This window comes from Pteropus medius, unplaced genomic scaffold (genome assembly GCF_902729225.1).
Source record: "Pteropus medius unplaced genomic scaffold, Ma_sr-lr_union100, whole genome shotgun sequence".
NCBI classification, from domain to species: domain Eukaryota; kingdom Metazoa; phylum Chordata; class Mammalia; order Chiroptera; family Pteropodidae; genus Pteropus; species Pteropus medius.
The window spans coordinates 5,831,601-5,970,658 of NW_024340698.1; the positions used below are offsets into that span (position 1 = coordinate 5,831,601).

The window sequence follows — 139,058 nt, forward strand, 5'->3', positions numbered from 1 at the left end:
GATGGGATTCCCCTCCTCTTTCCTGTTGGCTTAACCATGGTGACATACTCTGCCTTCTCATAGATGATGAATGGCAGTTGGGCTTGCCAGGATGTATCTTTCTTTTCTTTCTTTTCTTTCTTTCTTTCTTTCGACAAACCGAACCGACAGGCAAACCGACAAACCGACAACTGACCGACATATTAAACAAACAATAACCGAACCAGAACCGACAAACAAACAAACAAACCAGTTAAATTCGTTCGTTCTACGTTGTTCATTCAGTTCATTTCATTTGTTCATTCGTTCGTTCTGTTCAATTTCATCCACACCACATTCATTTCCATTCGTTACCCTCCCACGTTCGCATTCCATTCCGTTTCATTCATTCCATTCCATTCCATTCCATTCGTTCGTTCACGTTCACATTCCATTCCATTCATTCCCATTCATTCATTCATTCATTCATTCCATTTAAATTCCGTTCATTCCATTCGATACATTCCATTCACATTCCATTCCACGTTCCATTCATTCCATTCCATCATTCATTCCATTCGTTTCAATTCATTCGATTACATTACCATTCATTCCATTCGATTCATTCGATACCATTCCATTCATTCCATTCATTCCATTCCGTTACATTCATTTCCATTCCATTCATTCGTTCATTCCGATTTTCGATTTGTTCATTCATTCATTCGTTTCCATTTTCCATTTTCATCATTCCGTTGCAATTTTCCATTCGTTTTCATTCGTTCATTCCATTCCATTCCATTCAAATTTCGATCCTTCCTTCCTTCCTTCCTTCCTTCCCTTCCTTCCCTTCCTTCCTTCCCTTCCTTCCTTCCTTCCCTTCCTTCCCCTTCCTTTTCTTTTCCTTTTTCTTGTCTTTTCTTTTTCTTTCTTTTCTTTCTTGATGCCCTGCTGCAAATTGATCTGCTGCATCATTCCTTGTTTTCTGAAAAACATCAGTGAAGACATCCACTAAAGACAAAATCTAATCATTGGAAAATTGCAGTCTTCATGTATATACACAGCCACACATTTATATCAACAATAGATTTAATCAAGAGCCAAAGATTTATCATCACCCAACATATACTCTGTTCTCGGGAAATGCAAACCAATTTTAGTCTAAGTAAAATAAGGAGAAGGTAAAATATGAGGTATTGTCCAAAGCCAAACATGGTCCACCATGATTAATTAGAATGTTTGGGGAATGGGCTGCTCTTGTCAACCTAAAAGGGACAAACACATGGTTACCCATTGAAGAAGTACAACCCATTCTTTATCAACCCTTTTTAGAGGTTTTTGCTATTTATAACAACATGGATTGATCTAGAGGTTTTTGCTATTTGTAACAGCATGGGTTGATCTAGAGGATATTACACTAAGTGAAATGTTAGAGAAAGACAAATACAGTATGATTTCACTTGTGGAACCTAAAAAAAAAGAATACACAAAACATAACAGAAATTGACCCATAGATACAAAGGACAAACTGACAGCTGCCAGAGAGGAGAGGGTGGAAAAAAATTAAGATTCTTGGTAATGTTCTCTATCAGCCCCTTGTTTCCATCATAACACAACTTGCAGACAATTGGTCTGTTTCTTTGTTCATTGTCCTACGTGGGCAAGTACTGCTACCTGTCTACCCAATATTAATTCCCCTCTCTTCTTCATTATTGGAACCTTGAGTTTGTCTTGGGTGGCTATGTTTCCATCAAAAAATATTCCCCATGTCTGACTCCTTTGCAGTGAGAGATGGTCCTTTGATACTATATATCAAAGTAAGTGTATTTGATACTTAATACACTTCTATTTTTGAAAAGCATCATGATGAATTTCATCATTCCAAATTGTTTTCATTCTTTCAATCGTTGAAAACTTTTTTTGGAGTTTCAACTATCTGATTCTATCATATTACTACTAAAAAGTATGCCTGGAAAGTTAAAGGCAAGCTTTTTTGGAATAAATGATCCAGACAAAATGAATCAACTCACCATTAGAATATTTTCTAATACGTCAGTGTTTTTAAAATCTTCAGTCATCATGTGAAATAGATTTTCTAAAAGCTGCATATTGTTCTTGGTCCACTTCACATTCTAGTAAAATCATTTTTATTTTATTGGAAATCGGAAGCTATGATGGAATGTTTTTTCAATTTATTTTATTTTTAATTTAATTTAATTTTTTGTAATTACATTTTAGACATTTATTTTTAAAATATGTATAATTTATACTGCCAATGACAAGGATGGTCGTTCTGTTCTCTGACTTTTAATTTGTTGTTTGTTGAAGTTTTATACTATGAAATACATTGAGCCTGGCATAGACATTGTGCATCAGAAGTTATAACATTAAAAACAATTTGAATTTTCAAGCCAGCATTAGCCATTTAAAATTTTATTTATTTATTTTTGAATAAAGTTTTTTTATTTTTCAATTACAATTGATATTCAATATTATATTAGTTTCAGGTGTACAGTATCGTGGTTAAACATTTATATAACTTACAAAGTGAAACCATCAGTAAGTCTAGCACCTACCTGGTACCATACGTAGTTATTACAATATTATTGACTATATTCCCTATGCTGTACTTTACATCCCTATAACGGATTTATAACTGCCAATTTGTACTTAATCCCTTCACCTTTTTTACCCAGCCTCCCAACCCCCCTCCCATCTGGCAACCATCAGTTTGTTCTCTGTCTCAGTGAGTTTGTTTCTGTTTTGTTTGTGTGTTTACTTTGTTTTTTAGATTCTACATATAAGTGAAATCATGTGGCATTTGTCTTTCTCTGTCTGACTTACGTCACTTAGCATAATACCCTATAGGTCCATTAACCTTATAAATGGTAGGATTTAATTCAGTTTATGGCCGAGTGATATTCTACTGTATATATGTACTACTTCTTTATCCAATTATCTATTGATGGACCCTTAGGTTGATTCCATATCTTGTCTATTGCAAATAATGCTGCAATGAACACAGGGATGCATATATTTTTCAAATTAGTGTTTTGGATTTCTTCAGATAAATATCCAATAGTGGAATCACTGAGTGACATGGTAGTTCTATCTTTAGTTTTTTGAGGAACCTGCAGGCTGGGTTGGGAGCAGGGCTCAACAAAAAACAATGGTGCCTGTCAGCACTTCTGTCCCAAAGAGAGTAGCCCCTCCAGCTCTCTCTCTCAAGCCAGACAATGCAGACTTCTGTTCAGCTAGTCTTCAGGTATTTCTGAAGAATGGTTATTCTATAATTTAGTTTTAATTTTGATGTGGTTACGGGAGGAGGCGAGCATAACATTTACCTACCCTGCCATCTTGACCTGACGTCTCTACAATTTATTTTAAGTGGCACCTTCTTATTCTCTTGCACTCATATTCAGTAGTTTCTGAAATATCTAATACTTAATTTTGTTTTTTTACAATTCAAAGAAGATTATTTAGTTTGCCTTGGATCTGATTGTAACTGTGTTCTAATAATGTTAGTGATAGGAACTCATCCATTTTCAGTAGCTGGAATGTTTTTTTCTATTAAAACCCATAGCTGATTGACTACTGTAATCTTGACAGGTTTCCACATTCATTTTATTTCTTTTCCTGAAAATTGTACCACTTTCCTTTTTGATGCCTTATTTTTATAAAATAATTGTAGTATAAATTGCAAATATATATTTAAAATCAATATAATCCATTTAATATATAATGCATACTTCAGTATATAATACATATTTAAGTATTTATATTAACCATAATCATCTAAATTAAAATATTAAATAATCACTTAGGTACATTTAGAATTTATATAAAATATAAAAATCCATAATTACAAACAGAAAGTTACACACCAACTTTCTAGACAATTATGATGAAGAGACTAGTGAAAAATAAATTTCTAAAAATGAACACCAGTGGGATTTTTTCATCACTGTATCTTTCTTAAATTTATTTATTTATAACACCAGTAGTTTTAAGTGACTAAAGTATAAAGGTTTCTTGTGAATTTTTATTTTCATGATAAAGAATATTTTTCAGAAGTTTTTTTGATATTTAATCAAATTCCATTTTTTAAAAAATCAAATTTATTAATTAATAAAATTAGTATGACTGTCCCGAGTGCTCTTAATAATATATCCAAAAATTGTACAAACAGGTATCTGTAATGAAGTCAAACTATTCTTTTTACCCTGTAGTACTGTGGATTGCAGGAATATATAAAGGAAACAACTTGCCAACTTCTTTCATTAGGAAGCGATGGCCTTCAGAAGAAATTAAAAGTGAGACTTTCTTTTCAGTGTTGGCCCGTGGCACCCTCTGCTCTTTCCATGTGCATGACTGTCAGGTTTATGCAAGTGCAAGGTTGAATCCTGTCTTAAAATTTTTATATTATGTTCATCATGAATATTTTGCATTAATTTTTATTTTTACAAAAATGACAATAAACTTATTTATTTTGATTACCAAGTGCTCTGGCAGCCCCTAAAATTTTGCACCTGAGGTAACTGCCTCACTTGTTTCAACCTAGTCCTGTTCTGCTCTGCTTGCCCCTTTGAACTTCCAATTGTGTGAGACCCTGGGCCATCCCTGTGCTCAGGCAGATTTTCTGCCAATGCAGCCAGATGCACCCTAAATCATTCACCTCCTGAAGCGTAGGATGTCTGAAGTACCAAACCATCTGATCTTCTTCATCACTGTCTCTCCCAAAGTCTACCAGAGTACCCAGCACAAGAAATTCCTCAACAAACATTTGTTTAATGAAGGAAACATTATAAAGAGTGTCTGAAAATTACCTTAAATTTCTTGTGGGAAATGATTTGTTTTCCAACTAAGTTATTTTTAGATTTTAGAATAAAAATATTATGGAGACATGCCACTCTTGTGGCCAGGGAAAGCCATCTCCCTAGACAAGAATGTCCAGATCACGAGGACCTTATGACATCATCTATCCAAGGACTGCCATTTTAAAGAGACATAAATGAGGCCCCCAAGAAGGGAAGAACCCATCCAAAGTCATAGGCAGCTAGTGCTAGAGCAGACCCTTGGAAGCCAAGTCTCCAGACTGCCTACCTCACAGCGCTGCTTCTTGCCCAGCTCCAGGAGTACCACTCATTTGAAACAAGTGACCCTTTGCTCACTGGGGACTGTATTTCTGTAAGTGCGCTCTAATTTGGTGCCTCCACTCTATTCCTCTAGTACAAAATATGGTTCTGTGAGCCCAGAAAGTTTTCACCAACTGCTCTAATAAAGGTTGCTACAGAAACAATATAAACGATGTGTTTGTTTATGAACCTCACAACCCATTTTTCTATCTTAAAAACACCTATGAAACCACTATATAAAAATCTTCTTGCAATCAACAGTTCTGTCTGAGGTTAGAACCTATTTTTTTAACTCTATAGTATAGGATACTAACCTACCATGCTTGACAGCTCATGCAACAATTCAGATAATCTTGTCAGTTTATGTTAAGAAATGTAAAATATATTCTGCTACAAGGCCTTGCCTGGTACTAGTGGAGAAACAATAGAAAGATTAAACAAAACTGTATCCAGATTAGCAGCTCACCTTCCTCAAATCCCCACTGTGGCCAATTCCACCCAGTCATAGGATGGGTATGTTCCCAACATGATTAGCAAATATACTCCCCCTTACATGTTTAACTGCCTGCTCTAGAGTTTCTTCTCTACTGCAGGAATTCTACTTGTCTGCTTTCATATAATGGCCATTTAATGCCTTTGTCATGTGACAAGGTGGCTAGCTAGGTTGAACTATGATTTTCACAGTCCTTATTTTTGTATGTTTCTGGATAGAGGCCACAAAGGAGATTCTAGGATGTGTCCAGGGGAGAAGAAAAGCAGTGACCATTATGTGGCTCATACATGTAGCTAATCTGCTGACTCACCTGACTGGTGTGAAGCAGCACTTTGGCCTGCAATTCTACCTTCCTTGGATCTACCTTCAGCTACTCTGACTCTGGGGCTGGGAATATGTGTTTAATTTTGTTCTGAAGGGCCTCTGCTTCTGCAAGATACCCTTTGTCTCCAGGGTCAGAGACAAGAACAGCTATGTAGCCATGGGTTTCAGTCAGTCCTCATGGAGCTCCTGCTGGTGCTTATAGATGCCAGCCTACTCATGATCCTCTTGAATGTTTGCCCTGCTTCAGCATTCCACAAGAGACAACAGCCTTACAGAGACAGACAGCGACAACATAACTACCTCCAAATAATTATAAGGCCGATTCCATGTAACAACTCCTTTTATTATATATATTTTATATATTTTTATTTTATATAATTTTTAAAATTATATATGTTACTTATAAATGTATACGTGTATATGTACACACAGATGTATATGTATATGTATGTATATGTATACATGTGCATGTATGTATGTAAATCCCTGACTGGTTCTGCTTTCTCTGATTGAAGTGTGGCTGATACTGATTTTAGTTCTGAGAGTGGTTCTAGAGGAATCTAAATTTAAGTATAATTCTCTGGATTGGTTCTAGATGTTCTGGAATATCCTTTTCTAATCCCATTTGATTTAAAGGCATTAGTGCCCTAGTTTCCAATGTTAAAGATACTACTTGTAGTGTGTGGCAGAAAGTGGTAAATAGAGTTATTTAATTCATAAGTTTTATCTCTCTGTCATCATGTACCTATAAAAAACAGTCTCTGGGTCACCAAGTATTTGCCAGCTTAGAACGTTTTAGTCACAATAACAAGTATAAAGAAGTTGTTAGTTCAATGTTTCTTAAATGTATTTGAGACCAGGGAAAGAAAATGATGAGTTTAAGTTCTCACATTCTCAGCTCAAAGACCAAAAAAGGATCTGAAGTATTCCTTACTTGTCTTCAAATAAATCATAATCTCCTTCAGTACTGAGATTTGAGAAAACCAAATCCAAAGTATAATCCTGTGAGTGGCTAGATGTGTAAGTTTGGCTGCTATAACAGAATACCAAAGACAGGGTGGCTTGAACAACAGACATTTATTTCTCACAGTTCTCGAGGCTGGAACTCCAGATCTTGGACTCAAGATCGGGATGTCAGCAACGTTGGTTTCTGATGAGGGTCCTCTTTCTGATTTCCTCACCTGGCGACGCATTCATGAGGGCTCTACTCTTATGGCTTAATCACCTCCCAAAGGCCCCATCTTCTAATATCATCACGCTAGGGGTTAGGATTTCAACATACGAATTTTGAGGGGATGCAAACATTCAGTCCATGACACTAAAATTACAACACATCGAATCCCAAATTCACAGGGTATCTTCTGTTAATTTTAGGGCACTGATTAAAAAGGAACAGAATCTTGAAATTTATATTGGTCTATTCCGATGAAGCTGTTTACCTTGACACCCTAAGTTCTGTGTTTTCTCTATCCATAAACATCCTCCCACTCTCTTAATTTCCTCTTTTTTTTCTGAAGAACCAGAACTGGTTTGTCTGAGCTATTTGCTTTTCAGGGCACTGTAGATTTTCCCCAGGACCTGCACCTTCCACCTTTCTTTGCTTCTAGAGCTATAACTAGACTTAAGTCCCCAAAGGCCCAAAGAGCCCATTGGGAGCTGTGATATAACATAACTGCATGCTTTTTCCTAATATATATAGCCAGAAACCCAGGTTATTTGTTTGATAATGGCCCTTAGGGATGGAGTATAAAGATAAAAGAAGCATAAAGTTCGATCAAGCCAAATTTCTTAATTTTGGCCTATTAAGATCAAGCTTTTTGCTTTTGGGGCTGGCTCTAGTAGTTTGCTTAGTTGGTTGACTGAAATAAACACCAATGGTGGCCTACTCTAAAATAAGAAGAAATGCAGAAACTTCCTTGGTGTACTGTAGTGGGAGATAGTCAAAGGCTTTGGGAGATTGTGTTAAAGTGTATTTTTCATGTAAGACCTGCTCACTTACCTCTGGAGGGTCCAGAAGACACACCTTTCGCCAAGACAGTGAAAAATTAATTTATAATGGGAGCCTCAACATCTTTGAATAGCTCCGTGGTAGCTCATGTCTCTTGGACAGAAATTACTACAGAAATGTCCAACATCCATAAACATAATAATTGAGATTGGAAATCTGAGGAATCAGAACCAAGTGGCAGCAGTTTTCAGCCAAAGACAAAGCAGGCACGGTTCTCATAATGAAAGCAGAGCCAGGATGATAATCAGAGTAGTTTGACTCCCAGGGACCGTTGGCATTGATAGTTGATAATGGAGTTCCTAGAAATGAAATAGTTGTGCAGTATACTAAATCCTTATTTTATCTGTTTAAGTGGAAATATTCTACACTTAGGAACAGAGATGTGAGTTTAATCCCTGAAACAGAGAGGCATAGCCTCTCAATCAAAGGTAAATTTTCAAGATAAATTTTTACATGAATAGTTGATATTTTCTTGAGATTGTCTGATACATTTATGTCTTTCATATTACTTTAGCTTATAATAGTAAGCATTCTATTTAGAATTTAGTAATATTAATCAGTTTAAGAATTGTACCAGATGGACCCTCCTGCCAGCAGATATCAGTATGGAATGAAATGTACAAATATGTTTAGGGGGTAATGTCTGTGAAAGATAAAGGGTTGAGGGAACAGAAGTGAGCAGAGAGAGCCTTCAGGCCACAATGCTGATCTAGCACCTGTGAGGGGAAAGGAGGAAGGAGGAATGGCTATGAGGAACCTCAGACATCGGCGTAGCTGGAAGAAAGTTTTGGCCAGCCCAGCGGGGACCTCTGGCACCAAGATTCCCCATAGAGGAGGTCTATGTTGGGCAGAACTGGCCAGGTTCTAACACCCCCATCATTCTCAGTCACTGGCTGGGGGCGGCCTGGGAAGAGCATGGCCTCAGCTCAAATGCTACAGCAGGTCCCTAAGGCACCACAGCTGGAGGCACTCAGCTAGCTGCACTCCTCCCAGGAGCAGGCTTTCCTTCTGTGGGGAGATCCCAGCAGCTCACCTCCATGGCTGCCAGAGGAATACATCTGATTACAAGAAGTGGGCCTGCAAGGCTGCCACAGGCATAAACTTCAGGATTTGACGTTTTAAATGACATACTTGAAAAAGGCTATTCCTAGTGGCGTATTTAATGCTTTGGGGGTGTATTAGAATTCAGAATGAGGCCAGCAAGTGAGAATTTTCCACTGAAAAAAATCTGCCATTGTCAATTGTAAGATTTTAAGAGGGTTACTACTTAAGTATGTAAATTAAAAACCTCAGGAGTAACTGAAATTATTGGCTGTATTTAAAGCAGTATTTGAAACCTCAGACATATTAAAACGTTTTTGATATTCCATACAGTAGTCTTTTACATCAGTTAAGTAGAAAGAGATCCAGTCTGCTAAGAACAGAAAAGTTTTTGTGAAGGACTTTTGTTGATTATTAAAATCTCAAGGCTGACTTGCACAAAGATGTTTATTGCATACAATGAGTAGATTATTTGGTAGTACTTTAATATACAGAATGCCAATTTTTACTGAATCATTATGTCTATTCAGGCACGAGTTTATATCTATTAGAGAAGGGAGGGTTAATCATCACATATAGTCCACTTCCCATGCTATGTCTTTTTATCCTCAAAACAGCCACAGGAAGTAGATGCTATTTATATGTACATTTCATGGACATGAAAACCAAGAATGGGAATTTAGATAGTTTGCCCAGCTTAGTCAGAAGTAAAAAAGCTGAAGCTAGGTCTGTAAGATTCTGGAGACCACACACCCAAACACCATTCTATAGTACCTTTTGTGAGTCCACTAGAGAATTTTTCAAATTTACAGGAAAATAATGAACCTGATAGTACTCAGGATAATTTGTGTCTGCTCTAATTTGTGTCTCCACTTACTCTATTCTGTTGTTGATTTTAAGTGGCCTTACCTTTCCACTAAAATGAGCAAATCAAAGCCAGGGCACTCCCCTGAAATTGTATACTAAGTGTTGTGTGTAAGAGTATTTTTCTATGAGAAGAGTAAGTAGATGAATTCTCAAAGAGGATAAGGTCCTCTGGATGATAAGAGACGACCATAGAACCTAGGTTCTTCCAAATCCAGAATAAATATTTTTTTAATTAATTTTTTTATGGTGACATTAGTTAACAAATCCAATAAGTTTCAGCTGTACACTTTAACAGTAAGGTGTGTGTGTGTGTGTGTGTGTGTGTGTGTGTGTGTGTGTGTGTGTATACATACATATAGTATATATATATATATATATATATATATATATATATATATATATATATTTACACTATGTATTCATCTCCCATAGTTAGATTTCTTTCTGTCACCACATATTTGACCCACTTTACCCTGTCTACCTCCCCTCTCCATCCTCCCCCTCTATCCTCTGGTAACCACTAGTTTATTGTGCATAACCGTGAATTTCTGTTCGGTTGTCCTGTTCATTTGTTGCTTTTAGGTTTACATCCCGCATTTAAGTGATATCATGTAATTTTCAACTTTTTCTATCTGGCTTATTTCGCTTAGCATGATTATCTCGAGGTCCATCCAGGTTGTTGCAAATGGCAGTATTTCATCTCTTCTTATGGCTGAGTAATATTCCATTGTATATATGTACCACAGCTTCTTTAGCCAATCATCTATTGTAGGACACTTTGGTTGCTTCCATGTCCTGGACACTACGAATAATGCTGCTATGAACATCAGTGTGCAAATATGTTTTTGGATATGGGTTTTCAAGTCTTTGGGGTAAATACCCAGTAGAGGGATTGCTAAATCATATGGTAGATCAATTCTTAGTTTTTTGAGGAAACTCCATATAGTTTTCCATAGTGACTGTACCAATTTGCAGTCCCACCAGCAATGTATGAGGGTTCTTTTTTCTATGTATCCTCTCCAACATTTGTTATTACTTGAAGGATTTTTTTCTTTTTGAGTTGGTATTTTTGTATAAGGAAGATCAGCTCATTCTCAATCCTGGTTTAAAGGGCATAGGAGTTGTTTTAGGCTGAGTGATCCAAGCCCGTAGTAATAACTGAGATAAAGGGAGATTATTCTAGATCCTAGAACCTAGTGATGTAAGATTTTAAACTGTATTTGGTGTGGAGAAACACATTGCTATAATCATTCTCTCAAAAGGACCATGCACTTCAGCTGGAATTGGTTCAATGTACTTGCCCTGCCACCTGTAGCTTGCTGTTCACTCTGGAGACTGGTGTTATACTGGGGGCTCAGTGTTTGTCTGTGCTGCTGCAAGATTGTATAGTCAGCAATGGCTATAGTGAGATTGGTCTTGGTGAGTGGAAGCCTATGTCCCAGAGTGAGACTGTAGTGCTATAGTTGTTCATTTTTGGCCTGTGTTGTATGTAGGATCCTAAATATGCCCCCTTTAGTATACAAAAAGATGATGACATTGACTGTATACATTTTTTTATTATCACAAGTTCCTTAATGCTGGAGAACTCTCTAGTTATGCCTTTCTTGTGCTTTTTTATTCCTTACAGAAAAAAAAGTTGTACGATTTATTTTTTATTTTTAATTTTTCTTAGTTAAATTTATTGGGGATGACATTGGTTAATAAAATTATATAAGTTTCAAGTGTACGGTTCAATAATACATCATAGGTATATTGCATTGTGTGTTCACCACCCAAAGTCAAATCTCCTTCCATCACCATATATTTGACCTCCATTACCCTTATGTACCTCCCCTGACCCTACTTCCCTCTGGTAACCACTAAACTGTTTTTCATGTCCATGAGTCTCTGTTTATCTTGTTTGTTGCTTTCAGTTTTATTTTTTATTTTTATATTTTTATTTTTTCAATTATAGTTGACATACAATGTTGTATTAATTTCAGGTATACAACACAGTGATTAGACATTTATATAACTTATAAAGTGATCACCCAGAGAAATCCAGTACGCATCTGACACCATACATAATTACTACAATACTACTGATTATATTTCTCATGCTATACTCTACTACTCTACATCTCCATGACTATTTTGTACTTACAATTTGTACCTCTTAATCCCTTTCCCTTTCGCCCATTCCCCAACCCTCTAATCTGACAACCATCAAAATGCTCTCTGTATCTATGAGCTTTTTTCTGTTGTTTGTTTATCCTGTTCTCTAGATTCCACATATGACATTTGTCTTTCTCTGTCTGACTTACTCCAATCAGCACAATACCCTCTAGGTCCACCCATGCTGCAGATGGCAAGATTTCATTCTTTTTTTGTGACTGAATAATATTCCTTTATGTATATATACCACCTCTTCTTTATCCATTCATCCATTGATGGACACCCAGGATGCCTCCATATCTTGGCTACAGTAAATAATGCTACAATGAACATATGGATTCTAATATCCCTTCAAAGTAGTGTTCTGGGTTTCTTCACATAAATATCTAGAGATGGGATAACTGGGTCTTTCTTTGTCTTTTGTTATAGACTTTGTTTTAAAGTCTATTTTGTCTGGTAGCAGTATTGTTACGCCAGCTTTTTTTCCTTGTTTGTTTCAATTTCATGAAATATCTTTTCCATCCCTTTACTTTTATTCTGTATGTGTCTTTCAATCTGATATGAGTCTCTTGTAGGCAACATATGTAAGGGTCTTGTTTTCTTATCCATTCAGCCACTCTATCTTTTGACTGGAGCATTTAATCCATTTACATTAAAAGTAATCGTTGCTAGATATGTAGTTATTGCCATTTTATTATTCATTTTTTTAAATCTTTTTTTTTTCCTTTTCACTTCTTTTTCTTAAAAAGTCCCTTTGACATTTCCTGTCATACTGGCTTGGTGATGATGAACTCTTTTAGCTTTTTTGTTTGTTTGTTTGTCTGGAAAGCTCTTTATCTGTCCTTCATTTCTATAATAGCTTTGCTGAGTAGAGTGATATTGGTTGTAGGTTCTTGCTTTTCATCATTTTGAATATTTTCTGCCAATCCCTTCTGGCCTGCAAAGTTTCTGTTGAAAAATCAGCTGACAGTCTTATGGGAGCTCCCTTAGAGGTAACTTATTGCTTTTCTATTGCTGCTTTTAAGATTTTCTCTTTGTCTTTAACTTTTGGCATTTTAATTAGGATGTGTCTTGGTGTGGGCCTCTTTGCATTCATCTTGTTTGGGACTCTCTGTGCTTCCTGAGCTTGTATGTCTATTTCCTTCACCAGGTTAGGAAAGTTTTCAGTCATTATTTCTTCAAAGAAGTTTTCTATTCCTTGCTCTCTCTTTTCTCCTTCTGCTACCCTTATGATGTGAATGTTGGTATGCTTCATGTTGTCCCAGAGGCCCCTTAAACTCTTCATTTTTTCTTCTTATTGCTGTTCTGATTGGGTGTTTTCTGCAACCTTCTCTTCTAAATTGCTAATTCAATCCTCTGCTTCACCTAATCTACTGTTAATTCCTCCTAAGGTGTTCTTTATTTCAACTATTGTATTCTTCATTTCTGACTGGTTCTTTTATGTTTTCTATCTCTTTATTAATGTTCTCATTGAGTTCATGTACTCTTCCCCTATAAACAGTATTTTGAACTCAGCATCTGGTAGATTGCTCATCTCCATTTTGTTATTTTTCTTGAGCTTTGTCCTGTTCTTTCATGTGGGACATTTTTCTTTGTCTTCCCATGTTGGCTGCCTACTGATGTTTGTTACTATGTATTAGGTAGGGCTGCTATGTCTCCTGGTCTTAATAGAGTGGCCTTATGTAGATGTTCTGTGGATCCCAGTGGCACAGCCTTCCCTGGTCACCTTAGCTGGGTGCTCCAGGTATGTTCCCTCTATGGGTTGTGTATGCCCTTCTGAGCCTTGGTTGCTGTTTGCTCATCGATGGGAGGCATTGACTCTTGGGCTGATTGGTTGTGATGACTGGCCATCATCAGGGGAGGAGCTGTTGTGCAGCAGCTGATCCTACAAAGCAAGATTCACTTTAGCAGGGTTCTGGGGCCTTCCCTGCCTGCCCTTTGCATGTGTCATCCTCAGATGTGACTCCAGGTGGTGCTCCAACTCAGACTGAAACCGGCCACCAAGCATGCAGGCCAGGGCTTCCTGGGAGGGGCTCTGACACAGGCCAAGTTCAGCTACAGCCTGTACCCTACCCAGGGCCACCTGGCATGAGCTAATAAGCAGTCCGCAGATGGCCACCACCCACACTGAGCTTTAAGAGGCCAAGTGCAAAAGCGAGGCCAAGCCACAAACAGAGGCTGGCTGCCACTAGTGCCAGGCTTGAGGTTGCTCAACAAGAAGTACGGGGTATGCTGAGGCCAGGTGCTGCTGCTTTAGATTTTGTGAACCTTCGAGAGATTTTAGAAAGTCCACAGTATGAGCCAAGACAGGCTGAATGGAATAAAACACTGGAAGAAGCTTGGGTGGGCCTGCAGGTTGAGAGGGGTGGGGTCTCAGGGAATCACCAGGGCAACCATTTTTAACTACGTTGATGGACACTCAGATATGGACACTCAGATATGGTGCCCGCCTGGGTTCAGAAGCCAGGGGAGGGAGGGCTCAACAAAGGAACAATGCCCTCTGCCAGCACCCCTCTCTGGGAGAAAGCCACCCCTCCAACTTTCGCCCCCAAACCAGACAAATTAGCTCCTCCCTGCATGTTTTGGGTGCCTCCCAAACAGCCACTCCAGAGCTGGAGCTCAGAGTGAGTGAGTCCGTCAGCTAGCAAGTTCACCTGTGGGCACCTAAAGAGGAAAGTTCACAACTCCTTCAGCTCTCCATTCCACCTAGCCACAATTTCTGCTGGCTTTCACAGCCGGAAACTATAAGGTCCTCCCCCTCCACCCCCCCGCCCCACACTAGAACCCTGGGCTGGGGACCCTGGCGCAGAGCCAGGGCACCTCGCTGCTCTATGGGTACATCCACAGCTGAGACACCTCTCCTGACTCCCAACCTCTACACGTGGTTGTGGGACCAGCCTGCCTAGCACCTTCGCCCTTCCCACCAGTCTCGAGGTAACCTCCTCTATGTGACCCCAGCTGCAGGACCCTCTGCTCAGCCAGACCTCAGGTGACCCCAATGATGGTCACCCTGCAGTTCAGCTGCAACCTTAATGCAGCTGTGAGAGGAGGCAAGCACAGTGCCCACCCACTCTGCCAGCTTGACCAGAAGCCTGTTGCTTTCCAAAAGTTGTACTGTTAAAAAGAAATAACTTAAGATGAGAATGTAAGGATTTAAATCTGAAACATCACTCAGTATCAACAATGATATTTGTTCATGTTTGGTTCAAAAATATAGAACTTAATGGCAAGGAAGTTTTGCATATGGAGTTCAAAAGAAGCTATTAGGACAGAGGAAAGCAACACAACTCTATTAGCATGTGGTCTAACAAGCCTTAATAAAAGTAGAAAGTAGATAAATTTGTTCAAAGAAATTGGCCAAACACAATTGTGGAAGGTGGTTAAGCAGTCTCTATAAGGCCGTTATCACCTCAACAGAGAATGAGGAGGTAACAAACAGGTTGGATACCATAAACATGGTCTAGAACCCTATAAGGATAGATTGAGGTATTCGTTTGTTCTTGCTGCCTCTGACCTGGGTGATGAGGATATCCTGCAGAAGCCAGAGAGAGCACTTTACATGAAGCTAAACAGAAACACCTGGCCCAGAAGATAAAGGTGAACCAGGTGATCAACAATAATGCTTGGGAGCTACAGAATAGCTGCTGCTTCCCTTCAACCACCATCCTCAATCTTCAAGGAATCTCCCTGTGGCACATTCTAACGAGATATATACCACAAAGGGAATTGTGGGTAATGTAATTCACCTAGCCTGGATGACACATTACAAAGGATACCTCTTGTCAATTTACTACATGCATATCTCTTTAAAAAATACTTAGTCTCGATCTTTGGAAACATGGCGGAGTGAGAGACGTCCCCAGGTCTATCCCCTTGAAACAACAATAAGCTGAGCATCTAAAACTCAACAAAAACTCACCCAAACTGCACACCAGCACATCTCAGCGTGGGATCTGCACATAAGACTACCACAGGTCAGAACCCCGGGTGTTGGGTGGGGGACTGGGAGAAATAAAAAAGCTGCCTCCCGTAGCCAGAACTCCCTGAAGGAAGAGGGGGAGGGGAGAAGGTGTGGCGAGTTTCCTGAACAGCCCTGCCTGGGAGAGCTGTGAGCTCCCCGCAGCCAGCGGCAGTGCCCAGTGATCAGGGCAGAAGGCAGAGAAATGGGAACGGCAGAAAAGCGAGAAGGGCAGAAAAGGAGGAACAGCAGAGAAACAACAGTTGATTTTTACCGACCACGGTTGCAGAACCAAGGCTGAGCCACAACCCCAACCCCCAACTCCAGAGGGCCCCTCCCACCACACCCTTTGAGACCAAACACCGTGGAGCCACAGGGAATTTGAGCTAACACTACCAAAACTGTTGCTACCACTGACAGGGACGGAAACTTAGGGTAGTGAGCATGATTAAATATCTATCAGAAAATAAAAAAGGCATTTTTAAAGCTTTATATAAATCAGGGATTCAAGAGGCTTAGACGCCACCTACTGGGAACCAAAAGAAAAGCACCTTATTTGCAGCAGGCTAAAGAGAGATCTTTATATAGTAAATCGTTCTGGAAAAAAAGTCAGAATACATTTACATTAATGTCCAGGCATAGAAATAGTCCATTAAACACCATGAAAAACCAAAGTAACAAGGCATCTCAGAAAGAAAGAGAAAATCTCCAGAAAATAAGCTTACAGACATAGAAATATGCGACTTAAATACAGAGAATTCAAGATAATACTTCTGAAAAAACTCAGTTCTGAAATGAGTCACATCAACAATTTCGAGAATTGAAAAAACAACCAGATGAGCAGAGCAAGGAGATTAAAATCCTCAAAAAGAGCAGATCTTCTGGAGATTAAAAAAAACACACTGCAGGAGTCGAAAAATGAAATAGCAAGCTTGGGAAATAGAGTCTACCAAATGGAGGAAAGGACCAGCGATATTGAAGATAGAAATAGAAATAAATCAGAAGGAATAAGAGAAAAAACAGAGGAATGAAAAATAATGAAAGAGAAATTCAAGAACTAGCTGATAACATCAGGAGAGGAAACAAAAATAATGGGCATTATCAAAGGCGAGGAAAAGGAGCAGGAACTAGAAAGCATTTTCAGACAAATAGTTGACAAGAATTTTCCAAACCAAAGCAATGAGCTGGAGCATGGAATTCAAGAAGTCAACAGAAGACCCAATTATCTCAACCCAAAAAGGTCTTCACCAAGACACACTGTATTAAAATTATCAAAAATCAACGACAAAGACAGAATTCTCAGGGGCAGCCAGGGAGAAGAAAACAGTAACTCATAAAGGTAAACCCATTAGATTATCCTTGGACTTCTCAGTGCAAACCTTTCAAGCCAGAAAGGAATGGAATCAAATATTTAAACTATTAAGTGAAAGGGACTACCAGCCTAGAATAATGTATCCAGCTAAGCTCTCCTTTAGATATGAAGGAGAAATTAAGACTTTTCCAGACATACAAAAATTGAGGGAACTCTCCACTATGAGGCCTGCACTACAGGAAATACTGAAAGGGGTCAGTTCACCTAAAACACAATGACATAAAAAAAAAATCATAATTAGGAGTAAAGTGACTATCAGGCAAATGGGAGCGGAGGAGTGCAACCCTTACTAAGAACAGGGCATTATAAGCTTAAACAATAAGAAGAGAATTGCTATAGCAAGATAGTAATGAACGTTCAGCATACATACGGACAACTTGAGATAACAATGACTGAAAAGTGGGTGGGTGGGGCGTTTAAAGATCCAAATTCGCAAAGGGGAATGGAGATGAGGCACGCAGAGAAGAAAATGGACAACTGTATATATATATATATATATATGTATATATATATATATGTACATATATATACATATATATATATATATATATGTACATATATGTATAATATATATATGTATATATATATATATAACATATATATATGTATATATATGTACATATATATATATATAACTGTCCTTTACATATTCATAATGGTAACCACACAGCAAAGATTCAGAACTGAAGTATATAACATAAAACAAGAAGAACCAGAGGCAAAACCCACAAAAGCCAACCAAAATAAAGAAAACAGAAACACAAAGACAAGGAAGCAATGGAAATAACAACCTACCAGAAAGCAAAAGATTAAATGGCTATAACAAGATCTCATACTTCAATAATCACCCTAAATGTAAATGTATTGAACTCACCAATGAAAAGGCACGGAGTTGCAGAATGGATAACAAAACAAAACCCAACCATATGCTGCCTCCAGGACACACGTCTCAGCTCCAAAGACAAATATAGACTCAAAGTGAAAGGGCGGAAAACGATACTTCAAGCAAATAGCACTCAGAGAACAGCTGGAGTAGCGGTACTAATATCAGATCAAATAGACTTCAAAATAAAAAAGGAAAAGAAAGATACTGAGGGATACTTTATAATGATAAAGGGAATCATGCACTAAGAAGATGTAACACTTATTAATATCTATGCTCCAATCAGGGAGTCCTGAAATATGTAAAGCAATTACTAACAGAACTAAAGAGAGAAACAGACCAAAATACTATCGCAGTTGGGGACTGAAATACCACGCTGTCGGATATAAACAGATCATCCAAACAGAAAATCAATAAGGAAATAACATCCTTAAATAACACATTAGACCAACTGGACATCATTGACATTTACAGAGCCTTCCATCCAAAGCAGCTGCTTATACATTCTTCTCTAGTGCACATGGAACATTCTCAAGAATTGACCACATACTGGGACACAGAGATAGACTCAACAAATATAAGAGGGTTGAAATCATACCAACCATATTCTCTGATCATAATGCTTTGAAACTAGAGGTCAACTGCAAAAAGAAATCAGGAAGAACCACAAATACATGGAGATTAAACAACGTGCTACTGAAGAATAACTGGGTCAGGGAAGAAATAAAAAGAGAGATCAAGAGATACATAGAAATAAATGATAATGACAGTGCAACATATCAAAACTCTTGGAACATGGCAAAAGTGGTCATAAGAGGAAAGTTTATATCATTGCAGACCTATCTCCAAAAACAAAAATGAGCCCAAATAAACAACCAAACGCTTCATCTTAAAAAACCAGAAAAGGAAGAACAAATGAAGCCTAAAGTCAGCAGAAGAGAAGAAATAATCAAAATTAGAGCAGCAATAAATGTAATTGAAAACAAACAAACACACAAAAAATAGAAAATATAAATGCAACAAAGAGCTGGTTCTTTGAGGAGGTTAATAAAATTGACAAACCCCTGGCTAGACTCACTAAAGAAAAAAGACAAAGGACACAAATGAAGAAAATTGTGGATGAAAAAGGGGGAAATTACGAGTGATATCGCAGAAATACAAAGGACCATACAAGAATACTATGAAAAAGTACGTAACACCAAATTTAATAACCTAGAAGAAGTGGACCAGTACTTAGAAAAATACAACCTTCCTAGACTGAATCAAGAAGAACTGGAAAATCTAAATAGACCAATCAGCAGTATGGAAATTGAAACAATCATCCAAAACCTACCAAAAAGTAAAAGTCCAGGACCAGATGGCTTCACCAGTGAATTCTACTGAACATCCAAAGAAGATTTAATACCTATCCTCCTCAAACTCTTCCAAAAAGTCGAACAGGAGGCAATACTCCCCAACTCATTTTATGAGGCCAATATTACTCTGATACCAAAACCTGGTAAAGAAAGCACACACAAAAAGAAAACTACAGACCAATCTCTCTCATGAACACACACGCAAAAATCCTAAATAAGATACTAGTGAACCGAATACAGCAACATATTAAAAAGATTACACACCACCATCGAGTGGGCTTCAACCCAGGGGCACAAGGATGGTTCGACATAAGCAAATTGATTAATGGGATACACCACATAAACAAATTAAAAAATAAGAATCATGTGGTCATATCAATAGATGCAGAAAAAGCCTTCAACAAGATACAGCATCCATTTATGATCAAAACACTTCACAAAATCGGTATAGAAGGAAAGCACCTTAACGTAATAAAGGCCATACGTGACAAGCCCTCAGCCAACATTATACTTAATGGTGAAAAACTAAAAACCCTCCCTCTAAGATCAGGAATAAGGCAAGGCTGTCCACTATCGCCACTGGTATTCAATATAACATCGGAGGTCCTAGCGAGTGCAATCAGGCAAGAGAAAGATATAAAAGGCATCCAAATAGGAAAAGAAGTCAAACTGTCACTATTTGCGGATGACATGATTCTCTATATAGAAAACCCTAAAGACTCCACAAGAACACTACTAGAAACAATAAGCAAATACAGTAAAGTTTCTGGATACAAAATCAACGTTCAAAAATCCATAGCATTCCTATATTCTAATAATGAAGTGTCAGAAAAAGAAGTAGAGAAAGAATTCATTTTGCAATTGTAACAAAAAGAACAAAATACCTAGGAATAAATCTAATGAAACATATGAAGGACCTATATAATGAAAACTACAAGACCCCATTAAAAGAAATCGAAGAAGGTACAAAGAAATGGAAAGATATTCCGTGTTCTTGGATTGGAAGAATCAACATAGTTAAAACGACCATATTACCTAAAGCGTTATACAGATTTAATGCAATCCCCATCGATATCTCATCGGCATTTTTTTAAAAAAAATGGAACAAAAAAACATCAGATTTGTATGGAAGACCCCGAATTGCCAAAGCTGTTCTGAGAAAGAACGAGGCTGGACGCGTCACTCTGCCTGACTTCAAATTATACTACAAAACGACAGTAATAAAAACAGCATGGTATTGGCAGCAAAACAGACACACAGACCAGTGGAGCAGAATCAAGAGTCCAGAAGTAAACCTATATTTATATGGGCAAATAATTTTTGACAAAAAGCCAAAAACATACAGTGGAGAAAGGAAAGCCTCTTCAATAAATGGTGCTGGGAAAACTGGAAAGCCACCTACTAAAGAGTGAAACTAGACTGTTGTCTGTCTCCACACACCAAAACGAACTCAAAATGGATTAAGAACCTGAATATAAGACCTGAGACAATAAAAAGCATAGAAGAAAACATAGGAATTAAACTCAAGGACCTTGGACTTAAAGAGGATTTTAGGAATTTGACCTCAAAGGCAAGGGAAGTAAAAGCTAAAATAAATGAATGAGACTATGTCGAACTAAAAAGCTTCTGCTCAGCAAAAGAAGTCGTCAACAAGGTAAAGAGAGAACCATCCGAATGGGAAAATATATTTGCAAGCAACACCTCCGATAAGGGTCTACTATCCAAAATATAAAAAAACTCATACGACTCAATAACAACAAAAACCGAAATGATCCAATCAAAAAATGGGCAGGGGACCTGAACAGACACTTCTCCCTAGAAGACACACACATGGCCAACAAATATTTGAAAAGATGCTCAACATCGCTAGCTATTAGGGAAATGCAAATCAAAACCACAATGAGATACCGTCTCACACCTGTTAGAATGGCTATAATCAACAGGACAAGTAATAACAAATGTTGGAGAGGATGTGGAGGAAAAGGAACCCTCATACACTGCCGGTGGGACTGCAAATTGGTACAGCCACTATGGGAAACAGTATGGATGTTCCTCAAAAAACTAAGAATTGATCTACCATATGATCCAGCAATCCCTCTACTGAGTATTTACCTCAAAGACTTGAAAACCCATATCCGAAATGATATTTGTACACTGATGTTTATAGCAGCATTATTTACAGTGGCCAGGACATGGAAGCAACCAAAGTGTCCTACGATAGATGATTGGATAAAGAAGCTGTGGTACATATATACAGTGGAATATTACTCAGCCATAAGAAGAGATGAAAAACTGCCATTTGCGACAACATGGATAGACCTCAAGATAATCATGCTAAGAGAAATAAGGCAGACTGAAAAAGTTGAAAACCACATGATATCACTTATATGTAGGATATAAACCTAAAAGCAAAAAATGAACAGGACAAACAAACAGAGACTCGTGGACATAGACTAGTGGTTACCAGAGGGTGGGGGCGAGGGTGGATTTGATTGAGTCAATTTGACTCAATTCGACTCAATCAAATTTCAGATGAGGTAAAGGGGTCAAATATAGGGGGATATGGGTAGAGTGAAGTGGGTAAAGGAGATGAAATATATGGTAGCTGAAAGAAACTGGACTTTGGGTGGTAAACACACAATAGAATATACAGATGTCAAATTATAATGTACATCTGAAAATTATATAGTTGTATTAACCAATGTTACCCCAATAAACTTAATAAAAATTAAAAAAATACTTAGTCTCTAAGTAGAGAATATAACAGTCGTACTTCTGTCTAACATGATACAAGTTTCCCTGCTTACAACTGATTAATGTAACTTTTCCAAAAGAAGCTATAAAGTCCTTAAGTCTTATTTATTTGGCTGCACTCTGATTCACTTCCTGTTAATACCCTGTATCTTAAGTATGGAGAGATAAAGTTAACTTTAATTAACATATATTAGTTACCAGGTAAGTGTATGAGAGATGGTAAAATCAAAGATATTTGGTCAACGTGTATGTAAACATATTCACATCAAAATAAGAAGGTAATACTCATAATTATTACAGTCCTTATTTCTGCAAATGGTCATGTGGTCATTTCTTCCATTACTCATTTCATATTCATTTTGTCCTCAGCAATCATCTTCCCTGGAGATGATAATTTTCCTGATGGGGTGACCCAAAGTTTCATTCCTGTTGTTCACTACCTTTAGCAGTCCTGAATGAATTAAGTTTTTGCAGTTTCCATTGACTTTAATCACTGGACGTAGGAATATTAAGAGGTGCTTATACAATCTACTGCACTCCAAACATATTCCTCCTTACTCCCATTATGATTGAGGGGTTTTGACTCAATCAAATCCCAGGCTTGACCAAGTTTACAGACCCAAAACCTCATGAATGAAGGAGAAGCCTCTTGAGGAAAAAATGTGGCAGAGCAAAAATTTATACTGCCTATTTTTCTCCTAGCCATACCCAAGGGGATTTGCACCCATTTTTTAGAATGCTGGTGCATTGCGGAAAGAGAAATAAATGATTAGTTTCCCAATAATCACTGGACCCAAGCTTTCCACAGGCACTAATGTCCTAGAGAAGCAAATGCCATTCTGGTCCTTTGAAGAAACATTCGACTTGCTGTTGGGCCTTAGTAGACACTGAGTGCTTGACCATGGGACACCAAGTTCCCTTGCCACCCGAACTTCCCAGTATGACTAGGGAATTGTCTGATCTACCAAGTATGCATAGAAGCACCTCATTATCAGATAGAATGTATGTACGAGATTGGACCAAAGAAGGTGCTGAAACCAAAAGTAAGTTCTGCAAAGATGTGGCCAAAATGTCCATGGATTCTACTTTTGCTACATAACCTTCTTCATCTATCCTTGGCCGTATTTTAAGATGGTGGTCCTCCTATGATCTTCTTCATCACTTGATTATATTACATAACACAACAAAAATGATTTTACAGATGTAATTACGGCTACTAATCAGTTGACTCTAATACAGTGGGATTATTTGGGTGGGCTTAACCTACTTTCATAAGCCCTTCAAAAGCAGAGCATCTCTCTAGTTGGTAACACAAGAGGACAAGGGAATGTGAAACATAAGAACTGATGTGCTGTTGCTAGCCTGAAGATGAAAAGGGCTATAATAAAAGGACCTAATAGCAGCCTCTATGAGTTGACAGTGACCTCCATCCAACAGCCAACAAAAAATCAAGGACTTTAGTCCCACATGGCAAGGAACTGAATTCTGCCAACATTTTGAATGAATTTTAAAGCAAATTCCACCCAAGATCTTCCAGGTAAGAATGTAGCTTGACCAAAACCTTGATTTCAGCCTTTTAAGACTTGAAGCAGGAAACTCAGTCAAGCATGTCCAGAGCTGCAAAATTGTGAGACAATAAATAACATAGATGTGGTGTTTTAAGCCATTAAGTTTGAGTTAATTTATATGCAACAATAAAAACTAATATACTCTCTGATTCTACAACCATATCTTATGCTGAGTTCACTATAACCAGTTGACTGAAGAACCAAGTTCTGGTCATAGATGGTTGTGTACAATATATAGGCACCGCATATTAGTTTTTTTTTTCCAGAAGAAAAAGAGACTGTAAATAATACAAGAACACTGACAAATGTCAAAATAAACATTTTCAGAACTCTGGAATTAACCAAAGTGTTGCAAAAAATCTGAACAGTGTTTATTCAGAAAAATGGCTAAGCCACAATAATAACAGGAAGCTTTGTGGTGTTTTAAATTGCTCTCTTCTCACCCTTCTCTCTTCTGCTCCATGGTAGCCTTGAAAATCAAGACTCACAACTATGGGTGCTCTGAAAAGCAGCAACCTATCAGCCACTGAAGCGGGTGAATGAAATAAGTTTGGAGCTTTCCCAAAAGCTGCATGCTGAGAAAATTGTTACTATTTAACATGCCTGGCAACTCCCTGAAAAGCACCATTCTCAGGGCTTGTCCATAATTCAACAGTCCCAGAGCCTGCTCTGTGTGAACAGCCTATTTACTATCTTAAGGTGCAAGGCAGGAATTCCTGCAGTGCAGTGCTAAACAAAAGTGATGAAAGTGAGAATCTTACATTGTTTTGATTTTTTGAGGAATGGTTTCAATTTTTCACTACTAGGAATAATGTGTGTCTTGCAGATTTTCGGTAAGAAATGCTTTTAATTCCTAACAAATGTTTTTAATTTTTCATCATGAACATTTGTTGCATTTTATCACACGACTTTTCTGTATTAATTATTATGATCATATAATCTTCCTCCTTTCCTGTAAACATAGTGTGCCAAATTTGATTTATACCCTCTCAGCTCTAAAATCTCTCTTCTAGCCTTTCTGTGAAAATGGTTATGGTTCCTTTATTTTTTAATTGTGGAAGTTGACATAAAAGATAGCCTGCAGAGGGCGCCAGAGACATTAGGAAAGTTCGCTTCCTGGTTCTGGTTTGCTGCCGTCTGCAGTACCAGGCTCTGCGGCTCTCATGGCTTCTCCAGGATCCGGCTGGTGCAGGTCAGTATGGTCAGTAGCACACCATGGCCATCGGCTTCTCTGGAACCCCTCTTAGGCAATGATACATCAGATTGCTTCTGAAGAGACACTTCCTTATGCGTATGATTCACAGACGCCCTAGGGGGAGTACTTCCAGCAACTCCAAAAGGGTACATAACTAGAGAGGAACCTGTGAAACATCACGACTTTACTGCCGTTTTCTGAGTTGCTTCCAGGCTCTTCCAACAAGTTTAGGATTTTAATACTTGAAGTGTGGATTTTTTGCCCTGGGTGCTATATTTCTGTCCCAGAGGATGTTTCTCCCTTGTGTGTTCTCAGTCTGAGGTATGGTTCTATTTCTGGATGATCTACCTTAGCTCTGTGGAAACACTTCATATGGTACTCTATCTCAGCCATGTTGGGGAGAGGGATGTCCTTGTTGCTCTATTTTAGTTCTGTGAGGAATTTGTCTCCCACGCTGGTGAGGGGAGTCTTCTTGTCTCAGCATCAGCGATGAGAGTGTTTCTTGGCTCCCTATCCATGCCCTGTGAAGGGAACTTTTCTTTGGGTGTTCTATTTCTGCCTTGAGGTTGTCGCTCTTCCCTGGGTTTATTACCTCAGCCCTTTGGTTTCTCCTCCTTGAAGGCTCCGTCTCTGCCTGTGAGAGACTCTCCTTGATGCGTAGCTTAGCACTAGGGGACACTTTTCCCTGGGCACTCTGTCTCAGCTATGATGGGGGTAGGTTTTCCTTGTGTTCTGCTTATCCCTAGTAGGGACTTTTAGTGGGTGAGCTATCCCAGTCCTGAGGAGACTTATCGTTTGGTGTTCTGTCACAGTCCTGTGGGGGTGCTGCTCTTCCTTGGATTCTCTAAGACTAAGGTAGAACTTTACCTTGGGTTCTTTCTCAGCCCTGAGAGTTTGGACTCTTTTTCAGTGTTTCCTCTGAGATCTGGGGTGGCTGAGGCTCTTTCTTGGAAGGTCAATCTCTGCACAGGATGAGGATTCTGTCTTGGAGGCTCTTTCACAGCCCTAGTGAGGATGTTTCTTTGGGCACTTGATTTCACTTATGTAAGGGTGGCTACTCTTCCTTGGGTCCTCTATCTCTACTATGGCTGGGAACTCTTCTTTGGGGCTCTGTCTCTGCCTTAGGGGGTGGATTCTCCCCAGATGCTCCGTCTCAGCCCTAGAGTGGAGTATTTTCCTTGATTTCTATGTCTCAGCCTTGAGGGAGTTCTTCCTAACCTTTCAACTATGGCCTTGGGCATTTATCTGGGAATCTGAGTCCAGAAATGTATGAGAGTTCTAGTTGTACCACATATCCACGAACACTTGCTATGTAGTCAGTCTGTAATTTCAGCCACTCTGGTAAGTGTGCAGTCATCTCTTATATGTCTAAACTTGCATTTTCTGCTGATTAATGCAGTTGATTTACCATTCACATATCTTTTATGAAATGATTTTTCAGATCTTTTACTCATATTTTATTGATATATTTTATTTTAAAAATTGTTTTGTGGTTTTACACATATTCTGGATTCTATTCATTTTGATGCTTATATCTAAATATATAATTTTGAGTATCTTCTATAGATCTGTTTTGCTTAATGCAGTAGTGTTTTTTGATGAATGAAAAAACTTAATTTAATTAAGTCTAAATTTACTCTTTATGGTTAGTGCTTTTTCTCTTTTAAGAATCTTCGCCTACCCTAAAGCCATGAAGATAATATCTTAAGTTTTCTTCTAGATCTCCTATTTATCTCAAATAAATTTTTTATAGAATGGGTTGAGGTAAGAGTTAAGGTTTATTCTCCCCTACCCCCTAGTTATCCAGTTGACTAATTAAAAGGACTATCATTTCCACAATGATTTGTAGGCCCTGTTGGCATAAATCTAGCAATTGTACATTTCCAGATTGGTTTCTAGGCTTTCTGTTCTCTTCTATTTGTGTATTTGTCTACCTTTGCTCCAATACCACATATTTTTCACAGTAAATCTCATATTTGATTGTGTGTGTCAACCAACATTTTTTTTCCCCCCTTAGAATTTGTCTTGGCTATTCTAAGCCTTTTGATATCCAAATACTTTTTTATTATCAGCTTGAAATTTTACCCAGAATTAAAATGGTGGAATTTAAATATGATTGCTATAATCATTCTGAGGAGAAATGACAGTAATGACTTAATAACAAGATTTCCAATCTATGCAAAAAGTATTTCTCTCCAGTTACTGAGGCTTTTAATTTCTCTCAGTGCTGGTTTATAGTTTTACATGTAGTGCTCTAGCACATCTTTCATTAGATTTATTCCTCAGTATTCCATATTTTTGATACGATTTTCAATTTCATTGAAAATATCTTTTTTCTAATTATTTTTGTTATTATAAAGAAATGCAATTGATTTATTTTATTATTGCCCCCATACCAAGTAACTTTGCTACATTCATTTATTAATCATTTTATATCCTTTTGTATATTCTATGTACAGAAAAATGTCATCTATGAATAATGACAATTTTACTTTTTCCTTTTCAAACTTTATACCTATTTTATTTTCCTGATAGAACCTCTATACCTCCATACATTGTTGATACATAGTGGCCATCCTTGTCTTGTTTACAAACATGGGGAGAAAATGTTTGATATTATCATTATTAATTATGATGTTTGCTATAGGAATTTTTTGGGTAGACACTCTCTATTAGGTTACGAAAACTGTCTTCTATACTAAGTGGCTGATAACTTTTAATCATGAGTAGATGTTGAACTTAGACCCATCTGTAAAAATTATTATAAATTTTTTCTTGTTTTTTTCAAATGTGGTTAACATCGACTGATTTTTGCATTTAAACAAATCTCGCCTTCTTGAAGTATACTATCTCTGTTCAGGATTTTTGTGTTTATTTTCAGGAGAAAGATCTTGGCTTATAGTTTTCCTATCTTCTCTTACATATATTTCATATATATATATAAAATATAATAAAATATAATAAAAAATATATATGTATATAATAAAATATATTATATACATATATATTTTATTATATATATAATAAAATATATATGTATGTAATATATTATATATATTTATATATATATTTATATATATATTTATAAATCCATTATATATATATTTATAAATTTATAAATTTATAAATATATATATAAATATATATAATATATTACATACATATATATTTTATTATATATATAATAAAATATATATTTATAAATATATATATTTATATATATTTAAATATATATTTATAAATATATATATAAATATATATAATATATTACATACATATATATAAAATATATATTTATATATATATATAAAATATATATAATATACATTACATACATATATATATATTATATGTATGTAATATATATTATATATGTATATTAATCTATCTCTGTTCAGGATTTTTGTGGTTATTTTCAGGCGAGAGATCTTGGCTTATAGTTTTCCTATCTTCTCTTCTTGTTAGATGTTGGTTTAGATTATATCAGATTTATATTGGCCTTACAAAATGAATTGGGAACTAATCCTCTGTTTTCTATTTTCAAAAAGAGTTTGCGTTATTTCTCCTTAAATGTTTGGTGGATCCACCAGGGAAGCCTTCTGGATAGGATGGTTACTAATTTTTTGTTAATTGTTTTACCAGATACAGAAATACACAAATTTTCTGTTTCTTCTGTGATAAATTTTGGTAAGCTTTATTTTTCTATAAGCGTGTCTATTTCATTTCAATTTTCTTATCTAAGATAAAGTCTTTCATAATAGTCCCTCCATTTTTTTAAACCTCTTTTGGATCTGTGGTTATGCCTCCTTTTTATTCTTGATGGTTTTGTGTGTGTGTGTGTGGGGGGGTAAATTTTATCTTGAGCAATCGCACCTGAGGTTTGTCTGTGTTGTTTTTAGTGTTTTCATATGACCTACTTCTGCTTTTGTTGACCATCTGTATTGTCGTCTTCTTTTTCCATTATTAGTTTTACTTTAAAATAAAGCTCCTTCTTTCTACTTTCTTTGTATTTGTTGTACTCTTCTTCTTAAGCTGACACAGATCATTAATTTTCAGACTTTTTTCTTGCCTAATATAAGCATGCAAAGCTATACCTCTCTCTCTATGTTCCACTTGAACTGCTTAGAGAACATTGCTGACATGAAATTAACATTACATTTTTTTCAGAATGTGACCATGTATGCTTGAGAGGAATTTTTATTCTGATTGTTGGATACAGGTTTCGATTTATGGCCATAAATCAAACATTAATTGTATTTTTCAATCTATAAATTTACTATTTTTGACCTGGCCTAAACAAATCAGTGCATTCTAATGCTCGTTTTACCACAATAATTGGTTCAAGTATGAGAATGTGAACTAAAGAGTACAATCACAGTAAATCTTAAGACCTCTGGGAATGCTAGGACAAAGACATAACTACTTTTTCCTTCTCAGGAGCTTTGATAGCCATCATAAATCATGAGGAGGAGCCAGAACTGGAATGAAAATGGCATCAAAGAAAGCAGAAGAGAATAATGGAATGAGATTAGACTCTTGGTGATATTATTTTTCCAGTGCATTAAGCCTCACCTAAAATTAGTTTTCAGTTGGATGTTGACTTCTTGTATCATTTAGCCAAAATGAGTGGCGTTTTCTGCTCCTGCAATTGAAAGCACCCTGTGCAAAACTGTTCATTGTGGAAAGTTAAAAGGAAAAATAAGATACATTTAAAATCACCAGTCATTCTACTACTCAGCAACAACCATTTTTATCATGGTTTAGTACCATGATACTAAACCACATTTAGTATCATGAAAGCCTGGAGACATTTTTTTAAATATGTTTATCATAGTATGAAGAAATTCTGTGAACCAAAATTTCCCTGTGGTGTTGAAACTCCACTTTTTATTAATTCAGAGACTGGAGTGCAGCTAGCTCTCTGTGGGAGAAGACTTCTCTTTTGCATTCACATAGGCAGATCCAATGTGAGGTCCCAGGGGGGAGCATTAAGAAACCAAAGGAGTGATGGGTTCCTCTGTTGGTGCTGGAGTCATGTTTGAGTATGGTTAAGCACCCTGTGCTGCTCAATCTAAAAATGGTAACTTTTATCCAAGCCCTGATCGTCAATATTTTGGGTTCAAAATGCCATTTGACTAGTTTCCTAATTCTCAGAAGGATGGATTCACACTCAGAAACCTCACAAGAGATTAATAAACAAAATATCAATTGAGGGTTGAGAAATGTAGTACTAGGTTGACTGAAATGTCTTTTCACTTTTCATTCCTGTTTTCCTAGGTTCTTTTATTTTTATTTTATTATTAGTTTCAAGTATACAGTACATTGGTTAGACAATTATATAATTTATAAAATAATCCCTCTAATCGCTCTTTCTCTTCTGCTTCTCCATTTAGTAATTACATTAATAACGCATTCCCTATGTCATGCTCCCCATCCCTGTGACTGTCTATCAACTATTAATTTGTACTTCTTTAACCTTTCACCCCATTTTACCAGCCCCCCAACTCCCCTCCCCTTTGACTGTCACCAAGATTTTCCTCTATATTTGTGAGTCTGTTTTTGATTAGTTTGTTCTTTTTGTTCCTTAGATTCTGCATATAACTGAATAGTATGGTATTTATCTTTCTCTGTGTGACTTATTTCATTCAGCATAATAACCTCTAGTTCATCCATATTGTTGCAAATGGTAGGGTTTCACTTTTTTTGAGGATTTAGAAAAGATGTATTTATTATTCCTGTTTTGTCTTCCTTTTTTTTTTTAAATTAAGTTTATTGAGGTAACATTGGTTAATATAATTATATAATTTTCAGGTGTATATTATAATTTGACATCTGTATATTCTATTGTGTGTTTACCACTCAAAGTCCAGTTTCCTTCAGCTACCATATATTTGATCCCCTTTACTCACTTCACCCTCCCCCCACCCCCCTAATTTGACCCAATTTACCTATCTACCTACCCCTTCCTCCACCACCTCCTACCCTCTGATAACCACTAGTCTATGTCCACAAGTCTCTGTTTGTTTGTCCTGTTCATTTTTTGCTTTTAGGTTTATATCCTACATATAAGTGATATCATGTGGTTTTCAACTTTTTCAGTCTGCCTTATTTCTCTTAGCATGATTATCTTGAGGTCTATCCATGTTGTCGCAAATGGCAGTTTTTCATCTCTTCTTATGGCTGAGTAATATTCCACTGTATATATGTACCACAGCTTCTTTATCCAATCATCTATCGTAGGACACTTTGGTTGCTTCCATGTCCTGGCCACTGTAAATAATGCTGCTATAAACATCAGTGTACAAATATCATTTCGGATATGGGTTTTCAAGTCTTTGAGGTAAATACTCAGTAGAGGGATTGCTGGATCATATGGTAGATCAATTCTTAGTTTTTTGAGGAACATCCATACTGTTTCCCATAGTGGCTGTACCAATTTGCAGTCCCACCGGCAGTGTATGAGGGTTCCTTTTCCTCCACATCCTCTCCAACATTTGTTATTACTTGTCCTGTTGATTATAGCCATTCTAACAGGTGTGAGACGGTATCTCATTGTGGTTTTGATTTGCATTTCCCTAATAGCTAGCGATGTTGAGCATCTTTTCAAATATTTGTTGGCCATGTGTGTGTCTTCTAGGGAGAAGTGTCTGTTCAGGTCCCCTGCCCATTTTTTGATTGGATCATTTCGGTTTTTGTTGTTATTGAGTCGTATGAGTTTTTTTATATTTTGGATAGTAGACCCTTATCGGAGGTGTTGCTTGCAAATATATTTTCCCATTCGGATGGTTCTCTCTTTACCTTGTTGACGACTTCTTTTGCTGAGCAGAAGCTTTTTAGTTCGACATAGTCTCATTCATTTATTTTAGCTTTTACTTCCCTTGCCTTTGAGGTCAAATTCCTAAAATCCTCTTTAAGTCCAAGGTCCTTGAGTTTAATTCCTATGTTTTCTTCTATGCTTTTTATTGTCTCAGGTCTTATATTCAGGTTCTTAATCCATTTTGAGTTCGTTTTGGTGTGTGGAGACAGACAACAGTCTAGTTTCACTCTTTAGTAGGTGGCTTTCCAGTTTTCCCAGCACCATTTATTGAAGAGGCTTTCCTTTCTCCACTGTATGTTTTTGGCTTTTTGTCAAAAATTATTTGCCCATATAAATATAGGTTTACTTCTGGACTCTTGATTCTGCTCCACTGGTCTGTGTGTCTGTTTTGCTGCCAATACCATGCTGTTTTTATTACTGTCGTTTTGTAGTATAATTTGAAGTCAGGCAGAGTGACGCGTCCAGCCTCGTTCTTTCTCAGAACAGCTTTGGCAATTCGGGGTCTTCCATACAAATCTGATGTTTTTTTGTTCCATTTTTTTTAAAAAAATGCCGATGAGATATCGATGGGGATTGCATTAAATCTGTATAACGCTTTAGGTAATATGGTCGTTTTAACTATGTTGATTCTTCCAATCCAAGAACACGGAATATCTTTCCATTTCTTTGTACCTTCTTCGATTTCTTTTAATGGGGTCTTGTAGTTTTCATTATATAGGTCCTTCATATGTTTCATTAGATTTATTCCTAGGTATTTTGTTCTTTTTGTTACAATTGCAAAATGAATTCTTTCTCTACTTCTTTTTCTGACACTTCATTATTAGAATATAGGAATGCTATGGATTTTTGAACGTTGATTTTGTATCCAGAAACTTTACTGTATTTGCTTATTGTTTCTAGTAGTGTTCTTGTGGAGTCTTTAGGGTTTTCTATATAGAGAATCATGTCATCCGCAAATAGTGACAGTTTGACTTCTTTTCCTATTTGGATGCCTTTTATATCTTTCTCTTGCCTGATTGCACTCGCTAGGACCTCCGATGTTATATTGAATACCAGTGGCGATAGTGGACAGCCTTGCCTTATTCCTGATCTTAGAGGGAGGGTTTTTAGTTTTTCACCATTAAGTATAATGTTGGCTGAGGGCTTGTCACGTATGGCCTTTATTACGTTAAGGTGCTTTCCTTCTATACCGATTTTGTGAAGTGTTTTGATCATAAATGGATGCTGTATCTTGTTGAAGGCTTTTTCTGCATCTATTGATATGACCACATGATTCTTATTTTTTAATTTGTTTATGTGGTGTATCCCATTAATCAATTTGCTTATGTCGAACCATCCTTGTGCCCCTGGGTTGAAGCCCACTCGATGGTGGTGTGTAATCTTTTTAATATGTTGCTGTATTCGGTTCACTAGTATCTTATTTAGGATTTTTGCGTGTGTGTTCATGAGAGAGATTGGTCTGTAGTTTTCTTTTTGTGTGTGCTTTCTTTACCAGGTTTTGGTATCAGAGTAATATTGGCCTCATAAAATGAGTTGGGGAGTATTGCCTCCTGTTCGACTTTTTGGAAGAGTTTGAGGAGGATAGGTATTAAATCTTCTTTGGATGTTCAGTAGAATTCACTGGTGAAGCCATCTGGTCCTGGACTTTTACTTTTTGGTAGGTTTTGGATGATTGTTTCAATTTCCATACTGCTGATTGGTCTATTTAGATTTTCCAGTTCTTCTTGATTCAGTCTAGGAAGGTTGTATTTTTCTAAGTACTGGTCCACTTCTTCTAGGTTATTAAATTTGGTGTTACGTACTTTTTCATAGTATTCTTGTATGGTCCTTTGTATTTCTGCGATATCACTCGTAATTTCCCCCTTTTTCATCCACAATTTTCTTCATTTGTGTCCTTTGTCTTTTTTCTTTAGTGAGTCTAGCCAGGGGTTTGTCAATTTTATTAACCTCCTCAAAGAACCAGCTCTTTGTTGCATTTATATTTTCTATTTTTTGTGTGTTTGTTTGTTTTCAATTACATTTATTGCTGCTCTAATTTTGATTATTTCTTCTCTTCTGCTGACTTTAGGCTTCATTTGTTCTTCCTTTTCTGGTTTTTTAAGATGAAGCGTTTGGTTGTTTATTTGGGCTCATTTTTGTTTTTGGAGATAGGTCTGCAATGATATAAACTTTCCTCTTATGACCACTTTTGCCATGTTCCAAGAGTTTTGATATGTTGCACTGTCATTATCATTTATTTCTATGTATCTCTTGATCTCTCTTTTTATTTCTTCCCTGACCCAGTTATTCTTCAGTAGCACGTTGTTTAATCTCCATGTATTTGTGGTTCTTCCTGATTTCTTTTTGCAGTTGACCTCTAGTTTCAAAGCATTATGATCAGAGAATATGGTTGGTATGATTTCAACCCTCTTATATTTGTTGAGTCTATCTCTGTGTCCCAGTATGTGGTCAATTCTTGAGAATGTTCCATGTGCACTAGAGAAGAATGTATAAGCAGCTGCTTTGGATGGAAGGCTCTGTAAATGTCAATGATGTCCAGTTGGTCTAATGTGTTATTTAAGGATGTTATTTCCTTATTGATTTTCTGTTTGGATGATCTGTTTATATCCGACAGCGTGGTATTTCAGTCCCCAACTGCGATAGTATTTTGGTCTGTTTCTCTCTTTAGTTCTGTTAGTAATTGCTTTACATATTTCAGGACTCCCTGATTGGAGCATAGATATTAATAAGTGTTACATCTTCTTAGTGCATGATTCCCTTTTTCATTATAAAGTGTCCCTCAGTGGATTTCATTTTTTTAATGGCTGAGTAATAGTCCATTGTATACATGAACCATACCTTTTATATCCAACTGTCTTTTGATGGGCATTTAGGTTACATAGGTTCCTTTCAACCATTGTTGAATATAGCACATGAGACCTCATCCTACAGATTTCAGTTATCTTCAAGTTTTCTTTCTTGCTAATGTTAATGTTGACCACCTCCTTTACTCATCTCCATGCTTTCATAAAACCTGACTCTTCCAATTAAAGAAGGTATGATTAGCAGGTTATATTTAAGGCTGACTGCTTTTGACTTGGCAGAAGACACTCCTACTGCCAAAGCATTCCACTGATTATGAGAATGTGTGCAAACACTGATTCCTCTTATTCCCAGATCTTTTCTTCCCAAACTTGTCCTTAAGTTTTTCTAGAATTATGGCTTTGTGGAAGATTAAGTGTTAGTACATGTAAAGCATTTAGAAGACCTGGCTGGTATTAAATGCTCCATAAACATAATTTTCCACCTTTGCACTCCTCTTTAGTGGGAAATGCAAATTATTCAGAAAAAGGTGTTTAATATCATTTTATTCACATATTGGCAGGGCAAATTCTTGGGTTATTCTTGGATGATAAGAATTTTAAGCTAGGTTTTCATACCAATACATCATTATCTACCACCAACACTGAAGAGCGTCTATTGCATGGCTCCTGGATTGACATAAGTGAACCTCTGTGGGATTGGAAGCAGGCAGATTAAAGATGTCTAAATACTCTGACCTTCACTATCTACAAGTAGCATTCTGTAAAGTGCTAGTCAGTATTTGTTAATGATGAGTGTAATTTAAATAAGCCTAAGAAAAGGAATCATTTCTCTTAATAAGGATTGACATGGAATGGTTTATATTCCCTCAAAAAAGTAATCATGTGTTTATTAATTTTTAGCTGATGAGATTCACCAATTCTGCAAGCATTCTGAATAATCATGTACTATGTTTGGCTTTGGACTACACTTATATGCTATCTTCCTTCTTTTTTCACTTCTACTTGATTAAAATTAGGTTGATTTTTTTTGAGAATGGTGTTTGTTGGGTCATGGTAAACCTTGGCTCATGATTAAAACTCATATTAATGATGAAAATGCATATTATGTATACACAAGTAGAATGCAATTTTATAATGGTTGCATTTTTGTCATTAATGGAATTTGTTTATTGATGTTTCTCAAGAAATGATGACTAATGGAGAAGAGTTTGCTGTAGAGCCTAAAAACAAAATGAAATGTCATAGAGAACAAAAGAGTCCCCCTTCATCTAAGAGAAGCGAGAGCATGGCTATGCTGTCAATGAAAGAGGAAGAATTCCACGTTGGGGCCTCAGCCATGTCAGTGGAGGATGGTAAGAATATCTGTCCTCGCCTCTTGATCTTACCCAGTACAGTCTGGCTTCTGCCTCCTCTAGTCCATTGGAGCTATTCTCATCAAGGTGATCAGTTTTGGCTGACACTGCCATTAATTTCTCAGCCACATTTGACACAGTTGTTCATTCTCTCCTTCATGAAAACTTTCTTGGATTCTCATACTCCACAGTCTACTGGTTTACTTCTCCTTATTGGTGACATTTCATTATTTTTTTTCTGTTTTTCCCCCTCTCCTCTAAATACCACAATCATTCCTGAATTCTACCATTACTCTATCCCTCTAATCCATACTGCTGAATTGCTCACCAAGCTACTACAATATCTTTTTAGCTCATATCTCTGCTTTCAGAATTGTCCCTCTCTAACCCATTTTCTATCCTGCAGCCAGAGGGATCATGTCAACATGGAAATCAGGTCGTGCCAAGTCCATCCTGAAAACCCATTATCAACTTTCCTATATACTCACAACAGAATCTGAACTCCCAACTCTAGCCTCAAGCTCTGCACGACCTGGCCCTGCCATCCTCTCCTAACACATGTCCTATGACTTCTCCTCCTCATTCTCTCTGCCTCTATCCTTTATTCTATGGTTCCGGCTGAGACCCTTTTAGGTTTCCATGCTTGTCCTTAATGCAGCCTGGAACTCTTCCTCTGCATGTGCACAGGGCTAGCTCTTTCTCCTCCTCCAGTATCTGCCCCAAGGACACCTCTTCAAAAAACCCTGCCTGACCACCCTGTCCATTGAGGCTCCTCCTATCCCTGTTAATCCCTGCTTACTTCTTTCCTAACATACATTCAAATTGTAATTATTTTATTTGTTTTGCACTTACTATTTGACTTCTCTGTTAGAGTTTGTCAGGCCTGAGATTTCTCTCTGACATATCCTCCTACTATGAAATAAAAAAAAAATAATTGACACTGAGGAGAACATGGATGTTCCTGTGGGGTTGATGTAACAACCCTAATTGCAGCTCAACCTCTAAATTGGTTTCCAGAGGCTCCCAACATTCACAATATTTATGAGAAGGTGGGAGAAAATGGTTAAACCCCACCGGATGGCTTCTTATCAAAATCTGTTCCACTGGAGCTTATGAATATGATGGGAGATAGTATTCCACAAAACCAATTAGATTCTCTGTCTGATAACTTAATTATTCTCAGCAAGGGTGGGCTGATTTACAAACCTGGTAGTAATGCACTTAGAGAAGGAATCATTGCCATCTATCTCTCTGCAGTTGATCCAAAAGTCACAGCAATGTCTGCGTTGGAAATGATGTCGACAAAGATACCATTAAGATCCAATGAAACCAGTGTTGATATAAAACAGCAATTAAGGAAGGAAATTCGACAGTTTGGACGAAGTAAGTAGTATAGCAATTTTTATCAATTAAACCATGGAAAGTCTTTCTCATTCTATGGTTTAGGATAGATTCAACCTATTTACCTCTTGAGGCTCATCTGTCAACAGAAATAGGTTTTCCACATAATTTAAGATGATTCCTCTTTGACTAAAACGTCACAATATACACCTTCCCCCTTTTTTTCTTACTTGATTATGTACAAGAGTTACATTGGTAGATATGTTCAGGTTTCTTGATTTAAACATTTAAAACACATGCACTATATAACATTCTAGCCCTTGAGTGATTACTGAGGTAGTGGATACATTAAAATCGAGTTTATTTCCTCTTCATATTTGAGACATAATAAGTTTTATTTTTAAAAATATCTTCAGAATATGAAGGAATCTTCAAATTGCTTGAAGGAGTGCAAAGTCCTCTAAAAGCAAGGAAAGAAATGGTTGAATTTGCCATCAAGGAAGCAGCAAGGTGAGTGTAAAGAGGATATCTCCAATTTTTAATAGCCGGGCCCTATGCAGTCCTAGGGTGAGGGGTGGGTACAGGCCTTGACTTGCTTTTCTCAAGCCCTTGTCCTCACTCAGAGTTAATGTTGTTGCCACAATTATTTAGGTTGATAATATTTGAGTCACATTTTTTCAAGCTCAAGGAGATTTCTGTTCAGACCAGAGGTTGAGGTGGTTGTTGACCCTGAGTCAACACACTTTATATTTGCCAAATTGTCTCTTACCCTGAAGATACATTTTCTATTCCCATGTAAATCGGAAGCTCCTCTTTCCATTTACTATAGTGCCTCCTGCATCATTGCTTTATATATATCTTTTGGCTAATGACTTGTCTCTTTATTTTTAGATTTAAAAGAAGACACTTAATTCAGTACCTTGAGAAGATGCTAGAAGAAATATATTCTGACCAGTTTTCAACAGATAATCAGATCCTAAATACATAATTCTATTATCAAAACAACCAATGAGAAACAAGAATCGATTGCTGTGTTGTGGAATGGAACAGGATATTATTGAAGCTTCCTATCGTGTGTTAGTTAAGAAAATTGTGTGTCAGAGGCTAAGAAAAAGCAATGAAACTTTAATGTTATAAATTTCTGTTAGTTAAAGGTATGCATTTGCCCTAATGATACACCTGAAAGGATTGTTTGTTTGCTTGCTTGTTTTCCTACCTGAAGTGGGTGTGTTACCTTTGGGACAATTTGAATTTCTGTGTCGCCCCAATGGCAGGGGTGGGATAATGGCACAGAAGTGTAATTAACATTTTTCCTTAGTCCTTCCTCATTGACACAGTGAAGAATCACAGGTCAGTGAAATTTAGAAAAGATTTATTAAAAGTATATTTTAGAAAGACAAAGCACACTCCAAGGAGGAACATAGTTTTAGTGAAGAGACCTGTAACAACCCAGCAGTGGGAATGACTGAATTATATTTGGACTGTGATGAGTGATTAATAAGGCATTCCTGGGTGATTGGCATGTGAGGTAATTTAGATTGACACTTGGCTGCTGTATAAAACACTTTGCCTAATGCACATGAGCTTTACCCTGAATTCAGTCTGCTATAATTAGATTCATGAACTTCTGGGCATAAAAATTGTATTATAATGACAGTATAATGAGGCTGAAGTTGTGGGCAGGTTAGGGTAGTACCTTCTGCACAGGTGTCTGTGGCCAGATTAGACCAGGTAAGATTATGGCCGTCCTGTCCTTTGTCTCTGGGGATGCAGGAGGGATTCTCTAACTACCAATAGGGTGTTTTTTGGGTGACCTCTAGGTTGGGACCCTATTCCCTTTTTCCCCTGTTGCTCATATCTGACTAGCTATCTAACAAGGGAATATTATTAACTCATTGTGTTATGAAAAAAACACACACACACACAAGTTTAGCTGCTGGCCACTCAAAAGCCAACACTTAAGAGACAAGTGTTGGGTAGAAAGGAAAGTTTGCTTTATTCAGGAAGCTAGCAGTTTGGGAAGACTGCGGACTAATGTCCAAAGACCATCTCTGAAGTTCTGGACCAAACGGAAGAGTTTTAAAGGGGAAGAAGGGGAGTGGGGTATTCTACAGAACTGGGAGAGAAGTCTTTGTTTCTTTAGTTATAGATAACATTTTTTCACACCAGACTCCTGGGCGCCAACAGCTGGTTGCAGCTACCTTGGAGACATTCTTTCCTTCTGCAAAACAAACTCAAATTCTCCTCAAGACCCTGAAGTTATCGCCTCCAGCTTGACAAAGAAACAGCATATCAGCAACTCAGAATTATACTGTGAGGACAAAAAGACTTGAGCATGAATAGTAGTTAACATGTGAACAAAGGCCTAATTAAGAATTAAATTACTAAATTCTAGCTGCCAAAAATACTAGGGGCATTAAAATGATAAGGGGTTCAGCTACAATCAGGTTACACTGTAGCCCTAGTTCTGTAGCAGGTCACAGGGTTCTAGCTGGCATTTATAACTATCTTCTATACTACCCATTTCTTACTCTTTTTGCCTAAGACGACGCCTAAATTGCCTAGCCTGGGGGCATGATTCAAACCTTAATTAGATCAATCTGAACCATTAGCTGTCCTGCCTAAATTGAATTGTTATAATTTTAACTTTGATTTTAATCACAAAACATGAAAATACTAGAAAAGCTCCAAACATTTCAGACATATTCCTCCTTAGTGTCTCGTATAGTTGTAACTCAATTTCCTTTGACAGTTAGGTTCCATCTCCCCAACTGTACAGGAACTCCATTTTTTGCCTGTTGATTGAGAAAGATGAGCATCCCAATGTGACCAGTTGGCAGTATCTCCTTCCAGTTTAGTCATTCTTAGGGCTCTTGTTGAAAATAGTTCTCCTTTAGAATGAAGACTTCAAATACAGTAGAGTCTAAAGTTGTGGAGAAATGAAACAAAATTTTGCTACATGATACCTAGAAGTAATAGTGAGAGGAAGACTTCACATTGCCACCCTTCATTAATGAAGGTGTGAATCAGCTCCATATCCTGGATGTGGAGACAGAGCATTGCCACCTCCTAAGTTATACTGCCTCAGCCCCACAAGGTACTGCTGCCCAGTTAGAACCACAACTGTGGCTTCAAAAGATCATTCAATTGTTTCTTTGAAACTACCACTTCAGGATGATGGGGTAGATAATAAAACCAGTAAATTCCATGAGCATGTGCCCTGAGCATAAGTTCCTTGTTTATAAGTGATGCTGTGTGGAATACCATGATAGTAGATAAGTAATTTTCTAAGTCCACAAATATTGGTTTTAAGAAAGTTGGAGAGGAAGATACATATCCAGAATAAATGTCTATTTGAGTACAAACAGAAGCTGCCGTTCCCCAATGGAAACAGACCAAAATAATCAACCAGCCACTTGCTAGCTGACTGACCACTCTGGGATATGTGCCATATTGGGTGCTCACTGCTGGTCTCTGCTGCTGGCTGATTGAGCAGTCAGCAGTGTGTATATCAAAATCAGTCTTGGTGAGTGCAAGTTCATGTTTGTGACCCATACATAATCTACATCCCTGCCTCCATGATCATGATGCACCATTGCTGCTTGGAAGATGGAGGGGTGCACCTAAAGAAGTATGGGGGCAGTCCTAGGAGCTCAGAGTGGCCTCAGCTGAGACAGCAAGAAAATAGGGAACTCAGTCATACAGTCTTAAGAAACTAGGCTTGCCAATAACCTTAAAGAGCTTGGAAGAAATTTCTCTGAGTCTTCACTTAATGAGTGACACCGAGACTTTGATTTCATGAGACCTTAAGCAGAGAAACCAATCAAACCAGCCTGGGCTTCTGACCTACAGAACTGTCTGATGATATACTTGTATTTTTTCACACTGCTATATTTGTGTTGATTGGTATGCAGCAATAGAACTCTAATACAGGTGGTAATGTACGGAGGGGGCAAGAGAATTAAATGTTAAATCAAGCTATATTCAGAGCTTGCAATGTGTTGCTGCCAGACTCTGGGAAACCTGTAGAACAGAGGAAGATTCCTGCTGGGATTACTAACAAACCATTTACCCATATCGTGAAGGGAAAACAGATAAGTAGAGTCTTTAAGTCTTGACCTACACACAATAAACACAATCATTCATTCCCTAGGCTAAAACCATGGAGAACCTGTGGATCAAAGGCTAGCACACTCTTCAGGCTACATGTCCTTAATTTCAACTCTATACCCATACTATCAAAGGAAAATGGGTCAACAAAGTCTTTAAACTGTGATTCATAGAAACTAAGAATGATACATAAACTGAAATCCGTGAACACTCATGGTCTTTGTCTCTGTCCTTCCCATTGTCTTTTCTCTTTGTCTCTCTGTCCCTTGGCTCTCTCACTCTTTGTATCTGAGAGGAGACCATGCTCTGTCTATGGAGCATCAGTCCTCTAATAAACTTTCCTTTTGACTCTAATTCTGGCGTGCCCTCAAATTTTTTCCTGTGCTCCACTAAAAACGCATTCTCTCTTAGTGCAGGACTGTAATCTGCTCAGGAGGGATTTGCCCTGTCCTGCATCACCTGCATATTGTGAAGTAAAAACTGGAAATCAGGCATGATGTTTTTTTTTTCCTAGTCAACTGATCACAGAGGGCTCCCCATGAGGTCATAGGTTCAGGGTCATAGAACTTTCTCTTTTTCTGGGTCACACACCAAGCTAGCAGATTTTCAGGTCACTTGTCATTGAGTACCACATGGCAATGAGTTATATGTTAAGATCAGCACCTAGTAGGCCCAATTCATTGTTGTGACCCTTTTTAGTGGTAAGAAAGTCAAGATGTTGAAACTTGCTGTTTACTTATGAACACTATCTTGACATTTCCCAGACTACTAGATCACTAAAAATTTCACTAATTGGAAGGCCTCAGATTTTGTGTGAAATATTTAACACATTCTGTCTTTCAAGTGTGTTGTCAATGTGTCTACATTAGTTGTTACCTCTTTCTCAAATAGAATAATACCATTAATGCAAAAAGAAAAAAAAAGAGTGTCACTTCTAGTGTAAGGAGAAGGTGATCAAAGTCTCCAAGCACTAGGATATGACATAAGCCTAAAAGAGTTGATAAAAGCCTGAGATAAGAAATGATGGTGCATTGTTGACCTTTTCAGTCGAAGCCAAACTCTTTCTGGTGATATTCACTGATAAGGGAAAAAGCATTTGTGCAATCAATATTGTATACCAGGTGCCGGGGAATGGATTGATTGTTAAAACAACAAAACCACATGTAGAAAAGCAGCTGCAATGGGATTATTATAATTAGCTGTCATTCTCCAAGATCTGTCTCTTCCTGTATAGGAAGAATAAGTATATTGAAAGGGATGTCATAAAGTAACCACCCCGCACCTTTCACCTTTGATGGTGCCACAATTACTCCAGCCCCTTCAAGATGAAATGTTGGTTTTGGTTTACTTTCTTTATAGGTAGGTAGTTCTAGTGGCTTCTACTTGGTTTTTCCTACCATAGTAGCCCTCATTTAATGGGTCAGAGAAGCAAAGTGAGAATTCTGTCATTCTGAATATGTCTACTCTAAGTATACATTCTGCATCTGAAGAAATAACCAGAGAGTAAATTCAGGGACTAACCACTGAATGGACATGAGGTAAAACCCCATTGGTTCCATGACTTCCATAAGCCACTTCTCTGACCTGTGAACCACAGAGAAGTTTTCCTTCTCCAAACATTAATGTCATTTCAGAGCCAGCATCAAATAATCTCTTAGAATTCTGATTACTTAACTTTTCACCATTGCACATCACCCTAGTAATTGGCTACAGGTTGGGATAATGATTAACAACATAAATATTTAGCAGTGTACCATGGCCCTTCCTAGAGGGCAAGCTAACAGTAATTTCTGACTAATAGAGAAGAGCCAATACAGAGCTCTTCAAAGATGTCTGGGCTCCCTCTAGAAAGCAATGTATCACAGTTTTGGTGAAAATTTTATCCTCTGGACTGAGGTGAGTGAACACATCTTATATGATAAATTCACTCTAACGTTCCAATCTTCTTAAGCCTTTGGATTTCTCCCTCTGTAGTGCACCAAAGAAGTTCTTGCACTTTTCCTTAAGTAAGTCCTTTGGGACATTTTTCAGTTAACCAACTGCAGTAAATTAAAATGTTTATGTACCTCCAATATTCATGTCCAAATCCTAATGCTTAATGTGATAGTATTAGAATGTGGGAACTTTGGAATGTGATTGGGTCATGAAACAGGAGGCCTCATGAATGGGTTTAGTGCCCTTATAAAAGACACCCCAGAGAGGTCCCTTCCCTGTTCCACCATGTGAAGACACAGCAAAAAGACATCTATGAACAAGGAAGTAGGCCTTCACCAGACACTAAATTTGCCAGTGCCTTGATTTAGACTTCCCAGTCTCCAGAACTATGAGAAATAAATATTGTTCAAGCTACCAGTCTATGGTATTTTTGCTAGAGCAGCAGCCTGAATGAACTAAGACATCGACCAAGTAACTATAAGAGGCTTCCCTAGTCCTATGAAGCAAAAACATTGAATCCAGAGTCTCAATATCAACAAATTTGGTTTGATTCAACTGTATTTTTCTTCTACCTTCATGCCTCACCCTAAAGAACTATTTCCACATGTATGCACAGGATTTTGTGCATACAGATTTAAAAATTATGCAGTTCTTTATGACGACTTCTGCACCTCTGCAGAGTCACACTTTACCACTTACTTTTTGGCATGTGGGAACTTGAGGCTCATTATAGGATTTTGAGGGAAAGAGAGGTGGTGGATGCAGCTTCTGAGGAAGATCAGCTGTGTCTTGCAAGGCTGTTACTTCAGGTGAGACTATTACAGATTTTTCAGGCAAAGAGGAAGTAACCTCCAGACAAAAGGGAGTTTTGCTTCTACCGGAATATCATTTCACAGAATGTAAGGATTCAAAGTATCCAGCTCCATCAGAGTCTGAATCTATGTCCCATTATAATTTTCAGGATCTTGTTCATTCCTAATCAGTGCCCTCAAGATAACTGAAGAGACCTTGAGAATGTGTGAATTCAGCTTGTGTTATAATTCAGCCAATTGCAGAATTAGACTGGTTTCCCCAAATCTTGGCCCTGCAGCTCTGGGAGATAGCTATAGCTAGTTCATAAATACCTTTCAGGTCCTTTGTGTAGACCTTGAGATTGGACTTTAAGGACCTGAGCACATTTTCTTAAGTTCTCCAGCACATTTAGGGCAAACAATCATTTCTATTATACTCTTAATTTTGACTGAAATGTTCACAGGTGGCATATACTTGCTCGTCCATGCTTTTTATAGGAACTTGGTTGTAAGTATCAAACATGATAATTTGAGAAACTTCTTTCTACTTTTTGCAAAGAACTACCAGTCCCCTTTAAAAACTGGAATGTCACTAATGGCTTTACATTTAATCAGATTAAAGGAGGAATTCCAAAAACTCAAGACAATCTCAAAGAACTCATGTTCTTTAGTACCACTTTCAGTACCAAAATCACATCTGAGAATATATGTTCTGTAGAAATTTTATCTAAAATAATTGGTTTAAAGCAGAGGCAATATCAGTATTTTGTAACACATCAGAATTATGTTTGGACCTTTTAAAACTGAGTCATTAATTTTCCTTTATGCAGTCTTACCCAAATTTACAAGTAGCCTTGAGGTTTTTATTGAACACCAGTCACAGTGGCATCCTACAAAAGAAATTTCAGTAAGCTAAAGTTAAATAAAAAGCATTATATATCACCACTTGGCAAGAGAAATTGTTGCACATGGCAATTCTCTACTCAAAAATGGGATTGGCAAAGTATACTTTAAAAATGTGATTGTTGAGTTTGCTTCTATTAAAGCCAAAATGTAAAATTATAATATATTCCATTTGGGATATAAAAAATATTCGAATTGAAAATAATATTGTGAGTTTTGGTATACCTACTTTTCAATGACTTTGATGTTCTAGGGAAAAAGCCCATTACATAATTTCATCAAACACTTATATAGCGTACACTCCAATATGAATCAGCACAGCACTAAGGCAGGGGATTCAAGCTCTCCACTTCGAGGCATCATGATTGCCCTGGCAATACAAGAAGGAGAGAAAAGTGGAAATAGGAAAAAGTGGTTCCAAAAAGAAAGGTTTTCCCTGACATTCTCAGCTGACATCTCGCTGTCAAGAATTGTGTCAAAGAACTATCCCTCACTGCAAGGGAGGGTAATATTTTTTAAAGGACACATGGCCATCCAAGGCAAAATCAGAGTTCCAATAATGAGGAAGAAAGAGGAATGAATATTGGGTAGACAGGTAGCGGTACTTGTGCACACAGAACAAACACTGAACCAAGAAACAAACCAATTGTCCGCAAATTGTAGTGCTATGATGGAAACAAAGGGCTGAAAGAGAATATTACTAAGGTTACTAGTTTACATAAGGTGACAAAAGGCTTCCCTGTGGAGGTGGGATTTGAGGAAAGAGAAGAAGGATGAAAAGATATAAGATACAGTGATTCCTGCAGAGGAAAGAGCTAGTGCAAAGGACCAGCAGTGAATGAATGCCTTCCATGTTTGCAGATGACATGATACTATATAGAAAGACCTCTAAAGAGTCTTCCAAAAACTATTAGAATTGATAAATAAATTCAGTAAAGGAGTAGGATACAAATTGATATTCAGATATCGGTTGCACTTTTATACACCGATAATGAACTATCAGAAAGAGAAATATGGAAAACAATCCCATTTATGACTGCATCAAGAAAAAACCAAAATACTTAGGAATAAATTTAACCAAGGAGGTAAAAGACCTGTACACAGAAAATTATGACATTGAAGAAAGGAATTGAAAAGATACAAATAAATGGAAGCATATACCATGCTCATGGATGGGAAGAATTAACATAATTAAAATGTCCATACTACCCAAAGCAATCTATAGATTCAGTGCAATGCCTATCAAAATATCAATGGCATTTTTCACAGAACTAGAATGAATAATCTTAAAATTTATATGGAAGACCCCAAATTAACCACAAATAACCACAGCAGTCTTGTGAAAGGAGAACAAAGTTGGAGGTAACATACTACCTGAGATCAAACTATACTACATGGCTGTAGTAATCAAAACAGAATGGTACTGGCATTGAAACAGACACATAGATTAATGGAACAGAGTAGAGAGCCCAGAAATAAACCAATGCCAGTATGGTCAATTAATCTATGACAAAAGAGGCAAGAATATACAATGAGGTAAAGACAGTCTCTTCAATAAATGGTGTTGGGAAAATTGGACATGCAAAAAAAAAAATGAAACTACACCACTTTCTTATACCATATACGAGAATAAACACGAAGTGGATTAAAAACTTAAATATAAGACCTGAAACCGTAAGACTCCTAGAAGAAAACATAGGCAGTTAACTTGCTGACACTGCTCTTAATAATTTTTTTTTCTGATAATTCTCCTAGGGCAAGGAAAACAAAAGAAAAACTAAACAAATAGGATTACATCAAACTAAAAATGTTCTGCAAAGAAAACCATCAACAAAATGAAAAGACAGCCTACTGAAAGATATTCACCAATGATACATCTGGTAAAGGGTTAATATTCAAAATATATAAGAAGTCATACAATTAGAGACCAAAAATGCTTTGATTAAAAAATCAGCAGAGGACCTGAACAGACGTTTCTCCAAAGAAGACATACAGATCACCAATAGACATATGAAAAGATGCTCGACATCATTAATCACCAGAGAAATGCAAATAAAAACCTCAGTTAGATATCACCTCACATCTGCCAGAATGGCTATCATCAATAAATCAACAAAGAGCAAGTATTGGTGAGGATGTGGAGAAAAGGAAACCCTCGTGCACTGTTGGTAGTATTGCAAATTGGTGAATCCACTATGGAAAACAGTATGGATGATTCTCAAAAGATTAAAAGTAGAACTATGTTATGACCCAGCAATTCTACTTCTGGGTATTTATCTGAAGAAATCCAAAACACCAATTTTAAAAGCTATATGCACCCCTATGTTTATTACAGCATTATTTACAATAGCTGAGATATGGAAGCAACTTAAGTGTCTATCAATAAAGGATCGGATAAAGGAGTGGTACATTTATACAATGGAATATTACTTGGCCATGAAAAAAATGAAATCTGACCATCTGTGACAACATGAATGAACCTGAGGGTGTTATACTAAGTGAAATAAGTCAAACAGAGAAAGAAAAGTACTATATGATTTAACTTACATGTGAAATTTAAAAAACGAGACAAACAAGCAAAACAGAAACAAGTTCATAGAGAACAAACTTATAGTTGTTATCTTATTGTGGTTTTGATTTGCATGTCTCAAATGACTAATGAAGTTGAACAACTTTTCATGTGCTTTTTGGCCATTCATATATGTTCTTTGAAGATATCTTTTTACATCCTTTGCCCATTTTCTTAGATTGTCTTTTTGTTGCAGAGTAGAAAGAATTATTTTATGTTATGGATACTAGACTCTTATCAGAAGTATACTTTCCAAATATGTTCTCCCATCCTATGGGTTGTTTTTTCATGTTCTGATAGAGATTTTTGATGAACAAAAGCTTTTAATTATGATGAAGTCAAATTATCTATATTTTCTTTTTGTTGCTTGTGCTTTTGTTATATTTAAGAAACTATTGCCAAATCCAAGGTCATGAAGGTTTACTCCAAAGTTCCTTTCTACTAGTTTTATGATTTTACCTCTTATATTTAGGTATTGGTTTATTTTTAGTTAATTTTTATATATGGTATGAGGTGAGGGCCCAATTTCTGTTGGTTTCTAGTTTGACTCCATTATGGCAAAGAAGTTACTTTACATGACTTCAATCTTTTAAAATTTATTAAGACTTGTTTTGTGGATTAATATATGATCAGTCCTTGAGAATACTACATGAGCACTATGTACTCAGCTGTTGTTGGGTGTGGTGGTGTTTTACAGGTGTCTATTAGATCTAATTGGTTTATAGTGTTGTTCAAGTCCTCTATTTCCTTATTGATCTTTTAACTAGTTGTTCTATTATTGTGCTGAGCCTAAAGATTAGCAGAGGTGAAATCCTATGATCTTCTCAGGTCTTTTCTTACTCTGAGTTCTGCCCAGGGAATGCACATGGTTTTCTAGATACACAAGTATACATGGGAGCATTTAAAAATATCTCCAAAGTATCTCACTCCCCAGTTTTTCCTCCCAGGATTTTGGCATGTCTATTGTTTGTCATACACAGCAGCAGCTTATTCACTTGCTTTTCGATGTTTTTTTTTTTTTTGATGTTAATAATTTTTATTTCATTTTTAAAGTTTATTGGGGTAACATTGGTTAATACAATTATACAATTTTCAAGTGTATATTATAATTTGACATCTATATATGCTATTGTGTGATTACCATCCAGAGTCCAACTTCCTTCAGCTACCAAATATTTCAATGTTTTTGAGGACCATCCTCCACATAGCACATTTTCTATCCTAAGAGAGTTTGTTGTTAGGTGAAACAAAAACAATTCTCTTGTGTCAGTCCTTCAGGGAGCACCACCCCTCCCCCCAGGTTCAAACAAACAAACACAGCTCCTTGGGAATAAGGCCCACTCTTCTCCCTCCAGAATCAGGAACCCACAGGTGGAATGCAGGCTGTCATCTTCAAAACCACTGCTATACCAGGGAGGGGAATGGGTAAAGAATAAGTTAAAATGCCATGAACTCTACTATCATGAGTCAATGCCTTTTCTCCTGACTCAGCATTTATTTGGTTGTTGTAAACCTTTGACTATCTTTCAGAATTCCAATAAACTTGACTCTGACAGGTTTTTCTAGTGTTTTCAGTGTTTCTGATGAGAGAGTGACCCCTAGAATACCCTACTCCATCATTTTCACCACCATCACTCAGTTCTGTGACTGACATTTTAAAATTTAAATCCATATGTTAACATCTTAATTTCAGAGTGTGTACTTATTTTCTTAAAGGAACAATAAATTACAAGAAAGACAAAATTAGAAATTTCTCTAGCATTAATAAACTTGTGAAAATCAATAAAATGATTTATTTTATATATGCAAAGTCAAAATATCTTTGTACACATAATTTTTGCAAATTAATGCAAACTGTTCCATATAAACCTTTGTATAAACATTAAAGGAAATATATACATTATTTTTTCTTTTAGTGCTTTCAAAGCACAGAATGTTCAAGTCCACCTGTAGACTTTCTGTCATCACATGAAAGAACAAATGTCAGGAGTTGAGGCTGCCTCAGGTGCACTTTGTAATGTCTCTAGACAAAATAGAAGAGATTTGGAGGTAGATTGTTTGGTGACTCTCCCTGTCCCCTCCCACAGAGAAATAAGTTACCCAAGTAGCAGCTTTCTTATTCTTTGATTCAAACTGTCCTGAATATTGCATGCTTTAAAAGGCACAACTAGGAATTGTTGAAAACTCTGTTCGGCACACACAAGATTACCAGTTGTATTCTGAACAGCCATTCTTTCTAAAGGGTAAGTGCACCAAATAGTGCTCCACTTGCAGGTGGCCCTTATTCACTCTGGAAATGCCCGGAAGAGCAAAATTCAAATGAGTGAACCCTTATTACCTGTGGTAGGGGTGACAATGTTTACTGAATTTAACTTGCTGCATTAATAACATTACTTTCCTCAATTGGTAAAAGAAACAACAAAACAACAAATCAATACTTTCAGAGAAAATTCTTAGGGTAAAGCCAGCTTTTACTGCCAGAGACTCACAAAATAAAAAAAAAAATCTCCACTGCTTTTTCTTAGCTTCTAGAAGGCAATTGACTAAAACATTCTAAGAAGCTTCAACAATATCTTGTCCCATCCTATAGCTCAAAACACTTGTCCTTTTTTCTCCTTGGTCTTTGCATTAACATGATGATCTGCTGTTGATGTGATTAACGTTGTTGAGAAGGTGGTAGGAATCTATTTTTTCGAGTACCTTCTCAAGGTGCTGAATTAAGACTCGTCTTTTAAACCTAAAAATGAAGATAAATTTCATTAACCAAAAGACACTTAAAGCACTTGTGATGTGCAAGGCACTGTATGAGGTAATCTACATAGAATAAAAATATTTCTTCACGTAAAGATAGGGTTCAGCAAATACTAACAATGCCAATTGCGGGCCCAAGCTCACCTCAGATTGAGATGAGCCCTCAAGGCTCCAGAGTTGGGTGAATGAGTTGGACTCAGATAATATCAATCTAAAGGCCTCTGGAGACTATCTTAACTATGTGTGAGGGCGAAAGTTTGATAACAGCAAGGCAAAGCCTATTCCTCCTCTTGTCCTGCATTGGGCCCTACTGTTTAAAAAGAACAAAGTTCCTCTTTATACCCACCTTGCGGCTTCCTTGATGGTAAATTCAACAAATTGCTTCTTGACTGCAAGAGGTCCTTGCACTCCTTCGAGCAAAAGGAAAATTCTTTCATATTCTGAAGATATTTAAAAAACACACTTCAATATTTAAAAAATATGAATGGGAATAAAATTCAGTCTTTACACATCCTCAGTAATCATTCTTCATGGGTGAAAAGTTAGATATAGTTTGTATTTTAAACACTCAGATCAAAACATCTGCACATATCACTAAGGAATGCTTGTAAACACAAATCAAACGTGGTAGGTTGAATAATAGTCCCCAAAGTTGTCCACGTCCTAATCCCCAAACTTGTGGATATGTTACCTTATATGGAAAAAGGGACTTTACTTTGATGATGTAATTAAGTTACGGATCTTGAGATGGGGAGATTATCCAGGTTTGTGCGTGTAGGCCCAAATAATCACAAATATCCTTATAAGACAGAGGCAGTAGAGTTAGAGTGAGAGAAAAGATGTAAGGATGGGAACAGAGATTAGAGAAGAGAGAAGGTGCTAACATTGCTGGTTTGAAGACAGAGAAAGGGGCCATGATCTAAGGAGCACATGCAGCCTATAGAAGTTGGAAAAGGCAAGGAAACAGATTCTCCCCAGACCCTCCAGAAGGACTGCTGGCCTTCCAACACCTTTGTGTTTGCCCAGTGAAAATTATTTCAGAATTCTGATTTCCACAAGTTTAAGATAATAGAGTTTTGAGCCACCAAGTTTGTGGTAATTTGTTATAGCAGCAAAAGAAAACAAGTACAATAAGTAAGGGGAAAAAGAACAAAAAGTATATTGGTTCTTTTCAGTCAAAGCAAGAGGAATCACTTTAAATTATGCTTCCCAAAAATGCACCTCAAGAGATAGCTTGAATCTATCCTGAATTATACAGTGAGAAGAACCTCCCATTACATTATTGATAGATATTCTTTCACTACTTACTTCGTCCAAATTTTCGAACTTCCTTCATTAATTGATGTTTTATGTCAGCATTGATTCCTTGTGCCATAGCAGGAGTTATTTGCAATGTATTTGGCACAGTTCCCAAAGTAGATGTTATTGAGACTTTTTGATCATCTGCAGAGACACTGAAGTTTTTGTTTTCTCCTATAACTGCATTACTACCAGGTTTGTGAATCAGGCCATCTTTCCGTAGACTAATGAAGTCTTCAGACAGAGAATCTAATTGGTTGTTTGGAATACCATCTCCTACCATATTCATAAGCTCTGGTGCAGATTTTGACAAGAAGCCATCAGATAGAATTTGAACATTTTCCATCTTCTCCTCATAGACATCATGAGTAATGGTAGCATCTGGAAACCAAATTAAGAAGTTGAACTGTGAGGTAGGTGCATCATACCAGTCCCACAGGTAGATACCAGTGCTCCTCAGTTTTGAGGAAAGTATTTGTTTCATAAAGCAAGAGAATGTAACAGATGGAGTCTGAGACCCCTCAACTTGAGCTCAGGAAGATAAATAACAAAACCATTTTCTTCCCTTCATAGCACTATGAATACACGTGGAAACTAAGACAGTACAACTAATAAACATTCTGAGGTCTCTGGCACTCATGTTTTAGTGGTAGCTTGCGCTTTACAAGCTAGAAAGCAGCAAGTCTTACTTAATGTCATGATTTCTGTAATTTACCTATAAAATGTCATATTTTACTGAGCTTGATAAAAAGACTATGTGGGCCCCCTTCGACTTTCCTCCTTTCTACCTCAAAAGTTCTTAGAAAACAGAGATGGCCGTTAGGTGTGAAGGCTCTATATGCACTCCACCAAAAACTCTTGTCTGTATATGATTCTCATCATTCTCTTTGGTGTCAAAGAATTGGGTTTCTTTTTACTTCAAATCTGACACCCCTACTTCATTTACTCATCCCCTTCTGTGCCAGGCCCCATGGCAGGAGATGGGGAATAGCAGTTGGAATAAGACAGACAGAAACAACCCCTACTCTTATAGAACTTATATCTTATAGGGTAGTCAAACTTTTAAGTGCACAATGAGCAAATGAAATAATGACAATTTGAATTTCTGTTAGGGAGAAGTAAGCAAGGATGTAACAGACAATAGCAGGGGCAGCCTCAGTAGACGAGGTGGTCAGGCAGGGTTTGCTGAAGAGGTGTCCTTGGGGCAGATTCTGGAGGAGGAGAAAGAGCTGACTCTGTACACATGCAGAGGAAGAATTCCAGGCTTGTGATAAGAGCAAGCGCAGGGGCCCTAGGAGGGTCTCAGCTGGAACCATAAAGGATAGAGGCAGAGAACGAGGAGAACATGGATAGGATTTGTATTAGGAGAGGATGGCAGAGCCACATTGTGCAGAGCTTGAAGTTAGAGTTGGGAGTTCAGATTCTGTTGTGAGTACATAGGAAGTTGATAATGGGTTTTCAGGACGGACATGGGAGAGCAGAAAATGGGTTAGATGAGAAGATGGGCAGCCTGGTAATCAAATAAGAAGCTACTAGGGGGAGAGAGAAAAAAAATGGTGTAGATGATAGAGGCTCTGTTCATCCCTCAGGCATCCAAATCAAAGTTGTGAAGAAGCAGCAGCAAGGAAAAATTGCCTGAGATCTAGATGAACAAGCCATACAACTAGTGAGAGAACTACGAAATCACCCTGCAACAGCAGAAGGTAGGACTGGGTGAGGACGCGGGGCTGCCCGGTCCAGAGTGGCTGAGACAGAGGCTGCAGCAGTGGCAGACGCCTCTTAAAGGGGCCGTGTCCACAAGTGGATTTCCGCGGTGACAGACCTGCTCGCTCTGAGCACCAGTGCTCATTTGGCTGTGCGCGGGGTGCACCAGGGACTTAAGGGAGACATTGTTGGAGTGAGGGCTGAGGTGAGACTCGCTTGGTACAGAAATGCCAGTGCTATCCACCGTTCTCCGTTGAGCCCTCCCCCTACCAGTGCACCTGACACACCGCTGCCATAGCTGTGACATCATAAAACTGGATAATGGAGGTTGCTCCACCCAGAGGATTCCCTGAAATCCCACCTCCCCAACTCGAAGCCCCACCCAAGACATATCAAGGTGTATTCTCAGGGAGTCAGGTGCTCCTTGCTGAGACACACCCTGGTGGAGGCAGCTGGCCTCAGTTTCTGTGGACTGCTTGCTGAATCTTAACAGGTGGCCCTGGAGGAGCACAGGCTGGGGCTAAATTTGGCCTGCTGCTGAACCCTTCTCAGGACTGTGCCACTGGACACCTACTTCAAAAATCCACACTAATAAAACCGGGAGACTTAGGAGCTTTGCTTAGTACATAGAAACAGACACGGAAAGGCAGCCAAAATGGGAAGACAAAGAAGCAGAAACCATATGAGAGAACAGAACAGAGATCCAGAAATAATGGAGTCAAGCAATATAACAGATGCAGAGTTCAAAACACTAGTTATAAAGATGTTCAATGAACTTTTGGGAAGTGTAGAGAACTCCAACAAAGAGGTAAAAAACATAAAAATGGAAACGGAAATTATAAAAGGAAACCAGTCTGAAATAGAGAACACATTATCTGAGATGAGAAGTATATTAAATGGAATAAAGAAAGGAATAAACAAAGTGAATAAAAAAGAGGATCAAATCTATCTAGAGGACAGGAAAGCCAATCAGGACACTTAATCAGAATAGCAAGAAAAAAAAAATGGCAAGACTACAAAAATAATTTAAGGGGGATATGGGACATTATTACGGCTTCAAATATTAGTCTGATCGGCATAGCAGAAGAAAATTAAGATGGTGAACAGCTGTTTGAAGAAATAATGATAGAAAACTTCCCTAACTTGGTGAAGGAAATGGACATAAAACCCCAGGAAGCTCAGAGAATTCCAAAAATCAGGATCCAAAGAGGCCCACACCAAGAGACATCATAATTAAAATGCCATAGGTTAAATACAAAGAAAGAATATTAAAAGCAGCAAGAGAAAAAGAAATAATTACTTATAAGGGAACACCCATAAGACTGGCAGCTGATTTCTCAAAAGAAACTATGCAGGACAGAAGGGCTTGGCAAAAAATATTCGACAGGATGAAGACCCAGGATCTACAACCAAGAATAATTTATCCAGCAAAGCTATCATTTAGAGTCGAAGGACAGATAAAGAGTTTCCCAGACAAAAATAAGCTAAAGGAATTTATCACCACCAAGCCAGTATTACAGGAAATGTTGGAGGGACTTCTTTAAGAAGAAAAAAACATGTATCAAAAACAGGAATAAAGAATGGTAACAACTACATTCCTATCAATAAGTACCTTAAATGGAAAAGAATTACGTGCTCCAACCAAAATATAGAGTGGCTGAAAGCATAAGGAAACAAGACCCCTACCTATGAAAAGGAAGGGGATGGGAAAAGATATTGCTGTGATGAACCTAGGAGGTATTTAAGTCAGATAGAGGAAGATAAACAATATATGATTTCACTTATGTGTGGAATTTAAGCAATAAAAAGAACTAATCAAAAAATAATAATAACTGTTACATTTTGTCATTTTTGGTGATTATAAAGATGGAAGCATACTTTAAGTATGACTTTGGGTAAGTTAACATCTTAGTGCCTCAGTTTTCTCATAAGGAAATGGGAATGTTGTGAGTATTAAATAAATTAATACATAAAGAAAAAAGAAGAAGCTACTATAGTAGCTTTATGACATGATGGCAGCATAGACTGAGGAACAGAGAGAAATGGTGGGATAGAATAATTATATTTGTCGTCAAGTTCTCTGGACTTAATAATGGATGGAAGTGAGAGAAGAATAAAAGAGAAGTCATGATGACTCTATAGTTTTTCACCTGAACTGCTTGGTAAATAGTGCCAGGGGTGTGCAGGTGCTAGTGCACAACTGCTCACAAGAGTCGATTGTGCCCAACTCTTCCTGATCTGGTTCAGTGACCTCATATTGATAGCTTGACATTGATAATGTTGGCATTATACTGCAAACACTACAATCTAGGACTTCTCCACCCTTCCAATCCCCTCACCCATGGATAGTCGTCTGTCACAGCTTTACCAGCACACTGGTAGATGGTGTCATTACCTGCACTGGGGAAGGTTGCAAGTAGACCTGTGTTGGTGAGAGGAAAGGTCTCTAGGAGTTCAGTAGAAACAAATGAAACCTACTGAGTTTTATATGCCTATTAGTCACCTAAGTGAAGATACCATGTCCACAGTTAAATTTGAATCTGAAGTTTAGAGCAAGTTGTAGTCTAGAGGTATAAATATCTGAGTTGTTGAAATGTGTATCTTATTTAAAACCCAAAGTCTACATGGGATCACCTAGGGAGAGACTGCAGTGAAGAGGAGGGTCCAGAATTGAGCTTTGTGTCCCTACACTATTTAGAGGTGGGAAAGAAGGGGAGAAACCAGAAAAAGAGGATGAAAAAGTGTCACTATTAAAGGGAGAAAAAAGAACAGGAGTTTGTGGTGTCTGGGAACCCTGAGAAAGTTTCTGTTGGGGAGGTAGTGAAAAACTTTGTCAAATGATGCTAACAAGTAATGGCAACACACGACAGACACTGGGGACCTTGAGGAGATCTGTTTCAGTGAAGTAGAGGAGGGAGAGCCTAACTGCACTGGGTTAGAGCATAAAGAAGAAATGAGGACACAAAGAGCAAGTGTAGACCCATCTTCTTATTGAACCCATTTGCTTCTACTGCCTTGGAAACCTGCTCTATCATTCTGACTTGTGCAGCATCTCCAAATGTTTGTACCTCATTATGCCTTGTCATGGCAAGGCGATCATGCTCATATCTTTCCATTTTTCTATCTTGTGTTAATTACTATGTAAGTATGGATCTTTTCCCCCCTCATTGAAATTGAGATCCTTGAAACAGGGTCTCTGCTCCCCCCAGGGCCCTCTGTACCTACCACATTGATGATTTCATAATGGTTTACTTAATAAACTAAACTGAATACAAAATAAATTAATGCAAAGGAAAATAAAATTGTTTATAGTGTTTTAGTCCTCTAGGAGCCATAAGGAAATCACAACCACTACTCTATACCTGTATGTACAAGGGTGGGTTTTATGAGGTTTGGATAAGATGGGAACCACGAGGCTGAGGGTGGTCCCTTTCTGCCCACATGGTTAGTTACAGTAGGTGGTGTTTGTGGTTTCCTCAACAGCAGGGACATACTCCGCCTTCTCTTAGATGACAGAGGGTTGTTGGGTTCTCCAGGACGTTTCACTTTGTTTTGTGGCCCTGCTACAAACTCATCTGTTTCATCAATCATCATTCCCTAAAAAACATCATTGAACATATTCCATTAAAAACAATACTGCAAGCACTCTTCATATGCTACACAATCATGTATTACATCACCAGTATAGGCCTTAATCACGGGCCAAAGATTTATCATGTCCCACACAGACTCTGTTCTTAGAAAATGCTACTCAATTTTAATCCAGTCTAAGTGGAACAAGTAGGAAACTAAAACGTAAGGTGTTGGCCAAGGTCAAGCATAACATAATCCTGATTAACCAGAAGGCTTGAGGAATGAGCAACTCTCAGCAACCAAAATGGGAATAAACCCACAGTTACCTTTCTGAAGAAGTACAAACCATTTTGAATCAACACTTGATAAGAGAAATCATCCCTTTTTGTGTGCTTTTGTGTCTCAAATTCATCATTAAGAAATACTGATTAACACTGTACAGAATGCTGCATGTACATGGTGAAGAACAGGTAGATGGAAAATGTAATTACCTCAAAGAGATTCAAATATGTCCACTTTGGTGCTGTACAGAAATGAGGGGCTTTTCATTCTTGGGGATATATAAAAGATGAGAACCAGCAGTATAGAAGGTCAGCTAAAAGCTGTTCTCATCCAAGGATAGCCCAAGAATATATGCTACCATTATTTGAATAAAATCATGATAAATGACTTTTACAAAGCATTTTCTAAAGGAAAACACAACAGAAAGGGGAAAACATATTTGCTAGCATCTATTACATGTCCAGGAATGTTCTAAACAGTATAGATGTACTAACTCAATCCTCCACAGAGCTTTATGAGATAGGTGTAATAATTATCTCTAGTTTTGCAAATGAGGAAGCCAAGACACAGAAAGAGTCAGAAAAATTCCAATTAATTGAATATTGGAGTGAAGTGGAATACTTTTCAGTCTAGTTTTGTTACAGAACAGATTACTGCATGTTCTTAATAACAATGGTCTCCTCCGTCAGTGCAGATATAATCTCTTTTGTCTTCATGCTTAAATGGTCAGTCTCTCTCTCTCTCTCTCTCTCTCTCTCTCTCTCTCTCCCCTCTCCTCTCCTCTCCCTCTCCCTCTTCCTCTCTCTCTTACACACACACTACTCACATTTAGATCTCTAGTAGGACAATTCAAACAAAGTAACATCACCTAGTACTTCATATTTCAAGAGAAACACTTTGCCACTATCTAGATAAAGCACTAGACATCTGAAAAATGGAAACTGAGGAAATAAATAGTGATTTTAATATTGCATAAATTAATGTGTGGAGGTGGGAATGAATATAGACTCTGAATCTGGAAAGATGTAAGTTTAAATCCTGGCTCTTATCAGTTGTGTCATTTTATCACCGTGAGCCTTCATTTCTTCTTAGTAAAGGGCAGACAGTAATACTTATCTGCAGAACGGTTGTGAGCATTAAATGTGATCAGTTCAAACACCAGCTCCTACTAGGTACTCAATAAATGTCAGCTATTATTTTCCTTAACCAAGACACTCTTGCATCAGGAGGCCCCCACTTTCCATAAACAAATAACCCTGGAGTCATATTTTATCTTTTAAATAAACAGAAGGAGAACCTCTGATTTATATTCATCTTGCCAAGAAGAAATGAATTATAGCAAGAATAGCACAATTTGGGCAGAAACAGAAATAGGTATCCTACCTTCTTATCTTGTTTAAATGGGTTGCCAAAAGTATGCAGTCTTTTGGGTTGATCTGGATCAATCTCTCGAAGTGGAGAAGCCAATGTCTTTAAATATTCCTGATAATTACCCATTTGTGCTACTGGAACACTATGAAGAGAATCTGCAAGTCACCAGAAAAGAAACAGAAGTTATACAGCTGAAGTGTATAGTCCTTTTGAGAGAACGTGTTCATAGTCTGGCTTAGTAATACGCATGTTGGCATCCGATAACCTAAAATGTCAAATCTAGCATTCTAGGACCTCAAATCATCTCTCTTTATCCCACTCATTACCAGTCTATCATCACTACTGCCTCCAAGCTCAAATCATTAGGCCAGGAACAACTCCCTGACCCTTCAAACCAGGTTTGAGAATGAGCTGACTTCTCATTGGAATGACACCATCTCAACTCAAAACACTAAATTTATTCTGCATTTTGAAGAGCTTAGGCCTCATGGTTTTATCTTATCATCAGAGAAAATTGATTAGTGGGCCTCACCTTCTTGGAGAATTTGATTAAATCTACAGGCACTCTTCACAGAAAAGCCCCGCCTCCCATAAAAATTGGTGTATAATTTCAAGAGGTTGGCCAGGCTGATTTGCACACTTTAATGGACAAATGACCCTGTATAAACTGAACAAAACAGAGTCTAGGGGAATTTTACACTATCACCAATTATCCTGGACACTATCAGTTTTGCTCTTTTTATGAGGAGTTCTGGATTGAATTCATCACAATAGGCTGGGTGGTATAATGTTGGGGCATACAATTTCTGAAATATGACAGACCAAGGTTCTGCCAGTTTCCAACTTGCTAAACCTGGGAAAATTACTAAAATGGTCACTCTCAGTTCCCATACCCATATCCCATATCCATATCCATTTCATGGGGTTATCTTGCGGCTCATGAGGTAAATAAAGCATGATAGTATAATATATGCATTGATTAATGCATACTTCCCCTTAAACCTGAGAACAAAAAACTTGTGCCTGGGTAGATATAGAGATTTAGTGAAAATAGCCATTCTAAACATTAAAGTATTACAAAATAATCTATTTGTTAGGTAACACCTTTTTGTATGTCCAGCTTGACATTTTCCTAATCAAGAAAAACAACTTCTGTGTTCACTTACCTTCGTCTTGTCCCACAATAAATTTGTGTGTTTTCAGCAGATTGGATCTCATTCTGGTTAACTGGTCTAAAAGACCTCTACGTGAAATATCATAAGCATTTCTATATGTCTGAGGTTTCAAATCCTATTTGAAATGAAACAAATATTTTCAGTTACTCCTGAGTCTTTTAATATAGAAATACAATTCTTAACCCTCTTAAAATCTAAGCGAAGGACTCTATATTCAATATAATTGATTATGGCAGAATTTTCCCTGTGGAAAATTCTCACTTGCTGGCCTCGTTCTGAATTCTAATACACCCACAAGTATTACATACGTCACTAGGAATAGTCTTTTTCAAGTATGTCATTTAAAACGTCAAATCCTGAGGTTTATGCCTGTGGCAGCCTTGCAGGCCCACTTCTTGTAATCAGATGTATTCCTCTGGCAGCCATGGAGGTGAGCTGCTGGGATCTCCCCACAGAAGGAAAGCCTGCTCCTGGGAGGAGTGCAGCTAGCTGAGTGCCTCTAGCTGTAGTGCCTTAGGGACCTGCTGTAGCATTTGAGCTGAGGCCATGCTCTTCCCAGGCCGCTCCCAGCCAGTGACTGAGAATGGTGGGGGTGTTAGAGCCTGGCCAGTTCTGCCCAACATAGACCTCCTCTATGGGGAATCTTGGTGCCAGAGGTCCCCGCTGGGCTGGCCAAGACTTTCTCCCAGCTACGCCGATGTCTGAGGCTCCTCATAGCCATTCCTCCTTCTTCCTTTCCCCTCACAGGTGCTAGATCAGCATTGTGGCCTGAAGGCTCTCCCTGCTCACTTCTGTTCCCTCTACCCTTTATCTTTCACAGACATTACCCCCTAAACACATCCTGTACATTTCATTCCATACTGGCAGGATAATTCCTAAACTGGTCCATCAATAACTGTAAAGTCCAATACAGGATTGTAATTATTTCAAAACTAAATATGAAAGACATGCAAATATAAATTATTCATGTCACAATTTACCTTGTTTAAAAGCCCTACTTGGAAGCCAGCAAATTCTTTGGTATTCATTTCTGTCAGTCTCAGTGAAGTTTCCCCTATAATTTCTTTCAAAAGTTTTCTAAAATTTTTACTGTGAGTCAAGAACACACCACCTCCAGAATGATTTTTCACTTTGATTCCAATTTCCTGGGGAGGTTTCTTCCCCACTGATGCTAGTATTCGTTCTGACTCTAGTTTTGTCTAAAATCAAAGTACATAGTATGTTATGAAAAGATCTATATTATCACTATCATTTTTACTACTTAAGAAAGATACTTTAAGAACACAAGAGAACAATTTTCAATTGGAAATCACAGAAAAACGGGTAATTAAACATTTTCCTGTGCTTCTCTGAACTACCAAAGCAAATAGAGAAGAGAGGGGGCTAGAAAGACAAATATATATTTTTTATCTTGTCTAGTGTCAAAATTATGATTGAATCATGGAGAGAATGGACACTATAGATAGAAATTACATTCATAGACATTTAAAATCTCATTTTGTTATTGTAAAATCTAGTCTAAGTCAACATATTCATTTCAAACCCAGACATAAAGGTTTAAGACTCTGTATTTATAAATGTAAACTAGAATTAAAATTCAGATTACATAGATTGGCATAATTTCTGAAAAAAAAATTAAACTGTTTATTTCTAATATTAAACCATCCAAAAAAAGCAAAGCTTAATTTAACAAATATTATCAGTAAATAATTTGTAATAAATACTCAATAAATTTCTTACTAACTTACAACAAAAAATTCTCTTAATAGACACTATTATACCATACTGATAAATAGTGCTTGAGAGTGTATTGTTGTAATATATTGGGCATATTTTGTGATTTACATACATCTGAGATAGTTCAAGGAACACTAGTGACACAGAGTTATTAAATTAGTAATTAAATTAGTAATTAGAGCTATTTTAAATTAGTAATGATCTTTTCTTTTTCCCTAAAAGGTGGAATTCCACCAATGTCCAGTAAGCCCAAAATAATTTTGAATTTTTTGTGGTTTGGTTAGAGATATTCATTAATTTTCCCTAATCATTAGAATTAAGTATGTTTATTATCTTTTTAAAAATTAAGTCATGAAATAAGGGATAAGAGCAAATGAAGGGTCTGTTTCCATAAATGGTCCCAAAAGCTCATTTATAAAACCATACAAGCAATATGTCCCAGAAGGTCCCAGAACTTGCATGACTTTCAACTCTGTTCACTATTCTTCCTTGTGGCCACACCCTGCTGACACAGCCTTAAAGGCCTAAGGTAAACGTCAAATAAAAAATATATAAATCAATAGATCAATCAATAAATAACCAAAACAAAACATTAACAACAAAAATCTATCAGCAGAGAGGAAAAGGGGTTAAGGGCACATTTGGTAGACCAGAAATCTGGGTTTGTCTTTCCTTTCTTTTGCAGTTATGAGCACACTGGACTGGTAGGAGCTGGTAAACTCCAGACCGTACTTTAAGTTCTAGCAAGGTGTGTCAGCATCTTAAATTGTGGAGGCATTTTGGGTCTTTAGTGAAATCTGCCACTTTTTTGCTTACTACTCTCTGTTTTTTAAAGGCCCAACTTGCAAACATATCCAACTTAAAGTACTGTAGTCATTGCAAATGCTACAACTGTTCCCTACCTGGGAATACACTTGTGCATTAGAAAGTAAAGCTGCTGCATGAATTTGTCATATAACATAACACATTTGTATGACAGTAAAGCTCTAACTCAGTAGTTCTCAAACATATCCATCCTGCAAGAATGGGCTAGGTAGAGGTGAGAAGTATGATAAGTAGGGGTGAGTGGAGGATGAGGTACTAATAGAGAGGGGCAGGCAAGGGACAAGGTGAATAATGGCAAATGAGTTGTGGGTATAAAGTAACAGATGGAGGGCAAGAAGAGAGGAGGTTGAACTCCACTCTTCAGGTCCCCTTGGGGCCTATCACCTCCAGTATGAGGAACACTAGTCTCATCTCCCCCTCTCCAAGAAAAAGCATATGGATATTTATTGCCTAAAAACTAATTTTAGACAAGTCATTTAATCACACCATGCCTCAGTGTGCTGACCTAAAAAGGGGGGATGCTCTAGTCCAATATAACTTGAGGAGAAACTAGGTTGAGGATAAGACAAAATGTGACCCATGAAATAATTCTATTAAGCCTCTGCCCCTCTTAGGCCACAAAATATCAACCAGCTTATGGGTAGGACAAACTGGCAAACAAAAGGAGAAATGGCACAGCATCAGATGATACTGACAGACCCTTAACTGCAGTTTAATGGTGAAGCCAGAAGCCATAGAGAATCACATTAGTACTAATCGATAAAGTGTAGAAATATATACACATTTAATTTGAAAAATTACAATTACACTAGAGAATAAGGAAATGCACTTCTGAGGGCAAAGGATTTTTGTTTGTTTGTTTTTACCAATACTACCTGTTGGCTGAGTTTTTTAAGGTAAGAGATAACACTGTAACTAAGTCCACAATCTAAATTATCTGATATCAGATTTGGAGCTCCCATCATCCTTAGTGCTTTCTTTAATGGCTATAAGGAAACAAAATACACAACAGTAAGAATAGAATAAATCTTAAAATACTCAAAGTTCAGTTATAAGGGGCAAAGGGACATGATTCATTTCTTAGAAGTCAAGGTGCTGCACATAAAACCAAACATGGAACATTAAAAAGTGGCAATGAAAACAGCAGAGAAGGAGCAGAAAGTAAAAAAAAAAAAATCAGAAGAGAGTGGGATAAGAAGAGCAAGTAACAGCAAATTCAAACAGGTAAACCGCTTTCAGTCTTAATTCCCGTCATAACATTATTTCACATTGCATTTTATCCCTGCCCATTTTATTCCACCCCATTCCTGCCATGGTAAATACTAATACACCCCAATTTCTCCTCCCAGAACCAGACACCAATGGTTCTGCCTTTTCATCTCTAGAAACTTGGCTTAAAGTTCACCACATCCACCTCTGAAGTGATTTTAATAAATCTTGATTTAGATTATGTGACCAGTTCAAGATCATCATGAATACGTTTCTCAAATTGTAAAAACCCAAGTGAGGCAAAGTAGTTTCGTATTCTTTTTGGAGCCCCCCTCCACACGCCAGTGCCCTTATTTCATGCTGTGTCTAGGACACATTTAATAGGCGATAAGTAAATATAATGTCTTTAGAATTCTTTTTCAGAGGGAAACCCCATACTGAGAATTTCTAGAGTTAAAAAGGGAAGTTGATAAAATACATGAATCTAGACCTATTTTTCTTAAATTCCAAATGATAATTTCATAAGGTTAGTTTTAATAAGAGAAACATAGATGTGTTTTATAAAAATAACCATGGCAGTTAGAGAAAATAAAATAAAGAAAAAAATTCTTTTTGTGCCACCATGATATCGCCAAGTTCTTATGCATAATTTGAGAAGACAATGGCAACACAAATATTTATAAATTAAAAAAATATATATATCTTATTTCAGGGGTAAAGTTTTTGGTTCATTGGCATTTCTTGTGACAAGAATCGTCATTGATACAGTTAATACATATATACACATAAATACATACTAATAGGTAGTATGGAGGCAGAGTTTTTAAGTAGATGTCAAAAGCCTGTCGCCACTTCAGATTTGGCTTAAGCTTGTGAACTTTAAACAAGTCATCTGCAAGGGAAAAAAAAACAAATAAAATATTACATTATTCCACTCCTAAACTCCAAGATCTAAATCAAGCAACTCACATCTATTATTATCATTTCCTAGAAATCTCAAGTTTTAATTACATTAGATGAACTTTTCATTGGAGTTTATTTGATTGTTTTTTTTTTGTTACTATTTACCAAAATTATATATGATATTTTTCTACAAAGTGAAATAAATTTTCAAGTTACAGATTTTTCTTTCATCTGTGAAGTTACATAAAATATTAAATAAAACATTGACTGAGATCCATGTGAAATATTTTTTCTGACCTATTACCTATTGGTAAATCTACTGTAGTAATTTTCACTTGAGAGAGAATCCATGGTCACTGGTTGATGAAATATTCTGTTTACTTAAATAGAGGATGTGATAACAACAACAATAAAACTGAACTCATAGATGCAGAAAATAGATTCGTTGCCAGAGGTGGGAAAGAGTTGAGGGGTGGGTGAAATGAGTGAAGGTGGTCAAATGGTACAAACTTCCAATTATAAAATAAATAAGTCATGGGGATATAATGTACAGTACAGTGACTATTGTTAATAATATTGTATTTCACATTTGAAAGTTGCTAAGAGGGTAGATCTTAAAAGTTCTCATCATAAGAAAAATATTTGTAACTATGTGTGGTGATGGATGCTAACTAGACTTAAAGTGATGGCCATTTTGCAATATATACAAATATTGCATCATTATGTTGAACATTTATCATCTGAAATTAAAATAATGTCATAAGTCAATTATATCTCAGTAATAAATGCATACATACACACACATACATACTACATGCATACTACATACATACATACATACATACATACATACATAGTGTTATACTTTTTGCTGAAAGGTCCAAGGTAAGAAATTTTATAAAGTATATGAGAACAAAAGCTAAGTCTCTAATTTCTAGATAATGATGGCAATCTCTAAATTCTGTTTTGGATTCCCCCAAATTAGCCTATACTTTGTTTAGCTATATTTTCCCCCTCTTCATTTCTTTGATTTCAGTGGTCAGATATTTTGATCCAAACTTTGGGTCTCTCAAATATTAGTTAACAATTGGGTAAAAATAAGTAGAGATGTTAGGTTGAAGTTTAAAATTCTGTACAACTAAATATGTCTCTTGAATACCATGTGCATTAATACAACTAAAGATATTTTCCTTAATAAGCAAATATCCCCTATCTTTTCGCATTCAAATTTAATTATTTTAATAATCTAAATGCATTATATACACCACATGAAAATTTCCAAAACATCTCATTATTTCCTTCCAAGGGTAAAAAAATATATTTGTTTCTAACATAATAATTCAAAATTGCTATCTCCAAACATCAAAATGAACCTGCCACACTTACTATAAATACCAAAGGTATTTTAGATTCATCTTCTATTTTATTTCTTCAGGTTTTATTGGCTTTTATCCAAAAACAAATGCTTTACTTCCTAGGACAAGACCATTCCTATGCCATATGCATAATTTCTCTACAAATAGGGCTATTCTTTGAAATTCTGAATTGTTTTAGTTAAGAAAAGTAACTACATATTTTTTTCCTTTTACTGCTATAATAAATTATTCACTCCTGCTGAAACTAATTTAAATGAATTTACGAAGTCATAAAATGTAGGGTTTTTTTTGTTGTTGTTGTTCTTTTGGAACAAGGTAGAAAGAACAAAGAAACGAGATCTGAAAAGACTGCCGGCTCATTGTTGCATGGAGGTCCTTTAAAGACCATTCAAATCTTGCCAGAAAGAAACGAGAGACCGTGGAAATATCTTGTTACACTGTGTCTTTCTTTATGGGAAATCTGTTGGGAATTTGGCAGATTTTGGAAACTAACTGACAAATTTAAATACCACAAGACTGATGAGACATTTAAATATAAATAGATTACATAGTGAGAGTCAATAATAGTCTTAATATTTCTAACAAGGCTGATTGCAATGATTCAAGCCAGGAGCCAATTTAGACTAAGTACTTCTCGTCGGATTTTCTTTAACAGGGGTGGGAGGGAGAAAGAAAAACTTCCACAGTCTAAATAAACGGTAGAGAACTATTAGGGTGACACTATCTTTGTAGCTCAGAAAATTATTTCCATGGTATTAAATTTCTATTCATATGGAGTCTCTAGGATGGTATAGTAAAGATGTCATAATCGATTAGTTAATCAACATTTGAAAGACAAGGAAATGAGAGTGTAGAACCAGAGTAAAATGATACTGCCAACACCTCAAAAACTACTGACATTTTTCTCTTCCAGTTCTTTTCTCCCATTTCCTGCTTCAAAGAGCAGGAAGATGTGGGTTTGAATACAAGCTCGGCCTCATTCTTAGCTGAGTGAGCTTTGAGAAATCATTTTAACTTTTTGTGCCTCCAATTCATCTATAAAATTGGTTTAATGATAACTGCTTTACCACACAAGATTGTTCTGAGAACTAGATTACGTACATGAAAGCACCATATAAAATGAAAAAAAAAAAGTGAAAGGTATAAAGCACCAAATATATAATGATTAATACACATCGAATTATCCTCCTTCCATTATTCTCTTTTTCTCTTCTCGGTCTGAATATGGAGCTGAATTTTATTTTTTACATAAGCCCCTAGTTCTTAATTTTAAAAAAAAAAAGGTGAATTTAATGTGGTATATTTAAGAGAAGAAAAAAAGTTGTTATAAATGCCTTAATTTCTGTAGTTATTGGCCCTCAACAGAAAAAAAAAATCCTAATTTCTTAATTGAGAGAGAGTCTTCTTGCCAACTATAATAATCTGGTTACTGCCCTACTAACATGATTCTTATGGTAGTTGATTGATCCAATTAAGCCTCACTTATCTATCCCAGGTAAGTTTTACTGCTTAAATAATTAAACCTTTGTTAACTACTTTTGATGGAAATCTTCGATTAATAAAATAAACAAGGGTCACCTTTATGGATAGTTATTGCACTATGCAGTAATACAGTGATGTTTCCGGGCATTATGAAGTATATGTGATTTAACTTGCTTTTTTTCCCCTGGCAAGTTACTGAAATATAATAGACAATTATTTGCTCATATTTACATTATTCTATTCAGTGAGTTTTTTTCAATTATATTTGGCATACAATAATATATTACTTTCAGTTTTACAACATAGTGATTAGCAATCTATATAACTCACCAAGTGATCACCCCACTAAATCTAGTACCCCTCTTCCCCCTTACATATTTATTACAACATTGTTGACATTTTTCCTTATACTATGCTTTATATTTCCATGACTGTTTTGTTAACAAGCCATTTGTGCTTCTTAATCCCTTTATCATTTTTCACCATCCCCCCAACCCCACTCCTGTCTAGTAGCCCTCAAAATATTCTCTGTATCTATGAGTTTGTTTCCATTTTTTTGTTGTTGTTGTTTATTTTGTTCTTTAGATTTTACCTGTATGTGAAATAATGTGGTATTTGTCTTTCTCTATCTGACTTACTTCATTCAGCATGATACCCTCTAGTTCCATCAAGGCAATATCCTTTTCCATCTCCTTTCTTTTAGTCTGTGTGTGTCTTTTAATCTGAAGTGAGTCTCTTGTAGGTAGCATATGTAGGAGTCTTGTTGTGTTATCCATTCAGCCACTCTGTCCTTTGGTTGGAGTACATAATTCTTTTCCATTTGATGTATATGTTGATAGATATGTAGTTATTACCATTTTAACATGTTTTTATTAAGTTTATTGGGGTAACATTGGTTAATACAATTATATAATTTTCAAGTGTACATTATAATTTGACATCTGTAAATTCTATTGTGTATTTACCACCCAAACTCCTGTTTCCTTCAGCTACCATATATTTAATCCCCTTTACCCACTTCACACTTTCCCTATCTCCCTATATTTGACCCCCTTTAACCACTCCTACCTTCCTCCTCCCCACTACCATGGATACACTAGTCCATGTCCATGAGTCTCTGTTTGTCCTGTTCATTTGTTGCTTTTAGGTTTATATCCCACGTATAAGTGACATCATATGATTATCAACTTTTTCAGTTTGGCTCATTTCGCTTAGCATGATTAGCTCGAGGTCAATCCATGTTGTCGCAAATGGCAGTTTTTCATCTCTTCTTATGGCTGAGTAATATTCCATTGTATATATGTACCACAGCTTCTTTAGCCAATCATCTATTGTAGGACACTTCAGTTGCTTCCATGTCCTGGCCACTGTGAACAATGCTGCCGTGAACATCGGTGTGCAAATAGCTTTTCGGATATGGGTTTTCAAATTTTTGAGGTAAATACCTAGTAGAAGGATTGCTGGATCATATGGTAGATCAATTCTTAGTTTTTGAGGAACATCCATACTGTTTTCCATAGTGGCTGTACCAATTTGCAGTCCCACTAGCAGTGTATGAGGGTTCCTTTTCCTCCGCATCCTCTCCAATGTTTGTTATTACTTGTCCTGTTGATTATAGACATTCTAACAGGTGTAAGATGGTATCTCATTGTGGTTTTGATTTGCATTTCCCTAATAGCTAGCGATGTTGAGCATCTTTTCAAATATTTGTTGGCCATTTGTATGTCTTCTAGGGAAAAGTGTTCAGGTCCTCTGCCCATTTTTTGATTGGATCATTGTTGCTGTTGTTGTTGTTATTGAGTTGTATAAGTTCTTTGTATATTTTGGATATTAGGCCCTTATTGGAGGCGTTATTTGCAAATATATTTTCCCATTCGGATGGTTGTCTCTTTACCTTGTTGACAGTTTCTTTTGCTGTGCAGAAGCTTTTTAGTTCGACATAGTCCCATTCATTTATTTTAGCTTTTACTTCCCTTGCTTTTGAGGTCAAATTCCTAAAATCCTCTTTAAGTCCAAGGTCCTTAAGTTTAGTTCCTACATTTTTTTCTATGATTTTTATTGTTTCAGGTCTTATATTCAGGTCCTTAATCCATTTTGAGTAAATTTTGGTTTGTGGTGATAGACAACAGTATAGTTTTATTCTTTTGCAGGTAGCTTTCCAGTTTTCCCAGCACCATTTATTGAAGAGGCTTTCTCTACTGTACGTTTTTGGTTTTCTTGTTGAAAGTTATTTGCCCATATAAATATGAGTTTATATTACCATATTTTATTCGTGATTTTGATACATGTTTTTTCTTCTTAAAGAAGTCTCTCCAGTAAGAGGTACAAATGGATAGTTGCAGAATAGACATGGAGATGTAGAGTGTAGCATGGGAAAGAGGGTTAATAACGTATTAATATGTAAGGGGGAAGAGGTTACTAGATTTAGTGGGCTGATCACTTTGCGATTTATGTGGATCTCTGATCACTATGTTATACAACTGAAATTGGTATATTATTGTATACCAACTATAATTAAAAAAACTCATTGACTTGTACAATGTAAATACAAGCAACTAACTGTCTATTACATTTCAATAAAGATGGGGGGAAAATAGTCTCTCCAACATTTCCTGTAATTATGGCTTAGTGTTGATAAACTCCTTTAGCTTATTTTTGTCTGGGAAGCTCTTTATCTGTCCTCCGACTGTAAATGATAGCTTTGCTGGATAAAGAGCTCTTGGTTGTAGATCCTGGGTTTTCATCACTTTGAATATTTTGTGCTAAGCCTTCTGTCCTGCATAGTTTCTTTTGAGAAATCAGCTGCCAGTCTTATGGGTGCTCTCTTGTAGGTAACTAACTACTTTTCTCTTTGCTGCTTCTAAGATTCTCTCTTCGTATTTAATCTTTGGCATTTTAATTATAATGTGTCTTGGTGTGGGCCTCTTTGGGTTCCTTTTTTGGGAGACTCTCTGAGTTTCCTGGAGTTTTATGTTTATTTCCTTTACCAGATGAGGGAAGTTTTCCACCATTATTTCTTCAAATAGGTTTTCAACTTCTTGTTCTCCCTCTTGTCTTTCAGGTACCCCTATCACACTGATGTTTTTTACTTTTAATTTTGTCCCATAGGCTCCTTAAATTATTATTACAGTCTTGACTTCTTTTTTTCTTGCCATTCTGATTGAGTGTCCTTAGCTTTCTCATCCTCTATATAGGTCATTTGATCCTCTTTATTCACTCTGTTTATTCCATTTAATATACTTCTCATCTCAGATAATGTGTTCTTTACTTCTGATTGGTCCTCTTTTATAACTTCCATTTCCATTTTTGTTTTTTATCTCTTTGTTGAATTTCTCACTGAGTTCATCTACACTTCCCCTGAGTTCATTGAGCATCTTTATAACCAGTGTTTTGAACTCTGCACCTGTTAGATTGCTTGACTACATTACTCCTGGATCTCTGTTCTGTTCTTTCAGATGGTTTCTTCTTTGTCTTCCCATTTTGGCTGCCCTTCTGTGTCTATTTCTATGTACTAAGCAAAGATCCTAAGTCTCCCGGTCCTATTAGCATAGCTTTGTGTAGTAGGTGTCCAGTGGCACAGTCCTGAGAGAGGTTCAGCTGCAGGCCAAGTTTACCCCCAGCCTGTGCCCTGCTGGGGACCAACTGCTAAGATTCAGCAAGCAATCCACGGATGCTGTGCTTATAGTTGCTTCAAGAAACCACACCAGAAAACATGGCCAGCTGCTACCAGTGTGAGTCTTGGAGCTGCTCAGCAAGTGGCATAGGACTTGCCAAGGACACAACTGGATGTGGCTTAGGTAGGGCTGGAGTTGGGGGAGGTGGAGTTTCAGGGAATCCTCTGAGCCGAGTGACCTGTTATCCAGTTTGATGATGTCTCAGCTATGGCGGCACTGCATCCACACACCGGGAGGGGAAAGGGCTCAACAGATGAAGAATGGCTACTGCCAGCACTTCTGCCCAGGAGAAAGCCTGGCTTACGGCCCTCGCTCCAACAACTCAGTGTCCCCCCTGTAAGTACTTGGTGCCTCCTATGCAGTTGACCCAATGCTGGTGCTAAGAGAGAGCAAGTCCATCACCAGGAAAGTCCAGTCACAGACACAGCCCCTTTAAGAGGCATCTGCAGCTGCCAGCTGGTGCTGGGACTGGGCAGTTTTGCATCTTTGCCCCCTCCTACCTCTTACCATTGCAGGGTGATTTCTTATTTCTTTCCCTAGTTGTAAGTCTTTTTTTCATCCAAACCCCAGACAACTCTGCTTGCTATTTGCTCCGTGTTTCCGTCATGACTTTGATGTGGTTGCAAGAGCAGATGAACAAAGCCTCTATCATCTATGCCATTTTGTCTGGTCAACAACTTGCCCTTTTACTAAATGCTTTGCCTACTAAAACTGCAAAACCATCCTATATCTTTATATCTTTAGTATAAAATGATGCCTTCAAGAGCTACTAAGATAACATAGCCATTAATAATGACAATAGTAATAATAATGCTAATAGCATTATTGAGCACTTACTATTTGCCAGATGAGTTCTGTGCAATTAACTGTATTCATTTAATCTTAACTAAATCCCTTTGAGGTAGGTACTATCATTATTCCCATTTTACGGATGGAATAACTGAGGCACAGAGAGGTTAAGTATCTTATCCAAGGTCACAAGGTTAGCAAACAGCAGAGCTAGGATTTATACAGGACATATATGCTCTACAGTCCATACTCTTAACCACTATGGAAGCTACATAACTCAGAAAGTGAAGTAATGGTGGAAATGTTAAGAGTGAATATTTCAGAATCTCAGCATGAAACTCAAGTTTGGGATTCAGGGGCACAAGAACCTCCAGACTCAAAGGGTGTGAAAACCCCTTTGTTCCTTAGAAGACACAGGTTATAAACCAGTCTGGAAATAGTTATTTGAAGTCAAAAGGCAGAATAAGTCAAGGACAGGATGGCCCTGAAATGAATGTGTGGAGTTAGGGAAGGAGAAAGAATCAAAGACGCCTCTGGGGTTCCTGGTTTGGGATGTCTGCAAAGAGATGGTGATGCTCTAGGCAGAGTTAGATTCTTAGTGTTGTAAGTTAAAGGGGACCAGAATCAAATGCCACATATGTCTCTCTGGTGACATAGATGTTTCAGAGAGAAGGAAAACTTGGCATTTAGGGAATAGAGTGACACAGACTAAGAGGTAACCAGTAAGACAGTGTCAGAATTTGACCTTACATAGTACTAGGGATTCTAAGAATATGGCTACTTAGGCACGGAAAGTTTTAGGCAAAGGAAAAACTGAATGTTTTCTCTTAACCATTATGTCATGTCCACATTATGTCATGTCTATTATGTCATGACCTATATGACCTGCAAGACCAGAAAAGGCCAGGTTTAGAGGGTGGGAATTAGTACTGTAAAGTGCTATACATCTCAATTTGTAATGGGAGACCAACTACTCTAGTTAGGGACATTTTCCTATGACAATTTGGAAGGCAGGCTGAGTTTATACCAAAGATGACATACTGACATTCAGCCCATAATAGTTCTAGAGAACTTTTCCACTGTCCTATGGTAATGAGGCCACCTCCACCCCTATGATGTCAATGGAGACCATGTGGGGAAGAGTAATGAGGAAGTTCTACTTCTCTCAGACAGGGAGGTATCATTCTAGTGAGGATCCAGAACTTCTACCCCTGCACAGCAACAGAGGACAAGGGGGGAACATGGACTTCTACCCCACCTGGTACTAATGAGGCAGTATCTCGATATATCTGCCAGAAGAGTGAGAGAGGAAGCAAGCTCAAACAGAAGGTTTAAATAAGATCCGGAGATTCATAATACTGAAAATGTATAGGTTTCAATTGAAAATCACTCATCATACCAAGAACCACGAAGATCCCAAAACAAATTCAAAATGACAACCAAGAGATATCAACTCTGAAATAATAGAGATGTTACAAATGTTCAATAAATTTTAAAGGACCCATTATACTTTTAAAAAATATTTCAACAAGCATTTATACACAGGCTTGAAACAAAGGAAAAAATAGAAAGCCTCAGCAAAGAAATAGAAAGTTAGAACTAGAAGACATAAAGAACCAAATGGAAATCTTAGAACTGAAAAATACAACGAGCAAAATAAAAAGCTCAATGGGTGGGCTCAAAAGCAGAATGGATGGGACAGAGGAAATAGTGAACTGGAAAATAGAAATCATCTAATCTGAATAACAGAAAATAGATCCCCCCAAATGACCAGATACAAGATTTGCAAATTTTTCCCATTACGTTAGTTGCCTTTTCAGTCTGTTGACTGTGTACTTTGATATGCAAAAGTTTTTAAGTTTGAAGTAGTCTCATGTGTTTATTTTTGCTTCTGTTGTCTGCACTTTTGGTGTCATCTCTCTATTTTTATTTCTTACAACTGCATATGAATCTATAATAATTTCAAAATAAAAAGTGTACTTAAAATAGAAAAATACTATTCACACTCTAAAATTATCTAGTCTAATCCTTCACTATATAGTTGTGAAAACTGAGGTTCATAAAGGTATATTTAAGAAAAAGGGGTAAATAAATCCACAACATACAGGTAATTTTTCTTGGTAGTCTCTTTAATCTCAAAGACATAGCTTATATTTTATATCAGTGACAATCACCTTTTAGAGGATATTTCTAGATTAAACTAAGAAACAAAGTAGATAGGTTATACAGAACAATTGTGCTGATATTTTTCTGATGATCCATTCTTAACTTTAAATGCAACATTTAAAAGAATTGCTTTCTTGGTACATTTAATATATATAATATTTATAGCACTAAAAACCTTATACTTTTAATGACTATATTATAACTCAGTATGCTGTATGTAGTCCCATTTGTTTTTCTTTTGTTTCCTTTGCCCAAGAAGATATTTCCAATATATATATATATATATATATATATATATATATATATATATATATATATATATATATATATATTTATATATATAAATATTACTAAGAGCAATGTCAAGGAGTTTGCTGCCTGTTTTCTTCTAGTAGTTTTATGGTCTTACATTTAAGTCCTTAATCCATTTGAATTTATTCTTGTATATAGTGTAAGAAAGTGTTTGAGTTTCATTTATTTTTGCATTTATCTGTCCAGTTTTCCCAACACCATTTATTTAAAAAACTGTCTTTACTCCACGACACATTCTTGCCAACTTTGTCATAGATTAATTGACCATATATGCATGGGTTTATTTCTGGGCTTTCTATTCTGTTCCATTGATTTATGTGTCTGTTTTTATGCCAGTACCATGCTGTTTTGATTACTACAGCCTTGCAGTATAGCTTGATATCAAGTAGCGTAATACCTCCAACTTTGTTCTTCTTTCTCAGGATTGCTGTGGCTATTCTGGGTCTTTTGTGGTTCCATGTAAATGTTATGATTATTTGTTCTAGCACTTTGAAAAAATGTCATTGGTATTTTATAGGGATTGCACTGAATCTATATATTGCTTTGGGCATTATGGCCATTTTAACGATGTTAATTCTTCCTATCCGTGAGCCTATATATGCTTCCATTTATTTGTATCTTCTTCAGTTTCTTTCTTCAATGTCTTATAATTTTCCAAGTACAGGTATTTTACCTCCTTGGTTACATTTATTCCTGGGTATTTTATTTTTTTGATGCAATTGTAAATGGAATTATTTTTAAATTTCTTTCTGATTGTTTGTTATTGGTGTATAAAAATGCAACCAATATCTGAATATTAATTTATATCCTGCCACTATATTGAACTTATTTTTCAGTTCTAATAGTTTTTGGTGGAATCCTTAGTGTTCTCTAAATATAAGACCTGAAACCATAAAACTTCTAGAAGAAAATACAGGCAGCAAACTCTTTGATATTGCTCTTAGTAATATTTTCGGGGTATATCTCTGTGGGCAAGGGAAACAAAAGAAAGACTAAACAAATAGCACTTCATCAAACTAAAAAGTTTTTGCACAGCAAAGAAAGCCATCAAGGAAATGAAAAGACAACCTACCAAATGAAAGACAATATACATGACAAAGGATTAATACCCAAAATTTATAAAGAACTCATATAACTTAACACTAAAAAAACTCAAACAATCCAATTAAAAAATAGGCAGAACAACTGAATACACATTTCTCCAAAGAGGACATACAGGTAGCCGATAGACATGTGAAAAGGTGCTCAACATCACTAATCATCAGAGAAATGCAAATTAAAACTACAAGGAGATATCACCTCATACCTGTCAGAATGGCTATCATCAATAAATCAACAAACAACAAGTGTTGCTGAGGATGTGAAGAAAAGAGAACTCTCGTGCACGGTTGGTAAGATTGCAAATTGGTACAGCCACCATGGAAAAGAGTCTAGAGGTTTCTCAAAAAGTTAAAAATGGATATACCTTTTGACCCAGCAATTGCACTTCTGGGTAATTATCCAAAGAAAACCAAAACAATAATTCGTAAAGATCTATGCACCCCTATGTTCATGGCAGCACAATTTAAAATAACCAAGATATGGAAGCAAACTAAATGCCCATCAACAAATGATTGAATAAAGAAGTTATGGTTCATATATACAATGGAATATTACTTGGCCACTAAAAAAATGAAATCCTACCATTTGCAACATGGATGGATCTAGAGGTTATTATGCTAAGTGAAATAAGTCAGACAGAGAAAGATAAATACCAAATGATTTCACTTGTATGTGAAACAAAAAGAACAAACTAATCAAAAACATATCCCCAAATATAGAGGACAATCTGGTGACGGCCAGAGGGGAGCGGGGTTGGGGGACTGGGAGAAGGAGGTGAAGGGTTAAAGAAGAAAAAATTAGTAGTTGATAGATGGTCATGGAGATGGGCAGCATGGCATAGAGAATGAAGTTAGCATTAATGTAATGGCTAGATGGAGAGCCAGAGGAGAGAAAGAGCAATTAGGGGGATCATTTTATAAACTATACAATTGTCTAACCAATATAGTATATATTTAAAACTAATAATAAAATGAAATTTTTAAAAAATAAAAAATAGAGAACTACTTACTTTATGACCCAGCAATTTCACTTCTGGGTGTTCAAAGAAACCCAAAACACTAATTCAAAAAGATATATACATCTCTATGTTTGTTGCAGCATTATTGACAATAGCCGAGATAAAGAATCAAAAGTGTCCATAGATAGATGATTGGACAAAGAAAGAGTGGTACATATACACAATGGAATATTACTTGACCATAAAAAGAATGAAATCTTAACATTTGTGACAATATAGATGGACCTAAAGGGTATTATGCTAAGTGAAATAAGTCAGACAGAGAAAGACAAATACCATATGATTTCACTTATATGTGGAATCTAAAAATCAAAATAAATGAACAAATAAAACAGAAACAGATTCACAGATATAAAAAACAAACTGATGGTTGCCAGACGGGAGAGGGGTTAGGGGGTTGGATGAAAAAGTTGAAGGGATCAAGAAGTGCAAATTGGCAGTTATGAAATACTTATGGGGACATAAAGTATAGCATAGAGAATATAGTCAATATTATTGTAATAACTATGTGTGGTGCCAGGTACTAGACTTACCTGGTGGATCACTTTATAAGTTAAATAAATGTCTGCCCACTATGCTGTACACCTGAAACTAATATAATATTGAATGTCAACTATAATTTAAAAAGTAAATACTAAAATTAAAAAAAAAACAAAACTCTGCAAAGGTTTCTTTTTTCTTTTTTCTTTTTTCGGCAAAAATTAAGCTACCATATAAAAATGTTCACAACTTTACAATTCGAAGGATGCCACATGGTATTCTATTACTCTAAATAGATGTGGCTCTTTAAATGAGAAAAAATCTTTACACACATTTTTGGTACTATCTGAGCAATGGCTTCTGGAGTTGTTCCTTTTAGAATTTTGCCATGGAAACCACAGTTTCTACAACTACAGCTATTGCAGAATTTACTCTTGCATCTATTACCTTTACTTGCTACTCTGCCTAAAACAGATGTCTCAAGATCATTGAATATCCTCTTGTGGAAGAATAAGTGTGAGCCAATACTCCCACAGAAGCCCTACTTTCTGGAGAAAATCATCAGAATTTTGGAGCATTAATCCCAATCAATGGTACTTTTGATCCAAACAAGTCTACAAAAAAGCCAAGTGCATTCAAAACTGGGGGGTTGGGTAAGAAGGGTGGCAGCATTGGAGCTTGAAACCTAAAGAACAGCATAGGAATCTCATATCAGAGGTTAAGTGTCTCTTCTATTTAATGTAAAAACAACAAAAAGAAGACAAAACAGAAAACATAAGTAAATTCTATCTTTCCAAATCAGTGTTTAGACTTTTATATATTCTGATATCGATTACTCTTTGGCTACATTTAAAGTGCCTAGTGCATCATGTTTTTGTTGCTGTTATTGTATCTTAAAGATGATTAAATAGCACATACTTTACTTACCTAAAAGAGGGAGTAAAACTGGGTAGTTATATGGCATCACAAAGAGGTTTACACAAGTTAAAGTCGTACTGGCTTTTAAATAACCAAATGGATATCCAAGTTCATTGTATTTTCCACTGCTAGTAACAAACACCTGGGAAGAATATGAAGTAATATACAGTTATGACAATAAGTATTTTATGTAAAACCAAATTCACAGCAATATTCCATAGGCACATCTGTGGCATAATTTAATTGTAATTTAAGATGGGAATAATGCTTTTAGCCTATTGTTATGTCAAATATATTATACTAAATAAGAATATTCAGATTGTATATATCTGAAAAGCAATATTCAGATGGGAATAATGCTTTTAGCCTATTGTTATGTCAAATATATTATACTAAATAAGAATATTCAAATTGTAGTTCTATGCAATAACCATTCAGAGACCACAGGCTACATCAGTGATATCTAAATATTTACTTGGTTAGCACAATGGAAAATAAGGCTGAAATATCACTAAGTGATATCAGCCGTTAAAACAAATTAACTTCTCAAAAGAACAAGTGACCATGGTAAATAAAGACTTTTAGGAAAATGGAACATGGCTCCATGCCTAAAGCATGCAGTTACAAAAATAAAGCCCATTTAAAGGATTATGCTAACACTCTTCATGTGTACTACTATTAAATCTTGCTCTCCTTCCTTTTGATGCCCTATTCCCTACCCACTTATTCAATTTTCATCTAATAAGCATTTACTGGATAGCCTATTATAAGCCAGGCACTGGTGCTAATTATTTTGAGGCAGCAAAGAGATGCTTTAGATCATTCTAGAAGGCATTTATCTTGTAAATTATGCTGATAGAGCAAACATTCAATAACAAAACATTAATCTTTCTTCCTTATCGATATTCCTGATTTGATATATATTATATTGTCAGGTTTCATACTGGAGTCCTCTAGCTACTATGTTTTCTTTGTATTTCATGAGTCCTTCAATGGGATCATTTAAAACAAAAGTCAAACCCTGATGGTGAACAGAATCCATTTACCTCGTTAATTCTTGGTACCAGCAATATCACCTACCAGTCACTAAATTCTTGCTATATTTAGTTATAGCTAAGAATAAATCTTTCTTATGTAATTTACGACTCCACAAAACAATGAGTTGTGCTAAAACATGACTTATCTACTAGATTTAATGTCTTAATTTGAAGCTTAACAGAAGCAGATAACTAATGAAACACATTGGAGTTCCCATTTCCTAAGTGTGTATTATAGAAGCGGGGAAATTATCATAAAGGATAAAAAAAAAGTTACACACAGTCATCAAGGGTCAGGCCTATGATTTCCATGAAAGGAAAAGCACTGTTTCTGTTCCTCTCTTACTCCCTTCCCCTCTCTTCCTTCCTTCCCTTCTTCTCTTCCTTCTTTCCTATAAGACCCTTAAGTTTTTCTAAATTCCTTATCACCTGCAGATTCATAGAACTTAAGTGTCCAAAGCAATCATTAGAGACCATCTACTCTGGAAAATGTTAGTGTCCGGTCCAAGACCACATAGTTGGTGGCAGAGCTACAGTTAGAATCCAGTCTCCATTATGATTTTGCCAAATTTCCTGGCTCCTGGTTCATCTTATTCTTTTTCATTCCTACTAATTTATTGCATTAAAACTACTCTAAACCAAAGTAACAGAAGGTACAGGAGAAAGGCATATTTGAGGAAAGGTGCAGGGAGCAAGGTCAGGATAACTTGTTTCTTTGGAGATTTACAAGGAATGTGCTATGTAGTAAAGAAGGTTTATTTTAGGGAAAAAAGTATAATTTGTAATTCTATTTGCTTTTATTGCAAAAATGTTTCAACCCATAAATTTAAAACTCCTATCTTGACTTTAAGTTAGCATTCTATTACCCATATCTCTACATTTCTAGCACATTTTGCTGTATTTTATTGAAATATAAACATACACTCAATAAAATACATGGATTATAAGTATATAGCTCAATAAAATATCACAAAGTGAATGCACATGAGTAACCAGTACTCAGATCAAGAAATAGAACATGACCAGAAAACCCCTTATGTTCTTTTGTGGTCACTACTCTGCACCCAAGAGAAACTACTATCCTGACTTGTAACAGAGTAGGTCAGTTTTACCTCTTTGAAATGTATATAGAGTAAAATCATATGATATGTGATCTTTTATGTCTGCTTCTTTCATTCAATATTATATTTACGAGATTTTTTCTCTTTATCACACTTTTACATTCTTGCTTTAAGCCTGTTCCTTTTTTTCTACCAGGTTTTAGCATCTTTGGAAAATTCAAGTAGCTTAAAGACAACTAGTAGCAATCATCTCACATTTTAGGATGAAACAGATGACAGTCTCAAAGTGTTCCTTGCGTAGATAGAAGCTAAAAATTACTGATTGCTATATGGTGCTATAGTTTAGAAGAAGAACAAACATCCAAACAGTGTAGGACTTCCTTATTACATCCAAATAAAAAAGCTATGACTGCCATGTCTAGATTTTTATATATTAAAATCTAAAGGTGAGTCTAGTAACAAGTCAGCAAGTCTTTCTAGCTGAAGGATCATACTTGGAAGAACCAGTGGTTGTGCATTTGCTTTGTCCAAGTAAAACCCATACTACATACAACAATGTGCTTGGTACTACAAGAAGTTTGATTACTAATACAGAAAGTCGTTTCAGGGCTTATGGCTTTTTGTCAAAAATATTTTGTCCTTCCAATCTGTCAAGATCACACTAAAGGCTGAGAACCTCGCTTCAGCTGCAGATGCCAGAGCTGAATAGAACTGAATCCCTTAAGTTAGGGATTCTTAACCTGGGGTCTCTGGATAGGCCTCAGAGGAATCCTCCAAATCCTCAAATATATAGGTTTCATCAGATTTGATTACCTTAAATGGCAATGTACAGTAGACTAATGATTCATATCAGTGTGAAATTATTTGCTTGGCTTTGTTGTTTATTTGATAGCATTTTTGAGAAACATTATTAACAGACTCAGCCTAATTATTCCCAGATTAACCTCTGAAACTTCTTAAAACAACTTCCAGATCCCAGAGTGGTTACAGATATTCGTCTAACAGGTAAGGATAAGTACCTGCCAGCAGGTATGGGGAGACTTTCGTTCCAGGATGTACTGAGTTAAGGGTGAAGGTTCAAGTTCGTATTTGTCAAAGGGAAGTTTGTCTATTACCATTGGTTCACAGTCCACACAGGAGAACCTCACAACTGGATGAGATGTTCGTGGAGGCTAAAAAACAAGAGGGGAAAATATGGTTTGTTACCAACCGAGCTTACATTTCTAACAATTCTGCAATCCCATTTATGTTTTTATAAACCATCACCGAGAATCAGACTAGTGTTTTGAGAAACAGTGCATCTGATCTCTAGGCATCACCAATGGCTGATGTGGGGAGGGTACTCAGTTTCTTTACCTCTACCATCTACTTGGCAATGGGAAGAGGAAAGGTAATAATAATCATAACTACAATTTTAGTGAAGTAAAAATAAAACTGCTTTGAATACATTTGATAAGTCATTACAATGAGTAGGATGAATCCTGGATTTCAGATCCACTTTGCCACCTCCAAGCATCACCCACCCTTCATTCCTTTGTACCATGAGGTACAGATAGTCCAGATCCTGCTGGGGAAGAAGAAATCTATGAAACTTTCTAGTTCTGTAATGACAGAACTAGAGCCACTAACAAACAAGATGAAAAACTGTGAAGGCATGGAAAGGGCAAGATAGAGACCACAAACGAGCCAGTCAAAACTCAGAGCCCAGTAGAATTTTTTTCCAGGTGAATTTTTACAACATTTCTCACACCCACATGCTTGCCTTGAACAGCTAGAGCTGGGGATGCTTTCAACTGGGCTGCAAAGGCCTGTGTGCCTGGAGTGCCAGAGCAGATTGACGGAGCAGCCATTTTATTAAGAGGTGTAGTTTGTGGGAATGGAGAGCATCGGACAGAGAAATAGTGGCAGCAAGGGCAATCTGTTGAGATAAGTACCAGGGATAAGGATGAGACACAGCTCTGCCTATTCTTGATGAGAGATCTGTAAGACTAATATGAATATGACAAAACATTTCCATTTCCTTTATAAAAGGGAAAAAACCTGCTCAATTGCCTTTATGACTTACAAACCTACAAGATGTTTTAAAGCTGAGAAAAATAGCCCTCAAATGTGTTTTTAAACCTAAAAGGCATGGTAACATGAACTATGCGTGAGTTACTTTTAATTTCTTTATTCCAGTTATTTTTCTGATTTTAATTTTAATTTAATTAAACTTATAAAATATTTCAGGCTTATTAGATTTAAACCTATAAGAAAGCAATAAAGACATGAGTGAAGCCCTGTCACTGGCAATAATGAAATAACTTTGTAATCAAAACATTCACTCTAGGATTTGAAGCGGCTGAGAGAAGCTGTGCACCGAGATTTGACAAGTGTGCCACCTTGGAGCCCTGAGGGAAGAAGGAAAAGATCTACCCTCACCCACAGCAGGGTCTGAAATGGTTCTTCAGTCGTACATTCAGGCCTTTCATGGCCATTCCTGAAAAATGCAAGAGCCTAAAAATAGTAATCCAGAAAAAAATGCAGCTCATGTCAGAAATTTCTTAGACAGACTACTGATTAGCTGAACCAGGACAGTGCTAAACTGAAGGAGTCGTGATCTTTTTGTGGACCTCCTCCTCTCTCCTGGGGGGTGGGAGGAAGATGAAAGGGAGAATGGGTTTCATATAATTTCTCTAATTACTAGATACCCCCCAAAATGCCAGTTCATCTGGAACTAGGAACAACTACAATATCAAACCCTCTTCTACCAAATGCAGTGAACGAAAAAGACAAGCTCATGCATAGAGATCATTTAAAAAATATTGCTTAATTATCCATCATTTAAAGGTACATTGCCAAGGAACACAAGTCTATTGATTACAAAAATATGAAGAGTAGGTCCACAAAATTCCACTAGTTGTCTCATGATACCCTAGGAAGAAGTACAATGACCTCTGTTTTGAATGTTTCTAGAACCTATTTATACAAGGTGCAGAGTAAGTTTGAATTTCCTGAGGATGTACATGAAAATCAATGCCAGCACTTCTTAGATATTGTGTTTATCATGTAAATCAAGCCAGCTGCTCTGAAATAAAAACCAAGTCACAGATTGTAACAGCATCAAAAATTACAATGTTTTAACATCCAAAGAGGGCAGTTCAAGCGAAAAAGGCAACTGAAAGAAAGAATGCAGACTAGAAAATCTTCTCTTGCTTTTAGGTACAAGCTAGACTTCTGGCAAGAGACAAGGAATGGCTTAAAAGCCTTAAAGCTATTTTAAAAGGCTCACTGTAATCAGCAAATTCAAAATCCAGAATGATGTTTATCTTTTATTTTATGATACTTACTAGAGAAGGTAAATTCTGATCTGGCCAAAAGGATTCTGGAATTGGCCAATGTCCAACAGGAACACCAGTTTTAGAGTTAGGTCGTACGTAAATGAGCTTATGACAACTATGCCATGGTTGAGCAGCAAATGAATTACTTGGCCTAGATGAATCCATAAGTCCATCTAAAAGTTAAACAAAAGACAGACTAAGGCATGAATTGCTTTTTACAGCTGCTGATCTTGTACAATTTTTATTTACTTTGCTAAAAGCAAAGTACAAAACAAAACCAAAACAGTGATTCATGAAAAATGGAAGAAAAAAAGCAACTCTACTAAGATTAGTGAATGTTCTCTCTTACAACTCCTTCATCTAATCCACCCCTTCTAATCTAACATCCCACCCCTCCCATCCTTAATTATGACCATGATATGTAGACTATGGAAAATTATTGTAAAACTAGTTTTAAATTTTCTGATATTCGGACACAGAAATTAAACACATCAAACTACTACAGTTATTTTTCCAAATCAGGCAAATGAAACTGTCCATTCCCTGGTATAGTTTTACATTTTTGGAATCTGACAAAATAGGTCATATATTCCATTTAGATTTTCTTTCTATTCTCCATTAGATGACAAAAGTGTTCTTTACTAAAGAGCTAGAACCAATAACCACAAAGGCAAAATAAAAACTGTTCAAATTCACTCAAAGGCAGAAGCAGTGCTGACAATATAATCTATGTGTATAGTTAGGAGAGGGAACACAAAACAAATGTATCAAGTTGTTCGTGGACTAATCCATTACAGTTTCCCCATCACAATTAAAATTCCAAGGAAACTGAACACTGTATAATGCTGCATAATGTATCCCAACTGCATTTTAATTATTTAGACTAGCATATTTTATTTGTCCTCGAAAACACAGCAAGGCAGAGTTACGTAACATTTAATGAGATCATTCATTAGTTTAAATTATATTTGTAAAAGATGTTTTAATGATTTGAGGTTCATTTTTCCTAAACTATAGGTCATTTGATTTATTTATTAAACATTCTTTTAAACAAGCAAGTACTTTAGACCAGGAGATTTATTGGGGTCTATGGAGCTCTAGGGAATACATGTAATGGCTTCAGGAGAACAAGCGATGCCCCTGAAATTGAGCTCACAATTCTAGGGATATGCATTTTTCTGAGGAGAGAGTTCTTAGCTTTCATCAGAATCTCAAAGATTAACAACTCTGGACAAAGGGGAAATAGAGCTATGAAGAAAATGTGTGCTATTTACATGATACCAAATCCAATAAGTTTTCAGTATAAAAGTTCTCAGTTCATGTTAAGGTAATGAACACAAAATTATGGATTGAGCAGTCAATTGTTAGCAATATAATGTGTCCTTTCTTTATGATTAATGTAATTTAAAATAGGCTGTGAAGCCTCAGTCTTCTATGGCAGGTGTTCTTAAACTGGAATCCAAGAAATCCCTGAAATTAAATATAAAATTGTGTATGTGGCCTATGTCCATTTTTCGAGGAAGAGAGATCTCTATTTTTCCAACAGTCTCTCAAAGGATTCCAGGAAGTAAATAGCAAAAGATCAGGATTCACTGTTTCAGACAAAAACATGTGTCTTTCTGTGCCTGTGCACTTAGCCCCTTTGGTTCTCGAGGCAGCTACAACGGATTACGGCTGCAGCAATTAAAATGTATGGATCAGATAAGACAGACACTGTGGTAATGATGGAGTCCAGGTACACACATGTGTTTATGTGTGTGAACTGACAGGAATGAGGAGAAGCAATAGCCTATAACAGTGCTCTGAGGGCCCTGCGATGCACGTATGATTTGAGGGAGAAGTCCTTTCCTCTATACCAAAGTAGCTCTGCTTTCATCTATTTTAAGATATTGAACTTTCAGTAAAACCTCCTTTGAAGAGAAAAAGTTCTGCAGTTAAAAAGTGGAAAATACTTGTGTAGGATCTTATAGAATGCTAGCAGTTCCTGCATAAACATTCACAATCACTTGCTGACAAGCAGGAACAAACACAAGCTTTCATAAGGATAGCCTGGGACATCTGGCACTCATAAGACCAAAATCAGATTGCTAATTAAGTAGCACTCCGTAGTGAATCTCCAGATATTTCATGGAGAGGTGAATAAATCAGTGTCATCCTAAGACTGGGACCACGGAATATGAAATGGGTAGAGAAAAGAAAGAATTTTCTTAAGAAGATTTGACAATGAATTATTGTCAAATTTCTAGAATTTGGCCACCTGACACCTATATATAGGCTATATATAAATGGTAGTTGTTTGGATGGATGTTTGTAACCACTTGAATGCATGTGGACAGTGAAGACTGTGTCTGTTATGATTAGTTTAATATCTTCCCAAATGCAGATCATTCTCTTATATAACACTATAATATAAAAACAAAGTTATCTACTGTACCTTCTCCAATAGGAGGTGGATCTGGTCCCGTTTTCTCAAAGTTAATAACTACACCACTCTGAACTTTTTGAACTAGAGATTCTAAACACTGATTCAACATTCTTTGTGTTCTAACACAGTAGGAGCGACCTATACCAAAGGAAAAACAAATAGTACAAATTTGATCAAATAAAATACCACATTAAAATACAAGCATTTGAAATCTTAAAATACAACTTGAAATAATCATAACTACATTGGCAGCAAACATCACACTAATGATAAGCTTAAGCAGCAGAATTAAAATATTCTGAAGTAAAGACTGGATATGGCATTTAAAAAAGAACTATACCCTGCTGCCCTGAATTCTTCTTTTAGAAATATTAAATATTGCCAATACCTCCAGTGACTTCACACATTTGTGTGATGGCAGATTCATCAGTTGGTACACTCCCTAATTGCTCTGGTTCAGTAGAAGCCAATCCAGGCAAACGCAACACCAGAGCAAATAATCTTTGATCCCAACGAAAAGGTTCTTTGGTTAGTTCACTTCCAGGCAGAGGAGAATTCAAAGGAAGGTGAAGCTGATAAGGCAAAATGTGAAAAGTTTCATCATAACAACCCATACGAAAGTGGAGAGAGAGTTAAAGAATTAAAGGGTTCACTTTTCTTTCATGTACTCAAGAAAATGAAGCAATATTTCAAAGATTACCAAGATGTAAGGTTTGATTAAACTTAACTAGAAATTTATGCCTCCCACAGAAATAGCTGCATGTTCTCTGCCATTTAAATGAAAGAATTTTAAATGAAATCTCACCTCTTCTTGAACACCAGCCGTACTTGTTAACTTGTTTCCATCTGTGATGGTAATTAAAATAGATGGTTCTAAAAAAAATGGATTTCTCCCCTACAATACATTTAAAAAGTATTAGAGCCATGTAAAGTAATAAAATTGTATTTAAACTTTTACATTTGGCTTGCCAGTGATCTCCCAAGTGTGTGATAAAATTTGCCTGGATAAATAAGAAGGAAAAGATTAGGGACTAAGTGGGTGGGAATCAAAATAATAAGCCCTGAAGAGGTAACATTCAGAATAAACTGAGGAATTCTTATAATTCAGGAACTCTCAAACTATAACATCCAAATACTCCTCTCCCTCTGCTTTCCAAGTAATCATAAAAGAAAGATAATAAAGAGATTATAATGGCTGCATCATCCACACTCATGAATTCATTCACCTGAGTCAAAATCCTGGCACAGATGGGGACATTAGTGACTCTGGTTGTGAGCAGAGGTTTTATTGGTAGGAAAGGACAATGGTAGTAGCAGCAAATGCTCTTCTGCCTCCCTCTCATTTTAGAGCTTTTCCATTGAATTGGGAGGGATGAGAGAGTTATGGACACTGAAAGTTTCTCTTCAATTGTCTTGTTCCAATATTTCTCAGCAATTTATTCATCCCATTCTCAGATATCTGATGATACGATGGGTAGGCAATTTTATATATAATTTTATTATACATATATATGTAATTTTAAAGATACATGGGCTTCTTTTTGGAAGTTATGAAAAATAGCAGAAAACTTGGTAACCATACCCAATTTTAAATTCTTACCCCAAGTCACCAAAATAAATTAGCTGTACTCACTCAAAATTTTTTTTACCTGTCCATAATTGTCTATTCCAGATATTAATCTATTGAGATTTAACAAATCAAATGAGGATCTTAGAGCTTGACCAAGAGTAGTCAGTCCAGAAGCCTGAAGATTTTTTAGTTCACTCATGAATGTTGCGTGATTTTCCTTCCAACCAGCCTGAAAACCAAACATTTACAAAGAAATTCCCGATTATACAATGAACAACATATAAAGTGCAAACAACTACTAAACAGCAAATATCAAACCTCTAATACATTACCAGTTCCTTAATTTAATTCTAGTCTATATCTTGACTGATCATGTGGAACTAAAGCCATCAGTTTCAGAAATATCTGCCAGCATTAATGATCAAGAGCAAAGATGCAAACAATGTATCCATCCATTATGGCTGGAGGGCTTTGGCTCAAGACGTCCAGTTTTCTATTCAGGCTCAATCAAACCTAACAAAATACCTCAGTATGTTCCTTAGTTAGAAATGATAATGATCATGGAGTAAGAAGTACTTTTTAAAATGCACTGTTCTTGATAGAAACAATTAGCTATTGAGTAGTTGATCTACAGGAACTTTTCTAGCTAAAATTTTTCCTCCCAAACAATATTTTCACTTGAAACAAGAGTAAAAGAGGAATTATAGGAATAGAGCCACAACTATTTGGAACAACCCTTCTGGCATCTTCAAGCATTCAGAAGGTCCCAAGTCTAGAATAAGGAGAGAAAAAAAAAAAAGAAACTAAAAAATTTTGGCAAAGAAGCAGCATCCCTCTAGGCACCTCCAGCATCTATATATGGCAGCAAAGAACCAAAGACCCAAGGTCAACAGCCAACATGCTGTGATCGAATGGTTTATAGAACAGAAGGAAAGGATTGTGTCAACTGGTCAGTAATGGTTATATTAACAAAGCAGCACACAATGCCAAGAAAAGAAGCCAAAAGAAGATGGTAGCTAACAGTAGGTCACAGTAGAGTAAGCCAGCAAGGGAGAGGGTAGACAGCATATCTTGGCAACTTGGTGGGACAAACAGCCACTTGAATCTTAGTAGCCTTCAAGGCAGCAGTAACATTCTGAATGCTGAAGTCATGCTGACCAGGTCAGTATAGCTGGAAGTAGAAAGCAAGAGAAAATACAGAGATAAACCATACTGCCCATTATCCACACAATGATAGCAAACATTATCTTTTTAGTTTCAGTTTTCTGAAGCAATTTGGATCAGAATGACTGAGAGGCAGAGAGGAAGAAGATTATTGACTGCACCATACCATGAAGTACTATGTGACCTTGAGCAAAACTGTTGGTTCTTAGAACTTAAATTTCATTATCTGAAAATGAAGATGATTAGATAATAAGAGACGCTGTGTAAGGCTGTGCATGATACAACCCTGGAGGAAAGTCATTCACATTGTAATTCATGAGAATGGTGTCCCCTAAGGTTGAAGAGTACACAGTCCTCATAACCATATGAGGTGAAGGTGCTCCTGGTTAAGATCCATTCCAGTCCAATAGTTTGAGATTCTGTGAAATTAAACATGTGCTTAGTTTTTTTTAATATTCCTAAAATATTTTATAGATTAAAGGATCTAAATGTAAAAAGCTTTCCATGTATTCTTCTGGCCAGATTTTATGACTTTTAGTACCTGGAGAAAGTAGGGCATTAGAATAATTCCTCGTGGCCAAAGCAAAATCTTACTGGACTAGACAATCTAAATTTGAGCTAAAAGGAAGAATTATGATTTTAATTGTCCCCATCAGATACCTAGAAATATCAGCAGATAATTACAAATCATAGTGAATTCAAAAATTAGCTTTCTTCTTTGGAGTAGATGGGAAAGGTGTACATTTGGGAGGGATAACATCAATTCTTTCCTTTACTTATTCAACAATTTTTATGGACTAATTATGCTATACTGGGCAGAATGTTACATGCTGGAGATATAGAGAGGAATTAGCCTTAAGAAGTTCATGCCACAAAGGAATAAAGAATGCAGTTATGGAGACTGAGAGAACAAAGGATCAGAGATTTAGGGAAGGCTTCTCACAGAAGATGGGGCATTTGAGGATGCTGAAGGACATGAAGATCATGAAACTCCCACACCGAAGTGAAGATTGGAGGGGATGGTCCAAAGGAAAAGAACAGAGTTCATAAGAGGATAGGGCTTCCTGGGGAACCACAAGAAAATTGATTATCATTTTTCTGGGTACATGGCAGGAGGCAAAGCTGATAGTCAGGCTCTGATGGTAATTAATGTGCTTTGTACATTGTGCTCAGTAGTGTTGATTTTATCTGTCGGCCCTGGAATAACTTCAGGTTTTTAATTAGGGGAGTGGCATGATCAGATCTGTATTTTAGCAAGATCATTCTGCTGAGAGTTGGAGAATAAATTGTGGAGTAGAGGGGAAGCTGAAGCTTGAGGCAGGGAAACTGGTTTGAAGATTGTTGCAACAACTTATAAGAAAAGTGATGAAAGCCTGCAATGGGGATGGACAGGAGGTTAAAGATAAAAGAAGTATTTTAGAGATGGAGTCATAAGGACTTAGTAGCTAATTAGAAGGATGGGTGAGGGAGAAAGGGTGATACATTAGGTTGAGGTTTCTGGCTTGGGCAAACTTGTAAACAGTGGGGTCACTCACCCAGAAGCTACTTTATAAAGTTGGCTTTTTTTTTTTTTGGAGTTACTTCATTTGCAATCTTAGTTCCCACACTGTAAACTTAGAGTTATATCTACAGTAATTGTTGAACTCTTGAGAGCCACAAGATATTTAAAATAATGTGTCCTCTGGTTGTTAGTAGTCTTACTAATCAACCTATCAGAATAGTCTTTAAAATTTCCCTTATGATATAAATTGAAAACATTTTACAAATTGTTTCTGTACCTGAATCACTGGCTTTCTGTTTTTTCGATCAATTCCAATTCTTTGCAATAAAGTGGGCTGTACAAAGAAGTTGAATGCTTCTCCTACCTCAGTACTACAAAGGTTATGAGCTACATTTACTACCCAAAGCAATAAACTTCTTGGTAGCAGTATAAGCTCCTTCAAGAGAAGAACTAAATGCCCCTAAACCTATTTCTCAGAATGCTGACGGAGAAAAAGGACCTACAGATTAATTTAAATATTTAGAGAACCTTATTAATGTAACAAATTTCTTTCAAAAAGATAATTATGAAGATCTATGGGAGAAAGAATATGTTTATATTTTTCCCTTCATTGCTTGAAGTTGATATTTTTCATAAATGAATTCGGGACAGTTCATTTACCTTCTTAATACTGTCTTTTCTTTCAAATTACTCCAAAGATATCCTACTGTCATATATCAGTAAAACCTTTACTCCCAATAATAGCTTCCCTATATTCTCATGGAGCTTTACAGCTTACAAAGCACTTCCACAGTTCCATTTGCTTAGAACAACCCTATAAAATAGGGATGGTATTACCATCCTTATTTTGTTTTAACAAACCAGGAAGAAGTAAGATTTAGGTATGTCTTGTTTGTGGGGGTGACAGTGGTAGTGAGTCACACTCTACGGTTGCAATAATACAGTAGCCCTCAGTCACATATGGCTACTGAGCACTTGAAACATAGCTAGTCTGACTTGAGATGTGATATAAGTGTAGAATTCACATAGGACTTTGAGAACTTGGAACAAAAGGAAAAAAGAATGAAAATATCTCATTTATTTTTATATTGAGTACATGTTGAAATGATAATGTTTTTAATATGTTCAGTTAAATAAAATATATTACTATATGTTTCACTTGTTCCTTTTTACTTCTTAATGTGGCTACTAGAAAATTTTCAATTTTGTGTCTGGCTGGCATCATATATCTATTGGACAGAGATGTTCTAGAAGGACCTGAAGGTCAGGCAGGAGACCTTGGCTTTGCTTCAGCACACAATAAACTCATTATAGATTCCAAGATAGGAGGAAAAACAGGATCAAAGCAGTGCTTCAGGAAGGTCAGTCTGGCAGTGACATATAGGACAGACTGGAGAAGAAACTAGTCAGGAAAAAGGAGCTATGAGGCTTGAATAGTATTCCAGGCCAGTGGGAATCAGGGCTTGAATTAGGATGGGAATGAAGAGGTAGGGGACAATCGAGAAACATTTTAAACAAACAAGGTAGGACTTGGTGACAAACAGACCACTGGCCTAAAGGAGAAAGAGTAAAAGATGTTTACAAAACTTCTAGCCTTGGAGACCAAAAACATAGAAGTTTAGGACAAAGGAGTAACCTTGGATGGGTGAAATCCAAAAGTAAGAGTTTATTGTCTTCACAGGTCAAGTTTTAAGTCTCCCAGAAGTAAAATGACAACGACGACGATGATGATAAACAATAAACATAGGTGATATTTATCAGTGACTATGTGTCAGTAATTCATTTATGCTAAGCATGGCATTTATGTGTATCCTTCTCATTTGAGCCTCATAACCATGAAGTTGGTACTATTACTATTTCCATTTTATAGATGAGCACACTGAAGCTCAGAGAGGATAAGAAACTTGTCCAGATCAAACAACTAGTAAATGACACAGCCAGGATCTGAATCCAAGTAACCCAATGTGAGAGCCCACCAATTTATACCACTATACTAGAGATCCTTCTACATATTCTGCATATTCACCTTATAGACATGTCCTGTTATATTAGCTTAGAAGTTCATAAGTTTAAAAGAATTTCCAAATTTCATTTAATTTAACCCTATTTTCCCTGATGTCTAAATTCAGACCAATTTGGGAACTGTAGCAGTGGCTTAGGACTTGGAAGACCCTAGTCTATTTCTGGCTGTAACTAACTAGCAAAGCCAAGTGGTACAGAGTAAGTCCTTTACCCCTTACTGGGTCTATTTATGACCCTCTGCACCCTTATTTCCATCTTCTTATCTGACTGGTGGTTTTGGCAACAGGAAACTGGCATGCTTCCTCTAAGCCTGTTGCTGAGCTCTTTCTAATTTTCTGGCATTCTCTCTGACATATGGTACTTAAGGGGTAGGCTTTGCTCCTACAACAGACCTATAGGGGAGGTCTGTCAACGTGTGAACTATTTGGAAGATTTTTGTGAACACACATCTAGACTATATCATCCAGTCTAGCTTTTAACAGGAATAAAGCTGTTATTTAGAACTCTGGCTGGCTCCTGTGTCTTATTTCTCCATTGGTTTCAGTGTTGGAGGGAAAGTAGGGGTGTTATTTAGTGGCTCTCCCAAACCTCAGCATCCCAACACATGTCCTTCCCTAAGTTCATCCCATTTTGGCCAGACCATTTCTCTGATTCATTTATTTTTATTTTTTAAAACAGAAGAACCCTTTCTTCCATCAAAATCTTGCCAGGAAGTATAAGCAAGTAAAAGAGATAAAAGCGGATCAACTGTCCTTGAAAGGGGATGTGGGAGTGATGTTGGATCCCTTTCAGAAAACCCTTGTTCTATCTCTAAAAGTCACTTATAATCCTTTTCCAAAACATAGATGACCTGGTCAGACTTCATATAATGTGCAAATTTAATTAATGTAATAAACATGCTATTAATTTGCCCATCTAAGGTAATTGGAAAACATTTTTAGGGCAGCTGCATCTAACTTTCCACAAGAGAAGTGCCCCTTAAAAACTATGTCAATTGAATATTTGTAAATCAAAAAAAAAAATAGAAAAATTAAAATTCTCTAGAGTGATAGCTATTGAAAGGGAATGACAGTGAATCTTTTCAAAGAGCAAAATAATTCTTCTATTTTTTAAATTGTCACCAGCCAGTCTCTCTCACACCACAGCGAGAGAACCTCTCACTAGAAAGCAACACTTACTATGTCCCTCTGACTCGGTGCTGAGCCACTGAATTGACACATGTGGGGCATACACACCCGAAAGTCTTGCTGGAATCTGGAGATACAATACATGTTCCCTCTCCTTGACAAAATGTTTTATCTTTTATTAAAGGAAATGAAATCATCCTGGTAATATTTGCCCTTTGTTATCCCACAGAGAAGGCTATCCTGGACCTTGGGCTCTTCTAGGTGGCTACGTACTAGATGATTAACGGATTTGAATATTTTCCCAGATGTCGCAAGTTAAAGCCAAAGAGTCTAAATTTAGTAGCACCATCATTTCTCTTGCTGAAAGATAAACTATTTTCCTTTTTCCATCTGCTCTCTACATGTTTGGGGGAAACTTGTTCTGCAACAACTCAGACAATTTGAATAAATCATTTTCAACAGCATTTTTTCAACCAACTTTTCTTCTCCAACTTAACATTCTATCATCTTTATCATCACAAACTGCTCTTTTGTTGGTAAACTGACCAGTGAGAAAGAATAACATAAAAAATAAGAAGCCCTGCTTTTCTAATCAACTCTGTCTCCTGAGGAGACAAATGACTTTCCCCTTGGTCTTTGCCCTTAGCCATATATGGAATATTTGTGCAAGTTAAAACTTTTCAACTTCAAGAATTTTTTTCTCACAACTAAAATTGATCACAACTCTGACAGATCTAAAAAAGGTTTTCTTGCCCCTTTAGGTAAACAGAACACTGTGATAGCCGAATCACCTTAAAATGTTCAAATGTCTTTTTAAATTACGTTTACAGCTAGCTTACCTATAAAGTAGATTGTTAAAATTGTGAAGTACACATTAGGAAGATGCCGTATCATTAAAAGATTGGAATTGTCTTGTTTATTGTATCTCTCTTTTTTTGATTAAAGTAAAAGAATCATTTTTAATGTAACAAATTGTTTTTGATTACTACTACTGTTTACTAAAGATATTTCTTTTTTAACTTTATTTTTTATTTTTAAAAATTTTTCCCAGCTTTATTGAAATAGACAATTAGTTGCTCATATTTACATTGTACAATTCAATGAGGTTTTTTTTTCAATTATAGCTGGCATATAATAATATATTAGTCTCAGTTGTACAACAAACTAATTAGAGCTCAAGTGATCACCTTACTAAATCTAGTACCCCTCTTCTCTCTTACATATTTATTACAACATCGTTGACTATTTTCCTTATGCTACACTTTCTATCTCCATGACTATTTGGTAACTAGCCATTTGTATTTCTTAATCCCTTTGCCCTTTTTCACCATCCCCCCAACTTCCATCCTGCCTAGTACCCCTCAAAATATTCTCTGTATCTATGAGTTTGTTTCCATTTTTGTTATTATTGTTGTTTTTTTGTTCTTTAGATTCTGTATGTATGTGAAATCATGTGTTGTCTCTCTCTGATTTATTTCATTCAGTGTAATATCCTCTAGGTCCATCAAGGCCATATCATTTTCCATCCCCTTCCTTTTAGTCTATGTGTGTCTTTTAATCTGAAGTGAGTCTCTTGTAGGCAACATATGTAGGGGTCTTGTTTTTTTATCCATTCAGCCACCCCATCCTTTGGTTGGAGCACTTAATTCTTTACCATTTGATGTACTCATTGATAGATATGTAAATATTACCATTTTTTTATTCATGATTTTGATACATGCTTTTTCTTCTTAAAGAAGTCCCTTCAACATTTCCTGTAATACTGGCTTGGTGTTGATAAATTCCTTTAGCTTATTTTTGTCTGGGAAGCTCTTTATCTGTCTTTCCACTCTAAATGATACCTTTGCTGGGTAAAGTATTCTTGGTTGTAGACTTGTATCTCCTTTTAAAACTTTCTTCTTGCATTACATTTTCTGCTTCTATCAGATACAATTTTTTTCCCTTAATACTCTAGTAATTTGGCCTGATTTCACTTTTTTGGTGGTTTTCTCACTTGACTCAAAGTATTGATACACTTCTAGGTTCAAAAGAGGCATTCTATTTTTCTGTGTTTTATGAATACTAATATAGCTTTTACTTATAAAATTACTTATTTTAAGAATATCCAAAAAAAAAGGAAACAAAAGTAAACAAATAGGAATACATCTAACTAAAAAGTTTTTATACAGCAAAAGAAATCATCAGCAAAATTAAAAGACAACCTACTGAGTGGTAGAAGATGTTCACCAAAGATACATTCGATAAGGGGTTAATATCCAAAACTGATAAAGAATTCATACAACTTAACACCAGAAAAAACAACCTGATTAAAAAATGGGCAGAGGACCTAAATAGACATTTCTACAAAGAGGACATACAGATGGCCAATAGACATATGAAAAGATGCTCACCATCACTAATCATCAGAGAAATGCAAATTAAGACCACAATGAGATATTACCTCATACTTGTCCAAATGGCCATCATCAACAAATCAACAAACAACAAGCGTTGGTGAGGTTGTGGAGAAAAGGGAACACTTGTGCACTGCTGGTGAGACTGCAAATTGGTGTAGCCACTATGGAGGTTCCTCAAAACATTAAAAACAGAACTACCTTATGACCCAGCAATTCCACCTCCAGGTATTTATCAAAGAAATCCAAAACACTAATTCAAAGATATATGCATCCCTATGTTCACTGCAGCATTATTTACAGTAGCCAAATATGAAAGCAACCTAAACGTCCATCAGTAGATAACTGGATAAAGAAGAGATCGTACATATAAACAATAGAATATTACTAACTGGATAAAGAAGAGATCGTACATATAAACAATAGAATATTACTCAGCCCTAAAAAAAGAATAAAATCTTACCATTTGTAACAATTTCCATGGACCTAGAGGGTACTATGCTAAGTGAAATAAATCAGACACAGAGAGACAAATATCATATGATTTCACTTATGCATGGACTCTAAAAAACAAAATAAATGAACAAACAAAACAGAAACAGTCTCACAGATACAGAGAACAATATGATGGCTGTCAGATGGGAGGGGTGTTGCGGGGCTGGGTGAAAAGGGTGAAGGGATTAAGGAGTACAAATTGGCAGTTTCAAAACAGTCAGGGGGATGTGAAGTACAGTGTAGGGAATGTAGTCAATAATATTATAACTATGTATAGTGCCAGGTGGTACTAGACTAATGGGGGTAGGGACCACTTTGTACGTTATATAAATGTCTAACCACTACATTATATGATATTGAATATTATGTAATATAATATTGAATGTCAACTGTAATTGGAAAAAATGAAAAAAAGACTATCCAATTATCTTGGATTCCTTTTTGTCAAAGTTACTTTCTCAAGGGCACATTTTAGTGTCCTGAACTGCTACCATTCTGTGGTTCAGTCCACCAATTTTCATGAACACACTTTGGGAAATACCACCAATCAAAATCCATGAAAGAATTCTAACCTACTTGAGTCTTCTACTTTTTAAAACTGTTCTTAAGAAATCGATCCCCTAATATATTGCAAAAACTTATTTGACAGTCTGTGGCCTGCTGAATCGTTTCTTCAGCAGATGGCTAAAGATTCTCATGACCACATATTTTAAAATAAACTGGGCAATCTGAAACTAATATAGTATTTTATGTCAACTGTAATTGAAAAATAAATTTAAAAATAAAAATAATATAAACTAGGCAAATAAATGATTCACAGTTTAATTCTACTGACACAAGATCACCATTTTGTGTTACCAGTCTCTTTAGAATACCTAATATGATTTTTTTAGTGGATAAACAATTGTAAGAATTAGTCTAAAATATCTGCAAAATGCATTTATGAGCTTTCAATTCCTACCCTAGGGAATTAGGATAAAATTATGACGTAGCAAACCTCTCGGAGTTCAGTTGAAAACATAACATCAAAATAAATTGCGGAAACTGAATTTTAGAAACTCTTCTCCTTTGTACAGGAATCAATTGCACTGCTACTGAAGGTAAAAACATCTTAGAGTTGCAAAGAACTTGACAAACTTGCTCAAATAAAAATGTTGTTTCCTCTCTTACTCTCAGACAATTTCAATGGTAGCTATTGACCAATATCTATGATCAGAAATGCCATTGTGCAGATAACATGTTCAATTATTTAGACAGGAGACACTTTTTATGAACACATACACAAAATAAAAATTTTAAAAAGTGGCCTTGGAAAAATACACAAGGATAGGAGTGAGACTAAGCCACCCAAATACTGCAGAAAGCATTGAAGAGGATAGATAAAAGAAAGGCCATTTATTACTTTCTAAAGATTATATGGCATCTCTTTCCTCCAAACAAATTTTTAAAAATAATTCTCTCAAAAAAAATCATAAAAGTAGCACACATTCTTTGTTAAAACTCTCAACAAAAATATAAGTTTAGTCTCTCTTCACCAAACTCTCAGTTCCACTCTTCAGAGGTAATCATTGCTAGGACTCTGTCCTGAACTGTTGGCAGTAAAGAGAAACGACACCAATAAAATGGAGTGGCATTTACTGATTTAACCAGGAAGTGTGTGATATAGCACATTAAGCATGCACATGAACTGTTTATTCTAAAATTTTTTCTAATATTTAAAGCAATTTTGAAATCACCCTGAATTCCATGCCTCAATTATTCCACTTCCTGCCTTTCAGTTATACAGTTTTACCTTGTACTTTTTTCAGAAGAAACAATGTTAATAATCTAGTCTAATCCCTTCATTTTACAGATAAGAAAATTGACATCTAAAAAGTGTTAAGTGACTTGCCCAAGGTCATGTATCTACCTGATCAGTAGCAGATTGTGGCTAAGAACCTTGGTCTCCTGCTTTCTAGCCCAGCACTCTTTACAGACCTGCTGAAGTGACAAATCTTGCCAGATTTACATGACAGTGGATGGTGTGATCTACCAGACAAGCTGTACTATGACCACTTTTTAAAATCAGTATGGAGGTTCCTCAAAAAACTAAGAATTGATCTACTATATGATCCAGCAATCCCTCTACTGGGTATTTAACCCGAAGACTTGAAAACACATATCTGAAAAGACATTTGCACACCGATGTTCATGGCAGCATTATTCACAGTGGCCAGGACATGGAAGCAACCAAAGTGTCCTACGACAGACAGATGGTTGGCTAAAGAGGCTGCGGTACATATATACAATGGAATATTACTCAGCCATAAGAAGAGATGAAATGCTGCCATTTGCAACAACATGGATGAACCTCGAGATAATCATGCAAAGCGAAATAAGCCAGACTGAAAAAGTTGAAAATCGCATGATATCACTTATATGTGGGATATAAACCTAAAAGCAACAAATGAACAGGACAAACAAGCAGAGACTCATGGACATGGTCAATAGACCAGTGGTTACCAGAGGGTGGGGGAAGGAGAGAAGTAGATGAGGTAAAAGGGGTCAAACATGTGGTAACAGAAAGAAATCTATGGGCGGTGAACACACAATGCAATACATATATGCCTTACTGTTGAATTGGACACCTGAAACTTACTGGATTTCATTAACTAATGTCAGCATAATAAAAATTTTAAAAATTAAAAAAATTAAAAAATTATGTTACTATAGAGATACTTATGATTTATAAAAATAAATATTCATGAATATGAAAGTAAATACATTTTTAAAATCTGATTTTTATAAAAGTACCTAGACTTAGACTTCTAACGTACAGCTCACAAACATCACTATGAAATGGAGTTAACAATCTCTATATGCATATATAAGCTTTTAAGAAAAATGGACAGCATTGCTCCACATATCTTCAGCATTCTCCTACAAGAAATAAAAAAGAGTGACTTCCAATTTTCCAATGCCATGGCTGTATTAAAGCTTAGTTATTCTCCTTAGAATCTTATTTCTACTATCTAGTTATGTGAGCTTACTTCTGCAGAGACAAATGCAAAGAGAGACTGGGGCTTCTGATTAAACAGCAACTCCAGGCCAGTCTAAATCAAAACATTTGGTCTAGTTCAGGCTAATCAACCACTCAAGGTTATATTGCACCTCTCTCCCCAATCCTTCTGCAACTTCTCATCATTGGCATAGCACTTTAAAGCACCTTCTGTGGCATCCTTTCTCTCAGGTCACACCATTAATGGAATGCTTTCAGTTCCCTTGCTCTCCTTCCCCAGAGCCTCCAGCTCTCTTGGCTCTATATCTCCCCTTCCTTTGGTTAACTGATGTTCTAAAGGCAGGCAAGAGGAATGGAGAGACAAACTCGGGGTGGAAGAGACAGGTCTGGCTGAAGCTCAGGGCTCCTATGAAGAAATAATGGGAAATAAGTTTATATAGACACAAGGAACAGATCCCAGAGAATTCAGAATAGCATTCATCCGCATGGGGAGTCTTTGAAGGTTTGGAAAGGGGGGATGATATGATGAAATCAGGTTTTTTGTTTGTTTGTTTGTTTTAAGAAGTTTACAATTGGTGTGGGGAAAGAGTCGAAATTTGGGAGGCACTTGAGAGACCACATAGAAGGTTGTTATAGTGGTCAAAGCATAAAAGGTCAGGACCTGGACTCAAATGATGACAGCAGAAATTGAGTTAAAGGAACACATGTAAGAGACATTTCAAAGGGATGAGAGATGGGCCTTAAAAGAATATGAAAGGACAGGATCAATGCTATATAATGCCTAGTTTTCAATCTTGGGTGATGAAAAGATGGGGAATATGGAAGAGGTGATAAGCTTTAGAGCCATAAGGATGTCTTGACATGCTATCTATGAGCTGATGTCAGGTCAGATAGTCAGATAAAGATGTTTTATAGTCAGCTAGAGATGCCTAGATGAGAAGCTAAAGATGGACAGGCATCAGTGTAAGAGGACTATTTGAAACCATGAATGAGGCAGGAGGTATTCATGAAGGGAAAGAATTTTAAAGACAGGGAAAAATTATCAGAGAGAGGAGTGGAGAAACAGAATAGAGAAGGTGATGAGTTTCTGGAAGGAATGAGTATTAACGGTTTCAAATATAGTCAAGGGAAAAGAAAATAAACATTAGTAAATTGGCCCAAGTAGCTATATAGTAAATCCTAAGACCTTAATAAATCATATTTTTCTTACTAGTACTATTCCTTACTTGCACACATGTAAATATTTCAAGTTTCTTGTTCAATAGCATTCAAGTTGAGTTTGGCTTTTGGTACTATTTACTAAACTACTCAATCTATAGGGCAGGATACAACTAATGAAAGAGCAACTGCCATTAATGAATAGTCTAATCAGGTGAATATGGTTTAAGATATAGAACTCTATTTTTTTCTACAAATACCTGACACATCAACACAAAAGTCTTATATATAACTTTTTCTGGTTAATCCCCTAGTGGCTGATTTGGTGGCATCTCCATTCCTTCTCTGAAATCCATCCCTTACCAACCTAAGCAAGAAGAAAAAAAGAAGCTATCTGGTTATGGCAGTGGTATGGCTCAAGAAGAATGGGAGATCTGGATGAAATAAAGACTGCACTGTTAAGGGAGGCTGATATATAAAACTCTGCAAAGGTGGTATGGTACATTCAGGCCTTTTTACAAAACCACTTCTGCCTCGACCTGCAGGTTGTAGATTAGGAGAAACTAAATGATTACTGTGGAGTTCATTGAAAGTCTTTTCCTTACAAGAAAAACATTTATCAGGAGACCGATAAAGTGAAAATGACAAATCAGTTTCTGGAGACTACTAGATAGCCAAAGACTATCCTGTTGCTCTTTCAAGCCTACCACTCAACCTATAGGGCCCACTCAGCTTAGGCCCCTAGTCCTCAAACTCTACCCCCAACATAAAAACACCATCTCAAGTTCCATCAGCTTAGAGTCCCAACGACTCCACATCTGTCCCTGAGTAAGGGCATAACTGTGGGACATCAAAGGCCAAAGTATTTCACAAACAAATGCACCATGATATTCACCTAAAAATAGAGAAATAATAAAAATGGTAACACTGGAGGTAATAATTTTCATTCACCGAGTGCCTGCTATAATACCGAGCACTGTTATATCAAAAGCAACAATAAACAACAGCATGACAGTTCTAAAAACCATGGCTCCAGGACATATGTCATAATGAGAAAATACCAGTGAGAAGTTATTAAAAGTAATGTTCTACTATGATTGATAGGAAAAATGAAGTGGCTCATTATTTAAGGCTCTAGAATAGAGACAGACCTGGTTACTATTCAGCTGTGTTGCTTAACTTCTCTGGGTCCTGGTTTCCTTATCTGTTAAAAGGGGATAATAATAGACTTAGGCTGGTTGGAAAGAGAAATGAAATAAGCACTTTATATTCATTGGCACATGGCCCTGTGCATAAGCATTACTCAATAATATCAGCTGCTATCATTAGAAAGCTATTATATTATTGTTCATTACTACAAGGAAGTAGATATAAATCATATCTGTAAAATCCAAATAATACCTTTACTATAAGATGGGTTTTAGGAGGATCCAAAACTAGAGCTATAAAATGGTTCCAATTCCTATATATGCTATTCATCAGCACATTTCTACTTTCACCCAGCCTCAGAATTTAACATTGGTATTATTCCTTAAATGGAAGCCATTACAGTAACAGAAAATAACTCACTCACTTCTGTAATCCCCATTAGGAGAATTGAGCTTAGAGAAAGCAATAATCATGAGAGCCCTCCTGTCCTGTGGACCTGGACCTCTCTCCTTCTTTTAATGCTACTGATGAGTTCCCATGATATAAGACAAGGGCTCTGCTAAGGAATGTCAAGAAAGCATTTAATAAGAGCAGTGATACAAACTCCCCTTTGTTTCTTAGGTTTTACATTATGCCAAGCTTGAGAATTTATCTTTTATCCTTTTCTTGATGAATACTCTTCCTGTAAATCTAATAAGGGATATGTAACATATTTCTATTAGCACTAAAAGCATGGACCATTTAGTAAGTAAATATTACAAACAGAATTCTGAATTACTGTAGTTATATTAGGAGTTCACATACATCTTCTATTGTACTTAGCCCAGGAAAAAACTTCTAACCCAACCAGTTGGATCACCAACTACATCCAAAAGTCTTAGCAAATAACTGGCTTTTAATACAAACAAGAATGGGATGCTTTCATATTTTGCTCCAGAACCAAGGGTTATCAATCCATCAACTCTGAACTGTGTTACAACCTTTCATGCATAAACGAGTCTATTATGGTGTTGTTCATTTTAAATAGAACTTCAAGAAAAAGGATCCTCCTTTGGAAGCAATTTCTAGGATATGAACATCAGAAATATCTGAAGAAAGGATACAGGCCAATATTGCTGTCAAAGAGAAATATAGTGCAAGCCACACATGTTATTTTATATTTTCAAGTAGCCACATTTAAAAAAAAAGGGTGAAATTAATAATATATTTTATTTAACTCGATATATAAAAATATTGTTTAAACTTGTGATCGATATAAAAATTGTTAATGAGACATTTTATATATGTTTGTACCAAGTCTTCAAACTTTAGTGTTTTATTTACACTTACAGCACATCTTGATTCAGACTAGCTGCCTTTCAAGTGCTCAATAATCACACGTGGCTAGTGGATGCTGTACCAAACAGAGTAAATACAACAAATCTGAAATATGAATGACTGGTATATTTAAAGAGTCATGCCTACCCTCATTTCCACCTCAGCCCTTCTGACTCTTTGACAGAGCCCTTATAATGTCCCCACCCCTCACTGGGACCACTAGCCCACCCTAGCTGTGAGGAAGAAGTGGGGAAGGATGTGGTTTTAACAAATCACCTTGGAAACAAATCCATTTCCCAGTAGAAACAATAACAAACACAATGGTTCTATGGATAAGTGACATTAAGGGTTAAAAGGCTTTCCTGGGGAGGAAGGTCTGGAAACCTAATCACTGTTTAGAACATTTTACCCAGGAGAGAGTGTGTTCCAAGGTTCCAACAGGCACCCAAAGGGACCGCCTGGATCTCTTATTTAAACTCTCAGTGAAAGGGAACTGGAGGCCATGTTTACTAACAGTTTTTCATTAAAGGACTTAAATCACTGGGTTCCCTTCTTCATCCCTGTTCCCTCTTCCCCCATACAGAGAGTCCTTCAATCCTGCCCTTCCCTGGAAAGCACATTTCTCCCTGGGATGTGGAACAGCTGCCATGTTTGGTCACCCTGAAATAAAGGACTCTGTCTCCTAAGCAGTTCTAATTATCTTTCTGAAGCAAAGGCAAACTGAAAAGGACAATATTTGCCCTTTCCTTATGTTTGACCCTGCCCCTCTGTCATCCCTCCCACCCCAATCCCAAACTCAAGGCCAAAAGCTCTCAAGTGGCCAGCACTAATGCAAAACTAGGCAATTTTGACTACATCTTTTGGGTCTCCCCTACTTTTCGCTCTTCCTTCTCCCCAGCCCACCTCAATGTATGCTTCTATGTAATAATAACCAAACAAGCACACAGACAACAAGACTTGCCCTATTTCTCTTCAAATGCACATCATAGCTCTTTATGCCGGGAGAGATGTATAAACTCTAGCTTGTAGGTTTCAAAGCCCTTTTGTGATCCAATCTCAACTAGTTACAATCTTGACTGGATAAACTGACTCCTCCCTGTGTCCTGCACATACCCCCTCCAATCTATTGGTTAAGAGTCCACTGTTCTTGACATCTCCCACACTTTAATCCACATCCACATCCACATCCACACCACATATAATAAAGATTGGTCCAGAGAAGGTACTCATTGAACACATGGTAAATGAATGCCTAAAGTTCTGTAGTAGCAATCCACTGTCAGACTTATCTTCCAGAAACACCATTTTTATCAAATCACTGCATTGGTGATAAAAGTCAGACCAACAATTACCAGCAGGGGAGAAAGGGACTGCACAAATAAGCAAGAGGCAGTTTCTTGATTGAGGGAAACGTTCTGTATCTTGGCCTGTGGTAGTGGTTACATGAATGTACAAAGACGTAAAAATGCATCAAGTCGTTAAGATTTATGTATTTTACTGTACATGAGTTATACTTCAATAAACAAAGGAAAGGGGATACATATACATTGATCTTGTAAAAACCAGGATTCTACCATATTATAAACCTGAATCTAAATGAAAATGCTAGCTGTAATAAACATTAAACATATCAAATTGTTAATGATTTCAACCCCTGGAGAAGAGTAGTGGAAATGGGAGGGGGAAAGGAGACTGGGTAGCTTCACACATATTGCTTGAAATACTTTTCATCCATTTATCATATGCCTACTAAAATCTAAGCATTCCCTTAGGTACTTGGGGTACAAATATACAGAAGTTCAAATGCGTACCCTTAAAGAGCTCACATTAAGGAAGCCAGCATGAACACTGATAATCACCATATAGAATGCTAAGTGCTATAGTTAAGATCTGGACAAAGTGTTAAGGGATCACAGTGAGAGTTGTTACACTGTTTGGAGTAGACGTAGGCCAGAGGAGCAGGATGACTTCTGAGAATGTAAAGTGAAGAGCTGAGGCACATCAGGCCAACCGATGTGTCCTGGGCAGAGTGAGCAATATCTACAAGAAGCAAGCTGCAAGCAACAATACAGGAGCAAGAAACAGAGTGAGTTTGGATAAGACGGCTTCATTTCTTCTCACTGTGGCTGAAACCTGAGAAGAGAATGGAGAGACACTATTGGAAAGGTAGGATAGAAGATGATGAAGGCCATGGAGGCCAGGCTAAGAAGTTGGATTTTATTCTGAAATGTAATGGAGAGCCACTGAAGGATTTTTAGTAGGGGAATGACTTTCTATTTTGCTACCTCATTCCTAAAATTCTTTCCAGTAAACTATATTTAATTCATAGGTTGGATAAATGTCCGTAAGCATTTACTTATTTATTTAGGTATAATTGACATATAACATATTAGTTTCGAGTGTACAACATATTGATTTGATATTTCTACGTATTGCAAAATGATCATTACAATAAGTCTAATTAACATTTGTCTCTGTACATACTTGCAACAAAATTTTTATGAGAATTTTTAAGATTTACTCTCTTAGCAACTTTCAAATATGCAATACAGCATTATTAACTATAGTTACCATGATGTACATTATATCCCCGTGACATTTATTTTATAACTGGAAGTTTATACTTTTGACCCCTTCATTAATTTTGTCCACCCCCAACCCTCACCTTTAGCAATCACCAACCTGTTCTCTGTACCTATGAGTATTTTTTTTAAGATTCCACATATAAGTGAGATCATATTGTCTTTCTTCATCTGACTTATTTCACTTAGCATAGTGTCCTCAAGGTCCATTCATGTTGTCACAAATAGCAAGCTTTCCTTCTTTTTATGACCAAATAATATTCCATTGTGTGTGTGTGGCTATACACACATTTTCTTTATTGACTCATCCATCAATGGACACTTAGCTTGTTTCCATATCTTGGCTATTGTAAATAATGCAGTGAACATGAGGGTACATATCTCTTTCAAGTTAATGTCTTCATTTTCTTCAGATAAATATCTAGAAGTGGAATTGCTGGGTTGTATGGTAGCTCTCTTTTAATTTTTTGAGGAACCTCCATACTGTTTTCCATAGTGCTGAACAATTTACATTTCCACCAACGGTGCACAAGGGTTCCCTGTTCTCCACTTCCTTGCCAACACTTATCTCTTGTCTTTTTGACGACAGCCATTCTAACAGGTGTGAGGTGATATCTCATTGTGGTTTTGATTTGCATCTCTCTGATGATTAGTGATGTTGAGCATCTTTTCATGTACCTGTTGGGCATCTCTATGCTTCTTTGGAAAAATTTCTATTCAGATTCTCTGCTCATTTTTTGATCAGATATTTTTGTTATTGAGTTGTATGAGTTCTTTATATATTTTGGATATTAATCCCTTATCAGATAAATGATTTGTAAATATTTTCTCCCATTTGGTAGGTTGCCTTTTTATTTTGTTGGTATTTTCTCCTTTTATTACTTCAAAATAACTATCATCACATACTTCAAATGGCCAATGGGAAAGGTGAAAAGGATGCAAGATCAGGGGAGAAACAATTCATAATAAAAGTTGATGTACCACCTTGTGGCCTTTTGAGTTTTAAATGCACCTTCTATTGTCTCACGTTGCTCTCACAGGCCACGTTGCTACTGTTTCACCGAAAAGCACTTACTTAGCTTTAGATGACAATAAAAGGCTCCCCTAAAAGTTGCTTCTTTTCCCAATAAGCCTTATAAAATATACTCATGGGCATATGAAAAAGTTATCCCTTAGTTAAAATACTAATAAATGTTTGGAACAGATCATACAAAAAGCATAAGTTTACTTCCTAAATCTGTAATCCAAAAAATGTTTTTTACTGATACACATTGACGAAGGTATGCAGATACCAGTAAGCAAAGTTAAGCTACAGGATGTGAAAACACAACACTCAAGGGAAAATTTCACTTTTTCAAATGTTCTGTGTTTTCAAATTACAGACTCAGGATGTTTCACTGAAACAACTCTTCCTATTTATAAAAAAAAAAGAAAAGAAAAAACATTTTTAAAAAAAAAACCTGTCCACTATTTATACACGTGTTTTGGCTATTTATAGAAAAGTGACTCGGTTTTATATTTAAAAGTATTTCCTTCAATAAAAAAAAAATCATTTAAGGAAAGTAGCTTAAAACGTCAAACTATTTTGAATCTTTTTATTATTATATACCCCAATCTCCTGGCTCACTTTCTTCTTGATGCTTTCAATTTTCTCAGAGTTACTAGTTGTGATGAGCTTGCCTCTGCTATTCACTGAATAAAAGGAAATCATGATTCATAGCAAAACAAAACACACAAGACAGTAGAACCACAGATAAAACTATTAAGAACTATATAAAAAAAAATGCCTTTAAAAATCATGTATTAGTCTTATAAGAATGTACTGGGAATTTTAAAATATTAGCGTTTCATCCTAGCTGTGTACACTAAAGATACCATTGTATAAATGTAATGTTAACACTTGTGACATGATGTATAAAACTTGTCTGCAAAGCAACACTTGAAACAGATGTAGCTCAAAATGCTTGCATTTCATATGCTTTTTATATGGTCCCCAAATCAAACTTAATTCCATGCACGCAAAGCTGACTACTAGTAACAGGTATGACTAATTTTAAAAGAGCACATAGTCATGTCCTAAGGAGTGTACAGTAAGTTACTAAGTCTTAGGTGAAATACTATATTCACATACTCAACAGTATACATTAGTGAAAAGTTTCGTCACAGTAACTTTTCACAACAAGATTTATTGTCAGAGCTTGTAAGTGATATACTGGGAATATTTCCATGCCTATTACGGAAAAAAAAAAAACCTCCCAACCAAATACACAGCTTATGACTATTATGACACCAATAGAACAAAATCTTCTAGTAGAAAAAAAAATTGTTTTGTAGTGTTTAAAGTTGGATATAATGAAGACCTGAGAAATAAGCAGTTATTTTAAGAAGAGATGAACAATGGCCCTCCAACCATAGAGGAATTGAAAAATATACTTCCCATTATTCTGCGGAAAAATAAGCTACAAATCAAACTCTATCTAACATCACTTTGCTGAAAGGACTTCGGACTGCTAATGAAGAGTGAAATTTTAAGTAGGAACTAAGATGTCTGCTGACAATCAAAGAAAGACCTATTTGATAATCAGTGTGACAAAAAACAGACATTTATGGCTCCCAGCTATTAGCAAGTGAAAGACTCAACTAAATTTTAAGAAAAATTCACCAGCTGTTCTAAAATTTCAGACCTTCCAAAATGGCTAGATCCTAACAGCAAAAGAACAAATAGTTACCACATGCTGAGAATAAGGTTGGGAGTAGGCAGGAGGGAGTGGCTGAAAGAGACGCAGAAAAAGAAAGTGCTACCAAACTATGGCATATCATTAGTAATTCAGGTAGATAGCAACACAACAAAAATATCATTAAGATCATTAACCATTTCCTAGCACATGTAGTCATCATGTAAGATTAAAATAAAAAAAAAACCTGAATAACCTTGGAAAAGCATAAGACTAAATAAGAAGATAACTAATGATTAGTAATTAAAGGAATTACAGAAAGTATCTTCTCATACCATACATAAGGAAAAAATATCAAACTCAACTTGGAAGAATGTTTTCTACTTTAGGGGAAAAAATGTAGTATATAAGATGGCAGGATAAAAAGTGCTAACAGATGATATTTTCACTAAAAACAAAATCCAATTTCCCCCCTCTTTTCATATAACTATCTCGAGCCTCTAAAATACCATAGATAAGTGACACAGTTACTAAAAATTTTAAGTGTGGGGACTATGTGGCAGTGTGTAATAATTAATGGGACACTATAGGTGAAACAAGCAGAATACAAAGCAATATGGACACTGTGATTACGATGCTAGGTAAAAAGATGTAACGATGGTTGTTAAGAGGACGGTGAGACTTTCTTATTCCTTTCCAAAGATTCTGTAAATATTGCCATGAAAGTTTTATAAATCAAAACCAATTTTGTTTTTACTTATTCTTATTGTAGTTTATCAAAGGGGAAACTATGATAAATTAACCAGTTATCTTTCTTTTGTTCTTTTTTAAACCAATATTTTAATAAAAATATTTTTCTGTTGTCTGTATGAGTTTGTTCAAAACCCATTTTTAAATTATGAGTCACGGCATTCAGAAAAATGCTAAATAAGTGATTCCTTTAAAAAAAAGTCACAGTGCTTTAGAGTTTATCTTTCTCTTACTACTTCAGTTAAGGAGTACTTCAAATGGCCACACTACAAATGGTGGGTTCTTATCTGTATTAGTACTCAAAGGGTGTAGACCTTCAGACTTAGGATGTACAAACATCTGTCTTTCTAGGTTGGAAGAAACAGTCACACCCTTTTGGGAAACTGACATTTTAAAAAAGATGATGGCACTTTGAAAGATGTCTTCTTGCTCCATTTTTCTAGAATACCAAAAACCGAAAATAAAATATCAAAACCAGTTTTAAGGAGAACCTACTAATCAACCTGTTCACTGAACCTACTAGCTACAAAATTAAAGCCTCCTTTTTTTCCCCTAATGTTTTCCATCTTTGGTTTTATCTCTGAAGGAACACTCTCTTTAGCCAACTATTCAGTTTGGTAGGTTCCACTCTTTTAAATACCTCACTTGGCTGAAACGAATTACAACACATCCAGCCGGCGCCTCCCCAGCACTATAAAGATAATTCTGAGAAACAGAAGGCATCTAGCAAAAGACCTCAAGGATTATGGTAATATTTTTTTAAGGTTCAATATGCAAGCAAGATTCTTATGCAGGTTGATTTAAGTCTGAGTTCTATTTTATCGAGTCACTGCAGACAAAGCGGTTCTTTATCTCCTCGCCATTAGTAACATATATTAACTACCGCACGGAGGTGAAGTCCTCCTCTCTACTTTTCTCTTGTAAGTCAGAGTCCTGTGGATCAAATCATCCAATTTGATTACTGTAATTGCGCGCAGTTGAGTCCTCCACTTCCTTCTTTTCTTTGCCCTGGATAAATCCCTACATGTCTAAAACAATCCTAATTTATGATGTAAATAGGTAGGCCAGGTCCCTAAAAAGCTCTGCCCCTTATGGGTTCCAACTGGGACATCTCCCCGCCCCACCCCGTCGCAGCTTCTGTATGTCTCCAATGAAACACTAACAGTAGCTAAGGTAACCGAGAGCTGGGTTTAGCCGGACCAATTCCGGAGAAGAAACGAAGAGTTTCTCCAGTCTGGGGGTTGGGAGACTTGCTCAGCCGACAGATTTCCCTTTGGGAGGGGGTGGGTTAAAGACCGCAAAAGTGCAAAAGCAGTAGTCTAATCTTTGAAGGCCGGTGGCTGGCGCTGCCACGCTCTCAGCAGGAAGGGGAGGGGAGCGAGAGGAAGAGGGGGGAAGGAGAAGCAGCAGGGAGCGGGAGGGGGAGGAAGGAGGGGCCAGAGGAGAAGCTGGGGCTCCAGGGAAGCCCGCGTCGGACCTAGAGCACCTGGGGCGGAGTCGCCAGCTCGCCCTGCCCCTCCGCCGGCCGCAGCCACGCGGGGTGCGCCCCAAAGGGGCGGGTCTCGGTCCTCTTCCCCTCCCCTCCCTTCCCTCCCTCCTTTCCATCTCAGCAGCGCCCTCAGTCTCCCTCTCTGGCTTATACAAAAGCAAAATGTCCGCCATCTTCCTAGGTTGTTGCGGTCGCCGCCGCCACCAGCCCGGCTTCCCTGCGGTTTCTTCCCGGGGCTGCCCCACCCCCGACTCCGGGCGCCGCAGAGACTCGGAAGCCGCGGACCGCACCGCTCTGCCCGCCCCCTGTGCCCCTCCTCGCCCTTCATGCCCCACCAGGCGACACAGGACCTCTCTAACGGGGGCAAAGAGGGGAAGCCGCCCCAGCAGACTGGCTCCCTTCCCCTCCCACCCCCTTGGTGGCCCCTTTACCTTGATGCAGTATGGGTGTTCGTCGTAGGTGACCAGCATGTACCTGTCTCCGCGGCTGGCCGGGTCCCGGGCGCGCAGCTGCGGGACGAGGGATGACGGAGGGGGCCGCAAAGGGAAGAAGGGAGGAGGGGGCGACACAAACGTTACAGAAACACCTAAATCCACCCCCATCCCTTGGGAGTTCTCCCCATCTCTCCTCTCCCCTCCCTTTACCTTCAAGAATAACTCCACAGCGCCTTTGGCAATATCCAAATAGGAGGTGCCCAGGTCAGTGCGCTGGTTCATAGAGGCGGATGTGTCTATGAGGAACAGCAAGATGGGCATCTTCCCCCGCACCCCTGGGTCCGCTCCCCGCTCTCCTGGCTCTCTTGCCCTCAATGCCGCGTATTGCCACCCGAACCCTCAACTCTCGCAGAGCCAAGCTGCAGGGAGCCAGAGGAGAGGAGAAGATGGGACAGGACGGATGGAACTGCTCCTGGTCTCCCCTTTCTGCAGCCCCACCTCCTGTCCCTCCAAGGGAACTTGAAAGTGTGAGTGTGTGTAGCCCTTGGACCCTCCCCCTTCCTCTCTTAAGCCACCACTACTGCCGCCGCCCCTGCCGCAGAAACTACTGCCCAAGCATCTGTCCACGCTCACTAAAGCGCTCGCCCCAGACTGAGAGCTGTCTCTGTTCACCCACACACAACTTCTGTCCGTTCACCTACCACCGGCACCATGTGACCAGAACCCACGCCATTGGCTGCCAATTATGTGATATTTGCATATTCATTAGATCACAGGGCAAGGGGAGGGATTTGGTCGAACCCTGGGAGTTGAAGTTTGAACCCAGGTAGGGGGTAAGGGGAAATGTTAAGGACCCTCCTTTAAAAGACTTGGAAGGTGTTAGGATGCTTAGGGTGATTGGCTGGATTTTTTTTCTCTTGCTCTTCGAAAAGAAGAGTGAATTTGAGCAACAGTTGTACAGAAGTACAGAAGCAGATGTTTGGACAGGCTGCACAGAAAATGCTTTTCTAACTGCAATCCATCAATCCTGCCAGTGGTTAAGACCAAAACATTTCGGAAGCAGCAAACTTCTTTTCCTGGCAAGACCTACTCGCATTCCTTTAGATTTCTCCCCACTCTTGATCAGTATTTATAAGTCGGTTGCTGGCCTTGCATTCCACATATATCTACTTAGAAAGGAAACTAAAGCTTAAACGGTTACCTAAACTGGCCTTTTGTGTGCACATGCTTCTTCAGTTTCACTGAGCTCTTTGAAGTATTGGCCCGCCTGTGATAATTCCACCCACTCTTGTGTCTGTGCAGCCTTTGCACATGGGAGGTTTGCCAACCTAGATTCCGATTCAATTCACATTTATTGAACACCTATGACGTGCCAGGCACCCGCATTAGCCTCATTTAATCCTTAAAATAATTACAGTAGTCGGCATTTTTCAGTAAAGGGAAGTGCAGCTCAGCGAGATTAGGATACCAAGAAAGGATGCTCTCAAATCTGGCTGGCTCTATGGAGAGGCTCAGTAAGTGGCCAACCAGGCTTGGCTGACTACTTCATGTAACAATTTTTAAATATGGAGTTGTGTATTCCTAGCAGTATGATATACACAAAGTAGAATCTTGAACTTCAATGAATTTATAATTTCTTTGAGGACAAAAGATACATATAACTTTATATACTCCTTTATATGTTCTTTGTAATATATATATATATATATATATATATATATATATATATATATACACACACACACATTCAATAACATTTTCAGAAAAATAAGAAGAGGCCACATGGCAGTATATGATATGAATCAGGAACAAACAAGTGATGCAAATAAAAGTGCAATGGAAGAAATAGTCCAATGGTCTAGAAGTTGAGAAAGTTTCATGGATGAGATGGATAAGACACAAAGAAGAAGGGGAGGGATTCTGGGTTAGAAGGATGGTGTAAACAAAAACGCAGCCAGAGATAGCAATATTCATGGTGCATTTCAGGCCAGTCTGGAGAGATACCCTGGTGGGAATTAATGGGGAAATAAGGATTAAAAAAAATACTAGAGGTCTCCATTTCCATTCTGACACAAATATTATTGGAAAACGGAGATGCCTATATGGGTTTCAGTGCTAAAAAGTGCAGGACTGGTGGGGGCTGATATGTTAGTTTTCTTTTTCTATGTAACAAATTACCATAAACTCGGCAGCTCAAAACAACATAAACACATTTATTACTTCACAGTTGCCACGAGTCAGGGTCTGGGTGTGGTGTAGCTGGATTCTTTGCTCAGTCACACAAGACTGTAATCAAGATATTGGCCAGGATGTGTTTTCATCTGGAGGTTTGACTGGGAAAGAATCATCTTCCAAGCTCATTCAGGGTGCTGGCAGAATTCACTTCCTGTGGCTGTCTGCTGGCTGGAGGCCACCTTCAGGTCTACCTGCGCTTGTGGCCCTCTCCAAAAGCTGTTCATAGCATGGCTGTTTGCTTCTTCAGGGTTAGCAGGGACTTGCTCACTCCAATCTGCTAAGATGAAGCCTTATGTAATGTAACTTAATTATGAGAGTGCCGGTTATCACCTTTGCCATATTCTATTGACTAGAAACAAATCACAGGTCTCACCCACACTTAGAAGAGAGGTTCTTAAAAGAGGTAACACTATAGAGTGGAGATCATGAAAGCCGTCTAAAAATTCTGCCTAACATTAGGTGCAGATGGGGTTAATACCTGGAAACAAACTTTGCCTAGTTCACAGTTCTCATTAAAGTCAACTCTGAGTAATTATACTCCACTTTCAGCCTACTAGTTAAATGCATGGGGTTGACTGGTTGCTTAGACTATCCTTTGGTTGAAGAAGTACGAGATTTCCTATTAGCTTATTCTATATATTCTATATTCCATATATAGTACTATATATTCTATATATAGTACTATTCATTAACTAGGGCATATCACGGTCCTTATTTGCATATTTAAATATATAAATATATTTATAATTGTAAACATAAATATATATTTACTTATATATAATTTATCTATAATATAACATCATATATGATATATTTATTGATATATAACATATTATAGATAATATAAATATATTTATGTTTATAATTATAACATAATATATTATATTATGTCAATAAATATATATTTATATCTTATCTATTGTATATTGCATTCTCTATATAGACAGTAATACACCCCAGTTCATAAATGGTATTTTAAGATGACATAAAAATCTTCTATATACTTTCCCCCAAACTTTTCTACAATGAGTATGCCTTACTTTTATAATCGGAAAAGAGGTTATGTTAAAAAATACATACAAAGTATTAAAAAATTATTCCAAGGCAAATACTATTGAAAAAGCTCTCAAAACTGATTTACTAGTATTAAGGAAGTACAAATGATTTCAGTCACACAGTGCTCCAGAAGTTGAGGGCGTGCAGGCCCCACAGGATCACTCTTAGGATGTGCTCCCCAGGCAGGTGAATGCCTTTTAAGGTATTTGTTTATTTTTTTTTTCTAACAGGGAATTTTATTGATCCTTTTTGGCATAATTTAAATAGAACTGAAATTATATAAATATAGACTTCGAAAAATATCTCTCGTAAAACGACAAAGATGACAATATAAAAAAGAAACCATCTGGTGGATTTATGAGTTTATTCAGCTTAAACCAAATCCTAAGACCTCAGCATGAAGCCTCTCTTCTTTACTTCCTTGAGGAAAGCAGACCCTGTATTAACTAGAGCATGTACAGACCACTTTATTGCATTTCTTTGGCACGTATCAATGTTAAAATCCCCAGAGCCCTTTCTACATCTGTTTCCCCTACAGAACATCAGCTCCCTGGCGTAATAGAGTGCTTTAGGTGTATCGCTTACTGAAATGTAAACTCCTGGAGAGCAGGAAGAGCCTATAACCAATGCCTGGTGTGAAGTACACACTCAATAAATGGTTGTTGAAAGCAATTATTAGGTATGCTGTGACTGCTATTCTTTCATTGTCTTTCCAGGTGCTCCTTTCCTCGGGTCACCCAGTCCTGTCTGTTGGCCCTGTTGCCATCCCCTACCTAAGAGAGCAGTAGGCTCAGCTCCCTTCCTCTATGGATGCAGGGCCTTTTGGATTTGGGCCCTTGTAGGCTCCTTCAGGCCAAGTTAGCTGACAATCCCCTCCAGAATCCCTGTACTTTCCTTCTGAAAGGACTCTTCTTTAGGCCATTGCTCACTATTTGGCTTCCTCAGCCAAATCCTCTTCCCAACTGCTCACAAATGTCAGGCCCATTTTAACTACCAGGCTTCTGATCAGTTAACAGAATTCTCTTTTTCATTACAGCTCTATGGCTTTCACTAACTATCCTGTCTTCTTTCTGGCTTTCTCGTGCTTTTTGAACTCTTGAAAATAGTTCCTCTTTCCTCTTCATGTCTCTGCTATTTATCTGCTTTTCTTTCACTAGTAGCCTTTAAATCAAGTCACCATACTCCCACATACCAGACTTTTCTATCTCATGTCTGGGGTTAGCAGACATCTCTCAGGAAAGAATTCTTACCAAGTACTGCTCTCCTGGCCTTCATTCCCTTCACAGCAAACTAACATACTTTGTCTATGTTTACATTTCATGTAGTTGGCCGTGGTGTGGTCCACTACTATACAGCAGACTCTTTGTTTTGGTAAGGGCTGGTTTGACTTCTCATTCTCCAAAGATTTGTTACCTCTTGCCTTCAAGCAGGGCCTAATCACCACATCTTGACAAAAATCCTTACTTAACCTAATTACTACCCCTTCCCAAAATCTCCCTGTATGGTCTTTCTACCACTGATTCCCTCCTCAAGCTCATGCAATCTGGGTTCCCCAGCACTTGCTGGAAACTACTCTAAGGTCCCCAGGGGCCAGCTCCTGGCCAAATCCAATGGTCTGTTCTATATTTTCCTTTATTGGCTACAGAGTTATTGGTCATTTGCCTTTCTGAGCTCCCCTTGCCCCTGCCACTTTACTTTTCATTACCCGCCACTTCCCCTGGCATCTTCCTTACCCCTTGGACTATTTGCTTTCAACTTCTCTGACTCCTAAACTCGATCTCTGTCTCAGCCTGTGGCTGTATCTTTTCTTCCCACTGCTCCCACAAACGACTTTGTTATTTACACTATCTTTATTCGTTTACTCATTCTTTCTTTTATTCAAGCATTTCTTGGACGGACCTCCTATATGACAGGCAATGAGAATACATTGGTGAACAATGGAAACAATACCAATTAAGAGTTTGAATTTGGGGGTTCAAATCCCAACTATGCTGTTTACTAGCTGTGTGACCTTGGGCAAGTTACCTAACCTCTCTCTGCTTCAGCTCCATCATCTGTATAAGGGTAATAAGGAACAAGCTCGCTGGGTGAAGTATAAAAATAACTCTCAGAGTAGGGAGAAGCTGCCCCCTCTGGCAGATTTTGGGCAAATACACTAAAGTTTTGAATGCTTCATTTCTTAAGCGCTAAGTGAAAGGCAAGGGAGTTGGCATGTTGAAGCCCTTATCTCAGGGCAACAGTCCTATGAAGTAAGGCCTAATACTTTTCTTCACATTTTGCCACAGGAAAAGTGAACTGGTCATTTTGTGTCCGTACATGCACGGACGGAGAGGTCGCCATAATGGGACAGTTTTCTGGTTTCACTATTCAGGTCAAAGAGGTCGCTTCTGAATGTGAGTCTACACACTGTGTCATCCATAGAGAAATGCTGGTTAGCCAGAAAAATGTCACCTGAACCTAACAATGTTTTATAGGATGCGATTAAAATTATCAGCCACATTAAAGTACATGCCCTTAACTCATGTCTGTTCATGTACCACTGTGAGATGGACACAGAGCACACGCGTCTTCTCTTATATACAGAAGTAAGAGGGCTTTCTACAGGTAGATCGCTGGCCAGCATTTTTGAGTTATGGGACCTGCTCCAGAGATTTCTTTTAGAAAAACAGTCACCACTGGCAGCACATTTCAGTGACACAGAATGGGTCGCAAAACTTGCTTACTCGTGTGACATATTCAACCTGCTTAACCAACTCAATCTGTCACTTCAGGAGAGAACGACAACTATGTTTAAGTCAGCAGATAAAGTGGCTGCATTCAAAGCCAAACAGGAATTATGGGGGCGACGAGTGAACATTGGGATTTTTGACATGTTTCAAAGAGTAGCAGAGATTTTGAAAGAGACTGAGCCAGGGCCTTCTTTCTCCCAGCTGGTACATCACCATCTATATCTGCTTTCAAAAGAGGTTGAACATTACTCCCAAGCACAAAAGATACCCCGACCTGGAAAGGAATGGATCCATGACCCATTTGTGAATAAGCCAGGTGAATCAGCTTTGTCCATGCTAGAAGAGGATCAACTACTTGAGATCACAAATGACGGTGGCCTTAAATTATGTTTGAGACAACTTTAAATCTCCCTACGTTCTAGGTTAAAGACAAGGTGGAATATCCTGATTGCCACAAAAGCACTGAAAAGCCTGCTTCCATTTCCAACATCCTATCTTTGGGAAGCAGGATTTTCTGCAGTGACAGCAACCAAAACGAGATTACGGAGTAGACTGGACATAAGCAACACCTTTTGGGTGTCACTGTCTCCCATCATCCCCAGATGGGACTGTCTAGTTGCAGGAAAACAAGCTCAGGGCCCCACTGATTCTGCATTATGGTGAGTTGTATAACTATTCCATTATATATTACAATATAATAATAATAGAAATAATGTACACAATAAATGTCATGCACTTGAATCATCCTGAAACCATCCCCTCGCCACACCAGTCTGTGAAAAAGTTGTCTTCCATGAAACCAGTCCCTGGTGCCAAAAAGGTTGAGGACTACTGTAATACATACAAGAAACAATTTTTGTGTTTTGTATATGTATTAAAAAACAATTTTGTATTTTACTAAACATTAGTTCTTGGTTCTCTTTTCATGATAGCAGATCTCCTTCATTCATTTTACAAGTTGCACAGTATGTGCCATAATTCGTTGAACCATTTTCTTATTGAAAAACAGTTGGTTATTTCTACATTTTTGCTATCAAATAGTGCTGCGATGAGTGCTGCTGCACACATGTTGTTATGCACTTGTGCTACTTCTGTAGCTTAGAGTCCTAGAAATGTAACCTCTGGGTCATAGGGTGCAGACAATTTAAATATTGATAGAGAATGCAAACTTGTTCTTCTAATGCGGTTGTAACAATTTTCACCTTCATGACAGCGTGTCACTGCCCATTTTCCCATACTCTAGCCTTAAGAGGGTACTGTTAACCTATTTAAATTTTTGCAAAACAATTAGGCAAAAATGCTACTGCATTGTTGTTTAATTTTCATTTTTTAATTAGTATAGTTACATAGCTTTTCATAAGTCTATATACCACCTATATTTCCATTCCCATGAATTGACTCAGGTCCTTTATCCATTTTCTTATTGAATTTTGAATGTTTCTTAGTGCTTTCTATGTGCTTTTTATACAGTATGAATATTAATTCTATCGTGTATTGTACCTATTTAATCTAACCCGTTAATCTGTATTTTAACTTTGTTAATGGTGTCGGTTAAAAGTTTTCACTTTTCTATCCAGACAAGAAAAAGCTAAAGGAGTTCATTACTACTAACCAGACATATTAAAGAGACTTCTTTAAGAAGAAAAAGGAGAAAAAGATAAAAAAATATGAATAATAACATGGCAATAACTATATATCTACATATGTAAATATTTAAATGTAAATGGATTAAATGTTCCAATCGAAGGATATAGGATGTTGAATAAATAAGAAAATAAAATCTTTACATATGCTGCCTACAAGAGACTCCCTTCAGATTGAAAGACACACACAACTAAAGGTAAAGGGATGGAAAATAATATTTCATGAAGATGGAAAGAAGCAAACAAAAGCTAGTGTAGCAATACTTATACCAGATAAAATAAACTTTAAAACAAAGGCTATAACAAGAGACAAAGAAGGACCCAGCAATTCCACTTCTGGGTATTTAAACAAAGAAATGCAAAACACTAATTTGAAAAGACATATGCCTCCATATGTTCATTCCATAACCAAGGTATGGAGGAAATCTAAGTGTCTATCAATAGACAAATGGATAAAGAAGAAGTGGTACTTGTATACAAGGAAGTATTACTTGGCCATAAAACAGAATGAAATCCTACCATTTGCAACACATGGATGAACCTAGAAGGTATTATGCTAAGTGAAATAAGTCAGACAGAGAAAGACAAATACCATATAATTTCACTTATGTGTGGAATCTAAAGAATGAAATAAATGAACAAACAAAACAGAAACAGACTCATAGGTACAGAGAAGAAACTGATGGTTGCCAAATAGGAGGGGCTTTGGAGGCCTGGGTGAAAAAGTTGGAAGGATTACAAAATATAAATCGGCAATTATGAAATAGTCATGGGAATATAAAGTACAGCATAGGAAATATAATATAGTCAAAAATATCATAATAATTTTGTATGATGTTAAGTGGATACTAGACTTATCAGGAAGATCACTTCATAAGTTATATAAATATGTCACCAGCACGCTGTACGCTTGAAACTAATATAATATTGAATGTCAACTATAATTGAAAAAGAAAACTTTTTTTAAAAAAAGAAGGCAGAATTATGAAATCTATACATTAGCAGTAATAGAAATCTTTCTTTTTTATTAGTGGAAATGGCTTGTTGTAAGAGCTGATGAAGAATTTCTCACAGCACTTCCTCCCAGAAGTTAAAAGGGAAACTAAAGGTATGTCAGTATTATGGGCTAATTAAGATGAAAGGGCCTAAACCAAGGGAAAAAGAGGGAGGTTAATTCAATATTTACTGGGTAAAACTCACCATCACTTGATGGTGAGTATGGGGGAGGATAGAGGCAAAGGGCTCCAGATAGCTCGAGGCAGACAACTGCTAATCAAGTGCAGCAAATTGCCCAGCACAAGGCCTAACAGAGTCCTTTTTAGCTGCTCGCTTCTGCCCTGGGCCCAGGCACCGAGCTGCATGGACATTAATAGAACTGGTTACTCTGAGAGGTGGCATAGGCTAAAAATAAAAAGAGCTGATGATGAAACTTGGGCCCAGGGCTGCCCTCAGATAAGCTCCCTGGCGGGTTTTGCCACTTGGGTAACTTCCTGTCACCAGTCAGGGTATAAGAGCCTCTGGACTGAGGTCCTGGAATCTTGATCTTTCCCTTCCATATTTTCTGTAGTGTTCCCCAACTCCAACCTCACCAACCTGAGGCCAATGCCCCATGTCCCCTGTGGTACGGACCTTCAGGCAGGAACTGACAAGGCAAGAGCATCCTCACTCTTCTGTGGAACTCTGGGGGTGCACATCATACACAGAGTGATTCCAAGCACAGCGGTGGGGAAGTCAGTGCTGGCCATTAACAAAGTTTTCCTGATATGTAATCATTCAAAGACTTGAATAGTTCTGTAGCTGTGGTGTTGGATTGCAACAAAAGTGCACATGAGATCCTCATGCACATCCTCCTGAAAAACAGATCACACAAAAACAAGTATTGTTGCTTTGTTTTCAACATCAGTAGCCTCCTCAACCTGGATTGTGTACCTCAGTGACTCACTAATCCTAACAGTTGTGCCTCAATATCCTCTGCTATTTCATCAATTCATCTAGTTATGGTGCTAGCTGAAAGAGGAAAATATGCCACCTTTGGAACTGCAGCCTCTCCTAAAAGTTCACAACGAATGTCCTTAGCAGCATGCAGGATCAACTCTTCACCAATAGTAAAGGGCTTCTTAGCTTTAGCAATGCGGTTAGACACTAAGAATGATGCTCTCAGTGTAGAGACGTTTGACGAAGTGGTGGCCTTCAATAATTGCTTCTGTTCTTCGTGTTCACGTTTTTTTTTTCTTTTGAAAAACTCTAAAGCCTTGTGTTTTAATGCAGGGTTCTTGGTCTCCATGTGGCGAAGCAATTTTGAATGTTTCATGGCTTTGTTGGATAGCTGGTTGCCCCATATTATACAAAGCGGGCTTGGAGAATGTGAATCACCTGTTGCAATGAACCCGTAATTTAAGTAGGACTCAGTATTTCTTTTAAATGCAGCTTTCTTTTTGTTGGCAGTCTTAGAGTCTTCTGCTGTCTCATCATTGGGTCTTTCTTCCTTTTCAAAGAAGCTTTCCAGTGACGTTTGTTTTTTACTCATTTGGCAAGGGTTAGCTGGTGGGCTTACCAAAAACTGTGACTGAGACAGTGCACAGCGTGGAGGAAAAGGCACGGACGGAAGTGGTAAATAAAATAATGGGTGGACCACACATGGACTAAAATAAGTGTCGGATTTGGACTTAAAGCCTGCCACCAGCTGCAGCTGTACAATTGAAGTACATCAACTCACTTTCCACTATAAAGCCTGCCAGCAGATGCAGCTTAATTGTCACTTGCCACTCACTGATAGGGTTTTTTTCTTTCTTTTTTTGTTTTTTGGTTAGGTTTTATTTTATTTTATTTATTTTTATTTTTTATTAAGTTTATTGGGATAATATTGGTTAATACAATTATAGAATTTTCAGGTGTACATTATAATTTGACATCTATATATTCTATTGTGTGATTATCACCCAAAGTCCAGTTTCCTTCAGCTACCACATATTTGATCTCCTTTATCCACTTCACCCTACCACTACCCCCTATATTTGACCCCCTTTATCCCGTCTACCTCTCCCCTTCTCTCCCATCCCCTACCTTCTGGTAACCACTAGTCCATTGCCAATGTCCCTGACTCTCTGTTTGTCCTGTTCATTTGTTGCTTTTAGGTTTATATCCCACATATAAGTGATATCATGTGATTTTCTACTTTTTCGGTCTGGCTTATTTCGCTTAGCATGATTATCTCGAGGTCCATCCAGGTTGTCACAAATGGCAGTATTTCATCTATTCTTATGGCTGAGTAATATTCCATTGTAATTACATACCACAGCTTCTTTAGCCAATCATTTATTGTAGGACACTTCAGTTGCTTCCATGTCCTTGCCACTGTGAATAGTGCTGCTATGAACATCGGTGTGCAAATATCTTTTTGGATATGGGTTTTCAAGTCTTTAGGATAAATACCCAGGAGAGGGATTGCTGGATCATATGATAGATCAATTCTTAGTTTTTTGAGGAACCTCCATATTGTTTTCCATAGTGGCTTTACCAATTTGCAGTCCCACTAACAGTGTATGAGGGCTCCTTTTTCTCCGCATCCTCTCCAATGTTTGTTATTACTTGTCCTGTTGATTATAGCCATTCTAACAGGTGTGAGATGGTATCTCATTGTGGTTTTGATTTGCATTTCCCTAATAGCTAGCAATGTTGAGCATCTTTTCATATGTTTGTAAGCCATTTCATTTATATGTCCTCTAGGGAGAAGTGCCTGTTCAAGTCCTTTGCCCATTTTTTGATTGGATCGTTTGTTTTTTTGTTGTTATTGAGTCGTATGAGTTCTTTGTATATTTTGGATATTAGGCCCTTATTGGAAGCATTGCTTGCAAATATATTTTCCCATTGAGATGGTTGTCTCTTTACCTTGTTGATGATTTCTTTAGCTGAGCAGAAGTTTTTTAGTTTGATATAGTTTCATTCATTTATTTTTGCTTTTATTTACCTTGCCTTTGAGGTCAAATTCATAAAATCCTCTTTAAGTCCAAGGTCCTTGAGTTTAGTTTCTATGTTTTCTTCTATGCTTTTTATTGTTTCAGGTGTTATACTCAGGTCCTTAATTCATTTTTAGTTCATTTTGGTGTGTGGTGATAGAGAACAGTCTAGTTTCACTCTTTTGCAGGTGACTTCCCAGTTTTCCCAGCACCATTTGTTGAAGAGGCTTTCCTTTCTCTGCTGTATGTTTTTGGCATTTTGTCGAAAATTATTTGCCCATATAAATATGGGTTTACTTCTGGACTCTCGATTCTGTTCCACTGGTTCGTGTGTCTGTTTTGCTGACAATACCATGCCATTTTTATTACTGTCGCTTTGTAGTATAATTTAACGTTGGCCAGAGTGATACCTCCAGACTTGTTCTTTTTATCTCAGGATGGCTTTGACAATTTGGGGTCTTGTGTGCTTCCATACAAATCTGATGATTTTTTGTTCTATTTCTTTAAAAAATGCCGATGAGATTTTGATAGGGATTGCATTAAATCTGTATAACGCTTTAGGTAATATGGCCATTTTAACTATGCTGATTCTTCCAATCCAAGAACATGGAATATCTTTCCACTTCTTTGTAACTGATAGGATTTTGATATGAGTATGTAAGCAATTGATTTATTATGGTCTCTGTGCAGTCAAACCTCTCTGCTAACATTAATCTGTATTTGCAGCCACTCCCCAGCACTAGCATCACCACCTCGGTTCTACCTCAGATCATCAGGCATTAGATTCTCGTAAGGACCACACAATCTAGATCCCTCGTATGCACAGTTCACAGTAGGGCTCACACTCCTATGAGAATTTAATGCCTGATAATCTGAGGTAGAGCTGAAATGGTGATGCTAACACTGGGGAGCAGCTGCAAATAGAGATGAAACTTCATTTGCCCGCCACTCACCTCCTGCTGTGTGGCTAAGTTACTAACAAGCCACAGACCTGTGCCGGTCCATGGCCCAGGGGTTGAGGATCCCTAATCTATTGTATATGTGTCTATAATATGTAGCTCTGTGTGTGATATCACAAACACACAGACACACCTAGAAAAATGTTCTGAAATATAACGTAACAAATGTTAACAGTGATCTTTTCTGGTGAGGGAGATATTCACTTTTTTGTATCCATCTGTATTATAATGAATCTGAATTCATTACAGTGAACAAGAAAATCATCATTCTATAAATCTGTAAATACATATATTTAAAATATATACATATTTAGAATATATATATATATTCATACATATAATTCCATCTGCAAATTGTGTTTTTGTGAAAGTTGATGATTTTAGAGCAGGAGTATAAAAATGATTAGAGCTAGGCTTTAGTTTAATCTGGAAAGAGACAAGCACCAAAGAAAAGGATAGATGGCAGAGACACTGTATAGGACTTGACAACTAATTATATGTAAGTGGAGTGATAAAGGTGAGTAAAAACGGCTTTGGTCACTAAAAAAAAAAAAAACTTAGAGATACCTTTCACCTTGATAGGGAAGCTAGGGAAGCTGATTTTGAAGGCTAAATCATAACTTCAGTGTCTAGACAGATTTATTAGTTATCTATGGCTACAAAGTAAGTTATTCCAAAACTTAGGGGCTTAAAATAACAATGAGCATGTATTATTGCTATGGGTTCCATAGGTATGAGACATTCTTTTTTAAAATTAATTTTACCAGGTGGTTCTAATGAACAGCCAGAGTTCAGAATCATTGGGCTATACATCCCTAAAGGAGTGATCTTAAAATGTGGTTCCTGAACCAGCAGTATTGGCTAGAACTTGTTGGAAATACAAATTTCCAAGCCCCATCCCACATATACCCAATCAGAATATCTGAAGGATACACCCAACAAACTGTACTTTAACAAGTTCTCCAGGCAATTCTGATGCATACTCAAGTTTGAGAACCACTGTGTATCACATTATCATCTTAAAATCCCCATTTTCAATTTCAAAACACGTTTGGGAACTTCCATTTTCAGAAAGAAGGAGTAGATGTGCTCTCCCCTATTCCCCCCACTAAGTACAGCTAAAAACTCTGGACATTATTTATAAAACAAACCCAGAAAACACTGAAGAGTGGAGAGAAGGCAGATGGAGTAGGAACTTCAGGACTACAAAGGAATAAACAATGGTAAATTCTCTGTTTTATTTTTGCCTCTTATGTGCCGGACAAGCTGGCACCCAAAGTGCCAAAAGGCACAGAGCAAAGAGCCCCAAGGGAAGCCTGTCTCTCTAGTCAAAGGACAGAGAGGAGCAGCCTAGCAAGATAGAAACCTTTTAAACAATAACTACTGTGCTCCAGCCAAACTCCACAGAAAATACTGTGGCTACAACTCGCCCATGCTACTAAAGTCCACAGTAGTGAAGTCCTACTGTGGAACCTAGACTTTCACCCTCAACAAGTTGTAACTAGGTTCCCTGATTCCCCTGCTAGAGTGGGGTCAGAGGATGCCTAGTGAAGAGTCAGGACTTTACTATTGCCCAGTGGAAAATAGGTCACTTCACACCACCCACACTTGACTAACGTCAATGAAGGCCATGGGAGAGCAGTAAACAACACGCTCTAACCTCTCCTAGCTAAGCAGATATCACTGGAAACCATATGAAGAGCCAGAACTACCATCCCTGCATGATAGTAATGAGCCACCACAGGTGTCAATGGAGCCCAAGTAGAGAACCTGAACTTCTACCTCCACCTGTCAGTAAAGAGGCAATGTCTCCTCTTCCCCTGCTAGATCAGTGTCAGAAGAAACCACCTATACCAGAAGGCTTAACTAAGAGCCAGAGTCTTGCAACATCATACAAAAATGTCCAGGTATCAATAAAAATCATTTGTTATACAAAGAACCAGGAAGATCTCTAACAATAAAAAAGACAATGAGTAGATGCCAATATCAATATCATAGAGATGTTAGAATAAGCTGACAAAAATTTTAAAGGAGTCATAAAAATGTTTTAAGGAGCAATTATGGACACATTTGAAACAAATAAAAAATAGAAAATCCAAGAAAAGAAATTAAAGATATAAAACAGCAAATTGAAATTTTAAAATTGAAAAATCAAAAACAAAAATAAAAAATTCAATGGATAGTCTGTCAGCAGAATGGACAGGAAATAGAAATGAAGCATTGAAGTTAAAAACTAAGCAATAAAAATCTCCTTTTACACAAAGTTGTATAACAGAGACATGGGGGACTATAATGTAAGATCTAATAGTAATGCCAATAGAATTCCAGCAGAGGAGAAAGAAAGAGGGGTTGAATAGTGTTCAAAAAGGGGTGCGAAATCCCCAAAATTTGGCAAAAAATACCCTACAACTCCAAGAAGCTGCACAAACTCCAAATAAGATAAATATAAAGAAATTCAGGCCAAGATAAATCACCGAAAAAAATCTAAAAAACAAATACAAAAAGAAAATCTTGAAATCAATAAGAAAAAAATGATACCTTACCAATAGAGAAAAAAAACAATTTAAATAATAGAAAATTTCTCATCAAAAACCATGGCGGACAGAAGGAAGAGACAACATTTTCAACTATTGGAAAAATCCTCGCACTCCAAAATTCTATATCCAGCAAAAATGTTCCAGGAGTGATGGTGAAAACAAGACATTTTCAGATAGAAATAAAGTAAGAGAATGTGATGGCAGCAGAAAAGAATGGCTACAGGAACTTCTATAAGCAGTCAGGAAATAATAAAAGGAGTCTCAGATTATCAGGAAGGAAGAACAAAAGAATGAACAAAAATATGGATAAATACAATAAGCTTTTTGTCTCTTTTTATGTTCTCTAAATTCCCTTCTATTCCCATCCAGTGCTAATTAAGTATTTGTGGCACCAACTGAAGCATGTTTGATGGTTGAACCAAGAACTATAACACTACTTTGACCTGGTGGTCAATTATTTAAGACAATTATATGATAAATGGGAGAAGGTACAAAGGTCATAAAGGGAGATAGAGTTTCTACATTCACCTGAACTGGTAAAATGATGAAACTAGTAGACTGTGATAGGTTATGTTTGTATATGTAATGTAACAGCTAGAACAGCTACTAAAAAGCTGTCTGAATATATACAATAAAAACAATTTAGATAACTCAAAATAGAATTCTAAAAAATGTTCAAATGACTTACAGGAAGATTGGAACAGTAAAACAGAGGAAAGTATCAGGGTTGGAGGATTATTACATAATGACAAAAGAGCCAATCTGCTAACAATCCTAAATGTGTATGCACCAAATGGCAGAGCTGAGAAATTGTGAAGCAAAATCTGATAGAACGGAAAGGAAAAATAGATCTATATTTGTAGTTGAAACATCAACACTCCCAGGAAGGAAATCAACAAAGATATAGAAGAATTCAATACCATCAACCAAAGGATCTAATAAACATTTATTGAATACTCTATTAAGTGACAGCTGAATGCACATTCTTTTTAAGCACCCATAGAACATGACACTAAGATAGACCATTCCTTGGGCCAGAAAGCAAACCTTAACTATTAAAAGAATTGAAAGTATACAGGATTTGTTCTCTGATCACAATGGGATCGAACTACAAATTAATAAGAGAAAGATAACAGGAAAATTTCTAGACACTTGACGACTACAGAACACACTTCTAAATAATCCATAGATCAAAGAAGCCTCAAGGGAAATTTTAAAAAATGCATTGAACTGAATGAAAATGAAAAAAACAACATATGATCGTTTGAGAAACCCAGCTCAAGCAGTGTTAAAGGGGAAATTTATGGCGCTAAATGCTTACATTAGAAAAGATGAAAAGTATTGTAAATAATGCTGCAATGAACATAGAGGTGCATATATCTTTTCAAAAGTGTTTATGTTTCTTGTTTTTTTTTTAAATGAAAGTATCAAATCAATAATCCAAACTCCCACTTTAAGAACCCAGAAAAAAAAAAGAGCAAAGTAAACTCAAAGAAAGGAGAAGAATGGAAATAATAAAGAGATGAAATTGAGAATAGAAAAAAAATACAGAAAAACAATGAAACAAGAAGCTGGTTCTTTGAAAAAGTATATAGAATTAACAAACCTCTAACCAGACTGAAAAAAGAGAAATGACACAAATGACTAATATCAGGAATGAAATATGATATCATTACAGACTGTAGCCATTAAAAAGATAAGAAAATATTTCAAACAACTTTAAACACATAAATTTGAGAACTGAGATAAAATGGACCAATTCCTTGAAAAGTACCAACTACCAAAACTCAACCTATATGAAATGAATAATTTGAATAGCACTGTAGCAATAAAGAAAATTGAATTTGTAAATTTAAGTCTCCTTAAAAAGACATCTCTGGGCCCAGATGGTTTCACTAAAGAATTTCACCAAACATTTAATGAATAAGTAACACTAATAATCTATCATATTTTCCAGAAAATAGAAGGGAACACTTTTTAAATTCATATTACGAGGCCAGTTTTACTCTGGTATCAAAACCAGACAAAGACAGTACAAAAAAAACAAAAACAAAAAGCAAAATAACAAAAACAACTATAGACTAATATCCTTCATGAACTTAGATGCAAAAATACTTAAGAAAATAATAATCACAAATAGGTGTTTTGATTATTATATTGGATTCTATTGATTCATTTCTAAAAACTGCTGAACCAGCTTTGCATCTTGGAATAAAACACATTTGGTTATGATATAGAATTGTTATATATTGCTGGACTCTATTTGCTAATATGTTCTTGAGTATTTTTGACTTATAGCATCATAGGGGAGAAGAAAGCTGGATATGAATAGCTGAAAGTAAGGGGAATGACATAGCAGAGATATTTAGGTAGAAAATATAAAATTGTTAATATTCAAGTAGTCTATTAGGCTGTGAGGTCTTTCTTTTTGTAACCTACCACATCACCTAGAAGAGGGCTTTGCACCCCCTAGTTGATGGGAGTGTCCAGTCTCTAGGACACACAGGTCTTTAGTGTGACTAAGAGCCATGGAAGATGTTTGTTTCAATGCAGATCCAGGGGCCTCATCTTAAAACTGGGGATAAAGTCCAGAAGTCTGCATTTCACAAGCTCCCCAGCAGATTCAGGCACATTGAGAACCTCTGGTTAGGGTCGAAGCAGTTAGGTAAGGGTAAAGACTTGTTGAAAATTACAGGTGTCCAAGCCTTAGTGTGTCTGGCAGTGTTCTTTCTAATGCAATATCTCAACCTTGTCTACACATTAGAACACCTTGGGAATTTTAAATAATACATATGCCCAGACCACAATTAAAACTGAATGTCTAGGGGAAGGAAGCCCGAGGTATCAATATTTTTTTAAAACTCTCCAAACAATTCCATTGTGAAGCCATAGTTTGGAAACATGGTGAAAACAGAAAGGGCAGTAACCTGATTGGATTTAGTTTTAAATAGTGAGAAGGCAAGAGGAGCAACATGATCAGGCCAGAGCGGTACATTTTGGTACTTGCTAGGCTTCCGATTGTGGGAATGGAGATAAAGTAGGTAGAGCTACTGATAAAACTCGAGCTCTGGAGCATCACTGCAGCCCTGACATTATATTACACAGTCATTTACTTCACTAGAATGTGAACTCTGTGAGTGCAGAACTGTCTATCTTGTCCCCTGCTTTATCACCAGCATCCAGTGCTAATTAAGTATTTGTGGCACCAACTAAAGCATGAGTCCCTCTTTAGGACCATCTGTCTCAGAATTACCTGGAGCACGAGCACTCTTTAAAACAACAAATGCCCTTCGTTATTGCACTATCGCTCTTTATTCTGTTCAGAGTAGTTTTAATGTCCCCTTGTCTTTTTAATTAGGCCAGTCTTCATAGCATTTCCCTAAATATTATCATTATATCATTATAAAACCCTTTCAAGATAGTTAGCAGGATTAGAGCATTCAGTCATTCATTCACCAGATATTTATTGGTGAATAAGCACTAGACCCTGGAGAAACAGCATTCTAGTAGAGAATAGACAATAAACAAATGAACAAACTAATAAGTATATAACTATAAATCCTGAGAAGTTTCATGAAAAAACAAAACAAAACAAAAAGTGATATGCTATAAAGAATGAATAACAGGAGAACCTAACAGACTGGAGAATCAGGGAAGGCCTCTTGAGGAAGTGGCATTCCATCAGATTTGTAGAATGTGTGAGACTTCTTCAGTCAAAGAGTGGGCAGAGAAGAGCTTTCTAGGCAGAAGAAACAGCTAGTGTGAATGTCCATAGCCAGGAAAGAACTTGATGCTTTTGAGCTGAAAGTAAGCCAGGGTAGCCAGAACACAGTAATAAATGGCAGAGTGGCTGGTGAGGAGGGCAGGACCAGATTATGTGAGGCTTTATAGGAGAGAAGAAAGAGCTTGGATTTCTTCCTGAATGTGGTGGGAGGCCATTGGATGGGTTTTGTAGGGAAATGGCATCATCTGATTGGCGTAGTTGCCAAGTAGAAAAAGGATTGTAGCAGGGCAGGATGGGAAGCAGGGAGTCCACACGGGAGGCTCCTGGTGGAGTAGTGGGGGTGGGGAGAAGTAGATGTTTTGGGATTTTTTTGCTAAGAAACAAGTCTTTTTCCCTATCCTGACCTTCTCTGTACTCTGAGAGTGAGAAATCATATGAGGAACTATGTTAGGACACAGGAGCATATACACAGAAGGCTAGAAATACTCTGGGATGGGAGGGGTTATCTCAAATACACCAGAACAGACCACAGGTGGTGACAGCCTTGCTTCAGTCATTTCAATTGAAAACAACCAAGTATCTTAGATGAAGTCAGTGACAGATTTTTTTTCAAAGCACGATTGATCCACTGGTTCATTAACTTATTTTTATTTTTTATTGAGGTACAATTTAATTCAGTTAAAGGCACAGAACTTTAGTGTATAGTCTTATCTTTGAAAAATGTACACACCCATGTTACTATTATCCAAGTAACCCCAGAAAGTCTCCTTGTGTCTCCTTCCAGTCAATGCCTTCTCCCTCATAGGTATCCACTGTTTTGAATTATATCGCCATTAATTATTTTTGCCTGTTCTTTAACTTTACACAAATGGAATCATACTGTATATATTCTTTTGTGTCTGGCATTTTTCACTCATAATGTTCTTGAGATTCATCTGATATATTAGCAGCACATTCCTTTCTATTGCTGAATAGCATTTCATTGTATGAATACACCGCAATTTGTTGATCTAGCCTCTTGTTGGTGGGCATTTGAATAATTTCTCATTGGTTAAGTTTCAATGTGACTCCTGTTTCATTAGTAGGCTAAGATACGGCTTCAATTCACTTTTTACTTTTTAGCCTTATCCCATCATTTTCTACTTTAAATTTCCACCCAGTCTTACATATTTACCTTTAATTTATCAACTCCTTTCCTTAGAATCTTTTAATCTTTTCTATGTGTATACTCTTATGTTTTTATCCAAAACAGTTCCAGTTACACATTTTCCAGGAGTCTTCATAATCTCACTCCAATTTTGCCTATCCCTAGAAAACAGATGATAAAGTCAGTTAAATTTTTATTTAGAATATATTTCTTTCTGGAACAATGATTCACACAGATGTGATAGTAATCCAGGTAGGTAGTGAGGACTGCGTCCTATTTGCAATTTTAATTTCATATTAAGTATAGGCATTTCTCAAAACTGGTAAAGTAATTTTTTTTAAAAAAACTTACATTTTTCAAAATGAAAAATGTGAGAAAATTGGCATTGTTTGGTATTTTTGAAAATCTCTTTAATGTCTACTAATATAAAAGACAGCTAGAGTCTCATATCTGCTTCTGTGTTCAATTGGCTGCCATATGTTGTTTTGGTTACAGTATACAAAAACAATGAGGACTCATAGATATGTATTTGGGAAAAAGAGGAGTATTTTAATAACTTTTTCAGATAGCTATGGATATTCTTCTTTGATACTACATCATGTGCCATGTAATGCGATAGCTCTGAGAACTTTGGTAGAAATCTTGAGTAATTCAATTTTGGAGGTGTTGAAGGAACTATGTACTTTCCTATAGATGCTAGTCCAGGCTTCAACCAAAACAGGTTTTTCAACCCTGGCTCTATCAACATTTGCATTGGATCATTCTCTTTTGTGTATGGGGAGGAGATGTACCTTGCATTGTAGAAAGTTTAGTGGCATCTCTGGCCTCTACCCACTAGATGTCAGTATCACCTCCCCAACAATTGTGACAACCAATGATGTCTCCAGACATTGCAAATTATTACCTGGTGGGGCAAAGTCACCCATGATTATGACCCACTGGACAAGCACTAAAGAAAAATTCTTTTGGCTGTGCTGAACAATTCAGGATGAAAGTTGGGTGAGGAAGATGTATTTGTAGATACCTTTACTTACATTTCTCTGTTGGAAATGTGAATGGCAATAACAGCTGTCATTTACTAAGTGCTACTAGGCACTTTGCAAACATTAATTTAATCTTCACAGCAACACTGTATGATAGATATTAATATTCCTATTTTATGGTTGAGGAAATTAAAACTCAGAAAGATTAAGTCACATGTCTAAGAGAGAGGCAGAACTGGGATTGATATCGGTGTCTAATTGACTCTTAAGCTTATGCTCTGAACCACCATAGTATTAATTTTGTTAGAAATGTAGTTCCCTCTGCAGAATTTTAATATTTGGCACACATTGTATAATCTTGTCTGATGACCTTATTAGGATAACAGAGTCATGCATGATTTTAGATGGAAAATAGAAGAGGGGATGACTTTTTGACCTAATACCTGGAATAGCACTGGGATAAACTTAATTGAAGCATTACTTTGATGGAATACAGAGACTTCTGAGTTAAGATCAAAGAGACATATGTATAAGGCCTTGAGGGACCAAATTACCCATCTCATTGGTTTTAGAAGCCATGGCAATAATTAATCAAGCAGTCTTGCAAAGGTGCTGGCAGGACTCTTCTGATACCTCTGATTATCTCCCTCAGGGGGAATAATACCACCTCTGATTGACTCCAGGCCTGGCTGTTAAGCTCTTTGCTCTAGTTGAGAAAAATGTTTGGGGGAATGTTAACCATGTACTCTAACCTCTAAGGCAGAGTTCTTCCAACTGTCTATCATAACCCTTTAAGGGTCATGAAATCAATTGAGCGGATCATGAGCAACATTTAAACAAATAGAGAAGACCAGAGTAGAAAGCATCACAGAGCTTCACACATTATAAGCAGGACTGGCTGCAGAATTTGCAGGGCCTAGTGAAAAATGGAAATGTGGGATTCCTTGATCAAAAAGTAGGAAGAAAGTATTGTTAAAGGTATTCATATGTAAAGCTTTTCCTTTCTTCTGCAGTTCCTTTCTTGACTTGTCATAGTATTTTTTATTTGCTATTTATTATCATCTTAAATAAAAAAAATTGATAATTAACAGGAATTTACTATACATCTTTATATTTTGCAATGCCAGTTTGAAATGCAAATGTAACAGCATTTAACTTACATGCAAAATCACTAAAATTACATAATTCATATTTTGCAGTTCATACATGCATATATATTACATATTTAATTCTTTACCAGAACAGTGAACATATTGCACAAAACTAATTCAATTGCTTTTCTCTTCTTCATACATGGGCAATCTATCAAAACTCTCTACCTTCAGCTTACTGATGATTAAGGAAAGAAAAAAATGGAAAGTGTTGGCTTATCATTCCCTTTCCTTTTATGTCATCATTTTCAGCATAAGTGGTTAGCTAATACAGGAAAGTAACAAAGTAGGATATTATAGGGTTCTGTGGTCTTCGTGTTTCTCAGAACTCTATTGCATTCTTTCTGCACTGGAAATAAATTCTGGTTGGAAAGGAAAGTGTGGCCTCTTTGGTTTGTCACCACCACTCCCCAACTCCACCCCAGCCTTACTCAATTGCAGATGCTACACACTGACCTTGTCCTCCCTTTGAGTCTTGTTGAACGCCCAGACATTGCAAGTCCACTGGAGTTGGAGTCCTGTGTTCATGGGGTATCACAAATGATATATGCAAATGAGGCAGCAAAAAATGGCAGCAGACACATATATTACCCCAATCTCATCTGCTACAGCATGCTCCATTGTTTCATCTGACTTCACTTGCAAAACACAAGTTCTAAAATAAAATTATCAAGAATTTCAAGACAGTGAGAGGCCCAGACACAAAGCCCTGTGCTACTATACAGGTCACATGCCTAGGAAAATGGCCCTGATTATAAAGTATTGTTTGTGAAGGTTTTATTTCAGATTTGTGTGAGTGTGTCATATGTATACCTCCCTCTCTCCCTCTTCCTCTTCCTCTCCCTATCCCATTGTCTTCTATAGGTATTATTTCTTTAGATTCATTAATATCATTGGTTCAGCTAAAGTTAAAGCAGTTATTCCTTGTAACTAGGACACATTTTTCCCATCTATTAGTTTCTCTTTCAGAGGAGATTCTTAATCAAAATTTCATCATTGTTCTTGTAATTTGTACCCTCTGACACTAAATAATGGAGAAAGGGTGAATATTTTCCCTTGGAGTTAGAATCAGACTTCTAAACCTAATTCAATTTTTTATCAAAAGAATATATCCCTTCATTACAACTTTATAAATACCAAAACTTTGAATGCAATACCCATTAAATCTGTTAACCTGACCTAGACCACAAGAATTTCTCGGAGTTCCAGTCAAGATAGCAGAGTAGCTGTAATTGAAAAAATTAAAAATAATAATAATAATTTTTTTAATTTAAAAAGAAAAAAAACTGTGTTTGCTTCAGCAGAACATATACTAAAATTGGAACAATACAGAGAAGATTATCATGGCCCCTACACAAAGATGACACGCAAATTCATGGAGCATTCCATATTTTTATGATATCACTTATATGTGGGATATAAACCTAAGAGCAACAAACGAACAGGACAAACAAACAGAGATTCATGGACATGGACAATGGACTAGTGGTTACTAGAGGGGAGAGGGGAGGGGGAGGGAGAGGTAGATGGGGTCAAAGGGGTCAAATATGTGTTGACAGAAAGAAATCTAACTATGGACAGTGAACACACAATGCAATATATATATATGCCTAACTGTTAAATTGTACACCTGAAACTTACTGGATTTCATTAACCAATGTCACCAAAAACAAACAAACAAACAAACAAACCTAAAAAAATAATAATTTCTTTTTATGCCCACATGTACACACCTTGGCTTCCTGTCTTCTCCACATTGAGAAGGCAGGAACAGTATTTTATTAATATTAAACTGTGGTTTAAAAAATTAAATTGTTGAATCACAGTAGTAATGATAAAAAAGTAACTGCTTCTTCCCCCCAGAATATAACTTTTTAAATACATTTCTAACAGAAGAAAAACAGAAGTCTCGAAATAAATACAACAGAGTCCTTTCTTTCCCAGTATTAGATGCTGTGGCTAACTCCACTCGCTTAACTGAGTTTCCTACTCCTTTTCCCCACACGTCCAAAGATCACTACCCAGTTTCCTTCTGAGAGTCAACACTAGCCAGAGAGTTGCAATGGCTGGGCTCTGATGTGTCCTATTATATCCAAACAAGGAAAGAGCATTTGGAGAGGATTTTTAAGGAAATGCCTCTGTCCATATTGTTACCATAAGTACATTCTAGAATAGATGAAAAATGATGGTGGCAACTATCCAAAGATCTCATAACTCTAGTAATCTTGAGTTTACAGAGTATGAAAATCATAGAATGTCAAACTCTGAAAGTCATCCTAGCTTGATCCTTCATTTTGAAGACATGGGAACAGATCCAGAAAATAAGGGAACTAGCTTGCAAATCACATATTTAGTTAGTGACAGATCTGGAGCTAAAGGCCAGCTTACCTGACTCTGAGTTCAGCACTTTCATTTCTGACTGTCTTAAACTGGGAATTGCTCACTTGCAGAATGATTTGGGACTCTGAGGAACAGCAGTGTGTTGAATGGTAGAAGAGCTAAAGGAGACTACTGCCACCAGCTGGGAGCATGTGTAAATTGGTGAGGCTCTTTTTAAAAGGGAAATTAATTCATTCTTTATTCATTCAATTCCATGAAAATTTCCTATGAGCCTGGCATGTGCAAGCAAGATGCTGTGCGCTATGGGGGATAGGAGGCTCTTACCTTCATGGGGCTGACCATTTAATATGGATATAATTTTTAAAAACTACTTTGTAAGAAAGTGTAAGTGCCGTAAAAGCAGTATAGACATGGCCATGCAAGAGTTTAGGGGAAAGACAATGCTTTCTGATAGAGATCTGGGAAGGGCAGGGTATAGAGAAAGGACAGGTGAACTTGGCTTTGGAAGACAAATAGTTTCGAGTTTGTTGAAATGGAGATGAGGCAGAAAATTTAATCCTAGAACTGGCTAAAGATCTAAAGCCTCAACTCTTAGACATTATGCTGTAAAGCTCTTTGACTAAGTTGGGATTTAGGGTTGGGAAATAGCATAGCACCTTGAATGCCATGTTAAATGATTTGGATTTATTCTGTTGATAACTAGTAGCCATGGAAAGTTTTAAAGAGTGTGGTCTAATGAGAACTGTGCTCTTGTCCCAAAAATCTTAAGCATTTCGATCATTAGGCCCTGAGAGCAGATCAAAGATGACAGTGTAAAGGCCTGGGTTCTATCAGAACCTCTGATGACTGGTAATTATTCTGCAGCTTTAATTGCTCAGATCCTTGTGCTAAGCTCCACTCTGTTACACTTGGCTGGTCAAGTTAAGAGCTGTCAAATCTATTTCCTGAGCTGTAGAGTAAATCAGGGTTTTCTTAGAAGTCAGATTTTATTCAAAAAATTTTATTAAAGGTTTTCTTGGAGGAAGTTTTTACATTTTTTAATTAGAAAAAAATGTAATGTCATTTCCTGATTACAAAATTTTCTAACATTACAGAACTCTACAAGTATTATAGAAAGTGAAAGTGTCCCATAGTAGTTATCTCTATAGCTACTGTTAAGTTGGTATCTATTCCTCCAAACATTTTTTCTTGTATGTATAATAGAATTTATTAAGCTCAAACAATTTTTAAGCAAGCTATTCATGCTATTTTTAAACTCTTTCTTCACTGAGCTATACAGCATGGACATTTTTCCATACCAGTACATGTAGATCCACCTAATTTTTTAAAAAATAGAATGCACCATTGTGTATTTTCTCAGTTCCTCTATGAATAGACATTTGGGTCATTTCTATTTTTCTATTATGGGCAATGCTGCAATGAACATCCTTATATATAATTTTTTTTTGCACATTTAAAGCAACATTTCCATAGGATAAATTTCTAGAACCGAATACATTGGATCATAGGATCTAAAAAGTTATCTTTTAACAGATATTATTCAATTGCTCTTTGAAAATGTTATACTAATTTTCACTTTCATTAAGAGTGTGCTGACTTGTTCACATCCTCTTCAATACTATCAAACTTTTAAATCTTTCCTACTATGATTGTTTCAATAATCGATATATGTTAAACATCCATATTTAGGGTGAATTAGGAAGCTAGTACTAACTGGCCTCTATCATTCTTCCATACAACATGTAAATATCTTCAAAAGTTATTGGGGCCATTTCTCAGGACCTGGTATATTAGCTTCCCACTTTGGGAACACATACCTTGTCTGGTATGTATTACTTCATAGTTTGTCTATAGGAAATAAAGATGGAAATCGATAATTGGTGTGACTTAGGTTGTACACTAGCCTGATCTAAAGAAATAGCCAAATCACCCATCAAAATACACAGATGAAGAAAATATTTATCAGGTAACAAAGACCTAGAGAGTGTAGTGGATCTGTGCTGGGTGTGCCACTTGACTTGTTTGTCTTGTTTCACTCATATCACGTACAAATAATATTTTTCAAATGGTGACAACAGCATCACTAATACCATGGCTTAAGTAATGTAATCACTTTGCCAGATGACTTAGCATTGTTGGCTGAAGTCCAAGAACAGATGATGGCATAATTCCAGTCAGGAAAAGAAACAACTGTAACAAAAACGTCCAAACCCAGATATTTGAGTAGTTTGTTCTCTAAACACAATAACCAACAGACCAACTTAACATATGATGATCGTAAGTAATATCTGCTTAGGAGGATTCTAGCACTCACCTAGCTGGTATTAGTCTAAGTGATTCTCTTCTTCTGAGCCCATCAGAGGATTCCACCTCCCCAAGTCCCTTTGTTGTTGGGAGGGGCCATGTAACTCATTCTAGCCAATGAGTTGTGAGGTGAAGTGAGATATTTCATGACTAGGGCATTTCATTTACTGTGTGAGACCCTCCACTTTCTTTTCTCCTTCCCATAGTGATTATGGAAGCATATGTGGAGATGTAGTTGCCACAAAATCAGAGTAGCAGGTATCATTGAGTTACCACATGGAAGAAAGTTGCCCCAGAGTGTCACCTGGATTTGCAATGAACTTTGTAAGAGCAAAAAATTAAGCTTTGTTGTAGTCACCACTGAGATTTTTACATTCCTTGTTACTACAAAATAATTAATACAGCATCCCTTGGCCAAAAGTAATCTGTTAAATGTTCTAGCAGATGAAGAAGCAGAATGGTCAACTAAGAATCAATTTCTGAGTGCTTCCTATGTGCCTAGGAGAGTGCTAGGTGCAGGTACAATGCAAAGATGTCTGAAACATATTCCAACTCTCACTGTTTCTGTGGTCTTCTTTGATTCCTGCTCTTTTTACTGGGAATGTCACTTCCCCTCACCAGCTCCTTGCCTCACTAGCTATTACTCATTCTTCATGCATCAAGATTGAAACATCGCTTCTTGAATCCTTCCCTGCTCTCCTCTGGGATCCCACAGCTCCCTGGGCCTCCTCCATCACACCACTTATCATGCAGCAATATGATTGTCTTTTCAGCTGTCACCTATGCCAGATAGCTGAGAACTTTCTTGTTTACCTTTGGGATCTAGCACCTTAACAAATCCTGGCATAGAGTAGGCTTACGATATGTTTTTGAATGAAACAAAAATACAGTATCTCATTGTAATCTGAGGATCTGTGAATGAATGAGCTTGCTAGGTTCTTAGAGCACTGTTGTGACAAGCCTGACCAAAGTAAAAGAAGCATGTTAGAAGCTGTGGCAAATAAGGGTGGATGGGAGCTGGGATGAGGCCTGATTGGGAGAGTCTTGATAGACTAAAAGATAAGTTTAGATTTTCTACTATTGGAAATTTGGGGAGCCATTGAAAAATTTAGCACCAGGGGGTGTCATGTGTAACGTTTAAACCGTTACATCGGTATCGGTATATGGAATGGATTAAAGAAGAAGTTGTGGTTATCCAAGCCAGCTGGTGATCATTCAAGCAGGAGAATGAGAGCCCGGGCTTGATTGGAGGTGATGGGACTAAAGAAGAACATTTTAAGTCACCATTAACAAGAACCTGAGAAAATCACCTCACAATGAAGGCAGTCTATTTTCAGATCCAGATAAAATCAAGTTAAAGTGCACATCAAGATAGTTTTAAAGGAAAAAGGAGTCACAGATCAGGATGATTAAGGGTGGCTGCAAAAGAGTGGCTTCCAGGAAGTCAGTCTCTCACCACTTCACAGTCTCACTTTATGCGTCCCAGGTAATTTTTATTTTCCTTTTAGAGGTTTATTCCCTCTTTCAGCACTCCCTTTACATGAGTTCCAGCAAGGTGAGACCCCCAAAGTCACCTGCCCAAGTGGCCTTAAAGTAGAGATGATTCTGCTGTCTTGACAAAGTCATGTGTGGTTTGTGTGTGTGTATGTGTACACGTGTGTGTGTGTAGTAGTATAGTAGTAATAGTAGTAGCTCTCTCACAGCAGTAACATCTAGAAATGAAAGGCTGTTATAGGTAAGGTCTTTCATTTTATAGATATCCCGAACTGAATTGCTGCTTAATACACACACACAC

The 139,058-nt window shown here is 37.0% G+C and overlaps 2 protein-coding genes and 1 non-coding gene across 8 annotated transcripts; 2 read left to right on the plus strand and 1 right to left on the minus strand.

Moving 5' to 3' along the window:
- The first annotated feature begins 24,986 nt into the window (after positions 1-24,986).
- Positions 24,987-38,568, plus strand: LOC120612221 (integrator complex subunit 6-like). Its single transcript, XM_039874702.1, has 5 exons — positions 24,987-25,062; positions 35,871-36,038; positions 37,296-37,421; positions 37,796-37,889; positions 38,271-38,568. The coding sequence occupies exons 2-5, from the start codon at positions 35,873-35,875 to the stop codon at positions 38,365-38,367; spliced, it is 483 nt and encodes a 160-aa protein (XP_039730636.1). The 5' UTR covers positions 24,987-25,062; positions 35,871-35,872; the 3' UTR covers positions 38,368-38,568.
- Positions 38,569-49,437: 10,869 nt separating this feature from the next.
- Positions 49,438-111,180, minus strand: LOC120612515 (integrator complex subunit 6-like). 6 transcript variants are annotated; one of them, XM_039875050.1, is made up of 18 exons: positions 110,710-111,180; positions 110,497-110,574; positions 87,325-87,474; positions 86,481-86,570; positions 86,064-86,247; positions 85,685-85,813; positions 83,260-83,423; positions 80,950-81,102; positions 77,842-77,974; positions 64,411-64,505; positions 63,280-63,390; positions 60,823-61,041; positions 59,834-59,957; positions 58,680-58,822; positions 56,804-57,038; positions 51,747-52,118; positions 50,785-50,848; positions 49,438-50,424 (listed from the first exon to the last, which is right to left on the minus strand). In XM_039875050.1, the coding sequence occupies exons 1-18, from the start codon at positions 110,818-110,820 to the stop codon at positions 50,316-50,318; spliced, it is 2,664 nt and encodes an 887-aa protein (XP_039730984.1). In that variant the 5' UTR covers positions 110,821-111,180; the 3' UTR covers positions 49,438-50,315. The 6 variants fall into 6 exon arrangements, with proteins under 6 accessions (XP_039730984.1, XP_039730991.1, XP_039730974.1 ...); XM_039875057.1 differs by having other exon boundaries at positions 50,785-50,878; positions 56,936-57,038; positions 110,710-111,179; XM_039875040.1 differs by having other exon boundaries at positions 50,785-50,878; positions 110,710-111,179.
- Positions 111,181-133,909: 22,729 nt separating this feature from the next.
- Positions 133,910-134,014, plus strand: LOC120613238 (U6 spliceosomal RNA). Its single transcript, XR_005655626.1, has one exon. It is a non-coding gene; the product is annotated as a U6 spliceosomal RNA (small nuclear RNA).
- The last annotated feature ends 5,044 nt before the right edge of the window (positions 134,015-139,058 follow it).

What these genes read in the sequence shown, in the direction of transcription:
- LOC120612515 (XM_039875040.1), bottom strand. Translation starts at nt 110,820, where the DNA reads ATGCCCATCTTGCTGTTCCTCATAGACACATCCGCCTCTATGAACCAG. An exon ending in ATCAGAATTTACCTTCTCTA is followed by an intron (nt 81,103 to 83,259) that starts GTAAGTATCATA and finishes CTTGTTTTTTAG; the next exon opens with CCTCCACGAACATCTCATCC. An exon ending in TATTGTGGGACAAGACGAAG is followed by an intron (nt 58,823 to 59,833) that starts GTAAGTGAACAC and finishes GGTGACTTGCAG; the next exon opens with ATTCTCTTCATAGTGTTCCA.
- LOC120612221 (XM_039874702.1), top strand. Translation starts at nt 35,873, where the DNA reads ATGATGACTAATGGAGAAGAGTTTGCTGTAGAGCCTAAAAACAAAATG. An exon ending in AGCCATGTCAGTGGAGGATG is followed by an intron (nt 36,039 to 37,295) that starts GTAAGAATATCT and finishes ATCTCTCTGCAG; the next exon opens with TTGATCCAAAAGTCACAGCA. An exon ending in GCCATCAAGGAAGCAGCAAG is followed by an intron (nt 37,890 to 38,270) that starts GTGAGTGTAAAG and finishes CTTTATTTTTAG; the next exon opens with ATTTAAAAGAAGACACTTAA.